Source organism: Furipterus horrens, unplaced genomic scaffold (assembly GCF_987537825.1).
Source record: "Furipterus horrens unplaced genomic scaffold, mFurHor1.1.pri manual_scaffold_7, whole genome shotgun sequence".
Classification (NCBI taxonomy): Eukaryota; Metazoa; Chordata; class Mammalia; order Chiroptera; family Furipteridae; genus Furipterus; species Furipterus horrens.
The window spans coordinates 138,475,228-138,614,161 of NW_028327177.1; the positions used below are offsets into that span (position 1 = coordinate 138,475,228).

Consider the following 138,934-nt stretch of genomic DNA (forward strand, 5'->3'; position numbering starts at 1 on the left):
ACCAGCGAGGCCAGAGCTGGCTGTGCCGGGCCGCCCAGAGCCAGGGTGCGTGCAGGGGCTGGACCAGGTCTTGAACGGGCTACAGGGAGGCAGGATACAGGTTTCCATACGTGAGACAGTGGCAATGGCAACCAGAAGGAGTACGGAGAACGTGGCTGAGGTACAGACGACCGTGTGATTGGCAGGAGCTGGTCCACAGGCGGGTGAGGGACCCTAACTCTTCCCGCAGTCCCTCTCCACCCCCGAAATCCACACAGTGACCCTTTATCACCTCAAGGGCTGGCCCAAGCCAAGCCCTCCCACACCCTGCCCTCTATGGGGGCCTCTAGCTTCCAACCCCAGGAGGAGTGTTGGGAAAGAAGTGTGAAATCTGGACAGAACCGGCTCCAGATGGAACAAAAGAGAAGAGGCGTTCCCAGGATATCCACTCACGCGGGCTCCAGCCTGGCTGACAGGAGAGCCCGGGCCTTGTTTTCTGCCCCTGCCAGCGGCGGCAGGTGGCCGGCTGGGGAGAGAGCCACCTGTTCAACCTTTAAGATTTTGTGGTGGGTTGTTCAGTCATTGGTAGCTCTGAATCCATCACGGTGGGAGTATTTACACCGCTGTGCTTGTTGTGGTTTGGAAGCGTGCAGTGTCTATATTAGTGAGGGAAGGGGGGCAGCATCCCAGGAGAGAAACAAGGTGATAATCCATGACGCTTGGATGGCACCTGTAACTCCAAAGAGAGCTGTCAGTGCTCTCGTCTCATGTGACTCTAACAGCTCTCTGTGTGAAGAAAGTCACTGTTGCCCTGGCTGCTGTGGCTCAGTGGTTTGAACATCAGCCTGCGAGCCAAGTGTTGCTGGTTCGATTCCCAGTCAGGGCACATGACCAGGTTGCATGGTCAGGTTCCCATTTGGGGGCGTGAGTGAGCGGCAACCACACAGTGATGTTTCTCTCCCTCTCTCTCCTTTCCCCTCTCTCTAAAAATAGATAAATAAACAAACAAAATTTTTATTTTAAAGAAAGTCACTGTTTCTGCTCTAAAAACGGGTAAACTGAGGGTTTCCTGTGGTCGCACAGTGCATGGATTGAGAGACAACCTGAGTCTCCCGTGAGCCCCAACCTGGGCTCTCTTCCTCAGGGCCCAGGACCCTCCGAGTGCTCAGAGCACACAGAGGCCCAGGAGCAGCTTTGCTCTTGATCTCAGCAAGTACTGGACCCCTTGGAGGGACCAGGCACTGCCCAGCCCCTTCCCCACATCAGCCTCGGCTTTAGTTCCCATGGCCACACCACAGAGTGCCTTGTTAGACCTGCTTTCCAGGTGAGGGGACCAAGACCAAGCAACCTGTCCATGGTCACACGGTGGGGTCAGTGGCAGACCTACAGATTTCTAGATGATCCACTGACCCCCGACGCCTCTCTGGTGACCCCCTGTTGTTCCTGATCATTCCTCTGCTGACTGCCCTGAAGAGAGAGCAGAGGGTGAAAAAGAACGAGGAAGCAGTGGACAGAGGGCCCCTGCTTCTTTGCCAGTGTGGTGACCGTGATTTCCAGCGCAAGGCCTTCACGTGGGCCCTGGATTGGCTCCCAAGCGTAGAGCCAAAGGTCCTGGAGAGTCTTCGGGTGTGGCTGCGAGTGGGTGCCGACAGGAACGAGCTCAGCTGGCAGGGACATGGTGGCTTTATTAACTAATACAGCTGGTTGCCAAACGTTGCCCAATTTACAAAGAACCCACAGAGACAAAGCACTTCTGTATCCTTGGACAGCTCTCTTCCTCCTCCTCCTCCTCGTCCACCTCAACTCCCCCTCCTAATCACAACCCAGGTCTCCCTGTTTGCAAGATTTCAATTCTCCTGCCAGGGCAGCACCCCACGCCCCTGGCAGAAATCTGATCTCCGTGGGCATCTTGTCCCACATCCACTAAGGTGAGAACGGGCAGCAGGCATGGCCCCGGGAGACTTCCAGGAAGGGCCAGCCAGGGGCAGCCTGCAGGGAGGCAGTCTCTGGCATGGGATCCGCCATGCAAACTCCTTCCCAGAAGGATCCAGGCCCCTGTCCAGGGAAACCCCCAGGCGGAGTCACTTGACCCTGGGCCCCTTTTCTGCCCCTCCCTGGGGGCTGCATTCTATCAGGGAAGGGGCCTGCTCTCCAGCCTTCAGCGCCTGCAGCTCGGCTGCCTGGTGGCCTCTGCATTCGCTCCCTGCTTCCTATGGGGGACGGTCAGGTGGTCTTCATGGAGGAGGTGCTTGAACTGGGCCCTCAAAAAGGCAAGAAGCCACCTTCTTCCTCCATGTCCCTGGATTTTGCCAGTGCTGCATCTCCCCAACCCCTCCAGGCCGGACGGGCCCAGCCCCTGACCTGTGCTCTGGGTGGACTTTCCTTCTGTGTCCCTCCATTCATTTCTCCTCTGGACAACCAGGCAGGCTGGAGGGCACAGGGGAGATATGTGGTTGGATTCCTGGGTTTGAACCTGCTCCACCCTGAACAGCCACCTGGACCTCTGCCAGTCTCTCTACCTGTTTAGGCCTCAGTTTCCCCATGTGTAAAAAGGGGCCACAAATAATACCCATCTCATGAAGAGGACGGAGCTAACACCTGACGTTTGAGATGCTGACTGGATGCTCAGTTCAGACACACTCATCAGCTCCCAAAGCCCAAGAGAAAACACACCAGACAAATCCCAGGGATGAGCGGCAAGAACTATAGAGGCAGCGGGTCAGACACCCCACAAACCCTAATGCACCCCCCAAACCCTAATGCACCCCCCTTTCAGGTCCAGAGACATCCTCATCTGAGTGGACTAGTTTTCAGTCAAAGGCTTGGAGGTGTCCCCAGAGGGGTCCTTAGCAGCGCAGGACCTCTGTGTCTAGCAACTTCCAGGCATGGGTCTTCTCCAGAGACATACCCCCTCCTCTTACACTTCTTCCCTTCCCTCTCCTTCTGGGCTCTGGATTCTTTCCTCCTCGTTCCTCCCCCTACTCTCACAAGCTCAGGTCCCTTTAGGAGGTGCCTGCCTGTGACCTGAGCCATTTACTCCTAAATTGTATGCTATTACTGAAATTGCACTCTCCCCCGGCTGCACAGCAGGTGATTAACAGAGAGCAAAGGCACGTGGTTCCCCCCCAGAGCATCCTATCCACCCATCCTCCACCTCCTGTGTGTTCATGTTGACAGGGAGGGGCAGAGAGGGGGAGCAGATGCCCCCTTTTCTTGATCCACTGAGCAGATCTCGATCCTGAGCAAAATCTTTCTCCGGAGAGTATTAATTTTCAGAAATATCCATTTGGGAAGAGACTAAAAGTTTGGCCACCAACTGACCCTCTTGAAGAGCCCTGAAGTCCCTGGAGCTTGTGGAGTTTGTGGGGGGTTAGGAGAAGCTGAGGGCATGGGGGCAATGGCTCTGGACCAATAGTGCTGTTGCCCAATGTTGCCCCATTTGCAAAGGAAACTCAGCAATCAAAGAGCTTCTCTCTGCTTGTCCCTCCTGCCGCTTCTTCATGTCTTCCTCATCCCTCTCTGAATCCCTGCCCCTCCTTAGGGTCCTCTCCTCAGCCCTGTCTCGCAGGGGTGGGCCCAGGCTCTCAGTTGCTCCATGTACAGGTCAATACCTGGGGGTCCTTTCCAATCGCCCCTTGTCCTTCTCTCACGACGTGCGATCTGGTGCCCAGATGTACTGCCTTCCTCCACCCTGCCTCACGTGCCCACTCATTCCTTCTCAACCCGTGGTCATGAGAAGGCCCTGGGCTCCGGACCACTCTCCTTGCCTCTTGTCTCCCCCACTACGGTCCATCCTTGGGGAATCGTTCAAGGCCACAGAGCTAACAGTGGTTCCAAGGCCCCTCTCCTTGCCCCTCCTCTCTTCTCCTTACACTCTGACTCTGTCGCATCTCATCCTCCTTCCTCCTCTGGGCTAAGGTTCTCCCAGTAAGCCAGGTCTACACATCAGCCACCGGACACTCTGTCTAGTCTGGTTTCTGTTTTATTTTATTACAGACTGTGTTTCATTGGGGGGATTACTATTCACTTAAAAGACTGTCTATTTTGGAAAACAAAAGAAAGGAAGAGAAAAAAGGGAGGAAAAGAAAAGAGCCCGAGTTTCTCCCATGACTCTGAAATCATGACTTTGAATAAGCATCCAAGTAGGCCAAGCCAACATATTTGAGAAACGCAGCTGTAAGTGTGTGTGCGCGCATGCATGCATGTGTGTGTGTGTATGTGTGAGAGAGAGAGAGAGAGAGAGAGAGAGACTCGTTATTGTTTGGGTTAACTCTTGTGAGCAGAGATGACTTTCTTCTCCCTTCCACACGTCTTTTGTCCTTTGCAAAGGGCCACCCTTGAACGATGTGGCTCTTCCGATCTGGCTACGGACAGCGGACCGTCAGGGATCACCTAAACCCAGCTGGCCCAGTAATCTTTTTTCAAAATGTCTTTAAGTGACTCTCATACAGAGAGAGGTGTAAAAACATAAATGTATAATTATTTAGCAAATTATCTCTAATTCTCATGTCACCACCCCCCAGGCCAAAAAAGAAAACATTGCTGATATCCAGCGGGTCCCCCCCACTTCCACTCAATCAGCACCCTCTGCCCACCCCCCAAATTAGCTGCTATCCTAATTTCTAACACTATCATTTATTTTGCCTATATTTGAGCTTTATATAAATGGAATTATACGATAGGTATTCTTTGTACCTGGTTTCTTGCATTCACCGTGTTTGTCAGATCATGCTTTTTTTTTTTTCATTATCTATTTCACTGTCTAATAATTTCTAGTATCAGAACTACAATTTGTTTTGTATATTACCCTTATACCTGGCAACCTCATTAAATTCACTTATTAATTCTAATTACTTGGGAATGTCCACAAACACAATAAGGAGAGCTTCGTTACTTTTCTTCTCATCATTTGGCACCAGAAGAGGCTTTGAGTATGAGGCTGAATAGGTACGGAGATGGGGGAGTCCAGGTCCGAAAGCCTTCAACATTTCCCCCATTAAATATTTGTAAATTAAGGCATTTCCCATTGACGCTAGTTTTTAACATAAATGAACATTGAGTTTCAGCATCTGTTGAGCTAATCATCTGATTTTTCTCTTTTGTGATGAAGTGCACTGATTTACTTTTGAATGCCAAACCAAGCTTACATTTCTTTTTTTAAAAAAACTGTGTATATCTTTGTCCTAGTCTGATAACGCTCAGTTTTTAAAAGTAAATTTTTGATTGAAATAAAACTTACACAATATAACACACATACAAATCGTAAGTGTACAGTTTGATGGATTTTAAAAATCTGGGCACCTCTCTAGAAAACAGCTCCCAATTCAATAAACAGACTATCACCAACCCCCAGAAGCCCTACACATGCCTCTTCCTGGTCACTACCCCAAAAGGTAACCACAATCCTAACATCTAACACAATTTTTTCATTTTGAGTGTTGAAGCTTTTTATAAGCAAAATGATATAAAATGTATCTGATTTCTTTGGTTCAAAATTTTGTTTAGGAGATTCTCCCATGTTGGTCAGTAAAGAGATAGTTCTCACATTTTCATTGCTATATGGTCGTTGTTCATGTGAATATAGCAAATATTATCTTTTTCTCTGAGTCGTAGACATGTGGGCAATTTCTAAGGCGGGGCTTTTACAATAGTGCTGCCATAAACACGCGTGCCCGTTTCTCCTGGGCATACGCACAGCTCGTATGTGCTGCTGTAGAAACTTCCACCAAGCTGTTTTCCAGAGTCAGTGAAAACGACTCAGATTCCCGCCAACACGCGTGAGAGTCCAGTTCGCTCACACCCTGGCCGGGGCTTGGCATTCTCTGCCTTGCTGTTCCGGCCATTCCATTGAGGGTGTGGTGATACAGCATTTTGGTTTTCATTTGAGTTTTCCCTGATGACTAATGAAGTTGAGCGCCCTTGCATTCTGGGGGGCTGCGGTGCAGCTGGGTATCCTCTGTGTTCATGCAGCTGCTTACATCATTCGCCCATTTTTTAATTGCTTGGTCAGTGTTTTTCTTCTTGGCTTAAAGGCTTTCCTTATATATTCTCCAGAGTCACTATTCCCCTCCAGTTCCCTCCACCTGCCCTCTGCTCCTCCTCCCTCAGCTCAGTGCTTCCCACCCCAAGGCCACACCCCCATTCCAGGTGAGCCCCTTGGCCCTTCCTTCAGTCATTAGATAAGCTGGGGCCCCAGAAGGCAGTGGCAGTGATGAGAGTAAATAAACTCGGAGACGTGGGAGTCTGCAGCCAGCTCTATGTCTTACCCACCTCCCAGGTCTGGGGCAATTGTTCTATCTGTCCGCCCCAGTTCCCCCGTGTGCCTCTCTCTGCCCATCCTCTGTCTACATCTCCTGTCTCTCTCCCCCCTCCTGCCCAGTCCCTCACAGCTGCCCTCCCGGCAGCCTCAGCGGCTCCTCTTGGCACTTCCTGACCCGCCTCCCAGTCTGCTGCCCCCCCCCCCCCGCCTCTCAGTGCTCCCCTGCTCCACAACATGTTCTCTCCCCCGCCTCTGAGGTTCTCCGGGCTGCAGGGGAACCCTTCCCAGAACCCATGCGGCCACGTGGTCACTTCCCCGAGAGCTGAAGGTCCCTATGTTGGTGACGAAGGACAGGCAATGGCAGGGGTGACAGAAAGTGCCAGGGACCGAGGGCTGAGTCCAGGCCCATCATCGGTGGTGACCGGGGAAGGCGCAGCTTGATGAGGAGGCAGCGGCAGGAGGAGACATGGCTGCCCGAGGACCGAGGCTGGGCATCAAGCAGAAGGGGACTCGGAGAATGAGGAACCTGTGGGCCAAGCCTGTGGGCAGGTGGAGGAAAGCAGAACCTGACGGCTGTGTGGAAATGAAGGAAAAAGTCAGGGAAGTGAGCGATTTCCAGGATATTTGGAAATATTCTGGCTTGAGGTTGCGCCTGTGAAATAATTTGACCCAAAAAATCAGACGGTCTCAGAGGTGAATGTTTCCTTTGATGCCATTTTACAAATGGCGTCTCCGAGCCCAAAGGGGGCATGTGGCCTACCCAGGCCTGCCCTGGTAGGGCTACGTAGTATCAGGTTTCTGACTCCTTGCCCTGTTGGGGGTTGGGAAGTGGGGGACTGTTGCTTCAGTTGAAAATATTCTCATGAAGCATTAACTCTGGGCCAGCCCCTTGCCCAGCGCTGGGGTCATCAACATGAATCAGACGTGATCCCTCCCCCAAGGACAACAGGCAAGGGAGCAGGCAGAGGAGAATGTCCTGGAAAAGGCATGGAAGACCTATACCCAAGACTTTGTAATAGGGACGGAGTCTGCCTCCCAACTGTGGCGGCTCTGGAGGGAAAAGCGAAAGCTCCTTCCCCCACTCCTTCACCCCAGCAGCTTCTAGCAACCTCGACATGGTGGGCTTCGCTGGAGCCAAATAACTGAGGGGGAAATTATAGGCACCAGGAAATGTGGGCCCTGTGGGTACCTGGAAGAACTTCCGCCCTTACTCTGGGGGAGTAGAAGCCATTGGAGGGAGCTGAGACTATATGGAGAAAAGGGAGAAAGGGAGGAGAAGAGATACCATTGTGGAGGTTCAGCAATAATCCAGGACAGACAGGAGACGGCAGAGGGGAAGTGGGCGAGGGGTTGCAGTCTAGACATGTCTTCAAGGTGGAGCCGGCGGGATTTGTTTACAGCACCAAGGGATGCAGGGGGTGGAGGTCAGGAGTGGGGGATGACACCAAGGTGCTTGGCCTGAGAAGCGAGAAGGATGGACTTGCACTGACTGCAATGGGGAAGACTGTGGATGAGACAGACAGGAAGAGGGTAGACCAGATGTCTCATTCTAGACACCATCAGGTTGACAGAGCCTTGGACCTCCAGGTGGGTAGAGAGAAACAAAGCCCCTGACTTCCTGCCACCAGAGAGCCCCTGGTACTACAGATATCAAAGGCGGAGGTCTGGAACTGTGTATAAAATTATTTTTTGAACCGTGGGCCCATTTTCTCCCCCAGGATAAGGCTGATGCCTAGTTACACACAACACGGTGTCCAACACCACAGGCTCATGAAATAGCCTGTATGGTGACCACGGACGCTCTCACGCCTGGGGAGGCTGCGACTCCACAGCTTTCCTAACCACTGCGTCAAGCCCCACTCGGACCCCTCTGCCCCCTCTCCCACCCGTGCCAGTGACGGCGGAGTGCAGACCACGCCCCGTGCAAGCCCTCGGCTCTGCTGCGCTGTCGTGGGCTCAGTGGCCCCTTCCTTGCACGTGACCTCAGAGGGGGCTGACGCTCTTCCCTGCACAGTCTGCATCTGCTGCAGAGCCGGCCTCTGTGGGTTCCGCAGCTCAGCCTCCCTTCTGTTTGGCTAGGACCACACCCTGGCCTCTCCGTGAGAGAAAGAGCAGGAAATGTTTGCCCTGCTTGCAGGGAGAACAATGAGCATGTTCACAAGCCTCGGAAGGGTGAATGTGGATTTTGAACAATACTTATTATTTTACAGAGCGCTCCGTTGCCCACAAATGTCAGTGCACCAAAGAATTTATTGAGATTCGATCTGAGCAGTGACGCATAAGATGTGAGGATTAAACCTACAAGAGAAGCCTCAAGAAGGAAGCTTCCTCAAACTGGGTGTCTGCTCCAGGGACAGCCTGGGCCAGGCTTCCTTCCAGGTGGGCCATGGGGCTGATGCTTAAAGGACAGGAGACCTGGACAGTAAGGAGACATCTGCCCACGGAAATGCCCCTAGCTATCCACCCCAGCCAATTCCCATGGTGTAGAAATCTCCCCTGTGGCCGTTTCCATGTTCCCAGCATGGATGGACACCATTAAATATGGACTTAGAAAGAGAGGCATGATATCACATTATATAGAATCCCCACCACACACATGCAATAGGCATAAGTCACCTCAAGAGCCACAGGAATGCAAGGGGAGTGGGGCAAAACCTTCCAAATTCAGGACCACCTAACAGCTGGCTCTCATGATCCAGGCTGAGCCAGGCAACACCTCTCTCAGAAGCGTGGACATGTGTGCACCAAAAACATAAACAGGAGTGTTCATAGGAGCATGACCCGTAAACAGCCAGGATGTCTCTTAGCGGTGGGCGGGTGCTAGGATGAGGAAGCAAATTGACCAATGGGAATGAGCCAAGGGCGACTACCCGCTGCGGGGACCTGGCCACACCATCTCACAGATATAACCCTCAGCAAAAGTGGACGGACACGAAGGAGCGCCTCCCACCTCACCGCACTTATAGAAAGCTCAAAAACAAGTCAAATCCGTGGATGCTGGTAGAGGAACAAAAACCGTGGTTCCCAGGTCGCAGTAGGATGGGTGTCTGAGCTGGAGCATTGGCTCGGGAGAAGGAGGGACAGGGGGTGGGTGGGAAGGAAGGAGGGAGGGAGAGAGAGGAAAAAGGATGCTTGGCAGACGCTGGCCAACACTTGAGCGCCAGGCCCTGTTCTGGACGCGGTGTGGACACGACTCATTCGGTCCGCGGCCGCCCCTACAACGTAGGTGGTGCCAGCATCCCAAGAGCCAGGCTCACAGATGAGGAGGCCTGGGAGGGAGACGAAGCCAGAGCGCCCTCCAGGCTGCCACAGGCCCTGGGCACTGTGCTCTCCTCCACGGCTGTCCCCTGGAAAAGGAGGGGAGTAGGGGTGTCCCTGCTGGGAAGTGCGTGTTCCTACTGAGGAGGCAGTGCCCAGAAGGGCCTGGAATGTACTGCCCCAGAATGTTCTGCCAATGTCCCTCCTCCCCACCCCCCTACTGGCTGCAAGCCCTTATGACCTGAGGGCCCCATCGCATGACGCATGGCTGCCAATCAAAACTAGCTGCAGTTAATGAAGCAAGGACACCGAAGGAGCCCGTAGGAGGAATAAGGAAACAGATGAGAAATCGAGTCCAATGTTCTCAGCCAGTGCTGACACCCAAAGCTGTGCTGCCCAAATCACAGCCCCACCCCGACCCTCCTCCGCTCGGAAGGGCAAGACCCTGCCACCTAGGGGCACAGAGGCCAACTCTCCCACCCCCCCCTCCCCCGGGGTCTGCAGAGTGAGCTCCGACTGGAAAGAGCGGCCAGCTTCCTCCCCGGCCCGCCTCCTGCCCTCCCAGCCCCCGCCAGCTCCCAGAGGAGCGAGCTTTCTTCCTTTTCTTTTGTTGATTAAATTCTGGATCAGGTCAGACCTCTGTCCAGGGTCCAGCTGGAGTTTCAGGGAGCGGGGGAGCTGGTGTTAGGAAGCTGGACCAGAGGCAGGTGGCCTGGAACGTGGTGACAGACCCTACTGTCTGGACTCCAGGCCTTGTTCTCTTGCTCTGGGCCCAGACTAGCCATGAGGGTGACGAGACACTGTCCCCTGGGAAGGGAGGCAGAGCTCCCTGCTGGGGAGCCAGAGTGAGCAGGAACGGAGGTCCTGGGACAAGGAAGCAAACTGTGGTGCAGGAGGTCCACCCACGGGTCCCGTGATAGCTGCTGGTGGCAAAGGAGGACCACCTGCTTGCTTAATGTCAGCCCTGGGGGATGCTGAGGTCACAGGCCGAGGCTGGTGGAGGTCGGGGCTCTGAGGACCCAACTTGACTCCTAGAGAGAGTACAAGGCCTCCTCAGAGGAAGAGTCTGCAGGAGGGGTCTGGGGCCTAGGAGGCCCTCAGCCCTTCAGAGAACCGTCTTGAGCTGACCAGCTCCTCTGCTTCCCACAGATATCGGATGTCACGCCAACTGTGGCTACCATTTGCTAGGCGTAGAAACCAAGGCCAAGTCGGCTCAGCTGCCCTCCCATCGCCACTGGGACCAAGGCCTCCCGAAGAGGACTAGGTGTGGGCTGTGGCACTTTCCCTTTGTGCCAATGTGTGAGGTGGGCTCTCGTCCACATTCCAGGCTCATGTCTCCCAGAGGAGGAGGGAGGGAGGCAGTGGACTGAATCGAGGCTGGAGGACTCTGGGTAAGAAAGACCAGGGCTACCACCTCCATGCAAAGGGCTCAGGAAGGAACTTAGAAGAAAAAATGTCCTGGAGAACGTTCCTCAGAATCTCTGAAGGCCTGTCGCAGCCCTGGAAGAGGACCAGGAAGACGAGGGGGGAAGGAAGGAGTGGGCACAGTTGTCGGGGTTCCGTGAACCAGAGAGGAAGTCTGTCTAGGCCAGGAAGCTGCTCTCCGCAGGTGCATTGACAGACCCCTGCCCCCAGCAGGGACAAGAAAGTAGCTCCCGGGTTTCCTGTCTTCTGACAGCCTGGAGGAGAAATGATGCCAAGGCTGGGGGAGGTGACCTCAGACAGGAGCAGTCACCTGGAGCTCAAGGATGACATAAACCAGCCACAGAGAAATGGCAGCCTCCAGCCTCCAACAGTGCCCCTGGGCTATAGGAGCAGCATTTCTAATTCTTCAGTTGGAACCTCAACTTTTTCATCTCTAAAATGGGGGTGATAATCTCTCAGGGTTGTAGTGAGGATTAGATCATTTATGTAAAAAAAAAAAACAAAATTTGGCACAGATAATCCACAGTGTCTGACCCAAAGAATTGTTGGTTCCAGTCTTCCTTTCTGCTCTGCCTGCCACCCACGGCTGGTGTGGTGCAGCCCCTTGATACATGATGACTGACCAAGTGAAGGAATAGTGGGAGAAAGGAGGCAGGAGGGGAGAGAGGCCAGCAGGGAGGGAGGGGGACAAGGAGGCTGGGAAGGCAGGGGGCAGAGAGGACAGGAGGCGGGGTGGGAGTGGGTAGGAAGGAGGAACGCTGGTCAGTAAGATTCCACTCCTGAATTCCTCAGGGACTCCCTGGGAGGTCCCAAGTGACCCAGGACTCCAAGTCCAGGGCTCTTCCTCAACCTCCCCGCCCCCTCCTCACCCCGCAGGCCTCTGTCAAAGGACCGCAGACTTGGCTGAATTTGCCAAGGGGTCCCGGAGGTTTCCAGGGAGAACCTGGGTTGCCTCACCCATGGGGCAGGAAAGTGCTTAAAGTTCCAGATGCCTCTAAGACTGCGGGGACACACGTGTCTTCTCCCCTGTAGTGGCCCAATGACACCCCCTAAGGGACTGCGGCTTGAGTGAATAGGTGTGTGGAAGTTTTGTGGAAATGTTCAATAACTATGTTGTATGCTCTCTCGCTCTCTCTCTCTCTCTGTTTCTCTCTCTCTCAAATAAATCAGACCCTTTCCTGAAAGGCAGAGACCTGCAGGTTGGGGAAACTGGAGACCCCTGGGAAAGGCAAGCAAGCAGATGTGCTATTTCCAATGTCCTCAATGGCGGCGGGGGTGGAGGCTGGAGGCTGAGGCAGCTGTTAGGGCCAGAGACCGCCATTTTGCCCGCCCATGACCTACCACCTGATATGCTGGGACTTGGAGGACCTGAGCCACCGTCGGTGCTAAAACAAAGAGGGTCTGTGTCACCAGCCATGCACCCGATCATGACATTCCCTATTATCGGAGGGAACTGAGGCATGGCCGCCGGCATCCTGCTGAGAACCGGTTTCGCCTCCATTGCCCCTTCCCCTCTCCCTTGATCATTTCCCAGAAACAAGGACCATAAATCTCCTGGCAGCTGCCCCTAATCAGAGGACATTGTTGCTTCGCAAGCATCTACACCCTGGACGTCTGGACTCGACCAGCAGGGTGACCCACACCCCCTGCGGGTCTGCTCCACATCCTTAAAAATCCCTCTACCCCTTCCCTGGCGCCGCAGTCTGTGACTCAGCCCACCCTATCGCAGTGTCTCCCTTCTAGCAAAAGCCCTCAATTGCACTTCTCTGGATCCAGATTTTTTTCTTAGCCACCTTGGCTACCTAGCAGCAGCCAGGTTTCAAGACTGGTGGATGTGTTCAGAAAGGCTTTAACTCCTGAAAATAAAAGTCTGGAGGACTTCTGGCCAAGATGGAGGCCTAGACAGACATGCTGCGTCTCCCTCCACAGCTAAGAAGGAACACAACTACCTCAAAACTAGAGACAACCAGAAGTTCCAGAAAATTGAGCTGCATGGAAGTCCAACAAACAAAGATATAAAGAAGAAGTACTCACCCAGACAGGTGGGAGGGGCAGAGCTGTGGCGGAGAGGATGCGGTGCGGTGGCAGCAGCAGCAGCGGTGGCAGTGGTGGCGGTGGCAGGCCGGCGGAAAGCGCAGTCACACATTATAAAAAGTCGGGAGGGACACCTGGGGAGTGCTCCCAGCACCAGACCAAACCACGCAGCTCACAGTCCCAGCGCCGGGAAAATAAAGCCTCATTGCTTCTGACTGTGCAAACCAGTGGGGGTTGGGGCAGAAGAAGAAACTGCTGGTCTCTCAGCAGAGTCTGCTTATTTAAAGGGCCCCTACAGTCCTAGAACATGTGCAGGCCCACCCACTCTGGGAACAACAGCCAAGGCAATAGCTAGAAAGGCACCAGTCCCATACAGAAGTGGGAGAAGTGCCTGGAACAGAGGTGAGTGCTAAGCAAGTGGCATTGTTCCCTCTCAGACCCCTCCCCCACATACAGTGCCACATGAGGTGAAACCAATCACCCTGTACTGAGGAATACCTAAGGCTCTGCCCCTTACAACATAACAGGAACAACAGCTCCACCTAAGACACAGGCAAACAAACACAGGAGCCTGTCAAATGAGGAGACAGAGAAGTATGGCCCAAAGGGGGAACAAATCAAGGTTCCAGTGGGAGAACTAAGAGACAAGGAGGCAGCCAACCTAACATACAAAGAGTTCAAAACACTGGTGATAAAGATGCTCACAGACTTGACAGATGTGCTTAAGTATGGCAAACACAAAAGGGAAGAAGTGAAGGCTATGCTAAATGAAATAAAGCAAAATCCACACAAAACTAATGGTGAAGGGAAGGAAACCGGGGTTCAAATCAATGATTTGGAACATAAGGAAGAAAAAAACAGTCAATCAGTACAGAATGAGGAAATGAGAATTGAAAAAAAATGAGGAAAAAAATTGAAAACTTATGTGAGAAAATAATGAAGGAAAACTCCCCAAATTTGGCAAAGGAAATAGACATACAAGTCCAGGAAGCACAGCAAATCCCAAATAAGTAGACCCAAAGAGGACCACACCAAGACACATCACTATTAAAATGCCAAAGTTTCAAGATAAAGAGGGAATCATAAAAGAAGCAAGAGAAAAGCAGAGGGTTACCTACAAAGGGATGCCTATAAGACTATCAGCTGATTTCTCAAAAGAAACTTTGCAGACAAGAAGTGACTGGCAAGTATTCAAGGTAATGAAAAGCAAGGGTTTACAACCAAGATGACTCTATCCAGCAAAGCTATCATTTAGAATGGAAAGGCAGATAAAGTGCTTCCCAGACAAGGTAAAGCTAAAGGAGCTCATCATCACAAAGCCATTATTATATGAAATGTCAAAGGGACTTACTTAAGAAAAAGAAGATCAAAATTATGAACATTAAAATGACAATAAACTCACAACTATCAACAACTGAATCTAAAAAATAAAAACAACATCCAATTAAGCAAACCAGAATAATAATATGGGGATCATTTGGAGGGTTATCAGCTGGGAAGAGGAAGGGGGAGAAATCGGGAAAAGGTGCAGGGATCAAGAAGCATAATTGGTTGGTACAAAATAGACAGGGGGAAGTTAAGAATAATATAGGAAAAGGTGAAGCCAAAGAACTTATATGCACGACCCATGGACATGAACTAAGGGGGGTGTGATTGCTGGAGGGAAGGGGGGTGCTGGGCAGAGGGGAGCAAAGGGGGAAAAAATTGGTACAACTGTAACAACATAATCAATAAAATATACTTTAAAAAAAAGTCTGAGGGGCCTCTCCAGCTCAGCCAGGCCCTGAAGGTAGGGAGAGGGGGTGCATAGCAGCAGGTCCCCACTCTCCTTCCCTGAGGCTCAGACACAGCCCAAGGGGCTCCTACCATCCGTTTGGTTCACCCAGCCAACATCTGAGGGCTGGTCTTGGCCAAGGATAAACCAGGGAACACAACGCAAGTCACTTCCGTCCTGGAACTGACTTCAGGGGGCAGTGAGGGGCAGACAGACAGATAATATAAATATCCTGGGCCACTCAGAAATATGATTGGAACTGTTCAAAGATAAGGTGAGGCATGTTACAATTTTTAAGAGTTTATTTGGCAAAAAATGATTGCAATTGAGCAACACCAAGCCGGAAGTGGTTAGGAGTGCTCCCACTACAGGAGCCAGGGAAAGACTGATACAGGATTCTTCTGTAAAGAAAATTTGACTTTCTCCTCTATTTATTTATTTACTCAATGATTTATTTATATCAATATGGATTCGTGTATATTTATTTTGTACCTTGGGTTATAATCTAATACCATATTATTTACTTTGTGGCTGAAATTGTTCCGGCTTTGGCCATTGGAAGCTATTTCAGGTCGGTTCCTACAACTCTTTGACTTGCCCCCATTTTTTAAAAAATCATTTCAAGATTTTCTTGCAATACAAGATGCTCCAGGCTCATCTTGTATTTTTCTGCCCTAGGTCTAGAATCAGCCATTTCACCAAAGAGCCTTCATTCCTTGTATTGGAGAATAATATTTAGAAACCAAGATTTGAGCACCGGGTGTGCATGCCCTCTGAGCAGACAGAGCTGGGTAATAGCTGATCTAGGTAAGCCATGGAGACAGACATATTTACTTGTTTCTATCTGTCTCCATCTGTGTATAGGAGTATATTGAGCCTCATACTGATGTCTGCGATTCCAATCCAGTCTTCAGGACTGGCTCTAGCCTTGCTTCCTTGTGTACCTGTAACTCCCCTCTCCTGCAGTGTGAGCAACTTGGCCCACCTTCTAGCTTCCGTTTTCTTGTTTGCTCAGCCCCAGCACACCTGTGGAGCAGTTTCAGAACCGGTAACCTGTACCCCTCTGGGAGACAAGCGTACAGGTTAGAGTATATTAAAGTTTCTTTCATCTTTAGCCTCACACTCTCCAGGAAAAACACTGTTTCCCAGAGTTATGTAGATCGGCCCCCTTTCGCGGCCCCTTCAGGTGTGGTTATGTCTTGTGTCTGTATGAAGTTTGCGTCCGTTCGCAGCGTGTCGCCTCCCAGCGCTGAGTGCACCCTTCCTTCCACACGTGCTCTGAGCTGGAAGGCAAGCATTTCTCCTTTAGAGGGAGCGCAATAGTAAACTTCCCCAGGAGAGGGCGCTGGAGGAACGTTGCAGGAGGAAGGGGCCCTGGGGCCATTTCCAGTGTGGGGTGGCGCTGGGGACCGCGCCGGGGGCTGTAACTTTGCAGCCCGGGTCTGGTGCTAGATAACCTTTTCTGCAGCGCTCTCCACACGGCGGCGGGAGCCCTGCAGAGCCTGTGAGCTCCACGCCCCTGCTGTGCGCTGGCACCCAGATTCCCCCTCTGGCCTTGAGCGTCGCATCCTCTCCAGCACCCCGTCGTCGGGACTCCACCAGGTTCAGGCACACAGAAGGCCTGTCACCACTGGCTCCCAGTGAAGGGCTCTGCTATCCAGTGGACTGACCACACCCTGTCCAAAGAGGCCTGGCCCCCCTACCAAGAGTGTCCTTCCTTAAGCACTGTCCCTGGGCCCTCAGTACAACAGTTTCCATATATCTTATAGTTATTCTTTTGTCATAGTTCACAGTTCTTTACTGGCTGCACCCCTACCGAGGAGCGCTTCCACTGGGAGGGAAGGCGGGCCTCCGCCCAGAGGAATGTGTCCTAATTTAATAAAGGAACCCCATTGTGGCACTTTGGGGCCAAGGCCAGCAGGTGAGATATGCAGACTCAGACTGGTGGTCTGTACCCCTGGGCTGGTGGCAGGGGTAGCAGGCTGGTTAGCCTTCCAAATCCCAGCCGGTGAGTGTTCACTTGGGCACTGACCAGGGGTCCCTCCTGGTGGCTCTCCTGTGTGTCAGTGAGCGTGTGCCTGACACCCCTGGACCAGGGGAGCTTCTCTACGGCAGGCTGGTCTCAGGGCAGGCTAGCCAGAGGATGGTGTTGGGGTTCTGTTCTTCACATACGTGGGATCACACTGTGTATATTCTTCAGAAACGTGAGTTCTTTGCTCAAAGCTATGATTGTGCGCTATGACCACATTGATATTCATAGCTCAGTTCAGAGGTCAGCAAACCTTGTTCAGCATGACTTCTTTTTATGACATGTAAAAAAAATTGTGTAAGATTGGAATTATCTTTCCCTTGACTGCTTTGTAGAACTCACCTAGAACAACGTAGATCACATAACCTAGAATATTCAATGAGTCAATTTTAATGTTCTATAATTTTAAGAAATTCATTTGCTCTGGGTTTTATTTTATTTATTTAAGTAAAAGGTATTTATTATTATAAAGATCTCCAAAGTAGAAAGCAAAGCACATATATTTGTCACCCCTGTAACTGAAAAAGAACCAATATGGAAAACAGGTTTTTTAAATTCCAAAGAAATCAATAAAGAAAAGATAACCTAGTTTTTAAAATGAGGGAAAGCCTTGACCCAGTACTTCACAAATGGGAATATCCAAATGTTCAGTCAACATTATGAAATGATGCATAACCTCAACCGTCATCAGGGAAAGATAAATTTAAATCATAGAGATACCTCTACATGCCCAAAGAAAGGCTAAATTTTAAAAGAATGACAATACCAAGTGTTGGTGAGGATTGGAGCAACTGAAACGCTCATATACTGTTCACGGTATGATCGCTTTCAAAATCTGATATATTAGCCCTGGCTGGTGTGACTCAGTGGATTAAGCACCAACCAGCCTGTGAACCAAAGGGTCACCAGTTCGATTCCCAGTCAGGGCACATGCTTGGGTTGCAGGCCAGGTCCCCAGTAGGGGGCACACAAGAGACAACCACATATTGATGCTTCCCTCTCTTTCTCCCTCCCTTCCCCTCTCTCTAAAAATAAATAGAATCTTTTCTTTTTAAATCTGATGTATCTGACATGTTCATACCCTATGACTGAGCACATCCACTTTCAGTTATGTCCCCAACAAACATGCTTGTGAAGGTGGACAAAAACACATGTCTAAGTACAAGCATAGCCCTATTATTTGTAATAAGCAAAAATTGGGACCAACCTACAGGGGCCACAACAGTACTATGACTAAATACACTGTAATTTCCATTCAACGGAATATTCACAACTAGAAATGAAGAAGTCACTGAAGCACGGAACGACATGAATGAATCTCACATACATGCTTTTGAGTAACAGAAGTGTTAAAAGGTAAAGTGAGGTGTGTTAAATTTTCTTTTCAAGAGTTGCTCTGACTAGTGTGGCTCAGTTAACTGGGCGATGTCCTGCAAATCGAAAGGTCACCGGTTTGATACCCGGTCAGGGCACGTGCCTGGGTTGCAGGTTCAGTCCCAGGCTGGGGTGTGTATGAGAGGCAACTGATCGACGTTCCTCTCTCACACTGATGTTTCTCTCCCTCTTGTTCTCCCTCCCTTGCCTACTCTCTAAAAATAAATAAGATCTGTAAAACAATTTTTCCCCAAGAGTTTATTTGAGCATACATTCATTCGAATCAGACAGCACCAAACCAAAAGTGGCTAGGTGTGCTCCAAGGCCAGGAGCTAGGGGCCAGGTTTTCATAGAGAAGACACAGAAGCTAAGCACGGAAGTCACTTCATTGGCTCTGGCTTCCACAGTTGCCTTATTTAGGAAAGCCCAGTTGGCTACTTGTGATTGGTTGTTCATAAGTTTCATTTTCTCGGATTCCAGTGCATGAACTCTGACTTAGCTTTGTTCGCCTGGCCAGGCTACCGAGGCATTAGAGCCACCTCCGTCTAATTGCCTCTCGGTTTAATTCATTTAACAGAAGCAAGACTCAAAATATATATACAGTTGGACTTTATTTATGTGACCTTTTTTTAAGACAAAATTAGAATATTGGTTAGAGTTGCGCACACAAGTGGTAATTATTACCCCAGAGTAAAGAGAGTTGGGCACTGTGCCCTCCCAGTAACACTGGCAGGTGGGGGGGCCCTGGCCAACTGAGAGCAAAGCAATGGAGCTTTCAGTGTTCACCCCTGACCCAGGGGGTCTATGACTCACTCTCTTAGTCTTTTGGAAACGCTGTGAAATTTTTAAAATAAATAAATAAATAAAATTTTAAAAACACAGATTGGGCAGCTTATAAACAACAGAAATTTATGGCTCAGAGTTCTGGAGGCTGGGAGTCCGAGGTCAGGGTGCTAGCTGGTCAGGCGAAGGCCCTCTTCTGGGTGGCAGACCTGTGTCCTCACAGGGCAGAAGGTTCTAGGGAGCTCTGTGGGGTCTCTTCTATAAGGGCACTTATGCTATTCACGGGGGCTCCACCCTCATGACCTCATCACCTCCCAAAGGCCCCATCTCCTACCACCATCACCTTGGGGGTTAGGGTTTCAACATGTGCATTTGAGGGGGACACAAGCAAGCAGCCTGGAGCACTTACCAGCACCCATTTGTGTCTGTTTGTGGATTTCAGTTCAGGGTTCCTGGGGACTGATTTAATAGCTCCTGCTGCACTTGTAGCCTTTGACCCACTTCAGTCGACCTTCGAAGAAGCCTTGTTTTAGAGTCAAGAAACTGCAGTTCTTGCCCCACTGTCTCTCTGGGTGTGATGAGTTCCAAGTATGTCCCCATGTCTAAAATGATCACGTTGAACTTAGAAGGTGCCCGAGATCCCTTTAAGCTCTGACAGTTTGTGATCTGCCATCTTTATGATAGACACGTGTGGGTCCCAGAGCATGTTGGTGGCACAGTGGAGATAGGGACAAAGGACTCGGTAATTTCTTCCCCCACTAACCCATGACCCCAGTCCAGCCACGCCTCTGTGATGTTGGTCCCCGCTTCTTTCCTCTGGCCCAGCCCACAGCGGGGCCTCATTGAGCCAAGCCAAGGGTCTTGTTCTCGTTTACTGTCTCCACAGGTTCAAGTGCTCCTGGTGCTTCCTCAGTTGGGCCTCTGCCCAAGTTCAGGTCCTTTTCCACATGTACTGGAGTAAGATAGAGTCCAAGGGCCAGATGAAGATGAGGATCTTTGCCCAGAGATGTAAGAAGTGCTCTCAGCCTCCATTTGATGTCCCCAAGTTCACAGAAGAGAACATGTCAAGTATCCTAAACAACCCGGCGCTCCGAATTCTAAAGGACTGCTATGAAGAAGTGTTTCAGTCAACGGAGGAGATTCCTACAATCAAGGACATCTCTCTTGAAAGGTCACATGACATGAACAACTGTGAGGCGTGTCTGCCGGACTTTTGTGCTCTGAGTGGGTTGGATCATGCCAAACCGTCACCCGCATCCCCATGACTTCCCACAACAAACTTACCTGACTTCGTGGGTACCTTCTCCCACGGGGAGGAGCACCACAGTGGCCGCAGTGACAGGGAACACCGGGGCTGAGGAAAGGAAACGTATCTCCCACCCTCCAGTTTTCTGAACCCCCATGAGCTAAGAGTCCCAGAGCAAACACCAACTACCAGGCGGAGAGTATAATCCATGTCTCCTCAACTGAGAGTTCGTATTCCCACCTAGTCCCGAACTGCATGCCCTGCAACTCAAATGTTTGTTGCTACAGTTCAAAGATGTGTTGCTGTTTGATCATTCTAATCATAATCATGCCCCTGCGCTTGTCCCTTCTGTAAAAACCACGAGATGAACCTCAGCATTATTGTGCTAAGTTTAAAAAGTCAGACACACACAGTCATATATTGCATGATCCCACTGATGTGACATATTCAGAAGAGGCTAATCCAGAGACAGGAACCACCACACTGTTTTCCACACCAGTTGCACCGTTTTCCACTCCCACCAACAGTGCCCGAGGGTCCCAGTTCTCCACGTCCTCGCAGACACTGGTTTTCTGTTTGTTTAATATATACAAAAGCCATTCCAAAGGGTGAGAGGTGGTATCTCAATGCCTTCGATTTGCATTTCTAGAAAATGTAATTTGTATAGTGCAGGTTTATACTTTCAGGAAAATATCAAAAATAATATTTGTACATCTCAGCACAGAGATAATTACTGGGAACACAACAGAAATCTGTGGATACATTCCTCAGACTTGCTATTCACTTTCAAACAGCGGAACGCAGGCCACGTATCCGAACGAGGCAAACTCCGGGAACGTAAAATGCAATAGTGGGGCTGAAGAGATACAAGCACATGCCTGAGCGACAGCACGTAAGGAAGCAAGCGCGTCCCAGAAGCCCGTAAACGGCCGGACACAGAGTGACCGGTGAGGTGGGGAAGGCGTGCTGGGTCACTAACACATGCAACATACAAACTTCTCAAATCTCTAAGATATTGTCATTCGGATGTATATTCCACTTGAGAATCTTTCTGTATTTTTACTGATAGGAATAAATTAAATAGTAGCTACAAGCATTGTATTCAATAATATATTTGGGGTATTAGGTACCATGAAATAATTATATATCAATGTAGTACTTTTTATTTCTTTATATGAACACCAAGACAAGATTTCTGCACAAAAGACTGTTTTTATTGAAATAAAACTTATGTAACTTCCGGACGGTCAGTTGGTAGGAAAGCTCCCATTTCTACCCTTTTCAGATATATTTTCCATTTGACTATGTATAGCATAAGCTTGCCGTGAAATAAAGTACCAAAATCATTCAAGCAGTAGAACTGATAAGTTTGAATTACAAAGTTAAAGAGTTAAAAAGAAAAACACAATTGTCTGAGGCTCAATTACATGATTGCTCCTTTTCCTACTCTTATCTCTTAACCTACTCCTCAGAGTTTGTCTTTACGTTGAAGCAAACGTGGGATGTGGCTTTCGAATGCTCTGCCTGTTTTGCATATGTTGGGGAAAAAAGTATTTGGAATTTTGGTTAGGCCCCTCAAGACAAGCTATAGGGGTGTCAGGAGAAACCTTTTTCAAAGGCACGCCTCTGGGGACAGACTGATTCTACAGATAAAATAAAGTTCACCATTCGTTTTGAGCCCAGATGAACTTCTCTAGAACCCGAGGGCTAGACCCACGCCGTACAACATGGTGACCACCTCTGACTATTTAAATTTAAATTAAATTAAAAATGGAGCTCTCCAGTCACTCCAGCCATCGTTCAAGTGTTCAGGGAGCACATGGGTCTGGTGGTTCCGATATAGGACACAGATACAGGAATTGCCGTCCCTGCAGGAAGCTCACTGAACAGCACTGGGCTAGACCACACAGGAGTCGATTCATATATAAACATATGTGATTATACGCATTTTTTCTTCTGAGACACAAAAGCTACTCGCTTAAGCTTATCTTCAACACACAGGCCTGTTTATCTGAGCCCAAGACAGTGGTATAGAGGTGGGTATTTAAGCAATCTCTCCACACCACATGATGTGATGTGAGAGCGTGGGGTCCCACAAAGAACCCCATCTTTGCCGATGGAAAGCACAGTCCCGTGAGCGCACTCTGGGTCGGGCACCTTGGCCGTGGGCAGAGTTCTCCTGTGGAACCCTCGAGGAAGCCTTGCGAGGGACTCCTCAACAATGTCAATTAGTCATTCCTGCTGCATTACATGGCCACCTTAGGAGGGGGTCCCTCCTCTCTGCACTCTGGGCAAGGTGACCACCCATGCAGGCCGTGCGAGGCCTCCCATGACCAGCCAGACCCACCCTTCCTCCACGAGGGCTGCCAGCACACCACCTCGGTGTCCCCTGCCCAGTGCAGACACCCCAGCCCTTCTTTCTACCTCCAAGGCCCAGATTATAACCAAAGTCTCTCCCGAGAGCCCACACTTGCAAAGTTTAATTTAAAACATATAGAAATAGCAGTTTGTATAAACCTAAGGACAATTATTCTCAGTAAAAGAAATAATGCATTAACACATTAAGCGCTATGTCAGTCACCGGGGACTGACACTATGCTTTCCGTTCAGACCGCGTCAGTCCCTGGTGACTGACAGTATAAATAATTTAATACTATATTTGTGGCATTTTTGTTTTAAATATTGCCTAAATATTATGCGGCCATGAAATGGTATCAAAAATTCATCGATACATATAGCTTCAGATGGATCATAATATTTTTTGAAATTTATTTCCACAATCTCTATTAGCTGTTGTATTTTGCATAAATGATTGGAAACATCTGTCTCCCTATGTCTGGAAAATACCACATTCATAATAATATTTCAAATCTATTTCTTAACATTATTTTTTGGGGGAAAGTTTGCATATATGCAGGATCATGGGACCAATATAAATGTAACAATGGTAGTCTAACTAGTCCCATTCATAGAATCAACCCCAAAAATCTTCTCATTTCATTTTTGTTTGTCACAGTCCACCTGCACAACGCTGCAAGTTTTCAACCCCTGTCTTTTGCGACGCATGTAAGTCCGTTTGTTTGGAGATATCCTGAAACAATTCACCAGGCACAAACAGTCCATAAGAATCCTGTACTGTTGCACGTGACTTTCCATTCAAGTCTTCAATCCTAAAGCCAGACGGATAGGTGAGAGGCATAATCCTTGGCTGATTACTTCTTGCATCATGCCATTCTTCAAAACCCTCATCCTCATCCTCTGGTGACAAAAAAAGAACAAGTCTACGATGTTTTCTAGGAAAACTAATTTCACTTGAATCGCTCTCACACGCTGCTTCTACTGACATTGTCACTGTTACAGGCAAAGAAAAATTGTTTAAACTGCACTGGAACACGAACCACAGACAACTGACTGAAGAGAAAGCATTTCTAAAAGACTACAGAGTACAGGTTGCGCTAAATACATACAAGAAATATATCTGAAGACATACACGCAGTCTTATCGCAGCCTTACACGGACCTCCAGCCACCAGCTATCTATCGGTGAAATCGGATATCGGGGCTAAACGGAAAGGAAGATAAAACAAGCTTGGCACTTAATTAAAACTCCTTTAGAAAAGACAAACTAAAAACTCTCATCTGACTAGTCCAACATAAACGCTCTTTTCACACACCCCTTATCCCTTGATTCCTGAAAACAATGCAATCAACATCAGAATTTGGTCTAAGTTATCATTTTTTTAAAAAATAATTTTCTAAAATATCAAATGCGCATTGTTTGGAAAAAAGTGTACGCGAATGAACTTTAAATATCGATACATAAACCCATTTATCAATTCCCCAGTCCACAGAGAGGTATTCATATATTTGAAATTTTTCCAAACAGTTATGACCATGGTTTCTAGACTCCGTGCTTAAGCACAAGCCATCACATCTCTGTGATGTGACCCACCACACAAAGATGTACAGCGCCAAGGACAGGGGGACTCCGCAGTCTTCTGCCGGTGGCATCAAAGCTGAAGGCTGAAAGATACTTTGGTGGTATAGCTGGGGACGGATTCTGTAACAAAAGGGAAGCAGATACTCCACTGTCCTCTATGTCATTATTAAGTGTAACTACATGAGAAGAACAGACAAGTTTAGGCCTTTTTCCTGTTGACACATTCGTGTGACAGGAAGGGAGGGCTGTAAGCCTTCCGGAGCACTTTGGAAATAACCACTGGGAAAAACACTCCCCCCTCTTTCCTGTGACCTCCTTGCCCCTCTGCATGATCACCTCCCTGTTCAAAACCAAAACGAAACGGGCTGATTGCTAACCTGCCATTTTGTGTTTTTCCTTTTGTGATTTTGATATAGGTGTACCTTGATTTACATGAGATGACTTTTCCTAATGTTGAATTTAAATGGTTTTTTGAAATAGAATCTTATTGTCCCTTAGGTAGGATACTCTTTTGTCAATGTCATTTAGTTAAAAACTTATGTGTAATTAGCAATGCAACCCTCATGTCTTAAGTGTATGTTTCTCGGTCGAATAGCTGATGGTGTATCAAGCATTCAAGTGCACTAAGCAAAGTAAATATTTTAAGGAAATGTATCTCTTTTCTTTTGGTAAATGGAAAAATAATTTACAAAGTAAATTGCTCACCAGTTAACTTTTTCTCAGTTTGACTTATATCAATAAATGTGTTGCATGAGTTAATGGAATTCTGTATATTCATTTTAAATATGGGTAACCTACCTCTTTCTTTAAGATCTTCAATATAGGCTTTCATAAATTCTTTATCAAAATGTTGACGATCTTGTTCACTTTCCACTATTTCATCACCATCTTCACGCTGGGTATTATCAATAGGATTGTCCATAAGGTTTACAAATCTATTCAAGAAAATATAGACAATATCACATTTTCTCCTGTACATTTTTAACTGCAAAATTCCTCCCATCGGAAGTCAAATTTTGTGGTCCTGAATCCCAAGTTCTTACTTATTCCTGAAAGTCACAGTTGACCACACAAAGTTAGCATCACCAGTGCAGTCCCACTGTGGAAGAGTCCATCAGGACTATGGAATCAGTCTTAAGGCAGAGACTGTTCAGAGGCCTGATAGGGAAAGGAGAGCTACTCTGCCACACACAGAGGGTGACAGGCAGGGAGCCAAGAGGTGGACAATAATGCTTTCTCTCAGTCAGAGCCTTAAGACTGTATGATGTCGTACTACACTTGATACTACTCCCAATTGGTGACATCAACGCTCAAACAAGGTGGCTTCATTAAAAAGAACTCAGGTAAAATCCCCATAAAAGAGCAGGAGGAAGAGGAGAAGGGGAGGGGACAGGGAGGAAGGAGGGGAGGAGGAGGAAGGGGAAGGGGAACAAGAAAAGGAAGAAGTTAAAGGAAAGAAACTAAAATGGCATTTGGTTTTCTATCTTTACAACTTTAAAAGATGTTTTGATGTGAAGATGATATAATTAATTCAACTCCAAATAGGAGATTCCTCAAACAGTCTTTGGTTGCAGTTGTAGTCCCTATTTTCTTGGGTATTAGCACCGTTCTAACTGGTTTTAGAAGAGTGATATATATGTATATATGACATATCCACACATATCTGTCATGTTTTAGCATATTTATTTCCCACTTATTTTCTTTTAATTTTATTAATGTCTAAATATGGAGAAAGCAAAAAGGTTTAATTCTTATGTAGATAGATCCGTTCGACTTTTCCTTTGCAATTTCTTTCATTGAATTGTTATTGTCCTTTCCTATGCCGCAAAAAAGAAATCTGCCTATATTTGATCATTCTTTAATTTTCTTATCAAAGGAATCACTGTACATATTTCTTAATTTGAATAGTGCAATGGTACTTCATATTTAAAGCAGCGGTCTCTCGCCCTGCCCTTCGCTATTCTCAGACCCAGAAGCGATCTCCTTCATTGGTCAATACTATCTTAACTTAATTGATATGAAATACTTTTTACTGCAGGACATATACTTCAGTATCGTTCAATCAAGTAGAGGCATTCCTTCCCTTCTCTTCAGCTCCCCAGCTCTTCCCCCTCCCAGTTTTTGAGATCTATGCCTTTACTTGTTCAAAATGTTATTATGAAAAATTTTGAATATCCAGAAAAGTTAAAAATTCTGTCATATTACTCTTGTTTTTCAAAATTATCATTGCTGTTTTTAGCTTTTTACCTTTCACGTATACTTTCAAATTCGGTTTTCACATTCCGAAAAACCAATCCCACTGAAGTGACGATTAGAATCATATTATACTTAAATATAATTTTGGGGAGAAATCACATCTTCAGAGTCTTTGGATCCGGAAAGACAGTATATCTTTCCAAATATTCAAGACTCTTTGATATTCTTTTGGAACATTTCTTAGTTCCCTTCCTACAAGAGAACTTTTTGTCCCTAGGGTTTTTCCTAGATATTTTCTATTTTGGGATCATTACTATTAATGCCATCATTCTTCCACTCTTTTTCTACAAGTTGTTTCTAAGATATCAGTAAGCTAATGACTTTTTAAAAAGACTTATACCTAGTCTTTTTATTGAACTGCTGATTAATTCCAAGAGCTTTTTTTCTAGATCTCCAAACCCTACAGTTATATTGTTTGAATTGACTTCAGTGGCCTGCACACAGGTTACAGTTTTAGCCCAACCAGAGGTTCCCCTCCTGCCCTTGATGTAAGCTCTGCCTGTTGCCGGTTGAGTTCTAGGGGTGGCCCCTGCCCCCCTCCCACCAGGGGGCCTCTCTTACCCAGACAGCATTCCTGAGCTGACCAAAGATGGGGGTGGGGTAGGGGAAGCCCGATTCCACGGTGGGGGGTCCCATTCCAGCGGAAGAAATTGGTGGGACCGGGGAGAAGATGTCTTACATCCCTGTTACACTAGTGCCTATGCAGAGACAAATTTAGTCTTTCTCTTGCAATAGTTAATCTATTTCTGTTTGCGCTGCATCTCACTGCAGGACCGAAGTAAGAAAGATTTATGCGGATGTGAGCGTTCGTCACTAAGAGAACTGGGAGTCCCAGGGAAACACCTCCTTGAACGGTGGTTGGAACACGCAGATGGGTCTCTGGACACAGTGGGGAAGTGGCTCTCACTGGAGTGGCCTCGTGTGAAGGCTCCTGGGGCGGCTTCCGGCTACTGGTGATGGGCCAAAATGGTCTCAGGGTAGAGGTGAGGGGCGATCCCCAAAGCTCCAAATTCTGGCGGGATGCACTAGCAGGGAGCCAAGGGACGTGCAATGGAGTCAGCTTAGGGGAGTGGCAGACCCAGGGGCCCCGGGCATCCGCCCGCTGTGCCTTAGCACTAGTACTGTCTGGAAATCCTCTAAGCCCTAGCTCCCTGGTCACTGTGCAAAAACTTCAAAATCCTGTGAAAAGGCATCAGAACTCCCATGAACTGGGATCTGAGTCTCAGAGTACAAGGACCATCTGATTCGCTTCCTGAGACCAGTGCCCAGGTTCTGACACTCCTTGCTTCTTTCCCTGTGTCTGAATGTGTCCCGACTAGGATCCCTGGTCCACTCACTTTAAAGGCGTGGAGGAGTCGCAGAGAGCAGTGGGGAGCTCCACCAAGTGGTCCCCACTGACCACTAACAAGGTGAGCTTCTTCAGGTTCAGCAGGGCGTAGGGAAGATAGGTCAGCTTGTTCTTATACAGGAGAAACGTCCGCAATTCTTCTAGCCTAAGAAGACGGGAAAGGGATCAGAACCCGAGGACTTGGCTTCACAGCGAAGAAAACCAGAGTGAACTACATATAAATCCTAGCGGGAGATTCCAACTTAGCTTGTTTTTTATATGTGACTCTTATGAGGAAGGACTAACTTCAAAAATTAAATAAATAAAGTTATGTCGGGTGACACAGTTTGTTTTTTGATTTTTTACTGACTTAATTGCCAGTTGAAGACACAGACAGAGCGGCAGCATAAGCGACTTGCACATAAGCAGTACGCCGTGACGGGGCCTGTAAATCAATACAGCCTTGCGCTGTGAATGCCCATCCACTGCTGTACACCTGAAACTAATACCAAATAGTGTTGAATGAAAACTGTGATCGAAAAACTTTTTTAAAAAAATCAATATATCCCCTCCCAGCCAGTATTGTCCCGCGAACCAAAAGGTGGCCAGTTCGATTCTCAGTCAGGGCACGTGCCTGGGTGGCCGGTTCAGTCCCTGCGTGTGCGGGAGGCAGCCAATTGATGTTTCTCTCTCACATTGATGTTTCCCTCCCTCCCTTTCTTTCTCCCTTCCCCCCTCACTAAAATAAAAAATATAAAAGTAGATGGAAATCAAAATATCCAAGTGTCTGCCTCGTTCCAAGGGTGAACAGGGCATAGGAAAGAAGTCAGATTAGAGTTGGAGTGAAAATAAACAAATTTCAGCCCCTGTTTCCTTTCGTGTATCTTGAAAGCACAATTATTCCTCTCTCATCCTATTTTCTAACTTCAAAATAGGAAGAAACCTGCCGAGAGAAAAGGAAAGGAGCCAACTATGCTCCAAATGGGTTTTACTCTGTTCAACTCAGTGACCCGCCCCCTCTCTGGTTTTTCCTTTCATTTGCAAAATCTTGACTGATCCCATAAATATTTCACAAAGATCCCCTTGTGTTTCAAACTAAAACAACTCCCTTTGAGTCTCACAAACAGGGAAAGAGTGGATGTACCAGCCGTAGGAAACGGAAACAGGAGATGGCCTTTAGGACAAGGCCACGTGCCTGCTGCGTCTGCGTCCTGACAGTCTACTTCTGCTACTTGATAAAGAAGGTGGTGGGTTCCAGGAGGCTGGAGGTTTTGTTTCGTTCACCACTTTAAACCCCGCCCCCTCTCTGGGCCTGCCACACAGAAATTTAAGGATACTGGCAGAATGAATGAATGAATTCAGTGTAACAATCATTTTTAAACATGGAATAGCTACAAGGGTAAAATTTTAAAACCCTACTAAGCATACCAATTTTGTTTGCAAGATTATGTATAGTAAATCCACAGATGGAACTAATAAAAATTATCCTCACTGATATAGTAAACAGAGACTGATATTTTTCTCTTCCATATGTAATAATTTACCTTTTCTACTTCTGTGAAGTAAGGAAAAGTTAATGATGCCATTCTGTTGGGAACCAAAGGAAACTAAAAGTTCACTGAGGCAATGAAGATTTGTTCAAATGCACATATACAGGCGGGCAAAACTAGGTCTACAGTTGTTCATATGGAATATAATACAATAATTAACAATGATACAAGAATACACTGTTTTGTGTACTCACAATTGTAAACCTACTTTTGCTCATGCCTATATATATGAGCTCAGTCTAGAAAGTATCCAGCCATGTAATATGAAAAACAGACATTTATTGAAGAAGATACAAGAAACATTGTACATAGGACACTGATGTCTCAGTTCCCTTCAAAGTAGGCACCTTGGGGCCTCACACAGCTCTCCCAATCACCATCAGCTGCCCTTTCGTATTTTCCTGAATCTCATCAACTGTCTGAAATTTCTTTCCTTTCAAAGGTGATTTTAATTTTGGGGAAAAGCCAGAAGCCACAGGGCGCCAAATCTGGGCTGCAGGGCAGCTGAGTCACCGGGGTGATTGGATGTTTCACAAAACACTCTGCATGAGACGTGATGCATGAGTGGGTGCGTTGTTGTGATGAAGCTGCCAATCACCAGGTGCCCAGAGCTGTGGCCTTCTCAGTCATCCAAATAGTTTGCCTAGAGGAATGTTCAAGCTTAACACAAAATTGGATGCAGATTCGTTGCTCTACTCACTCAGCCATTTTGGATGCGACGGCCACACAGTACACATGCTCACTCAACAGCATCTACTGCCCCCACTGATGAGTACAGTGAAGTCCTCATTGTTCATGTATGTACATTCCAGTCCACTCTCCTTGGCTGCCAGGTTACATCAACATTGCGCCAACTGTTCTCATTATAATAACAATGGCTGGACTTTTTCCTGTCAGACCTCATCATATACATGTATGATGTAGACCAGAAATTGTCTCATTATGTAAAGAACTAAATTCATTTCCTGAAAACAGTGAACTCTGGAAAATTCATGATTTCAAAGAACATTCATGTGTTATACAAGTTTAAAATGTTAGCGGTGTTTACAATGTTAGTAACTAATCCATATACCTCACCTTCAAAATGCAAGTAGCTACCTGTCTATGTCTTGTGGCAGGTCATTCAGGTTATTGTTGCTGATATCCAACCACTGCAAATTAGACATCCTCAGGACACAGATCGGGACACTGGAGAACTTGTTTGCTGAGATATCTACAAATGTAACTTGCTTCAAATTACTTAACTAGAAAGGAACAACAAAATATTCCAATTACCTGTGTAAGAGGAAGAATTAAGTTCAACTGATAATTTTCTGATTGCCGTCTCTTCCCAAAGGCATTTCCATGAATATATGCAAAGGAGATCAAAACAGTATGTACTGTGGGCCACGGCGCACCATGCCAGGCGCGCTGACCTAGCACATGGTGGCTGCCCTGGAGGAGCTGTTGGTTTCATAAATAAGCAACGCAATTTTATAAAGCGAATGGGCAAGACAGAATTCTTAGGGGGTGATGGACGTATCCTAAAACCGAACTGGTGAAACATGCATTTATAATGGGAGAATTTTATGGTATGTAAGTTATATCTCAATAAAGGAAAGGGGAGTGCAAGCAGGAACAGAGAGACCAGCCTAGGGGGCTGTTGTCCCAGTCTATACGACAAACACCACGGACTAGGGTGTTGCTGGCAAGGTGCTGGGCAGCGGTCAGACACTGACCACGTCCTGCGGGACCTGCCCAATAGGTCTGACTTCCGAGCGATATGAGGCACAGGAGCAAGAAGGACCAGAGACAGCTTGGCTTGCTTCCAGCCTGAACACCTGAGACAAGATCAAGTCATTTTCTAAACTGAGGAGGACTGGGGGCTGACAGTGTGCAGGGAACCATGGCCCTTGGCGGTGCCCCCTCTCCGGGAACACTCTGTTTTCCCGGGGCGAGATGGGGCTGAGAGTAGAAGCAGCCACTTCCTCCCACACAGGAGCTTCCAGGAAAGGAGATTAACACCCCTCCTAGCACTGTCACCATTGGTCAGGCCTTGGCAGATGCTCCCCAGCAATAACACTTGAGGCGTGTTTATTACCAGCAGGATTGTGAGATCTTATCTCTCTTCAGCACAGGAAGCTGTTGAGCCTGACGTGGCACTAAAACCTGTTCGCTTTCATCTGCTCCATTTTATCAGAAAAATGATTTAAAAACATTTCTCCAATGAATACAACCAAAAGAAACTAAGAAATGTTTTTAAGTTAATGGAATTCTTAAATCCTAGCTGTAGGACTGCTTTAGTTACCTACAAGTTTTATTGAGTATATAAATTTATTTTTAATTTTACCCTTTTTTTTTTTAATTTCCAACTGTTTCCAATTTTATTTCACCATAGGGAATAAATAAACCAGAGTCTGCATTACAGCTAACAGGCATTGTATAATACATAGGCATTAAATAAAAATATCTTGCATGGAAACAGGACTTTTTGCCTAGTTTCCCGTTGATGGCATTTCTGAAGGTAAACTCAGGTCCTGGCCTAGCGTAAAAACATTTTAAGGACCTTTTAGTAGTTGGTAGAGGGTGATCAAAATGTCAGGAAGATGTGACATAATGAAGATGGATTTCATCTTTTAAAGCTTCTTCCCTATATTATAGACCAGTCCATGTCCTAAACCAAATACAAGTAAGTCATGGTGCAAAAATGTTTACTCTCTTACTTCAAAGGGGAGCTCAGTTAACTCTAGATTTCCAGAACAATCCAGTTTCTCTAGATTTTCACAATCTCCCAGTTCAGGAGGAATGCTCTTCAGATGGTTGAAACTCACATTGAGTTCTTTCAGGTTCTTCAAACAGCCTGTCACCAGAAAAAAAAAAAAGAACATCATAGTGGAGGTCCTTCAAGGTCTTTTAAGAAAAGGAAAACAAAACAAAAATGTGAAACCTTTCTAGAAATGATGGGCAAGACATCAAACATAATTTTGATTTTGCTTTTTAAGCGCTTTTCTTAAATGTCTGCCCATCTTTTATTCTTTTATCCTGAGCATTTTGGTCTTGGACCAGAGCTTATTTTTATTTTGTTTTTGTTTTGTTTTGTTTTGTTTTGTTGTTTGTTTTTGCTCAGTTTTTCCCTGCCTCACTCACCCTTCACAAAAGCGTAGGCGAGGTGAGTGTGGGGCATTCGTCCTCCGTGAAGCTCAGGCCGGGCCCCAGCACCACAGCGTGCGAAGCCCTTTGCAGACATGATGGATGAAGCCACAGGCAACGGTGTCACAGGGTGGTGCAGCCCCACCCCCACCCCCACCCACGGGAAGCACAGTGCCCGGCCACCGCCTGCAGGGGCGCTCCGCTGGGAGAGGAGCAAGGGACCGAAACACGCACGGAGCTTTACGTGTGCGGTCAGCGAGTCAAAGGAGTGGATCGTTTCCAGACTGCACGGAGTTCATTTCTCTTTGGCTTCCTATTTACATTGACTGAATTATAATACAACGTGCTTCATAAAGAACATGCTTTTAAAAAGAAAATCCCTTTCACGGACAGAAAGTGAACACACTAAGAATAACAAACAACAATTGGGCTGATGGGGAAACACTGCCTCCCAAGTCTGTCCTGACTGAATACACGCATAATCAGTCCCAAACCAGAACCTGGCACAAGAGCCAATACAGTTAATAGTCCAGAAACCATGGCAGGCATGTTCTAAGACACTGAACACTTTAACATTCTTAACCTAATTTTTTAAATTGGGAAATCAAAATTATTATTTACCTCTGCAGAGCAGGCAGCCAAAATACAAATTTCTTGGCATTTTGTACATGAGAAGGGGAAATGCACAAAGACAGCATATTGGAGGAAGGGCCGTTTCTGAGTCAACTGTGCTGGTCTCACTGTTTGCTAGAAGACTGTGGTAGCACTGGGGGCATCAGTGGCCCTTCTAACGGTCCCACCCGAAACACACTGCGAGCCTTATAATTAGGTATTGCAGTCAAAGCAGCAGGATGCATAAGGGGCTAATATAAAACAAAAGCTTTCCCTTCTGGGGAGGACTGGGAGCACATGGCCACACTAATGATTTCCAAAACCACACGAGGATACAAGGAAACTTCTGCAACCCAGGAAACGGCCCTCACCAACCATGCCGGGACCCTGACCTCCGACTTCCAGCCTGCAGAGCTGTTCAGTAAGCAAGTCTACTCCCCATTGGGAGGCAGCACCCCATCCCAGCCTGGGTACAAAGATGGCCACCAGAGCTCTGTCATCTTGGCACAAGTGCCAGGGGCCCAAGAAGCCATCCTCTGACTCACACTGTCCCTCGTGAGTTTTCCCATGAGCATGGCACATCACTGGTTCTAGAACATATGTTGTGGAATGGAGCCCAGCACAGCCCCCGGGCTTCGCTCCCACAGCCTGAGAGAAGAAGCAGTAATGCTCACTGTGGTCTTCAACAACAGAATGACTGACGAGTATAAAGTTTTGATCGACATGGCGTAATAAGCGAACCTAAACTTATCGAGAACTAATTAATTGGAACAATATGTTGTATCTCACGTTTACAATAAATGTCTCATTGCAGGTTAGTATTTCTACAACGAAAAGGAAATAAAAAGTTCCTAAACACAGTGTTGCTCACTCCTGAGACTTCTAGTTTCTGAGCATTTGGCAAATGTCGGGCTGTGCTGTTACGCAGGAGAGAGCATGGCATCGCCACCCAAAAGGGGACCCTGGGGACAAGCAGCTCTGGGAACACAGGAATCAGTCCTGCCCATAACTTCCTGGGGCAGGAGGAGGGGGCAGCAGTTCCCCCAGCAGCAGCCCCTGTCCACCAGCTGCCTGCCCACCAGAGGCTTGCGGCTCTGCTAAGACACATACCGATTTCAGCCGGAAGCTGGGAGATGTGGTTTTTGGGCAGATCCAGAACTCGCATTGCTTGGAACAGCTTGAGATAGGTAGGAATGATCTGAATCAGGGTGTTGTGTACGTGCCATTCTTTCAGGTGCGTCTGCTCCTTCAACGACTCTGGGAGCTCCTAGAACAGAGGAATGACAGCAATTGGCAACAGGGCCTTCACGAGGCCAAGTTCAGTGGCGGTGTGCACAAAGCCAAGGAAAACCTGTTCTTGTTTTAAGCCAGAGAGAGAGAAGGCGCGTGAGAGCATTAAACATAACTGCCAGCGCTCCGGCCATTTCAAAAAGAAAGCAGAGACACGACAGTTGTCATTAGTCTCACAATAAGAGATGAGCCCAATTTCAAAACTGCCATGAATTTATGATATTATTCAAATCAAATGCCTGGTCAACCCAGATAATGAAGCTCACACCCACAGCCTGCCACAGCGTGTCTTACTTATTTACAATATGCCAACTCAACACCTTCTAAAAATATAGTCTGTCCTTGCGTTAAGACTGTAAAATTCAGGCTGCATGTCCCTTCCTCTGTAGTTGGTTTTCAAAATACTTGATAAACATCTAATACTTGTTGGGCCAAAGTTCTAAACGTTTTTATGAGGCTACAGGAGGGGAAAAGTGCCAGAAAGACAGGATTCCAGGCCAGGCTCCACAGCTGTCCAGGCAAGCCACCTCCGGGGCCTTCGCCTCTGAAGTGACAGAGAGGAGCACGCAGGGGTGTCCAAGGCCTCCCCTCATTCAAGCACCCTGGGGTGAAACCGGAATGGTGTTGCTAAGTGCTTAAAGACTTGAGGGAGGCTGTTTGTCCAGGGGAAGAAATTCACTTCTGCAAACAAGGTAACTCAGCACTGAAGGGACGGAACAAAGGTGAGGACAGCACACGTGTCACCAGACCACCGGGCACCATCAGCAAACTGTGGCAGGTGCTTAGGGGAGAAGAAGGGGGGAGGTCAGTGGGATGGAGGTGGCAGGAAGTCCAAGTGACCCCTTTGCTTGGCACTTGGTACTTGTAATGTGCTTTGTGATCATTACTATTGGATCCATGGACTATGCTTATAACTTACAACATTATTTTCGCCCTAAATATGATTTCACATTAGTCTCGTAGATAAGCAGCATGAGCATTACTCAGGCTCCCTGGAAGAAGAAAACCGAAACACACACACATTTAAATGAGCCACCAAGGGTAAGGATGAGCTCTGTAGTTTCAGGAACTAGTGCAAAATGAAAATGCAAACACCTTGCTAAAAATTAAGACTTTTCAAGCCCCAACCGGTGTGACTCAGTTGTTTGGGTGTCACCCCACAAAACGAGAGGTTGCTAATTCGATTCCGGTCAGGGCACACGCCTGGGTGGCTGGTTTGGTCCCCGGTCGGGGTGCATCCAAGTGGCAACCAATTGGTTTGTCTCCACATGCATGTCTCTCTCCCTCTCTTTCCCCTTCCCTTCCCCTCTCTCTAAGAATAAATAAATAAATTCTTGGGAAAAAAAACAAACAAAAACAAATTTTCAAGACGGTGACAGCAGAACATTCCACGAAGCACGGGGCTGCTCTAAGCACAGCTCCCAGCCGAGCAAAACCCTTTGGGCCCCTCCTGATCTGAACCCAGCCTCCTGCGGCTGAGCCAAGGGGAAGAGCTGGCTCATCAGGGAGCTGGCCCCAGGGTCATAAGGGATTAAGGCCATGTCCCAGAAAACCCTGTCCCCCTGAAAGGGACAGCAGCCCCAGTTCACACACAGGTGCCGCTCCAACTAGGAGAGCGCAGGTCATAGGCATGTGCCTCTCCAAGCAAAGTAGCAGGTGGCAGGGAGTGAGAGCCGGAAGCACCTGGAAACACCCGAGGAAAGAAAGAGGGGGCATCTTTGTCCTGGCCCCAGAATGTCCGAGGAAAGCCGCCTTTCCTGTCGGCTTTCACCGCCTGCTGGTGGGGGGAGGGGGGAGGGGGGGAGGTGTTAGGTGGTGAGAACTCCGTTTTTTAAAAAATTTAAAAATGCAAAGTCTAGAGGAAAGACAGCAGCTTAACGCATTTCAAAGGCTATGCCATATTGCGGACGGCCGCTGGGGTCCCCGTGGCTCCCAGCCTGGAAGGGATCCAAGAGGCCCCGCTGCTCTATCCAGGACGACACCGTTTTTGTGGAAGAGGAGACGCGAGCACTCGGTTCAAAGCAGCTCCTCTCCGGGCTAGAGCGCTCGCCCGGCCGGGGCCAAGGCCTAGAGCTCAGGGCCGCATGGGCGCAGCACTGCACTGCGCCTCCGCTGGCTGCAGACGCAGGAACACGGCGACTCACCTTCCAGTGCTCCCCCGAGAGCTCAAACACAAACGGGCTGCTCCCTTTGTCTCCCTCCTTGGAAGGTGATCTCTGCCTTGCCAGACAGTTCCTTTCGATCTTTTCCAGAAGCCTCACGCTGGTGTCTACGAAGCCGTTCTTGCAGTACACCGCCTGGGGGACGCCTTTCCTCCGGCATTCGGCCACGATGTTCCACTCCTCCTTTATCCTAAAACGCCGGGCGGAGGACGCGGTCACCCTCCGCGGCAAGGCCCGCCCCTGCCCGGAGAAGCCACCTGGGCGCGGGCGCAGGAGCAGTGCGCCCCGCGCCCACCCGCCTGCCCGCACCCCACCCCCCACAACCTGCTTTCCTCCGACCCCTCTTTTCTTGTTCCGCCGTGGGGAATACAGAGGAAACTTAAAACCTCAGAGTTGTGAATTACTAACAACTTTGACTTTTAAAAGTTAGAGGTGTTGAGTCAGATGGAATTCCTGGCTAACGTTTCTCCCCAAAACACCTGCAACGCGTTCGATTAATGACAATTCAGCATGTGGTGACACCCAAGTTTTTTAAAAGTGCAAGGCTGCAGGAATTTGCTCATCTTTCAAGAGCATTTGGATAGAAACATATCGGCAGTCCCAGTTTACAAAATATCTGAACTTTATAGCACGTCACCCATCAGCCACCTCGGGAACCCTCACTCCTGTGGGTGAACCCGTTCTTCATAAACTCCACGTCCAGGCAGACAATGGAGCCGGCTCAGCACGTGCAGCTCCCCAGCCCCCGCCCCGCCCCCCACTGCTCCTCGGTACCCCCTTTATAATTTTCTGCCTGTCATTTTATAACTTTCCACATTTATGCCTTATTCCCCCCCCGCCCCCGACATGATCATAAAAACTCGCTGATGACTGAACCGCATCTTGCTGCCCTCTGGATGCCACACCGTCGTTAGAAGAGTGTTTTGCAGGCCGTGAGCCTTTCCCCATTTAGGGGTTTCAAAGCTGCTCAGAGGCTTTACCAGGTTAATAGTCTATGAGGTGCAAAAACAAAACATGTTGCCATTTTCCTTCAAAGCCAAGTAGCCCGCTTCGATGGAACACGGAGCATCCCACTCTCAGGAAAGCATCCAGACCCTGCTCAGGGACTTGGGGACAGGCAGGGTCAAGGACTTCTAGATGGGAGCAATTTTAGGAACAGGCTGCAGATACAGGCCCCGAGTCTACATGGCCAGGGGCAGGACAGATGCTAAGCGGCACGTGAAGAAGGAGTCCCAGCTATCTGTGCCTGCGGCGTGATGCCGGGGAAAGGGCTTGGGCAGGTTCCTCAGGACTCGGGATAATGATACCGCCTGCAACAGCCGAGGTGCTTACTTACAGCAGCAGCTTAATTACCAGGCATGATCGGATGAGGTTTCTGTTCCATCCAAGTAGTTCATACAAGTGGAGGACCAGGAATAAAGAGACAGTCACACCTTATGCCTTTTGTTTTTAACTTAAAGCATAGAAATATATCCCACTTTGCCAACTTGATACGGGGTCATGGGCTTCCCGCGAGAACAGGTCTGCCCATCAGAATCCCATTCTGCCTCTCCTAGGTTAACCACGCCCATAATGCATCACCCTAGAGCCCCAGTTTGGGACTCTTGACAGTGGGTAAAAATCACAGACAGGCAAAGCCACCTGGATGTGTGACCTTCCTAGCTTGCCGTATTTTCATCAGTCTTGTACAGTGTTAATTCACTTGTGTGGTTCATATTGATCACAAATGTAGTTTTTTCCAAAACGCTCAATTTCGTTGGGATCGACTCACTTTTACTCACATTTCAGGAGTTTACGTAACAGTAGGCAGCTTACAAATTACATCGTTACAGTCAAGTAAAATAGCATCGACACGATGACTCTCATCTAGCATGTGGCTCAGGGGCGGGGGCTGAAGTGTGTGACAGGGAGCAGCCACCAATCCCATGGCTGGCACAGGCACGTGGACAGCGTCAGACAGCCCTGGGAGCCAGACTTGGCTGCAGAGGACTTGACTGTGTCACCGCTGTCTTCCCCGTGCCTGGCACGGTGCCTGGGCTGTATGTGGGTCCTCACAACTATGGGTGGGACTTGATAGGAATCGAGTGTTCATTCTGGGCAACAGCGTGAAGGCTCTGAAGTTCAATAAGCAGGTGTCCATGACAGTGAGAACCCCAGAAGAAAGACACCCCCTCCACCACATAGCTGTGGCCTGCCCGGGCCCAATGCACTAAAGAAGCTACAAGCAAGTACAGAAAACATACTTTTCCAATGCGCTTTTCTCGAGTCTTTCTGCCTCCTTCTTCTGCCAAGCTTTGTGCTTCTTGACACGTGTTTCCCACAAGGTTCTGACGACAGAAATGTCGAATACGACCACTTTGTGTCCCATTTTGAGAGCATGAAATTACCTATTTAAAGATACACATAAAGGTCAGCTATACCCCCACACAGAAGAAAATAGTTTTACCATGAACTTTAAAATGAGACAGGAATGAGTCAGTTGTCTTAAGCAATGATGAAATGCCGTGTTAGTTTCAGGGTGGCAGTTTGCTAATGTTCTTCTGCTCTGACAGTACTCTGTGTAAAAGTCAGAGTGCGACACTCAGCCTGGGGTCATCTCCTCTAGAATGCCACGCTTGTCTCCACTGAATTGCGGGTTCCCCCTGGCATTCCTCGAGCTTCTTTTTTTTAAATAATTTGTTTGTTTGTGTATTTTTTTATTTTTAGAGAGAGGGGAAAGGAGAAAGAGAGGGAGAGAAACATCACTGTGTGGTTGCCTCTCACTCACGCCCGCAACTGGGGACCTGACATGCAACCTAGTCATGTGCCCTGACTGGGAATCGAACCAGCGACACTTGGCTCGCAGGCCGACGCTCAATCCACTGAGCCACAGCAGCCACGGCCTTCCTCAAGCTTTACGGTCCCATTTTCTACTGAATTTAGTAGCATCTAATCTTCCCAGCAGTTTCTAACATACTCAAGGATAAGTTTGATGAGTTCATCAGAAAACACACACACACGCACACACACACACCTGGCTATCTCAGGCTACACACCGGCCACCAGTAACACCAGCAAACATCACACAGAGCCCCGCGGAGCACTTTCCCACCTAGGATTGACCACACAGCCTGGGGGCAGGTTCTGTGAGGCTTCCCTGCAACATGGACCCTCACAAGCTGCTGATGTCTGTTTATGCAGCTTTCTGAGTGCAAGGAAAGTCAGACTCGGGCATTTTTTAGCTATCACATCTTAGTGAGGCATAGTGTAACAGAACCCTTGGGCTGCTCCGATTGAAACAGAACCCACGGGCTCTTTAGTTAGGGGCCCGATTGCCCGCCGCCAGAATCATAACTCTGAATACCAGAGTTTAGTGAAAAGAAAAAGAATTGTTTATTTACACAAAGTCCTGCCTCCCCCTCCCAGACCTGGCCAGTCTTAGGAAAGTCAGAAACACCGTTTCCTTACTTCCTAGGCACAGTTCAGCTTTACTAGTAGCTGCCAATCACTCAGTTCTGATTGGGGAGGTCCTTTCTGAGCTGTGGTGCCCTCCAGCTCTCAATGCAGGAACCCCGGGATTCTCAGCCTCCTTGCAAACTGCCTTCTTCCTGCAAACCGCATGGATCTCCTCTCCTTCTCAAAGCAGCCTGGCAGGAGCCTCTTCTTAAAGCAGCCTGGAGATCCCTTCTCCAAGCCAGATGGAGGGAGCCCACAAGAGCCAGAGAGTGAGGGCGTGAGGGCCAGAGAGAGCCTGAGAGAGAGCCTCCTAGAGCCAGAGCCAGCACAAAATATCCGCAGCTGCTTCTCTCTTCCCCCCTGCCTCCTCTCTCTCCCTGCGTCCTCTCACGCAGTGGGTGTTGCAAACAGTTCTGACCATTCACAGAACCCTACTAGGCTCTGTCTGCTTCTTCCGTACCAGCCCACAGTCCAAGATCCCTCCCATCTTCCTGAGCCTTGGAAGTAAAGCGGATCTTTGCAACAATGTTTCCAGCCACTAGCTCCAGGCCTGCAAGGGCATCCTGAAAGCTGCTTCCTGCTCCCTATCTCCCAGCCGCAAACTCTGGGGTTTGTTTTTGGACTCCCCTGTTTCTGTAACAATAGCACAGTGCCTGGCACATAGTAGGCCCTCCATAAGTATTTATTGAATGAATATGTGAGTGAGTGAGTGAATGAATGAATGAATGAACAATTAGCGAATAAAAGATTTGCATCCAGAATGCTTCATTCTCAGGCCACTCAATGAGCTTTTTCTTGTGTTTCTATTTTCACAGCTCCTCTTTGCTGCTTGCTTTAAGTGATTATGTGTACATTGCAAAAAAAGTATTTTTTTCAGGACATAGAAGTGCATTTCAATTTATTCCAAGTTATAGTTATCTCCCTTACCTACGTGAAACTACTTTCTAGAGATTGTTTTAAATTTCCCCTACCTACAGCATCGAAATCCGGCCAAACCCCTTTCCTGATTCACACAAACACAGAGCGTGGGCTGACAAATGTTAGGGCTGTTGGATATTCTCTGCTCCAACTCCAGACCCTTCTACATAGCAGTCAGTGGGGACACAAAAGCAAATATTTAATCTGACTCAAGTGCGTACTCTCCATTGATGGCTTGCCAATGTGGTGGGAACACCGACTTATGTTTGCGCAGCTGAACATGTGCAGTCATAATTTCAGTGTCAAGAGCTGAAACGCTGACCCTACTATTTCCCTCTGTCCTTTAATTTCTGACATCTGGGACTGTCTTTCTGTCTCCCTTAAAACTCTTTTACCTAAAGCAGATCTCAAACAAAGGAGCAAATCGTACAAGTTTCTGTGCGGACATCATGTTTTCAATTCTCTTGTGTAAATACCGTACATAGGCATGAAATTGGAGGGTCACGTGATAATTCTAAGTCTAACCTTTTCAGAAACTGCCAGACTGTTTTCCAAAGCAGGGGCGTCATTTTACAGTTCCACCAGCCGTGTGTGAAGTTTCTAGTTCCCCCATATCTTCTCAACACTTGTTATTTTTTTATTATTATTATACCCGTCCCTGGAGGTGTGATGTGGTACCTCATGGTGGTTGGGTGTGCATTTATTTGCCTGATGACGAATGATGTCGAGCACCTTTTCATGTGCTTGCCGGCCATGTGTATACCTTCTTGGGAGAAATGTCTATTCAGATTATTTGCTATTTTTTAATTGGGCCATGTGTTCTGCATATATTCTAACTACAGGTCCTTTACCAGATATACGATTTGCAAAAGTTTCCTCCCATTTTGTGAATTAGTTGTCTTTTTATTTACTTGATTCCATCCTTTTACTTTTAACCTAAATATATGGTTATAGTTGATGTGAGGCTTTGTGGACAGCTTCCTGTTGCGTCATTCATTTAACCCACTCTGGCCTTTTAATCGGTGTGTTTCGGCAATTTACATTTAATCACTGACTTAATAATTACTGATAGGTTTGCAAATAGGTCTACCATTTAGATTTAAATTAATTTATCATTCATTTTCTGTTTAGTCTCTGTTTTGTTTTCCTTTTACTTTCCTGCCTTGTTTTTATTATCTGAACACTTCTTAGTATTCCTTTTTTTTTTCTATTGTGCTTTTTCCTGTGTTTTTTGGTACAGCCATTCTTTTTCGTGGTTGCCCTAGGGAATATAGATACATGCCTAACCTCCCCTAGGCTACTCAGAGACAATATTTTACCACTTCGAGTGAGAGGTAGAAACCTTCCTGCTACACACAGGTCCCGTTATGCCACCACCTCCCATGGCACTTGTGCTGTGTGTCCCAGCTCTCAGTGGTATACGATTGGCTTCCAACCACCACACTGAGTCTAAACGACTCATGGGGAGAAAGCCAGGCCCCGCATGCCCGAGTGCTATGGCCCAGATCCACTGCGCATCCTTTGTTCCCATTATTCCAAGTTTCCCTCAGCTTGCATTTCCCTCCTAAGACAACTTCCTTACCAATTCTTGTAGAAGTCTGCTGGAAAATTCTCTGTTTTCCTTCATCTGAGGATATCTTTTTTTTTTTTTTTTCACCTTCATGCCTAAAGAATATTTTTGCTGAATATCAAATCCTACGTTAACAATTCTTTTCTTTCAGGACTTTAAAAATACTGTGCCCGTTTCTTTTAGTCTCTGTGGTTTCTGGTGAGAAATCTGCTTTCATTTAAATCATAATTCTCCCATGGGTGGCACATCATTTTTCTCTCAATACTTCCAAGATATTTTTCCTCTGTCTTTGGTGTCCCTTGGTTGAATTATGATGAATCTGGGCATGGATGCCTTTGGGGGTATCCTGTCTGAGATGTGCCTTGTTCCTCTAATCAGGAGAGTGGACCTTTTGCCAAAATTGGGGATGTTCAGCCATTATTTCTTCAACAACTTTGTTCTGCACTGCACGCTTTCACCCCTCCTTCTGGGCCTCTGTGAACACAAACATCAGGCCTTTTGGTACTTTTCCAAACAGTCTTGAGGCCCTGTTTATTTTTGGTAAATCTCTTTTCCTCATTTTTTTTAAAATCAGTAATAGCCAGGAATCTGTCTTCAACTTTCCTATTATCCCCTATGTCATCTCCATTATGTTTATAAGCCTATCCAGGGAATATTTTATTTCAATTATTGTCTATTTCATGTGGTTCTTTATATCTCCTATTTCTTTGCTGATACTTTCTATCTTTTCATTCATTCCCCAGAGCAGAGGGAGAACATCCAAAAAAAAAAGGGTTAAGACCTCATGTTAGAAGTTGTGGTTCTCCCCACCAGCTAGCAGAGAAGTCTCTGGTTTGGTCAGGCTGCTCTGGCTTACTGGATAACTAACAGGCCACACACACACACACACACACACACACACACACACACACACAGTGCAAATGTGACCAGCAACCATGGCATGGGCAGGGGAGTGGGACCCAGGTACAGGCACAAGCAGGAGGCTTTCAGAGTGTGGACCACATAGGGACCGGCAGGTGGAGCAGTGGCTTGGTCTGTGGCCCATCAGACCACAGGAAGCTGTGTGCAGGCCACGGGGATGCAGGGAAAGTCCAGGTACAAGTGTGGGCGGGAGGACTTCCAAGCCCGTGGTCTATACGAGGGCTCTGTGTCCTGGGTCGAAGGCGCTGCAGAAAGATTACTGCCAGCCAAAGCTGCCAGGTTGCAAGGGGACTGTACTCTGGGCCCGTGGCTGGGGCAGACTCCATAGGCGTCCCACACTGCGGAGGCCCAGCTCACACTCAAAGAGGCAAGCAGCCTCTTCCTACCACACAGTCCCTCATCTGAGAACTTTTAGTATTTTAAAGGGCAAATACTTGAAGGAATTCCATTACATCTCACCAAGTACATGCACTGAAGGTGCGCTCAGAGCTGGGAGGCAGTACATTGATAACTCACAGCAGGTAACCCCTTCGGTCGGGTGCAGACCTCCCATTCCAGCCTGCCTTCTGTGGGGTGCGATCCCCACTAGTCAGAGCAGTCTTGACTTTGCAGCGCTCTTCCGGTGGTCCACGTGCTCCTCCACAACGGTGTGATGGTCTCTCCGGACGCTTGGTCCTAACAGACTTCGGCTGGTTAGGATCAGATCCGTCCGTGTAGCTCGGGAATGAGCCCGGAAGTTAATCATCAACCTTGCAGGGTTGCTCTCCCAAGCCTCTCCCGATCCATGATCTCCCTGGTCCTTCCAGATACCTGGGGCTCCCACTTCTACTCCTCCAGCCTGAAACTTGGGGCTTTGGCTACCCTGCTTTGCTGTGCACTTTCCACAAATGTGCCCTCCTCCAGGCCAAGCGGCAGGAGGGCTGGGAGAGAAGAAAGCAAAGAGTTTTCTCCACCCTTTGATGACACACAGCTCCCCTGGTCAAAAAGGAAGGACCCCCTCCCTCAAAGCTTTGGGTGACTGAGATTCTCCACTCCCACTTTCTCCCACCCCCCACATTGCTGCTAGAATCCTAGGGGAGCTGAGGCAGGAGAGGAGGGGGAAAAGAAAAAGAAAAAAAGCAACGGGAATTTACCCCCTCTTAGCATTAGTCACCCCTTTCCTTCCCCGCTCCTGGATCAAAACTCGGTGCCCTCGTGCCCGGTTCTGGGTTCCAGGCTGCATTGCGTTCTGTGATGCTTTGAATTCTGGAGTCTTTCCCTCATTCTCTCGCAGCCATTCCTTTTCAGAGTCTTCCTCTTGCTGCCCCTCGTATTCTGGCCAGGTTTTACACCTGCATCAAGTCGGGGAGAGAGGGCAGTGTGCCATCTCCTCTTCCCCAGAACCAGACACCTCTGCATTTCATTCCTTCACTCCATCGTCTTCAGCTCAGGGGCACCTGCGCTGCAAAGGTCTTAACCTTTGACATAAAAGCCTCCATAAAGGAAAGCCAACCAAGCATCAGCCTGAGAACAAGGGATTGAAGTTCATAGCCAGTAATGGAGAAAAATGTTTGAAGGAGGAAGAATCGGGCAGCCAAGTTTCTTAGAGGAAATCTCTGCACATATTCCAAGTCCACACATAAAAGCCAACTAAAAAGGCCAGCCAGCCAAGAGTGATTAAAGCTGGCGGAACCGCGCGCTGTCCGGCTGTGTGGGCTCTCACTCAGTCAGCCAAGGCTCACGTCCTGCTGTTGCGTTTCTTTTGTTTCCTTAGGCCAGCAGATCCCTGAGAAGTAACCGGATCAGTACATTGACTGCCCCTGCATTTAAGAAATTATTGCTCATTAATTTGGAGAAATGTAATTCAAGTTCTCCTCTTGGAGGAATAATCTATGCTTGATGTCTTTCTGTTCTATTTTTAGATAGCTGCAAATCAATAAATATGTTCCAGTATTTTGGTGGGAAAGGGCATGTCCTGTCTGTCTTCTAACCGTGTTCATCGCTTTCCCTGCAGTTCACAAAGCAGAGAATGGGGTTCTATTCTTCAATTAAGGGGGGTTTGAACGTGCCTGGATTTAAATCAAGGTCTTGCCTGTAAGGTATTCTGTTTGTAAATGTATGTAATGAAAACTGGAGACTCTAAGAACAGTAAGTGATGACCATGTTTGCTAGGGACCTACGTGTAATGTCCAGAGATCCTGGGAGGCTAGGAAATACCAGCTCCTAAATATCAGGTCCAGCCCAGCCTCTGGTGTCTCATATAGGACAGGACTGAGCCCAGGCCTCCCTAGACAATTAAACCTTAACCCAGGAGACAGCAACCCCATAAGACTGGAAAAGTGGCTTTACAGCAAAAGCCCATGAGTTACTCCAGGACAGGTAGAAGACCCCTGATCCAGAAACAAAGTCACATTGGAGACAGGAGAAGAGGTAGATGTCGGGGACAGACACAGGAGCCAGTCCCTTAGCAGCTTAGCGGGGAGAGAAACTCTGACACATTTACAAAGCATTTAATCTCTTCTTTGTAGCATAAGCTCCAGTCAACACAATCTTTCAAGCAAACACATAACTGTAATTTTCTAAGCATGAACTCTCTCCAGCACTACAAAAATATCACCCGGATATACTCCACCAAAGCAGAACAGAGAGAAATTAACCTGCAGGATCCATTCTGGAGACCCTCAATACAAACAAAGCTATCGCTCCCTAGGGGAAACTTGACCACCAAATGGACGCCCCCAACCACCATCAGGATGTGCAGCTTTTGCCCAAACCCTCCCTGAATTTGACACCAAGACCCACGGCTCCAAGAAGACATCTGAGTCCAGTTTCCTGCTGGAGACCTGGCTTTGCCTGGTAATTAGCAGGATCACGAGAATAAGACTTCCTAGATCTGGCTGCACTGTCCACAGCCACTGAGCATCTTCCGAGAAAACACCGGACCGTGAGAGGAGAGAAGAGCAATGAAGTAGCTGACAGAGGGGACCCTGGGGCACAGAGCGTCATCAGGATCGTGCCTCTCCAGTGCTTAGTGGCCCAGGTCCCGAGTGAGCATGTCAGCAGAGACTCCCAAAGGTTAGATTCACGGTGGGAAAGTACATGCCTCCTGGAAAAACCTTCTGCTTTACTACAGGGGTCAGCAAACTTTTTCAGTAAAGGGCAAGATAATACACATTTTAGGCCCTGCAGGCCAACAGGCAGAATGGGAGACATTACGTAGGCGCTTACTTAATAGACGAGATCACTCAGGGGCTGTCCCTCCCTGCTGGCCTGGGACGGGCCTGCCTGAGCAGTGGGTGTGCTTCCATGCTTCTGCCCAGTTGTCACCTGCTGGGGACATTCTCAGGACAAGGGAGGCTGGCCCACTGGGAAAGGCCCAGCACGGGTGAGCAGAGGGGCAGGGGAGAGGGGACCTGCAGCAGACCATTTCACTCTGCCCCAGTGACACCCAGATGCCTGTGTGTCCTCTCCTCCCAGTCATCTCAAGTTGGGCAGCTGGCTGGAGGCTAGGTGACTTGCTGAGTAATCAACTGCCTGGTGGCCTGGCAGCTGCCAACAGCAGAGTCTCCAACATGCAGATGGCAGCCAGTGCGGGCCTTGGGCAGCAGCAAGATACTATTGGCCACGTAGACAGGCACTGAGAGTCGCGGGGGATTAGGACAACGGAGGACACTGCCACTTGGTCTCCACGGCTCACAGTGCTGGCCTGTTCCAGCAGCACCCAGTGCCACACAAAGGCACTGCCAGGCCTGTGGGTGACAGTTTACCGGTCCCAGCTTCAGTGAGCAACAAAATATAAAATATTTTGCTTTGGTGGATGTGATGGCTTTAAATTATACCCACTAATTCCTTGACATTCTTCCCTTCATAAAGGTAGAGCTTAATTCCTCTCCCCTTGAGCAGGGGCGTGGCTTAGTGACTCACTTTTTTTTTTTAATTGATTTGAGAGAGAAAAAGAAACATTGATTTGTTGTTCCAATTATTCATGCATTAATTGGTTGATTCTTGTATTTGCCCTGACTGGGAATGGAACCGACAACCTTGGTGTAGCAGGACGACTGTCTAATCAACTGAGCTGCCGGGCCAGGGCAGTGATTTAGTTCTAATGAATAGAATATGGTAAAAGTGATGGCATGTGACTTCTGAAGTCTCTCTCTCTCTCTCTCCCTCTCTCTCTCTCTCTCTCTCTCTCACTCTTTCTCTCTCTCTCTCTCTCTCTCTCTCTCCCCTCTCATTGTGGAGAGAAGTCAGCCATGTCATAAGGATGCCCAACCACCAGCCCTACAGAGAAGCAACTGAGGCCTCCCGCCAACAGCCATGTCAGCGGAAGCTGTCCCAAAAGCAGATCCTCCGGCCCCAGTGAAAGTGACTTCAGATGACAGTAGCCCTGGCCAACATCGTGACTGCAACTTCATGAGAGACACTGAGCCAGAACCAATCAGCTAAGCCACACCACATATCTGACCCTCAGCAACTGTGAGATAACACATGTTGTTTTAAGCTGTTAAGTGCTGGGGTGACTCTGTTTTATAGCAATAAATAACCAATATGGTGGACAATAAGATAAGAGGCACTTATAAAAATCAGCCTTATGTCATAGTGACATCTGGTAACTGTATCTCCAGCTGCCTCCTTTGACATATCCAGTTGGAAAGCCTCACACATATCTCAGAGAAACATGATTCCTTCTAAGCTTACCCAGTTAGAATTAACCCATCCCTGGTTGCCTTAATTCCCATCTCAGAAATGACTCCATGTTTCTCTGGAGGTCGCTCCTTTATGCCTTCTGTTTTCTCGCTCTGCCCACCGTGTATGCAGACACACACACACACACTGATGCATACACACCAATGCACACACAGCGATGCGCACACACCAGTGCACACACAGCGATGCACACACAGCGATGCGCGCACACACTGATGCACACACACCGATGCACACTAATGCACACACTCTGATACATACTCATGCACACATGCTGATGCTCAAACACACTGATACACACACTCTGATGCACGCACACACTAATGCACAAACACCCTCTGATACACACTCTGATGCACACACGCTGATGCACATACTCTGACACACACACATAATCTCTCATGCACACATCCAGTTTATCACCAAGTCTTAGAGGGCATGCGATTCTCACCACCAATTAGTGTCACATCTGGCCTCAGTTATGCAAAAGTCACAGCTGGTCTCCTGACTTCCCACTCACCCATGTCAATCCATTTGCCACACAATAGTGACAGTCATTTTCTAAGAACTAGACCACGCTGCCTGCCACCTGGCTCAAGTCCTCCAAAGACTTCCCTTCAGAATGAGAGGGAGACCCAGGCCCCTCCCAGGCCCCACTAAGCCCCTGGCACCTGCGCCCTGGGCCAGCCCCTCCCACTCACCCCGACCACCCTGCTCAGTGCTTATCCCCCCAGCTTCTTCCCCCTCAGGCTGCTCACGTGCTCCCTCTGCCTGGACACCGTTCCCCATTCATGTGGTTTCTCCCACACACTCACCCTGAACTGAGCTCCGGGGTCCTCTCCTCAGCCTGGCCTTCCCGCCCCTTCACCTGAGGAAGACCCCCCTGCTGTCTCCTCTCGGCTGCCTGCTTATTTCACAGCATGTAATACGAGTCAAATTATTTGGTCCTTTGATTACACTCCGTCTACCCATGATCTGAGCTGAGAAGAGCCATGCTTTAGGACAGCAGCAGCCACCTGGGAGGCCCCAGACTTGGGCTCAGAGCCCGGGCCCCCCAAGTTAGCCCCCCACCCCCCAACACTGAGCAGTCACCCAGGAACAACAGCGCAAGGCTACAGCTGCTGGGCTCCTGCTTCTGAACCTCCACACGGGAACCCTGTGCTCTGAGCCAGTTGACTAGGTGTATCTTTCTTTTTCTTTCTTTCTTTTTATTGATGCTTTTATTTTTAGAGGGGAAGGGAGGGAGAGAGAAAGGGAGAGAAACATCAATAAACCTGGCCCGCAACCCAGGCACGTGCCCTGACTGAGACTCAGAATCGAACTGGGAACCCTCAGTTAACAGTGCTCAACCCACTGAGCCTCACCAGCCAGGGCATAGGTGTGTACTTCTGCCCTTTGCTTGCTGGGAACCCTAAATCCCTGACATTTATGGGCACTCGCTAAACCAAGGAAGACAAATGTCCTTGCCTCCGAGCTCTCGATCTAGAGGGGGAGAGTTGCTGAAAGGGGTACACTTCAGCGCAGCAGCGTGAGGACTCAGCACCAGGGGCTGTGGGAGCCAGAGAAGGGTGCATGCCCTCCAGGGCGTGTGTATGCAGGGTGGGTCAGGGACGGTCCTGCAGGGACCGGGTGGGAAGGAAATCATTTTCCATACTCCCTCCCAACCCCAGGGATGCCAGCGTCACCTTACAGACCCGTCCTCCCTCCTGAGCCAGAGGGCACGCCTGGAAAAAATGTGTCACCTGGCACCAGAACACACGTCTTCACTCAGAAGTCATATGCCAGCGTACCAGGCAGGAGGGGCGACTTTCTGGTCACCTTGTCCTCTCCTTTCTTAAAAAGTGATAAACGGGACTGGGACGGCGGGGTGGGGACAAGGCTAACCTCTGAGAGAACCTGTGGCGGGAAGGACCTAGGGAGTCTGGGCGAAGGCCCAACAAAGGCCCCAGTCCAGGTGCCACACCCTTGGTGCTCCTCTTTGAGGTCTAGGGAGGGTCAGCAGCAACGGGGTGGGGAGGAGAGGGGAACGAAGCTGGAGTCAGAGACTCATCTGAACTAGCCATTGGGAGAGAGAGGCCTGGCTCCCCCCGGTCCCCCCTGCCCTCAGAGTCCCCAGGGCCCCTTTCTCCCTTGGGCAGACCAGCCCCAGGCCTTCCGCAGCCCTCTTCCTGCCCTTGAGGAAGACACCTAATCATCAGCCTTGCTGAACCCAAGGGAATTTCTGGTCACAGCAAGGTGCAGTGGGGACCACATGTCAGACAGGGGCTGTAGTACCATTCTGTCCTCACATAGGCAGTATGCTGTCTGGACCCCAGTGGGAGTTTTCTGACAGAAAGAGTGAAATAAATAAAGGCTACCTAGGCAAGTAAGGTCAGTATCGCCACAATATTTCAACCAAATTCTGAATTAAATGACATGTATCCCTGGGGACACTCATTCGTCGTCGTCGTCGTCGGCAGCCGTCCGTCTCAAGAGACGATGGTGTAGCTTCTTAAGAGTCTATCTGCACCGCCGAGAATGGCTGTGCAGTCCGACTCGGGAGTGACACGGTATCTGTCTCCTCCCGTGTTGAATCGACATCTTGCGATGACGCTGGAGTGTCCTCTCCAGTGAAGCTGAAGCTACAGAGCCTGGGCAGGGTGATATGGAGGGTCTGCTGTTGCCCATGCAGCAGACCCCCCCTCTCTTCGCAGCTGAAGGGTCCAAGGGAAAGACGGAGTCAATACAGCTTGGCTTCAGGTGCGCCGCAGGAGTTGCCGGTGTTGACTACAACATCAAACCGCCTTAGGGACTCCGGCTCCGGATTTTCTGTCGGGGTTTACTCCCTTAGCCTTTCCCCTGAAGAGGTATGCCGCAAGGCAGCGGAGGTTTTTTGGAGTCAGAGTTTTCCTTCTCTGATATATATATCATTATTTTTATGGTAATTTGTTAAACTAGAAACTGAGTGTGGGGGGGGCACAGAAGCTACAGATGGGATTCAGAGAATAGCCAGGGTGGGTCTGCCTAGGCTGGAGTCCTTCATCCCCCCAACCCCACTGCTGCATGTCCCCAAGATGGTGACCTAACCTCTCTGCACCTCTGCGTTCTCACCCAGCCACGGGTGTAAGAGCAGCACTGAGCTCATAGGATTGGTAAGAGGGTCACATGTGATCATCGTGTCAAGTGCTTAAGACAGTACCCGGCCCTTAGTAAAGCTCAAAAATGTCAGTTATTTAAAAACAAAAAACAAGAGAACTTAAGACGGACATTGTCACCCTGGCTGGCGTTGGCTCAGGGGATTGAGTGCTGGCCTGCAAACCAAAGGGTCACTAGTTCAATTCCCAGTCAGGGCACATGCCTGAGATGTGGGCCAGGTCCCCGGTTGGGGACGTGCCAAAGGCAACCACACATTGATGTTTTTCTCCCTCTTTCTCCTCCCTTCCCCTCTCTTTAAAAAATGAATAAATGAAATCTTAAAAAAAAAAAAAGGCGGACATTGTCACCAGTTATGTATGACAAAAACGAGAGGTACATGAGCATGGGGTACGGGATGGGTTTTTCTCCCCGGGGCCTGGTTAGCAGAGGTCGCTTGGGAGAACGCCCCAGCCCTGAGCTATGGGAGACGCTTGGGTCCAGCAGGAGAGCTGCTTGCAAAGGCGAGCAGGTCTCCTCTGGGTGCCTGATCACTTTTTCACCCTCAGCCCGCAGCCAGTGCGGCAGATGGCCTCCGGAGGAAAGGCTTCCCCGGCAGAGGTCAGTCATCCCTTTCAGAGCACTGAAGAAGCCACAAACAAAATTGATTTATCTTCCCTGGACAGCACTTTGTAAAGTTTTAAGCCTGGCCCTGGGCGCCAGGGCAGTGTGCTGGGAGTACCCACTCCCCAAGGAGCAGGAGTCCTGGCGACCCTGCCACGGCAGCAGCCGGGTCTCCCCCCCGCCGCCCCTATTCAATTCTAGTCCTTCCCTAAAACACAGATTACTGCGTAATCCTCCACCACGTGTGTCCCGTTGGGGATGTTCACCCCTGTCCTGCCATGGCACCGTGGAAAAAACATAAACAAGGAGCGCACTGCGCCATTCTGCCGGCAGGTGCCACACATCGCCACTCTCCCGGTCCCCGCAATCCCCGTGGGTTTCGCGAGCTCGTTCAAGGCCCCGCGCCCCCGCCACGATGGCCACGTACCCGTGAACGCGCTGCAGCCCGAGCCCCTGCCCGCCGCGCCACACTGGAGCCGGAAGCGCTCCAACCGCCCGAGCCTCCGCCAGTGCGCTAACAGGCTATATTTGTAAGCTGAAAACCTGATCTGCGGGACATGTGCTGATAAACTATCTATTCTATGTGACTCAGCCCAGCGTGAGACAAAACAGACTAAGGAGGGGAGGGCTTGGCACAGCGCAAACGAAGGGCTGGCCAGAGCAGCCCGTAGCCCGGGATTATCTGCACCTCCCCGGCAGGTGGCGGGGCCGTTTGACATTGGAAATCCTGAAGTGTGCTGCACACAGCAGGCCGGGAAAGGGAAAGGGAAAGGGTCCGGGCCTCACACTCTACGCTAGGAGCCACACAACAACAGGGCAAGGAGGCCGAGGGACCCACGGAGTGTGAAACGGTTTTTCAATATTTGGAGCAACAGAGGTAAAGGTCTTGATTTTATTCTTACGGTTGTGTTTTTTTCCTTTTTAATTTCCTAAAACATATGTGAGTTGAGGTTCTCTTCAGAGATTTTACTAACTGGGAAAGTAAGATTTGTTGATCTCGATCGAACATAGTGACTATTTGACAGTTAATCATTAGGAACTGAGCACCCGCCCCCTCCCGCCCCCGCCCACACAAGCCCCCACCCTCATGGGGACACTCCTTCCTCCTACACCTTTGCCCTAAGCAGAAAACCAGCTTTGTCTAATACATGCACGATAGCTCTAATTACAGAACGGTTCGATTTTGAAAGGACTAATTTCTATGTAGAATATTTTCTATTTGTTGACATTTACAATAGGTGACATTTATAATTGTTGACACAATTAAATTATTATTTTACATTGTATACTAAATTGATGGGGCACCAAAAACGATCTTTGTGACTATAGTAATCAGACCTCTGAAGTGTTGGATGTGCTTCTTACTACTTAGGATAGAATTTTTATAATTTTTCTCTTTTCATAAATAATGTGAGTTACCTGTTTAGTAATTAATGTTTGGTTTGGGTTCCGTTTTGCTTTGTTTTTTGTGGTATCATGAACCAAAAAATATAAGTGGAAAAAGCAGTTTCAGTTCAGATACTATTTAAATACTCTTTCAATTTATGAGAGCTAAATATTCAAAAGCTTAATCATATTTAAGCAGAAAAAGATATTTTCCCCACAAATGCATTCAAAATGCAATGGGATGCTTTGATGATGTAAGTATGGGAGAATTGGGCCATTGTATAGCCTAGGCTCCTCTGATTATGTGTACCCAAATAGGACTGAGAAATTTAGCAAGTAAAAATGCTTTCAGCCCTGGCTGGTGTGGCTCAGTGGATTGAGCACCAGCCTGAGAATCAAAGGGTTGCTGGTTCGATTCCCAGTCGGCACACATGCCTGGGTTGTGGGCCAGGTCCCCAGTTGGGGGGTTTGGGGGGTGCACGAGAGGCAGCCACACACTGATGTTTCTCTCTCCCCTTCTCCTTCCCTTCCCCTCTCTCTAAAATTAAACAAATAAAATCTTTTAAAAAATGCTTTCAGGTACATTTGAATTTCAGATAAACAAAAAGTAATTTTTACATAAATATGTCTCAAATATTGTGCCATACTTATACATACAAAAAAATTTGTTTACCTAAAATTTAAATATAATTAGAGATCCTGTATTTTATCTGGAAGCCCTCCACCCAAATCACCAGGGAGCAACTACCTAATGTGTATGGGGTTTTATTTGGGGGTGATTTAAATGTTTTGGGATTGGATAGAGGCAGTAGTTGCCCAACACTGTGAATGCAGTAAATGCCACTGAATTGGTCACTTTACAATGGTTGATTTATGCTGTGTGAATTTCATTTCACTTAATAAGCAAATAAATAGAATATACAATATAGAATATTATATATAACAAATATAATTATTCACTGGTAATAGGTTTTGTTATGTTGATGACCCAAAAGAATCTACAGATAAACTATGAGATTTGGTAAATTTTATGGGCTGAATTGGATCATCTCAAAATTTATATGTTGCAGTCTTAACCTCCAGTATCTCAGAAGTAACTGTTTGAGACAGGGCCTTTAAAGAGGTAATTAAGATAAAATGAGGTCATACGGCTGGACCCTCATCCAATATGACTGGTATGCTTATAAGAAGAAGAGCTTAGAACAGAGATGTGCACCCAGTGGGTGGACCGTGCGAGGAGAGCAAGAAGACAGCTGTCTGCCAGCCAGGGAAGGAGAGAGGTTCAGAAGAAACCAAACCAGACAACTTCAGCTTGGACTTCCGGCCTTCAGAACCGTGAGAAAAGAAATTTCTGTTGTTTAAGCCACTCGGTCTGTGGTATTTGTTATGGCCGCCTGAGCAGACTAATAGAATAAGTACATTTCATAGGGTCAATTGGATACAAGGCTAATATAAATATCTGCAACCCCAAAAATGGAAGTAAAAGATACCATTTAACATTAAAAATAAATAAATATTTAGGTATCACCTAACAAAACTATATAAACCTCTGTATAGAAAACTATAAAAATTACTGGAAGAAATTAAACAATACCTGAAGAAATCTGCATGGACTGGAAGGCTCAGTACGAGACAAATGTTAATTCCAACTCCTCTGAAGAGTCAGTGCACTCTTACCAAAATCCCAAGAGATATTTTTGGATGGAAATGTAAAAGACCAAGTCGTCGGCAGCCGTCCGTCTCGAGAGACGATGGTGTAGCTTCTCAAGAGTCTATCTGCACCGCCGAGAATGGCTGTGCAGTCCGACTCGGGAGTGACATGGTATCTGTCTCCTCCCGTGTTGAATCGACATCTTGTGATGACGCTGAAGCTACAGAGCCTGGGCAGGGTGATATGGAGGGTCTGCTGTTGCCCATGCAGCAGACCCCCCCTCTCTTCGCAGCTGAAGGGTCCAAGGGAAAGACGGAGTCAATACAGCTTGGCTTCAGGTGCGCCGCAGGAGTTGCCGGTGTTGACTACAACGTCAAACCGCCTTAGGGACTCCGGCTCCGGATTTTCTGTCGGGGTTTACTCCCTTAGCCTTTCCCCTGAAGAGGTATGCCGCAAGGCAGCGGAGGTTTTTTGGAGTCAGAGTTTTCCTTCTCTGATGTACCCTGACTGGAAGATCGAACCAGCGACACTTAGCTGGCAGGCCGACGCTCAATCCACTGAGCTAAAAGACCAAGTACAGTCAGGATAATCTTGAATATGAAGAACAAAGGAGGGGTACTTGCTATGCCAAATATCCAGGACTTATTATAAAGTTACGGTAATGAAGACAGAATGGTGTTTGCACAAGTACACCAACAAAAGAGAATAAGGCATAAGAAAATAAGCTCACAAACATACGATCAGTTGATTCCTGATGAAAATAGTATTGTAGAGCAGTAATATAAGAATGATTTTTTTCAATAAACAGTGCCAAACGAATAGAGCATGGAGCCAATAATATCATAATAACTGTGTAAGGTGACAGATGATTACTAGACTTATTGTGATAACCTTGTCAAGTATATAAATGTTGAGTCACTATGTCGTACATCTGAAACTAATATTGTGTATCAACTCTAGTTAAAAATAAATTAAAATAAATAAGTGGTGCTGAATCTTTGTATAGACTCAATGCGATGGAATACTATACAGCAATGAATAAGAGCAAACTTCTGCAAACATCATGAATGACTCTCACCAACATAAAGCTGAGCAAAAAGAAGTAGACATACATACACAGTTATACACAGTTATCCTATGGGATCAAAAATCAGAAAAGTAGCTAGCTTTGGGGAAGAGATAGGGGTGGTGATTGTGAAGACGTAGGAGGTGGATTTCTGGAGTTCTAGTAATAATCTTCTGGACCTGAGTAGTGGTTACACAGTACTCACTTGGCAATAATTTATTAACTCGTAAACCTTATTATCTGTACACTTTTTATGAAAGCATAATATGCTTTCATAAAAAAGTTTTTCAAGTATTTGTATTCATTTTATATTGCTGTGTAACAAATTCCCACAAACTTAGTGGCTCAATACATCACTTATTATCTCACAATTCCCATAAGTCAGAAGTCCAGCCTGACTCAACTGAGGTTCCAGAGTGGGGCACACTTCAAAGTGCCTGGGATCATTTGTATACAGGAAATCGTCAAACTAAAGCACTTTAATTCATTTCTGATACAAGTTGGGTTTTGCACGTCCCCCTCCCTCCACTTGCATTTAATCCATTTCGAAACCTTTAACAGCGGTGAAGAATGCCTGGATGTAAACAAACACAAAATCCACTTAGGAAGCACTTTAAATGAGATTCTGCAGGTAGGGTGAAACCTAGTGGGACCCCAGCATGCCTTCCCAAGTCTTACTCCTGGGAGTTTGTCTGCCCATCCGTCTGTCTGCTGGGACATTGGCCTTGGGATTAGGAAGTGACGGCCTCATTCCACGTTTTTTGGTAACACTAAAATGACACTTGGCATAGATTGCTGGGTTTGTCTTATCTGGGGGGGGGACAGGGGGAGGGAGCAAGAGCTGTCCTTAAGAACCCTGCCTCGCCGCTGTGCTCAGCACAGCATAGCTGTGAGTAAACATTTATTGAATTTCGTTGTGTAAGAAACAAGGACATAGTGATTCCCAAACCAGTAGAAAGCCATTAGTAACATATTTACAAAATGCAAAAGGGGCATCCTGAAGGGGGAAAGATAGTCATCACCTGACAAAGGGAAATTGGGAGAAGGGAGTTGACAGTAGTAACATATTTACAAATCACAAAAGGGGCATTTAGATAATCCCATTGCATTGCGTTAGGTTGTAACTCCAGAGTAACCAAGTAATGGAGAAACTGGGGAGAAGGAGAGGGGAGGGGGAGCTAATCGCATTACTATAAAACCAGTTTTCTTCGTCTACTCGGCGCACACATGCTCCTGGCTGAGGGTGCGCCCAACTCTGCAGACTCGTGAATAAACGCCTCGCTTTGCTGCTCAGGTCCTGTGTCCGGTTTTTATTGTGAGCGTTTCTCACAGTTGGAAGGAGAAAAATTTTGGTGAGAAAGAATTCTACACCATGGCCACGTCTAAAAGTCTAAATCAGACTTTCCCTCCCCTTACATGATTTCCAGTGAGTGCATCAAGATCATCTTGTCTTAGACATATGGTAAACTCTTGAATAAGCCGCCCCCAAATTCAGCACTGCTTGGAATTCTTAGGATTTGCTTCTCTTCTTTGCTGTATTCCCTGGGTCAGGATAGGAAAGCGAGTTGTTTTCCTGTGGTGCTTCTCAAAGTCCTCGCCCTTGCCTCACCCCCACCCCCTTTTAGAAACTAGGGCTGAGACGTGACATTTCCGCCAGATGGAGTGAGATTTAGCAAGAGGAACCCAGCACAAGCAGACCCTGAACTCGAGGGTGGGGAAGCAGAGCTTTCCTGGAGACCAGGTCTCTGGGCCACTGAGTCTGCGGGACAAAGGACAGGGTGGGGTTGGTGAAAGACAAGAAAACAAGCAGTTTACAATCCCATGTTTGTAGTGAGGTCAATTCTGGCCAAGGTGCCAGGACGGCGGCCCGGGGCCTCTCAACCGAAAACCAGAGATGGGAGGTTGGTGTGGGAATGGCCTCTGGGCTAAGTCTCCAAAAAGAAGCCAGTTCAAGTTCTCTCTAAGAACTACCTACCAAGTCATAGAAAAAGAAATACAGTTGACCCTTGAACAATACAGGGGTTAGGGATACTGACCCCCAAGGCACAGTTGAAAATCCACATATAACATGTGACTCCCCAAAAACTTAACTATTAATAGCCAACTATTGACTGGAAGTCTTACCAGTAGCAAAAACAGTCCACTAACACGTATTTTGTATGTGATATCTATTATATACTCTATTCTTCCAATAAAATAAGCTAGAGAAAAGAAAATGTTATTATAAAAATCATAAGAGAAAACACATTAGTCTTTATTGAGAAAAACCCCTAAGTGGACCCACGCAGTTCCAGTCCATGTTGTTCAAGGGTCAACAGCACAAGCATTCCATGAACAGAGAAAACAATGCAAATCCAAACAATGAAATACTATTTTTCACATTCGGAATTAGCAAAAACTACAGCCAGCTGGTGAGGATATGGGAAGTGTGTGGGGGAGGGGAAAAGAGGAAACCAGACTGGTGCAGCCTTCTTGGAAAATTAACTTGGAAAGATTCACCTTTTAACCAAGCAATTTCAGTGCTAGAAATTTACCTGCTGGATACACTCTCAAGCATTCACCAGGATGCGTGTCCGCAGAATTCACTGCAAAATGCAGAAACACGCCAAGTGTCCATTCATTGATTTAAAAATTTATGATGCATCTATAGAGGAATTCATATGAGATACCCCCCAACACACACACACACACACACAAAGGCAGTCCTCTCCTAAGCCCTTCTCTTCCTATCCAGTTCATATAGCTGGATTGAGCTTATCTTCCCCACTGAGATTGCAAATTTGTGTGAGCAAGAATCCATTCTTCCAACCCCACACAGAGATTGTGGCAAATGCAGACAGACTAGGTTTCCAGTTGCTGCTTAAATTCATTGGTGAGAACAGAAAGCCATTAACTTGTTAATGAACGGGGCGAGGTTTTATCACAAGCTGTCGGGCTCCGAGCTAGGTGGGACTAGACGCCCTGCCATCTTCAGCTGGAGGGATTCCCTAGCCCAGCCCGCCTGAAAGTTCCAGGAACAATGACAGGTAAGGCACAACTCGTCCCTAGGACTTCCATGATAAAAGTAGCCTTTTACCTTAAAACCTTGTCATTGTGCTGCAGAAATGGCTGTCCTTTTGCTTAACTCTTTAGTTGGGGGTTAACTCTATATGTGCTTGCCCAAGCTAATCTCATCTCCAAATGCGTTGTCTTCCTTGAATTTTAGACATTGGAAGTCTGTCTTTTCATTATGATGTTTTGGGGTTTGATTGTTCTGTGTTGGTTGGATGGTTTTAAGTCAAATGTTTGTTAGTGTGAGAAACGCTCACAATAAAATCCGGGACACAGGACCTGAGCAGCAAAGCGAGGCGTTTATTCACAAGTCTGCAGAGTCGGGCACACCCTCAGCCAGGAGAATGTGCGTGCCAAGTAGACAAAGAAATCTGGTTTTATAGTAATGCGATTAGCTACCCTTCCCCTCTCCTTCTCCCCTGTTTCTCCATTACTGGTTACTCCGGAGTTACAATCTAACGCGATTATCTAAATGCCCCTTCTGTGATTTGTAAATATGCTGATGATGTCAACTTCCTTCTCAGAGACCCTCTAATTACATTTGCCCTTTGTTACTAATGACTTTCTACTGGTTTGGGAGTCACTATGTCCTTGTTTCTTAGTGTCCCTCTTACTTCAGTTTTTAATACACAGCACCTCAGAGGGCGATACGAGAATGTCCCAAGAGCACAGTTTTTCCTTTTTTCTTTTCTTTTTTTAAGCTGTTTTTCTATTACAGTTATCCCATTATTTCCCCCATTCATTTTTCATTTTCAGTGTTCTGTGTACTCCATAAGGAAGGAGGTAGGCTGTCCGGGACTGGGGAAGCCCCTTTTCTCAGTCTCCTAACCCCAAGCCTGTTGCTTTTTGGGACCCCGACACACAGCACTTGCCTGGGTAGCCTCTTGTCAGTCCCAGCAGTGGCCGAGCAGAGGTGTCCAGTGGCCGTCCTAGAATCGCTGGTCAATTTCCCCACTCGAGAGGCAGAGACAAGTTTCTGCGGTGACCACAATTACAGTCACTGATTATCGCCCTTTCTCCCTCACGACCTGGTGGGGTCACTTCTCACAACTGTGTCCCAGAGCCCAGCCCTTAACCAGCAACGCATTAAATACCTGTTCAGTGAACAGCTTATGGGTTCCCAGCCCCATAGCAAATACCTGGCCACTCAAATACCACAGCCCTCCTATCCTGAAACCCTGACCAGGTTCTGTCTATCCTGCATACACTTGACCTTCTCCGCCCTCTGCAGCTGGGACGAATGCACTTCTTTTCAGTGAGTTCCCCTCCTCTGATAAGAAGGGACTTGGTGTGTCAGGAAGGCTGACAGCCTTAGGGTGTGGGCTGAACTCACCCATCTCCTGACTCAGGGTCCCGCTCCTTCCTTTGAAAATGGGGAGGCTTTTGCCAGGGGTCCTAGTTCAAGCTCTAAATATTCCACCACAGCCCCTTTGGATAAGGAGGCACCAATGCCGGCCAGTCTGGCCACAGACCTGCGCACACTCTGTGGAGAGACCTTAAAACCCACAAAGGGCGCTGAGCGGTCCGTGGCATCAGCTGAGACGAGCGATGCCGAGGCTTCTAACGCTTAGGGCTGCAGTGCTCCGCCGAGTCCGCCCTTCGTTTTCTGTAAGCCTCCCGGCAGCTCCTGGGGTCGGGTGGGTCTCCTGCGCACTGCCCTCCCCCACGTCCAGCTTCCAGAGCTGGGGGCCAAGTTGCCACTGGGAGCTGAAAGGCCACACGGGGAGTTCAAGGGCAGCAGAATCGTGGGCTTGGGAACGCTGCTCTAGCAACGAGTGAACGGCTGCAGCCGCTGTTGCTCTGATGGGGCCCTCCCCCCAGTAGAAATAATTTGACATTTAACTCCCAAGATGCCGCTGTCGCAGCAAACAGCAGTCCTTCCCCGGCACCCGTGGACCCCGCGCAGTGACACAGGGAGACACTGACGCGACGTGGCCTCGGTGCGATGGCTCCCTTCTGCCACGCGTGAATCCGATGAACAGCGATGGGTGAAAGGAGAACCCCACAAAAGCTCCCCACTTGCGGGACTGGCCGTGTTAGATGAACGCCCGGGCTTTGACTTTAGAAACTAGAATTAAATTATATGTAGGAACTACCCATGACTTTGGACGTATTTACTAACGGATTAAAGACCCTGGGGTACTACCGCCGGTGAGGGGCGCGCCTCGCCAGCCGGGATGTGACCACCAAGTAAACTCGTTGAGGGTAACTGGGGACACCTCTGAGTTTGGGGTTAATGCTGGTGTCGTGGGCGCGGGCAGCGAGGGGCTGGAAGGGGCCGCCCCGGGGGCGCTGGGAGACAGATAAAATCTCCGTGAAACTCAGTGCCAAGTTGAAATGGCCTCCCGTACGGGACTGCCGTGTTTCTAGAACTTTTTCCTGGGGCAGGCCTCACACCCTGACTGCAGACCCCCAGGGGCTGCGCCCCCCGCCGGGAGTCTGCCAGTGAGGCGCAGCCCCGGGCCGGCTTCTCGCACCATCCCGCGCTTCCTTCCACTTGCAATTCAGGGCCTGGAATTTACACTCAGTCACGTGAGGTCAGGAACCCCTCTGGGCCCCTTCCTGACTCTGAACTTCCATCTGCATTGCAAGCTGCCTGGCCTTTCACCCCGCCCCCCCCGACACGCAACTCCGCACCCGCCCAGGCCAGAGCAGGGGGCTCAACATACCTTTCTTGGAGCCACAAAGATGAAAGCAAATTCCAAGAATTAAAACTTGGCAATAAAATATCAAATACCTCGCAAGTCCCACAGTCGGTGTTTAGCATTTCCTGATTAAAGCAATTACTTGCCACCACTCCTCCAACCTGGAATCACCCAACTGATTACTTACTGCAATTGATTTGCCTCTTTTTTTTCCAAAAAAGTAGAGCTGGTATTTTTAACCTGCAACTAATGATAGACATGAGGCCTGGTTAACCACAGTTTGACGTGACTCCGCCTTTTCCCCTTTGATTCCGGCTTTATCGCCTCTCACCTCCACCCCTGGAGAGTTGAAGCGCCGTGACAGGTGTGGGTCACCCCCACCCCCCCCCCGCCCACCTGAGCGGAGGAAGGAGAATCCCGGGAAGGCTCGAGTCCCTGGCTAAGGATTGGGATACCCTCCAGTTGCCCCAGAGGTCCTGGCTCCTGCTTCTCCTAAGACCTGAGAAATGCTTCTTTACCTGGGATATTTTTCTTTTTAAATTCCCATTTCCATGTCAGGAAATCAGTGTTTTCCTCTGGGAGCTTGGGCAGGGACTGAATTAAAGCCCTGCTAACATTTTCCCTTCTGAATTGTTAGGAGCTATGGGCCGCGCGAAGATGGAGTGCTTCTCTTCCAGGTAGGAACCCATCTTTAATGCGGACTTCTGATAACTAGAGCCAGCCAGTATAGGAACTAGAAATAATGCCCTCCCCTTCTCTGTTGTTCGATTGCATCTGCCCAAACCTTCAAAGAGCTGCCCACAGGGCTGTGTTTTTCCTGAAAGAGCCGGCACTTCCCTTACACCCAGCTTTGCCATTGGCTTTTGAGATTTTCCATCAGGTTCGTGGCTCTGCCTGTCACTAGTGTTTTTCGACTCTTGTGTAAGAGAAGGTCAAATATTACAACCAAATTAAAGCTCTGTTTCTGAGAAAATAAAAGGCATAGACAGATTCAACATTTGCAAAACCATTGAGAATGATGGGAAATTTTTTAACCTAAAAATCTTTCAAATGACTGGTTTAAATGAAGTAGTAAAACGTGATTTGTAAGTTACACAGAACGTTATGCCACATTTTAAAGTTCGTATATGAAAATTATATAAAGGAGGAAAGTATGTAAAGATGATAAAATATTTATACATACTTAAATTTAGGTGCTAATGAATAGAGTCTAAGAAGTAATAACATATATTGGAAAGAGTGGGATATTAGGTGGATTTTATTCACATCATTTCTCTTTTTGTTACATGAATTAAAAGAAAGGGAACAAGAAAAGAAAGATGATACTTTAGAGTTTCTCCTTAGTGATGTGTGATCTTGACCTTGTGATGGGGAAGACCCAGGTGTTAATTCAAAAGGTTTTATTTGCTTTGTTTTGCTAACAACGACTGATTTCCTCTTCCTAGGGTGATTTTGATTCTGGCCATTTCTAAAGCATTTGAATTGGAATTAGTTGCTGGTAAGAGACTTTTGGTTCTTTTGATCACTAGCCATTTTCATGTGGCCCCAAACACAGACTCCATGAGTTGATTTTGTCATTAAGGGTTAGGCCACCGTGAACTTGCACATCCGTCCCAGGGAGACCTGGCCTTCAGACGTGACCACCTTTGGTCCCAGGAGGAGCCAACAATTCGTCATCGGCCTTTCCAGTTTGTGCCACCCATGAGAATCCAGGACAGTAAGACCCATCTGCCTTAGACCTACATTCTGGGTGCTTTCACTAACCTGGCGCTTCATGTGTTTTCTATCTTTTGATCCTTTGTCACCTGAGAGAGTGGGAGGGACCTGCTTCTGGGTTTGGGCAGGTGGATGGACAGGTTACTTCATTCACATCACTGGAGTTTCCTTCACCTGACTCCACGCCATGTTGGGGTCTCCGGGGACCACCGCTGGCATTTGCACGAAAAAGATTTCTCTGCTCAAAGGCACAGGTAGCCAAAGGAACACTAAAAACCAGAGTCCTTATTCTGGGAGGTTTATAACGGTTACAGATCTACCACCACTTTCAGGAGATTCCATCCTGGGTGCTGTAGGAGCCTTTGCTGACAGGAACTCAGCTTTTCAATCCCTGCCCCCTCTCAGCCACCCCTTATGTTTCAGGTAAGGAGCTCAACAAAACCTGCTGCCTGAACGGGGGAACCTGCATGCTGGGGTCCTTTTGCGCCTGCCCCCCCTCCTTCTATGGACGGAACTGTGAGCATGACAGGCGCAAAGAGTAAGCCACTAGGAGCGGGGGCGGGGCGGGGGAGAGGCGAGGGAAGGAGAAGTGGGACTTGCAATACTTAGGGATCGCCTCTTCCACTGCTTCTCAGGAGCTGCGGGTCTGTGCCCCATGACACCTGGCTGCCCCAGAAGTGTTCCATGTGTAAGTGCTGGCACGGCGAGCTGCGCTGCTTCCCTCAGGCCTTTCTACCGGGTTGTGGTAAGTGGCAACTGCCCTTTCAAGTGGTTAGTGAGTGGCCTGTGGCACTTAGCCAATGGAGTGTCTCGTCTTACCTCGGGGTGTGCTAGACACTGGCAGCCGAACTTCTACTTATAAAAGCATCAGGGGCTCCAGATGGCGTAGTTACCTTGGCGTCCTTGACATTTGCACCCTCAAAGCATCGTTAGCCCTGCCGCCTTTTGGATGGAGGGTTATTCCAAGTCTCTTTGACATTTTATAGTATGTGAACGCCTCTTGAGTCAAACAAACAAGAAAAAGACTTGGCCTCTTAAAACACCAAGAGATGCTTTCTGGTGTTCCTTTCCTTCAGGCGGGGAGACCCAGAAAATCTCCAGGGGGCACAACTCAGTTAGTACCCACCCCAGCAGAAGGATGGGGGCACCCAACCCCAATTAATGACCTGAAGTTATACCAGAGACTTGGCCCCACTCATTCCTTAGGAACTTCCTGGTTCTAAAAGGTCCCTGCTCGGCCCTCCCCCCTCTCCATCCCCCTCCCTCCTGGTGATTGGTCTCAGAACCCTTTCACCTTGTTGATTTCTTCTGATTTAAGGAAAAGAGTGACAAGAAGGGCAGGGACCTGGTGGTGGTGGTGGGGGGGGGGGAGGTTTGCAAACAGTTTCACAGTGCTGACCCTGTCAATGTTAGAAAGGGAAATTGTTCCAGGCCAGAAAGGCAGTGAAAGCAGTTGCTTCACTTCAGTACAAGATGGGACCCCCGACTCGGTGGGGAACCGCATCTGTCCCCTTTGCCTCCTGAGCCAGGCCAGGATAGGAGGCATTTGCTAAGTGTGAGTTGAATGATTGGATGGGTAGGGACTGTATTCTCCTCCTGCAACTTGGGGCTCGAAACATGCTGTGTCCTTATTCTCAGAGGCTAACCAAGTTCTGCTGCACCCCTGCAGTGGATTGAGGGTGTCACTGGCTGGGGTAGGTGACCAGGTGTTAGAGCACGTGTCCAGGAAAGAGCAAGTTCACAGACGGCCGGTGGCAACTTTTGCTGAAAGGTTTTTTCAGGAGCGTGAGTTTATGTAGTCAGTACTGTTGATCCCATAAACACCCTGTACACATCAGATGTTGGGCCCCCACTGAGTTTTGGCTCATGTAGGTATGCCACGTGTGTGGGCAGCAGGATCTACTGCCGGAGGGATTTCCTTTAATGACCGAGTTGTCCCTACCTTCCAGATGGCCATGTGATGGATGAGCACCTCACGGCTTCCAGCACTTCAGAATTCATGCCATCTGCAGGCACCCCTCTCGTGCTGGCTGGCATCTGCCTTGCTGTATGGAGTTAATACCCATCGACATTGGCATGCGACACTTGTCATGCAGATTTCATGACCTGTGAAGGCTGTCTCCAAGGTCCTGAGATGTGATCGTTTGTTAGTTTCCTGGAAGTAGTGAATAGATTTCCCTGATGGTCCCGGACATTCCTTACCCTACAGGCATACCTCAGAGATATTTACAAGGTTTGGTTCGAGGCCCCTGCAATAAAGCGAATAAAGTGAGTCACACACATTTTTTGGTTTCCCAGTGCAGGTAAAAGTTATGTTTACACTATACTGTAGTCTATTACATGTGTAATAGCATTATGTCTGCAAAAATGTATATACCTTAATTAAAGATATTTTGTTTCTAAACAATGCTAACCATCATGAGAGCCTTCAGGGAGTAGTAGTCTTTCTGTGGGTGAAGGGTCTTACCTTCAGTTTGTAAAAAAACAACCAAAAAAAACCCAAAAAACGCAATATTTGTGAGGCACAATAAAGCAATGAGCAATAAATGAGGTTTGCCTGAACCAACTTAACCTCTGCCCTGCCCTCCGAAAACTCCTTTAAAAAAACAAACCTTCAGCCATATCTACACTGCCTGAGTCCTATTGATATTTTCCTTTGAATAGTTTATCTTCAGATTAGTAAAAGCTAATCTAATGTGGAACTGAGAATAAAGCTTTGAGTAGGTAGAGCTGATCACAATTAGGACAGTATCTAGAAACGGAATGGAAGCATCTGTAAGGACAGCAAGTGAGTAGGGGCGGAGCACATACAAGAGGTGAAGGACCCAACGCGGTACTGAAGGGTGCTGGAGGAAGGAAGGGTTCCTGTGGCCAGGAAGACCAAGGAGAAGGGGAAAGCAATAAAATGGATTATTCAACTGATGATTCCATGGGCAAGTTTCTATAGGAAGCTATAGAAGACAAGGACACCCCTTTTTTCTCAAGTCCTTGTGAAGAGAAAGTCCTTGGAGAAAAATATCTAAATTTCCCCAACAGGCCTGCTTAATCAGTTATGTTTTTTCCATACCAGGCAGTTATTTTAACTTGTGAAAGGGAAAATATGCCCAATGTGTAGTTGTGAACCAGGGGATGACACTGTATTGTAACGCCCATTTAAAATAGGTTGTGTACATGTGTACCCAATAAAGCCAGGAGGTATACTGACCCAAATGTGAACTGCGGTTCTTCCTCGGCGGTGCCGTGACCAGTGCTTTGTGGGTGAGTTTTCTTCCTTCTGTGCATGTTAGTGTTTTGCGTGGTGAGGGCGTGTTCCATCTGTTTTCACTTCTGAGACAGGAACTGGAAGAGGCAGGAGTTCCAGGCAGCGCCCAGTGTTGTTCCTGGCTTTGGTGTGCTGCTCTGAGGGATGAGATTTATTCCCATCATTTAGGTACTGATTGATCCACCACTCGTGGTTTTCTAAGCAAATGCCCTGCAGATGCAAAATTCCAGACGAGTGGGATTCTTCTGCAGTGACCAGTGGACAGAAGGTGAAGTGGGTGAAGCAGGAAGCAGTGAGGGGACACCCCACCCAAAGAGCTTGTAACGGAAGGTGGGCGGCCCAGTGTGGAGGGCCTGGCCACTCGCTGGCACGGGGGCCAGTTTTGCAGCCCGTGTGGCAGGGTTCAACCCTACACAGTGTTGTCAGAATTAAGTGAAAGGAAATGGAACACTAGCACATAAAAGGTTTCCATAAATGTCACATCTCTTTCTACCTGCCTATTTACCACATTTAAAAATTAAAACGTTTTTGTATTTTTGGGTTTTTTTTGCCCAGAAATGGCAAAGGAAAGAGAGAGAAAGAAGGAAGGAAAAGAAAGGAAACTTTAGAGCATTGAAAGGCTTCTCGTTACTCCATAACCTCCCTGGGTGAGGCTGGGATAGTTTTCCATTCACATACTTCCTTGCTTTGGGCCACATCATCTGTATTTAATGTTTTTCTTCACATCAACTCATTTGTTTTAATTGTAAAATAACTCATAAAACTTACTATTCTAATCATTTTGAAAGGTCATTGGTGTTAAGTACACATTATTGGGTAACCAGCACCCCGATCCCTCTCCAGAACTTTTCCATCTTCCTAAACTGAGACTCTACCCTTTAAATAGTAACTCCCGTCCCTCCGCTCCCAGATCCTGGCAACCACTCTACTTTCTGTGTCCGTGAACTTGACTCTCCCAGGTACCTCACGTAGGTGAAGTCATACAATACACATTTTTCTGTGATTGGCATGACCCCTCCCACGTCTCCTGACTCCCGCCCGCACCCTGACCGCCATGGGGATGGGGCCACTCCCTGAGCTGAACCCCACCTCGGGTCTCATAGACGCCACCACACTCCATTGCAGGCTTGTCTCCACGTCTGTCTCCCGCCACTGGCATGTACGGAACCTCAGGCCCTGTGTGCCAAGCGCAGGGGGCCCTAGGGCTGCTCCTTCGATGCTGGGTAGACGCAGGAGGGGAGAAGGGGTGAGGAAGGCAGGCAGGGAGCTTTCCTTATCTTCCTCATTAGCAGATCCACATTATAAAACAATTAGCACTTCTTGAGACCACACTCACTTCCCCTCCCCGAGAAGAAGATGGAAGGAAGTATTGTCAGAGGCCATTTAACCGAAGGCGCCCCCAGTGGAGTCTGGCGCCTCCAGAAGTCTCCAGTTCCCTGCAGACTTGCCAGCTGCATCTGCTGATCTGAGGGAGGGGAATAAAAGGAGAAATCCCTCTGCTTTCTTCTCCTAAGCAATACGGCACTTCTAAGCGACACAATTATTCCTTATATTGAACGAATGGCGTGAATTAACCCTGCACAGCTTAGCCCCAGCTCCGAGGCACCAGGAATCCAAAGACAAGTGAGAAAGTATCTAATTCCAAATCACTCAGGTTTCCTTGTGATTTGGGAGGGGTGGGGGGAGAGGCAGGCAGGGACCGTGGACTAGATAAATCAGCATGTCGTGTCAGCCAGAAAGAATTGACATTGATTATGATGGGATTTTAGCCTCAAAAAAGTCAAAACTGACTTTAGGTTTACCAGTCGTCAAAACAAAACCCACGTGCTATATGAAAAGACTTTTCTGTAGTACTTCGAGATATTTGATAGAAGGTGCTTCCCCCTCAAAGCAGCCCTAGGACCACTAGGTGTAAAAATGCATCAGTTAGAAATATTGAGAGCCTGCCCCCTGGACAAAAGATGACCTTGGTCAGATCCTTTGCATAAGACCCTTCCCTCCAAGTTTAGGGTTTGCTCCATTCACAGCTGCTGACGGTGACCACCACCGACCACTAAACTGAGCCCCGTCACAGCCTAGCCAAGGACCTCCATCACCCCAAGTCCAAGACCTCCTCCCTGTCTGGGCAGGGCAAGGAGAAGGGGAGTCCACCAAGGGAGGTCAGTTCAATTGCTTTGCAAGTCTATGAGCCCCTAAAAGCCCCAAGTGAGAAGCACCAGGAGACAGTAACTGGGGATGTGCCCTCCTCCTTCCTGAGCCTTCCTGTCCCACCCCCACCTTTCCGTCCAGCCTGGGAAACACATGGAAGCTCTGGGCCAGAGTCAGTCCGAGCAGCTTTTTGGAGCTGGCTCTGAATTCAGCTGGCCTCCTCTCTCACTTCTTAGAAGAGGCAACGGCAGGCCCCCGGTGCGCGCTGGTCTCCAAAGCCACCAACCACACCAAAAGCGCAGATTTGGGGAGACTGGATCCTGTCCCCAGATAGCCGTGTCACCTTGAAACTGCTGGGTGAGCAGAGCTGATTGATGCTCTTGGAAATGAATGTGGCTCTTGCCCTGGCTTCTGTCCCTACCTGGGGCAGGCGCTCCCACAGAGTCGTCCTAGCTGCCTATTTGAAAATGGCCAAAAGGAGCCTCAGAGCTATAAATAGATACGGTCAGTGTATGCACACATGCATACACACCTATACACACCCGTTCATACATGCTCCTGGAGACCAGACATTGGCTCTGACCATTTCTGCCTCCTCTGAAGGGCCAGCTTCCCCTTGGACCCGGAGGAACCCAAGCCGGCCCTTTCCTGCCACTCAGGGAGAAAACCCTCCTGGAGTAGGACCTCTGCTGGGAAGAGGAGGGCTGGTGAGAGAGCGGGACCTTAAATGAGGAGGGAGGAGCGCAGGAAACCTCAGATGCACCTTCTCAGGCTGCCAAGAGCTGGTCTGTCTAAAACCGGGTCCTTTTCCCACCACGGTGAGTTGAGCCCCGGAGAGGCTAAAAGCAAACGTCAGCCCTGCCTGTTACTAGCAAGTCACTTAGCAGCTTGCTCTTTGGCCGGAGGAGGGCATGGCAGGCTGTTCATCAGGGTCTCTCAGCCGTGCAGGGCAGGTCAATGGTGTACAATGAAGGTTTTGAAAAGCAATGCCGGGAAGGGCTGGCTGCTGCACCCCCCAGCAGTCCTTGGCTCTCCCTGTGGGCCTCTTGAACCCCGGTTTCCCCACTGCAGGGTCTGTGTACTCAACACCCGTTGCCAAATCCCAGCTGGTGTCGGGCATGTGCCCTGGCCTGCTGACTTTGAGAAACAGGCAGATGAGGGCCTCATTTCTTTTTGTTGTTGTTATAGGTACATGCTTGGGTAACAACAGACCATAGGCTAACATATTGTTTCCACAGAAAAAACTGATAAGCCCGTGCAAGACCTGGGAGTCCTTTTGACCGTCTTTGGGAGGAATAACAACAGCTTAGTTTACATAGGGCATCATGGGAGAATCACAGGGGTCCCCTCAAATAGCAGTTAGCTAAGATCTGTCACCTACTATGAAATGCAAACTGTGTGAAATTCATGCATCCATCCTGTTTTTTAAAAGATTTTATTTATTTATTTTTAGAGAGGGGGAAGGAAGGAAGAAAGAGAGGGAGAGAAACATCAGTGTGTGGTTGCCTCTCGCACGCCCCCAACTGGGGACCTGGCCCACAACCCAGGCCTGTGCCCTGACTGGGAATCGAACTGGTGACCCTTTGGTTCACAGGCTGGCAGTCAATCTACCTAGCCACTCTGGCCTGGGCCATTCATCCTATTATTTATGCACTCATTTCCCCATAGCTATTAGTAAAGCTTTGCTATTCATGATTTAAATCATTATTGTTGATTTATTACAATTTACTTATAATTATTATTGACTTAAGTTGGCACTAATGACTTAATCATTGATGATTAAAATCAACACTGATGATTTAAATCAAAAGAAATTCAGCCTTAAAATACATTATTAGCCCTTATAACATCACCTCAGCTGCAGAGAGAGAAATTTTTTTTCAGATACACTTAGAAAGTCATTCCTTACCCACATGCAATATGGTGGTCAAATGCTTGGGCTCTAGAGCCCAAATGGCCACCGTGTGACCTTGAGCGAGGTACTGATGCTTTCTGCTCCTGATGGCTGATGTGAGGCCTAGACGTGAATTATTCACATAAAGAATAAGAATAGCGCTCGGCCTACAATGCATGCTCTACAAATGTCATTGTCACTGAGCCCTTTGAGGATTTAAGGGAGCTACGGACTCTCTGTAGAAAGAAATGCACATGTGAAGGTACATACGAGGACTTCACGGGCCCCTTGAAGCCTGTTGATAATCCACGGACCCCAGGGTAAGAGCCCTCCCTGAAACCATTGTGTATTCAAGCGAGAGATGACCTTGAACCCTCTCATTTCATAGATGAATAAAAGGAGGACTTAGAATGATGAGTCTCCAAGACTGGACAGAGGCAGAGCCAGGTGCTAACTCAGCCTCTGGATTCTTCCAGCCCCCTAACCCCACTCCAGCCTGTCCCTGGTGCCCTCTGGACCGTCAGGCAGAGCCTGGAGGGAACAAAGTCCTGACAGTGGAGGCCCTCAAGGTCAGCTGCCGGCACCCCTGGCTGTCCAGCTGCAGCTCTGGGTGGGTGCTGTGTTACTCAGAGACCACCAGCTACAGTCCAGGCACAGGGAGTCACGTGCCTCGACCTGTACACATGTTCTCGCTCACACGTGTTCTCAGTCACCTGGGTCCTGGTGAAGAGCAGAGGAGGAGCCCCATCACACTGTCACTTCAGCCTGGCCCTTGCTCCATGAAGCCAGCCTCGGGACTGGCCAAAGGGCTGCTGCATGGGTCCCCCCCCCACCCCACCCCCACCCTTCCTGAGCTGCGTGCTTGGCCAGACGTGCCTGGACTCAGCAGACTCAATCTTAGTGTCTGGAAAGACCCCAAAAACTTGCTTGCCCAAAATAACCTCCTCCATGGCCTCTGCTGGAGAGTCTCCCCCCATTCTCGTTTTTCTTTAGAGATGACAGGAAAGATTCCAGTACAAATGTTGGCGTAATCCAGGGCAGCTCATGGACCACTGTCCCCTCCCCACCAAGTGGGACCGGCTTACCCGAAGGTAATGGAATGTAGATCAGGTTCACGAAGGAGGGGGAAAGGTCAGGGGAGAGACGCAAACCCTGGCAACTGTTAATTTCGCAACTCATCTTTCACCAAGCACGATCTTAAATGAGTCCTTGAAGATAAATCCCCAGGGAAACAGACTTCTAATGCCCTATAGGGTTAGTGCCTCGCACAGTGGTCCGCAACCGCACGAAGGCACTGGAAGCCTCCCGTGGAAGCTTCTGGCAGAACTGGCCAAGGAGGTCTCAGAGAAGCCCCCGTTCCCAGCCTCTGCCCAGGCTGCCCGGCTCTCAGGGGTCCATCCACCTGACTGCCCCTCAACAGCAGCAGCCTTATCGTCGAGGGGACTTCCCACGCTTGTCTTCTGTCTTCTGTCATATTTGTCACAGTTCTCATCCCTTTTCGTTATCCTTGCTGATTACTCTTTAAATTAGATAATGTAATCAAAAGCACTTTGCCAACTAAAAAGTGTCCAGCAAAAGCTGTTAAATTTTTAGCTTTGCAGAATGACAATCATGACAGTTGGCCTCTACATGAGGTCAAGAGGAATCTGGAAATAAGAAGCCAAGTCTGGGAAAGGAATCACTGAGTGAAGACAGAAGGAGAAGCAGGATGCTCAACTGCTTCCTATTTAGCCCTCATAGTGTCCTGGGGGAGGATCAGGTGCGCCTAAAGTTAAAGCCACCCGGAGACAGCAGAACAAGGAACACGGCCACAGCAAACTGCTACTGCAACTTTCGAAGTTCCCTTCGGTTTGGCCCATCCCTCCAGAGGCCTCTTTGCTTATGGTGACCATATGTTACAAACAAACAAACAAACAAACAAAAACAAAAACCACACACCAACAACTTCCAGCCAAGATGGAGGCCTACGCAGACACTCTGCGTGTCTCCCTCCACAACTAAGAAGGAATACAACTACCTCAAAACTAGAAACAACCAGGAGTTCCAGAAAATCAAACTGCATGGAAGTCCAGCAAACAAAGATATAAAGAAGACATACTCACCTAGACAGGTAGGAGAGGACACGGTGTGGTGGCAGCAGCGGCGGCAGCGGCAGGTCGGCAGAAAGCACAGTCACAGGTTTCGAAAAGTCAGGACCGACACCTGGGGAGCATTCCCAGCTCTTCACTGGACCTCGCAGCTCATGGTCCCAGCACCGGGGAATATCAAGCCTCATTGCTTCTGACTGTGCAGACCAGTGGGGGTTGGGGTGGAGGCAGAAACTGCCGGTCTCTCAGCAGAGTCCACTTGTTTAAAGGATTGCCACGGTCCTGGAACGTCTTCAGACCTGCCCACTCTGGGAACGGCAGCCAAGGCAATGGCTAGAGGGGTGCCAGTCCGGTGCAGAAGTGGGAGAGGTGCCTGGAAAAGGGGCAAGTGCTGGGCAGGTGGCATTGTTTCCTCTCAGACCCCTCCCCCACATACAGTGCCACAACGTGGTGAAACAGGTCGCCCTGTACTGACAAAGCCCTAAGGCTCCGCCCCTTACAATGTAACAGGTGTGACAGCTCTACCTAAGACACAGAGACAAACAAACATAGGAGCCTGTCAGAATGAGGAGACAGAGAAGTATGGCCAAAAAGGGGGAACAGATCAAGGTTCCAGTGAGAAAACTAAGTCACGAGGAGATAGCCAACCTCACAGATGAGGAGACAGACAACCTAACAGATATAGAGTTCAAAACACTGGTGATAAAGATGCTCACAGGCTTGACAGATATGCTTAAGTATGGCAGATGCATATGAGAAGAAGTGGAGGCTATGCTAAGTGAAACGAAGGAAAATCCACACAAAACCAATGGTGAAGGGCAGGAAACTGGGGTTCAAATTAATGATTTGGAATATAAGAAAGAAAAAAACAGTCAACCAGTGCAGAATGAGGAAACAAGAATTGAAAAAAATGAGGAAAGCTTCCCAAATTTTGCAAAGGAGATTAACATACAAGTCCGGGAAGCACAGAGGGTCCTGGGTGAGCTTGACCCAGAGGGACCACACCAGGACACATCATGATTGAGATGCCAAACGTGAAAAATAAAGACAGAGTCCTGGAGGCAGCAAGAGAGGAGGAGAGCTGCCTACAGGAGGTGCCTATAGGACTATCAGCTGATTTCTCAGAGGACACTTTGCAGGCAGGAAGGGACTGGTAAGCAGTACTCAATGTGATGAAAAGCAACCTACAACCAGGATTACTCTATCCAGTAAAGCTATCATTTGAAATGGAAAGGCAGATGAAATGCTTCCCAGACAAGGTGAAGCTAAAGGAGTTCATCATCACCAAGCCATTATTGTATGAAATGTCAAAGGGACTTACTTAAGAAAAACAAGATCAAAACTATGAACACTAAAATGACAACACACTCACAACTATCAACAACTGAATCTAAAAAATAAAAACAAAATTCAACTAAGCAAACCAGAATAGGAACAGAATCGTAGGTACGGGGATCATTCGGAGGGTTATCAGCTGGGAGGGGGGAGGGGGAGAAATGGGGAAATGGTGCAGGGACTAAGAAGCATAACTGTTTGGTACAAAATAGACAAGGGGAAGTTAAGAATAATATCGGAAAAGGTGAAGCCAAAGAATTTATATGCACGACCCATGGACATGAACTGGGTGGCGTGGGACTGTTGAAGGGAAGGGGGGTACTGGGCGGAGGGGAGCAAAGGGAAAACAATTGAAACTACTGTAACAACATCATAAAATATACTTAAAAAAAGAAAAGAACAAGGCGCGGTCTTGGAAATGGCTTGAATGTTGCTGGGGTACGGTCACCGCGGCCAGTTCCTGCTCCTGCTGTGGGGAGAGCTGAGCAGACTGTGAAATGTCTTCACCGCCCTCCATGCGTGGATTAACGGCTCCAAAGGACAACAGGCTTCTCTAAGTCATCCTGTAAAATGACTCCAAAGTGTGACTTGTCACATCATCCAAGGCTCCTTTACCCCCAGGGGTGGAGGGCGGCTTTGCCTGAGGCACAGTGGGTTCGTGCTCCAGGGTAATCCAGGGCATGTTCGGAACAATAACTGGTCCCAGCCAAGTCATGGTCCCTTGCAGGTCTGCCAGAGCAGAGCTCTCTGGCCGCGGGGTGGGCAAGGGAGCAGAGCGTGGGGGGCTATTTTTCACCAGGAAGGAGGCCACCATGTCCCTGGAATGAGACCTCTGTGATTCCAATCCTAATTCGGTGCATGGAACCTCGAAAGGCTGGGGCATTTCTGTAACTCCTCCACTCGGCATATAAAGGGCTGAGACCCTGGGGTTTCAGGACTAGCCCAGAGCTGTGGTTCCCACCCTCCTTTCCACCACCAAGAGAGCAGCAGATTTATCTCTAAGGTAAAGGGTGTGAACTTGAGTGTGCCGGGAGTGGAGGTTCACCTTGCGCTTCTGGGGGGGGTGGGGAAGTGAAGTGGATGGAGTCCTTGCTAACCTGTCTTCCTCAGCCTCTGAAATTCACCTTCCCCTCTGAACGCCTTACCTTGCGTCTGCTTGGAAGTGGCTTAGACACCTCAATGGGGCTTCTCATATCTAACTTATATATTTAGAGGATGCCTTCAAAACGAGCTAAACTCGGTGCGGAAGCCAGAGTCAGTGCCAGTGTTCATTTGACAAGGCTCTGAGGAGGCGAGATTCTGCAAACAAAGGCAGTACATTTTGAGAGAAAGTTGCTAACTCCCCCAAACCAAGGCTGCAAGGAACTTTAAATAGGGAAGCTCCCCCACAGTGGGCTGCAGAGGACTAAGGCTTAACAGGGCGTCCGGAGTTTGGGTCTTTGTCATTCCCAAGCAGACCATCTTCACCTTTAACATGCACCTGGATCATCTGGGGAACTGGTTAAAATGCAGATTTTGACTCGGGGTTTGGTTCCGATGATCAATCTGCATTTGTAACAACTCCAGGGCTTCTGGTTTGCAGGGTCAATCGGGTGATATTTCAGGGACTGTAAATAACCTTTAGGTTTTTCAACAGTTGGATCTTACCAAATCAGCAGAATTCAAAAGGGCCCCGATGGGTGTGGCTCAGTGGGTTGGGCATCATCTAACAAACCAAAAGGTTGCTGGTTCGATTCCCTGTTGGGGCACGTGCCTGGCGTCCAGACCAGGTCTTCAGTTGGGAGCGTGTGAGAGGCAATGTTTCTCTTCTTCTCTTTCTTCCTCTCCTCTCCTCTCTCTAAAAATAAATAAATAAATAAAATCGTTTCTTTTTTTAAAGTCAAAATACTGCTAAAAACATTTCCATTCTATTTTTTATTTATTTATTTTTTGTATGAACATATGGTACAAAACGACTCGTGTGTGTGTGTGTGTGTGTGTGCTCAGTTCTATGAATTTATCACACCTACAGCTCCGTGTGACCACCGTCACAATCAGGAAAGAGGACAGACAATCCCGTGGCCTCCCCCAAATTCCCTCATGCTCTGCCTTTGTAGTTAAACCCTTCCCCTACCTCTCACCCCAGGCAATTGTCATAGTTTGTCTTTCTGAGGCTGTCATATAAATGGAATCACTGAGGATATATAATATATCGAGACTGGCTTCTTCCTCTCAGCTTGATGCCTTTGGGAACCACCCAAGTTACTGAATGGGTCAGAAGTTTGTTCTTTTTTATTGCTGCCTAGTATTCCACTGGATGTTTGACAGTTTTACCCATTCCCTCATTGAAGGACTATTAGGTTGTTTCCACTTATTGGCGATTATAGGTAGAAATGTGTACAGGTGTACGGGTTTTTGCGTTTCTCTAGGCTACACATCTAGGAGTGGGACGGCTGAGTCCCGTGGTGGGTATATGTTTAGTTTATGAGAAACTGCCCTGTTTTCTGGACACATCCCTGTACCATTTTGCATTCCCAGCAGCAACATGAGAGTTCCAACTGCTCCACACCATCCCCTCTAGCCCTTGACCTGGTCCGTGGTTTTTTGTTTATTTGTTTGTTCCCCTTCTTATAGGAGTGAAGTGGTATTTCCACATGGTTTTATTAATTTGTATTTCCCTAGCGGCTAATGACGGCCGACATCTTTTAATGTGCTGTTTGATATCTGTGTCGCCTCTGTGGTGAAGTGTCTGTCTGAAGTGCTTTGCCTGTCTTTTCATTGGGTGGTTTGCATTCATATTGTTGAGTTTTGAGAGTTCTTCATATATTCTGGCGACAAATCCTTTGTCGTATATGTAATTGGCAAATATTTTTTCTTAGTGCGTATCTGGTGTTTTACTCCCTTAACACTGTCTTTTGCAGGGCAAACTGTCTCATTTTGATGAAGCCCAATGTATTATTTTTATTCCTTTGTGAATTGTGCTTTTTCTAAGAACTCTGACTAACCCCCAAGCCACAAAAATTTCTCCTATGTGTTCTCTGGGAGGTTTTACAGTTTTACATTTCGAATTAGATCTATGATCCATTTTGAGTTAATTTTTGTATAAGGTGTGGGGTTTAAGTCAGGTTCTTTTTTTTTTTTTTTTTTTTGCATCTTGGTATCCTATTGTTGCAACATCATTTGTTGAGAATCAGCCTGCCTTTATCTATAAAAAATATCCACCTTGAATTTTAATTAGAGTTGCAGTAAGTCTACAGATAATTTTGGGAGAACTGATTTCTCTGCTGCATTGAGTCTTCCAGCCATTAACGTGATAATGTCTCTCCATTTGTTGATGGTGTCTTTCATTTCACTCATCAGCATTTTACAGTTTTCAGCACATTTTGCACAAAAGATGTGTAGTTAAGCATTTCATTTGAGGAGTAATTGTAGATGGTAGTGTGTGTGTGTGTGTCTTTTAAATTCTCACCCAAGGACATGTTTATTGATTTTAGAGACAGAGGAAGGGAGAGAGAGACAAACATCAATCAGTTGCCTCCCCTGTGCTCCCCAACTGGAGATTGAACCCACAACCTAGGCATGTGCCCTGACTGGGGATTGAACCTGCACCTTTTGGTGCACGGGACGACACTCCAACCAACTGAGCCCTCTGGCCAGGGTAGTAGTATGTTTTTAATTTCGGTTTCCAATTGCTCATTGCTGGCATATACTAATTTTGTGTGTTAATCTTATATCCTGCATCTTTGCTAAATTTACTTATCAGTTCTAGGAATTTCTTTGTGGTTTGCTTCATGGGCACTTGAAAGGAATTTGTATTCCGCCGTAGTGGGATGGAGAGATCCATCAGTTACTCTTCAATCTAGCTGGCTGGGGACGTTGCTCAGGGTTTCTGTATCTGTGAGGCTTTTCTCTCTACCAGTTTCATTGTTTGGGATCAGAACCACGCCCATATAGCCCAGGAGCCAGCCTCCATGCTCGGAAGCAATTTTTAAGGATTCTTTTTCCAGAGGCCCCTCCACCTCTGGTCTCCCCGGTGGTTTCCAATTCCCTGAACTCCCGTTTTTCAACCCTTTGGCCAGAAACCTGGGGCTTTGGTTACCTGCTCTGCCATGCCCTTCAGGTGGCTGCACTCACACCTGGGCTCAAATACCCTGAGGAATGAGTGAGCGAGGGAAAAAGGCTGCCAGGGTCCCCTCCACAGGACAGGACCACAGCTCCCCCTGCTGGAGCAAGCTTTGCCGTCCTCAGGAATCTGTGTCTGCAGGCCCTGCCGATCCTGTCCCTTTCACTGCTGCTGCCTGGCCTCCCTCACCTTGATGTTTCCTGGAGACCGGAGAGGCTGGAGAAGAACAGAACAAGGGATGCCCCTCCTCTCTGAGCACTAGGAGTCTCCTTTCTCCCTAGAACCAGAGGGCTTCCTGGAGCGCTCTCTGACCGTGTTCCCACTTGTGGGTTGCCTTGAGTCTCCGCTGGGGATATCAGAATAAAAATAGAAAACTTTGCCCCATTCAATAATAACTGGAATTCTGGTCTTCAATGGACCTGCTTCTGCCTGCTTCCTGATCCAGGGCTGGCTGCAGCGCAGTCTGTCTGGGCTTTGGAGTTGCAGTATCTGGAGACGAACTCTCTGGCCTATTTCAGGCTGCAATGTTTATGAAGCCTTTTAAATTATTGTGAGAAATAATCACAAAAGAGTTACCCTTGAAAGGTGTTGGACACATAAAAAATATCATGGTGGCGCACAGCCAGCTGCTGTCGAAGGAGCCACTCTACAATAAGAGGCTCCTAAGAAAGAGCAGTGTAAACCAAAAGTCTTTTAAAAAAAAAAAAAACAACTTTTCCCATTCCTCATTTTGGCTTTAATACTCCCAGTAACCTGAGAATTGGAAAATTAAGTGGTTGGCACAGCATGAGGACGCAAAACGGACAACTGTGCCTTTGTTTTCTAGTCGGTTCACCGAGCATTGTTGGCCCGTCAGGCTGCATTGCTGCCTCACAGATGGTACAAATCCCACACTTTAGTTTAACCGAATCGATGGGAAGGTGTTACATGCTGTTGTTCTCGTGAAGCAAAACTTAATTTTGTAAGGTCTTAATGGTCACTGAATCACGGCTCTCCCGGGGAGGTACTGACTGGCTGGAAGTAGCCATATCTCTTTGCTCTGTGGCCATGTAATCTGGTGGCCTGATTCTTGGCCAAGGACAAACAGAGGAACAGAGACATTTATTTATCAAGGACAGTCCCCTGTGTTTCCAAAGAGCTTTCCAGCTATTGATATTTTCCTCCTCACATTTCTGCAAGGCGAAGTAGTGCCCTCGTTTTAGAAGCCCGGAAACCAAGACACAAATGCTCGCAGAAACACGCGTTAACCTGCAAAGGCACGGGCTGAAAAGACCCCCAACAATGAGATGCCCACAGGGTCTCCCAGCAGCTTAGAGCTGGGAACTTGGATGAATCCCCAGTCCAAACACAGAAGACATTTCTTCTCTACTCCTATGGAGGCGTAACTTACATGTAATAGAATTCGCCCTTTTGATAAGTTTGGCAATTGTTTAAGGCTGTATAACCATCACTAGAAACAAGATACAGGTTATTTTCCATAATCTAATGTCCCCTATGCAGCTCTGCAGTCAGTCCCCTCCCTCACCCCGACCCCAGGCCACCCCCATCTGCCTCGGTCTCTCCACTTCTCACGACAGTCACCACAAGCCTCGGTGCAGTCTGCTCCCACACCCTGGGTGCTGCTCCCTGCATCATCCCGAATGTCCCTTCTCCTGGGGAGCAGCCTGGACCTCTCAGACCATGTGAGCGACTCTCCTTGTGCCCCGACCCCATCTGAGCTCCTGTCACAGGAAATCCTGGGCCCTGTGACCAGTGTGTGTCCAGCTCACTCCCTCTTACATCTGAAATCATGTTCATCATCAAATCTGATCTTCAAAGAAATGTAAAAGCTGAGGACACCGAGGCCTGGAGGACTGACTGACAAGCAGAGGTGCATCAAGTTAGTGCACCAATGTGGCTGGAGCCACTGTCTGGCTTTGAACCCCTGTCTCCTTCCACCAGCCCCATCAGGCTCTGATACGGAGCTGTGGCCCAGACCTTCGTGCTGAGCTCCAGACCCACGGGTCTCGACGCCCCTTCTAAGTCCTTCCCTTGGTGGTCAGTCCCAGGCAACTCAAACTGCCCTGCACCGCTGGAGGCTGCCCCCATGAGCCCGGCTCCGGTGTTTCCCATCTCTGCACAGGCACGGCTGCTGGAGGTTCCACCGGTACCCCCTCACCCTCACTCACCACCCTGGTGGACACCCCCGGAATACATTGTAACCCGTCTACTTTTCATTGCCCTTGCCACTCCCACCCTGAGCCCTGCTTCTCCCTGGTCACTTCCGGTAGCCCTCTACCTCCTTGCTCTCGCCCTCCAGTCCCTGCTTCTGACCTGTTTGCAGGATGCACTGGGGTCCAGGAGTTGGGCAGAATTTCTTCATGCAAAAAAACTGAGCATTCTTGAGGATCTGACATGCATTATTTCATGTCCACATGTGCTTCTTGCTCTGGTGCGTCAGACACCGGGACCGTTTTCTGGGACACCCCCCCCTTAGTACAAGTCTGCAGTCTGCCTTCTGCCAGTTATGGCTATGGGAGCATGGGTAAGATCTGTAACCCGTCAGGTGCCCCAGCCATACTCGGGGACGGTAATGGCCACTCGTGGGGACGTTGTGATGCGTAGATGCATACAATGCCTGCATACGCTCCTGTTGATGAAAACTTGAGAAGCCATTCTTCCATGAGGAGGGAGGAAGGACAGAGGTGTCTGCCAGGAGCCTGGGACCTGCCACGCCCATGGGGAGCTTCTGCGTCCTCATCCCTGGGTCCTGTGACTGTTGTTACTCGCGTGGCTGAGGGGCTGTACCTGGCCAGGGTCTCCCTCGGGTGAACAGCGTCGGCACCCTCGGGAGTCCGAGGGTGGGTGTTCTCCAAAAGTTCGGCTGACATTTTCCCTTTCAGGGGATGAACAATCAGTACGTCCGCCGGGAGGTCTTCTGCCGGAACACCTGTCACGAGCTCAAACGCTTCTGGGAAAGGGAAATTGGCAAACAGACTTACTACCGAGAATCGGAGGAACATCGCCTGGGAAGAAGTGCGCTGAGAAAGTATGTGGCATGTCTGCTTTTTATTAATTAACTTTCAGAAAGCAGCTTATTTTTTAGAGCAGGTTCACAGCAAAACTGAGCAGAAAGTAGAGCTCCCACATACCCCTCCTGCCACTCACAGCCTCCCCACCATCAACAGCCCCCACTGGGAACATCATTGACACGCCATTAGCATCCCTCGTGTCTATTTCTTTATACATAATTGATTTCCCCAGAAGAATGCCAGATGGGCCTCTCAGAGGACAAAATTACTTTAATTTTTCATGTATATGTTGCTGCCACTACCTATAGTTTTAAAATTCTTGTAAGTTAACACATGTATGTTTGTTTATCTTTGTAAATTGGGGGGGGGGGGGGAATCTCTCCTCTCTGTCCCTGGTTCTAGTTCATGAGGGTGACACTATTTTGGGGGAGCGTATATTTGGATACCGCTTTTTTATTCCATTTGACAATCTTTGCATTTTAATTGGATTGTTTACATCATCACAATTAATTGGTTTGATTGGGTTTAAATCTACCATCTCGCCATTGTTTTCCATTTCTCTCATCCGTTCTTTATTTCCTTTCTTTTTCTGCCTTTCTTCAGAGAAAATATTTTTGTAATTCTATTTTTTCTCCACTGTGGGCTTTGTAACTATATCTTTTCGTGTTATTTTAGCGGTTGCTTTAGGATTTATATATGCATCCTGAGCCTATCACAGTCTATCTTTAAGGATACATCACTTCCTGTAGCGTGTGAGAGCCTTACAATGGTATAGTCCACGGCTCCGTTCCCTGGCCTTCATGCTATTGTACCAAGTATGCTTGACTGCCACATGTGTTATAAACCCCACGTTCATAGTTAATAGTTTTGCTTTCAACCATTGATTATATTCAAAAGAGGCTTAAATAATGAGGAAAAGTTATTAATATACACTCACACAGCCGCCTTTCCAGATGCTTTTCTTCCATTGGGATTGCCATTTCCACGTGGTGCCATTGCCTTCTGCTTGAGGGGACTGCCTTGAATATGTGTGGCGACAGTCTGCCAGTGACAAATTCTCTCAGGGTTTGCACGTCTGAAAACCTCAGTGTTTGAATGGTGGTCTTTTGCTGGGTAAACAGGTCTAGACGGACAGGGTTTCCCCATCCCAGCCCCGTTAGTTAAAGATATTATACTTCCAAAGAAAAGCTAAGAGGATAAGACTAGAATACTTTGAACCGAAGTGAGAATTGACATGTGCGTGTGGTTAAATTTCCAAGTCCTCTGCGTCCCTTTTACAACCTGAGAACACACACCTCTTCAAGGAGAGGAAGGGAGCTGTCTCTGAGCCAGCAGTCCAGATGAATCCTCCCCTCCTGTGGGTTTGGTTTCTGGTTTCAGGCTCAGGGAGGAATGGAAGCAGAGACTGGAAACCAAGCTGAGGCTGCGGAACAATCAAGACGAGACTGAGAAGCAGGCACACGTTGGCCGAGAGCTTCTTGCTTCGTTGACACAAGAGGACACAAAGCCCTGAGGCTGCTCTGCCAGGAGAAGCCCCGGCACGGGGCTGAGTTCCTTTGCTATGGCAAGTAGATCTCCTGTGACCGGGTCTCCCCCACCTGGCAGGGGGGGGGGAGTTTCCCTGCAAATCCTCTCCCGGTGCTCGATGGAATAATCAGCCAAATTAGTCCTCCCTGCACGTCTCTAAAGACGAGATTGCTTAATACCAAAGCTCCCTGTCTCGGTCTGAAATCCAAATATTTTCAATTCTAAGCACACGAGGGGGATGCGCTTCGTGGCCATACTTGAAACTTTGCACAGTAGTTTTGCTTCACATTTTTCTCCTAGGAAACAGTTTCACGTAGTCCTTTCTCTAGTTTTATTTTTATGAGAAAAAAATGCATCTATCTGCAGAAATAAAAATATTGTAAATAGTCATTAAAATAAGGTTTGCAAATCAATTGATCCAATGCTATTTTTTCTTCCTATGAAATTAATTTTGGCTTATTCAAAAACATGATTATCGAGACCTGTTCAATAAGATCAGGGTAATTTTAATAAAACTTGGTTGCCTTGCCATTCCTGGTGTGCGTGCTCTTCGTTTTATTGCTTTATTTAAAATCGCCACTTGCTGGCACTGGTTAGCTCCCTGTCAGCTCAGCTAAAGCGTATCTGGCCACCCCAACAAAGCGTTTGCCATGCAGATTATGAACTTTGAAATGTTACCGCCATTCCCCAGACATCCCTCAGGTACCCAGTACGGGGCTGCTGATTCTAAAAGTGTAAACTGGAATGGAGCCTGGAGCAAGAGTTTCCAGCCAAGGCAAGGGGGCAAAGAGGTGCATGTGGTACAGTACAGTACAGCTGTAGGTCACACCTTCCACACACAGGGGCGATGTGCCCGGGAGACACAGGCCAGGGGCGACGCTGGACAGCAGAGAGTGTGGTGCTCCAGTCCTTTGATACCCTGATGTGCCATGAAGTGCTTCTGTCCACATTCCCAGGGAGCCAGGAAGCCTTCCTCAAGGCAACGGGAGCCACCAGGAGGCCAGAAGCGCTGGGGGAGCATTCGCCCAGGCCTCCCCCCCACCCCACCCCCACTTCTACAATCCAGGGCACAGGGCTCGGGGCCCTCCTACCTGCTATGCTCCCTGATGTAACCGGGATTCAGGTCAACTAATAAACCATGAATTCCAGCCGGGTTCCTTTGAGGCCATTTTGATGAAAGAGGAACTTCTGTTGGGTATAGGAGGAAAATAGGAATTAGATAGGGGGACAAGAGAAGGCAGGGCTTGCAGGTTGGGAGGCTCTCCGAAGCGAAGGGCAGCCAGAGTGAACGGCAAGGCGCTGCAGCTGGGACCTAATGCAGAAGAGTGAGGCAGGAAATGCGGGTGAAGACCTTTGTTTACAGGTTCGCTGTGTGCCGGGCGCTGTGGTTTACAACCAGAACACAGCAGAGGAAAACAGAGGCACTGGCTCTGGATGCTACAGTTTAGGGAAGACAGCAGAAAAGTCAAGGTATTTGGAGTAAGGGACGTTAGCACTGGAAGCCATTGCAGGTAGTGGGCTCCCTGGCCTAGGGAGGGCTTCTTAAGCACAGGCTGGTTAAACCCAAGTAATCATCACCCAGGTGAAGGTGAGATTCAGGGCTCCCGGGTCCTGGGAGCTTTGAGGGAATACACTCAGCAAAGCTAGAATGGGAGTGAGGAGGAGGAGGAGCAAGGGCGGAATCTGCAGAAACCAGCACGCGCAGCTTGTTGGCCCGAGAAGGCACTGAAGGGTGTTGGCCAGGGGAGTGCCATGATGGCCATGGTTCTGGGAGGCTGCCCGGCACCTGCAGGTGGGAGGACGGAGGTGGGCAGGACAGCTGGGAGCTTCTGCAGATGCCTCCCCAGAGAGGCAAGAAGGCCCGCACGCAGGAACTCAGGTGGTCGGGACAGGGAAGGAAAGGGAGAGAAGCAGGAGTGCCCCTCTCTCGCAGTACTGGAGGCTAGGGGTCCGAGACCCAATGCCAGCGTGCCCAGTTTCCTGTCTTGTAGATGGCCACCTTCTCACCACGTCCTGACATGGCCTGGGGGTGTGAATGCTGATGTCTCTTCCTACGCACGAGGCCCCACCCTCATGCCCTCATTAAACCTGATTACCTCCCAAAGGCTTCAGTGTCCAAATACTATCACAGGGAGGGTCAGCGCTTCCACATGCGAATTTGGGTGGGGAGGGGGTACACAATCCAGTCCGAAGCAGAAGGGGATGCTTTGAGTCTGTGTATCAAGCCCTGGTCACATTGCACTTATAACACTGACCAGGAGCAAGACAGCAAACCCTGCAAGCTGTGGAATGCGACCCGGGTTTCACACTGGCCTCTGGGTAGCCCATAGGAGCACTGCCAAGGCTTTGACAAGTAATTGGCATGTGAAACATGGCACACAGACACGGGCCAGGACATGCATCCTTAACACAAATAGATTGACTACCTGCTAAAATAGATATGTAAGGAGAGAGAGTCTTGTTACCTTGCACTCAGAATATCCAGGGAACAACCCAAAATTACTTATACTAAGAGCCAAGACAATCTCAACTCAAATGACAAAGGATGAGGAACAGAGATGTTGGAGTTATAGATAAGGATACTCAAGTAGTTACAGCCATGCTCCAACAAGCAATTATAAGCACTTCTTAATATTTTATTTATTTATTTTTAGAGAGGGGGGGAGGGAGGGAAAAAGAGAGGGAGGGAAACATCAATGTGTGGTTGCCTCTTGTGTGTCCCCAACTGGGGACCTGGCCCACAACCCAGGCATGTGCCCTGACTGGGAGTCGAACCAGCAACCTTTTGGTTCACAGGCCAGCATTTAATCCACTGAGCCACACCAGTCAGGGCTGAGCAAATTTGAAAAGTAAAAAAAAAAAAAAAAAAAAAAATCTCAGCAAAGAAATAAAAGTCATAAAGAAGAACCAAGTGGGAAGATACAATAACCAAAGTAAACAAGCAACAAAAATAACTCTGGCTGAGCTCAGCAGCAGAATGGGGAATACAGAGAAGAGAGGGAATAAAATTATCTAATTGGAACAACAAAGAGAAAATCCTTTCCCTTTTAAAGAAGGAACAGAGTCTCTAATCTACGGAAGGGTCACCAAGATAAAGCAGCTGGTGGGTCGGAGGCCAGCTTGCAGCGGGAGAAAGCCATGAGGAGAAGGTTTCAGCCCTGTGACTGGCTGTGGGCCAGGGTAAGATAAGATAGGGCAGGGCCAGCAAGACCCAGGACCCACGTCCCGGGGCCCAGATGCTGAATGTAAAGGCAGAAACCTTGGCTGCCTTGGCATCCGGTCCAGCCCTAGGGTCTGGACCAACATTTATAACGTGTTATGAGACACAAAACTTATCTGTTGGATGAATGAATGGAGGGTCTGCCTATAGCCCAAGCACATCGCTTTATGAGGAACTCCTAAATAATACCCCATTGAAAGCAGGGCCGAGGAGACTCACTAAATGTCTCTCGGGGCTTATTTCCTTCTGCTTTTAGCAGAGAGCCTGCCCGGCCTAAGTTAGTCATGAAACAGACTGATGTCACTTGCTAAGTCTCAGAGGCTTCTCCTTTTTCCAAGGCTACTTCCTGACCAGGAGACTTTCAGTATTTCGTAATTGTCCCAATGTTTCCATTTGGCCTAAAAATGGAGAGCTCAACAGGGGGCTTCTGGAACCTTCCCACGGTGTGCCCAGTGCAGCTGTGCTGGGCCTGAGTCCACCTCCAGGTGTGTAATTGTCCATTGACCCCCTGTGCGGCTTTAGTGATGTGTGGTCCATGCCCCGTGGTCATGACCCTCCCAGCCCCAGTAGCTGTCTTGGAGGACAACTCCTAAGTCAACAAAGGACTTGAGCCAGGAAGAGGCATGGATGCAAAACTGAGGAAAGTAAAACCCACGGAGGAGAGGGAGAGCGTCGCTTTCTGGAAAAACTATTGCACGGGGTGTAGAAGAATTCATCCTTGATCTGATGCGTCTGACAGAGGCTAGCCAAAGTCATTTAGTTGGCTCACACAGCACTTAATTAAGCCGACCGCAGATGAAGCCAACTTGCAGGATAGACCTCAACCATATCCCCCAGGGTCCTGGATCCAACCAGCCAAACAGGTCCTATCAACCATCCATCAGGGATTTCGTTCTTAGAAAGCCAGGTGGCTTTCTCTTGGCCCGAGGGATTAATCCAGGTGCGCAGCATGTCCTAGCAATTGCAGACCCCTGCCTTGGTGGGCAAGGAGGAAGTCTGGGAAGTCTATCATCCTTGGCAGCCCTGGCCAGCAAGCTGAGGCTGCCTCGAACACTGTCCAGAGCCCAGGCAGTGTCATCGATCACTTCAGCTAAAATCAAGGACAAATGTCATGCCCCCTTTTCTGGTTGATTGACTCCTATTGTAGGAAAATGCCCTCAGGGCCACACCCCGAGTCTGGGTGAACAAAGGCAGCCTCATTTTGAGATCTTCCAAGTTGTCTGAGGGCCACAGGATCCACGGGTGGTCCCTATGACAACAACAACCCTAAGGTAGGAGTCCCCTACAAACTTGAGAGGATGGAGACAGGTGTGCCGCGGGGCTGGGAACAGTCTTGTGGGTCTGAGCCCCTACCCTGTGGGATCTGATACTGTCCCCAGGCAGCCAGTGTCAGAACTGGGTGTAACTGTGGGACACCAGCTGCTGTCTGAGAATTGCTTGGTGGTGTGGAGGGGGAAAAAGCATGTATCAGAATTGATGACCAGAGCCTTAGGGAGAACCCGTTTCTTTGTCTTTCCCAGCTTCTAGAGGCCTCGCATTCCTGTGCTCCTGCCCCGCCCCCCACTTTCAAGGTCAAGGACATTGCATCTCTGGCCTTTCCTCTGCAGGGGCCCCTCCCTCTGATTCTGCAGTCTCCCTCTTCCACCCTCTTCCACTCTGCAGGACTCACGTGACTAGACTGGGCCCACCCAGATCCCACTCAGATAATCCAGGATAATGTGCCAATCTCAAGGTCTTTAACTTCATCATATCTGTAAAGTCTTTTTTGCCACGCAACGTGACACATTCATAGGTCCTGGGGATTATTAGGTCATGGACATCTTCGGGGGACAATATTATTCTGCCTACTACCCACAGCAACTTAAGAACTGAAAAGGCAAAACAAGACTTAATTATAGGAAGCAGCTTCCTCTCCCTGGGGTTGAGGGAAGAAATGGAAGAGGCCAAAAATATTAAAACCCCCAAACTTGGAGGACGGGCCCCATGGGGCAGGAGCCCAGAACCCTGAGAGAGGGGTGCATCTCGGCTGGCTGTGGGTCTTGTAGTGGGGCTCATGATAAACGGGGTCTGCAAATGGTGGCTCAGGCCAGGCAATCCTGAGAGCCTTTGAGATGACAGGTGTCAGGTGTCAGTGACTATCACACAGACTGGAGTTGGTGGTAGAAAGACTCTGACACTCGGCAAAGGTGACCCCTGGTGTTTTGATCACAGCAATGGCCTGACAGCTCAGCACAGCCCATCGGAGTGGCACTTACCGGCTTGCAGCTGGGCACTGGTGGACAACGGGAGACCAGCTTCCCAGGTCTTGTCCCTCCCTGGAGTCTCCATGATAAAGTGGGCCCTGCCCAGCAAGTATGTTATTAAATGAAAATGGTACCTCCAAGAAAGGAGTAAACCAGCCATCGAGGAACCTCCCACCTGCATGGAAGGCGGCCGGTCACCCCCAGACACAGCTATCCCAGAGGTGCGGGCTGGGCCAGCCCCTCAAGTTCCTTGTGAGCTTCAGTACCCCACGGTCCCACTCCAGTTGGCCAAGCATGGGAAAAACTGTTTAAAGATGTGTATGGAGAAAAAACCCTGCCCCACAGACTGTCCTTGAAGACCCCCCCATAATGCACCTTGTTACATTTTCACCCACTTGTAGCTGGTGGCCAGTGGGCCGTTGGTGTGCTCCGGCACCTGACAATGGAACAACTGGATGATCAAGTCCCAACCCGTGTAGGGACACTGTGGCAGCAGACTGTCTGGGATCCACGCCCTCTGTCCATGACACATACGGATGCACATGGGAAAGAACACTTCGGCCACGAACGTCAGTGGGACCAACAAGCTGATCAATTCTGCATCGCCCAGGTAAAGACCACACCTGGTTACACTGTCACACGGGGCATGGCATTGAGCTATAAATGAAAGCCTGGTGACGTCAGCACCCGATGCCAGGGAAGCCTGCCAGCTCTACCCCCGAGTGACAAAGGGGACCCCAGGGGGCAGAGTCCAGTACACTGACCCTGCCAGTCTTGGCAAACAGACCCTACAAACCCCCTCCCAGGGGTGCCACTGGGTGTTGACTACAGTGGGTACCTTTTCTGGGGAAGACACAACTCCCATTTGCAGAGTAAATGCAGGCCATTTTATTCAAGACCTCCTACATGTCCAGCCACATATTTGAATTCCTTGAACCCATTAGTCAGACAATGATGTCACTCTCATGGCCACTCGTAAGACACATCATGCCCCATAGCACCCAAAGACAACAGGTGCCCTGACTGGTGTGGCTCAGTGGGTTGGGTGTCATTCCTGGTTCAACTCCCAGTCGGGGCACAGGCCTGGGTTGCAGGCCAGGTCCTCGGTTGGGGGCGTGCAAGAGGCAACTGATTGATGTTTCTCTCCAACATCCATGTTTCCCTCCCTCTCTTTCTCCGTGCCATCCCCTCTCTCTAAAAAGAAATAAATAAAATCTTAGCAAATAAATGATCAAATGAAAAAAAATAAATAAGTGGACCCAAATTGTGGTAATTCCCCAGAAATGTACCATCCATTTGAATACACTGTTTAACTACAAGGGGGGTGGGGGGGTGAGAAAAGGCCCACACTGGCTGCAAGGGACAAGCCAGGTAATGAACCCTTCAAGAAACCAGGCTACTGGGGCCTGTGGGTGGCACAGAACAGCCGGGCGTGGGAGTTCCCCCCGTGGCTCCCCTTACCTCCTGCCCACACTTGTTGGGTGGGGGCAGTTACAGACTGGTGATCATGATCATGAGCGTGAGGTGGGCGATGTCCTAAAACGCACACTAACCACTGCGGGATGAACCAGCCAGAGGGTGTGGCTTAGAAACGGTGAGATTTTTCGGAGGGTAGAGACCCCGTGCAGCAGGGGCAGGTCACGGTGACCGTGGCCATGAAAGCACAGTGATCCCGCTGGGGGAAGGGAGCACCCGGAACCGCAGGGGTCAGAGACGGTGGGCAGCGCCATTAGCGTCTTTTGGCTCCCAGGCCGGACGCCTGGCCCAGCCTGTCCTCTTAGAATGCTGTGGTCCCTTGTCCCAGTCTGACCCCTGGGCCCCGCCCTCTCAGACTTCCCGCTGAGGACCAGCACGTGGGAGGAAGGATGGCCCTGTGAGGTGAATTTCCTACATCTGATTGCTCCCCTTCGGCCTCCTGTTACCACTGCCCCGGGGTCTCTCTCCACTGCACACAAACCAAACCCAAACCCAACCCCGTGCGCGGGCTTTTCCCAGACCATAGCTACTGCCCTCAACTTGACTGATGGCGGGGCCTGTTGTTCCCCCACATAACCAGCCCACTGCCCCTCCCCCCTCTCTGCCAGCCACCCTGGGATTAATCCTAATCCCCAACTCTAGCCCTAACTGACCCTAACCCTAAACATATCCCTTTTCAAGGGGGCAGTCCCAGCCCCTCAGTGATCCCACAGCGGGGCAGCCATCCCTCTGGCAGAGCCGACAGCTGAGGCCACGTGGCCCTCACTTAGGTCCCTGCTCAGGAACTGTTTGCTTCATTTACACGACATTGCTGGAAGCCTTTCCCCATGTCACCCCTCTGACTGCCCCTCATGCACCCACACCTGCTGGCCCACCCAGGGCTGCCGTTGGCAAGGGGCTGTGCTGCCGAGCATGGGTCCCCAGCACCCGGGGGGGTGACCTGAATAAGGAGGTCTGGTTGGAACCATGGTCTCCCCAGACACCACCAGCCCCGGCCTGTGTAAGCCAGCTATGGACCCCACCTCTCCGGCTCCCTCTCTCTGCTGGGCATGCGCAGGTCAGCTGCTGGCGCCTTTTGGGAAGAGGACACTAGCCCTTCTCACCAGGAGAGAGCTGGGACCTTGTCTGCTGTGGTCCAGGCTGTTCTCCATGCATGGCACAGGGATGGCACCCAGGAGGCCCCTGGTGAGGCCTGGTGACTGAGGGATGAAGGTAATCCCTGCAGCGGACTTCATGGGGCCGCCCTGCAACCCCGCCCCTTTCGGGACACTGTCTCTACCAACCACGACTGGGTCAAAGGCTGTCACCTGGTCACCACGGGGCATTTCCTACAGCAGGAGCTCAGTGCCCTGTGGCAGATCAGTGCATGGAGATGTCACACCAGGCTGGCATCCCTGGCAGCTGTGGGCAGAGGGGGCGGCTGTCTTCTTTTCTTTCTCCTGAGACTTTGACATCAACTTCCTGTCTATTTACAGCCCGAGTCTGGCCCAGCCTCCATCCCCCTGAGGGTCCCTACCTGTCCTGGTCATGCATGAGGGGCTTCTGTTGGCACAGACGCATCCTGGCCGGTCTTAAACGCAGGCCACCAGGGCGCCAGGGCCCTTCACCGTCCCACCGTTCCCGTCTTCTCCCCCTGCTGTGGGCACCGGCCCAGGGAGAGGCGGCCAGCAGCGTCCCTGGAGGCAGCTGGGGAGCAGGCACCCACCTGCCACTAACCAGTAACATGATGGGGATGTCACAGGGGTTTCTGGCAAAACCAGAGCCCAAGACCCTTTGTTCAAGCTGCCACATACGGTGAAACCGGTTAGAGAAAGCTCTGCTCCTCCTTTCCTCTGACATGGCAGCGCAGGGAGGCACCCTGCTCTCGCCCACTGCCCCACATCGCCTCTGAGGGTCCGTGGGTGCCCCCCAGGGCTCCCGGTGGGGATCCAGCCTTTGGCTCAGGTGTGTCAGGCTTTCTCAGAGGCTCCCTCAGCCCCTCCCTCACAGGTTTACGGGAGGCACCCCTGGAGCCAAAAGCGGTGACCAACTTGCTTCGGTACAAGGCAGAGCGGCGGGGGTGCCTGGCAGCCGCATACACCATCCTTTCCCCACGCTTCACCCCGGAGCAGTCGGGAAGGAGGCAGGTCCCCAGGAGATGGTTCGTGGGAAAAAGGCCAGCAGACAGAGGTGTGACTAGCGGCTTGGAGCCTCTGACCAGGAGCGGGGAAGCAGGCGCCGGCACAGACTGACATGAGAATTTCAGTGACAGCCCAGAAGGACTTCCAGAAGGACTCCAGCATGATGGATGAAAGGTCCTTTACAGACTAGCAAGTCCATTTTACAGACTGTAATACTGAGGCTCAATGATTTGGGAGCCAGGCTCAGGCAAGGAGAAGCTAGCGGGTTCTTGACCCGAGCCTGTGAGCTACTGCAGGTCAAGGTCATCTGAGACGGCTCTAGTGGCAGGGGAAGGCAGACCACCAGCTCTGGGGCCACACCTGTCACCCCTCGCCCTCATCCCAGTTGGGGCTGCTGTGGCATCTCCCTGTGAGAAACTTGTCTCCTCCGAGAGCTACCTCCGAGGGCCCATCCGGTCTCTGCTTTTGGGCCACGAGGGTCAGGCTGGGCCACGCTGGCTGCACGGAAGTCCACGGCGGCCCCTCTCAGCTCCAAGGTGTGTCCAGGAGAGGCCAAGCTACCAGGGCTACCAGGGCTCCCTGGAGTCCCAGCGGCCGGGCAGTCGATGCATGTCCTCCCGCTGGATGTGCTCGTAACAGGACTGCAGGGAGAGGGGCGAGGCTGACGTCCGGTCCGCTGCCCGCTCCCTGCCACCTGCCAGGCTCCCGGGCCTGACACCAGGGTATGCCCACCTCCCGGGCCTGGACCACAGTCTGCAAGGAAATAAAGCCTGCCCCCCGCACTGTGCCTGGGGTGCGGTCTGGAACATATATGGGGCCCTGCGGTCCCTAGGGCCGGCAGGCACTGTGGCTGCGGCCCCTTTTAACATGGGCAGGACTGGGGGCTCCGTGAGGACCCCTCCCATGGAGGCACACAAGCTGTGAATGTGAGTGAGCTCATCCTCATGACGGTGGCTGGGGGCGGGAGGGGCGTCAGCCCCCCAGGCCAGGGCCAGGGCGTGTCTGTCCCTCACCTCGAGGGCCGTGAGCAGGAAGTCATACAGGCCCCCCACGTGGATGGGGTCCATCATGTCACGGATCAGGTGGATCTCGGCTCCCAGGTGCTGGATTCTGGAGAACAGTCACCCGTGAGAGCAGAAGGGGGCCCTCAGGGCCGGGCACCGAGCAGCTGGGGAAGGAGCCCTGGCCCGGGAGGCTGGACATCTGGGGCTAGGTCCGCACTCTGCTTCTGACACCCACGGGACCTGGGGTGGGAGCCTGGGACCCCTGCTCTCGGGGCTTCAGCGTCCCCACCTGCACTAAGGGAAGCAGTGTCCGCAGGGGCGGGGCCGGCGGGCAGGGCTGCAGCTCACCGGGCTCGTGACACCACATAGATGAGCAGCGGCAGCAGATCGTCCATGGGCAGCTTGTGGTCCTGGCCCAGCACCCGACACACAGTGGCTTCAACCTCCCCAAACGTCCCCTCCAGCACCTCCAGCTTCTCCCGGGGGTCCACCGTGGTGCTGCAGCGGGGTGGCGGGCTCAGGTCAATGCCCCCGGGTTCAGCCCCAATGACAGGGGGCAGGGGGAGGGAACCAACATCCCTGCCTCTCACTCCCACCCCACCCAGGGCACAGACTCACATGACCTTCTGCAGACACTCAATCGCTGACAGGAAGCACTTGTCCCTGACCAGGGAGTGTCTCTGTGTGGCAGGAGGAGCAGGCTGGTGAGGCCACAGTCCCCCCAGCTCTGTCACATCCTCCTCCTTGGCCACCCACCCCATCCCCATCAGTGGCTTCGGCTCAGCCCTGCCTGGAGGGTCGAGTGACCCCGGGCGAGTCCCAGCTGCACTGTGAGCCTCAACTTACTCAACTGCAGGAGGTTGGGAGAATCAAAATGAATAAAGAAGACAATGATCATAACAGCCACAGGCCCCCGGGTGCCACCCAGCTCTGACTGCCTATGTCAATGGCTCCCGAGCCCAAGAATGGGGCGGAACACCAATTCCCGGTCCTCCCCGAGTTTCTGACTCAGTAGGTCTGGCTGGGTCTGAGAAGCAGCTTTCCCGATAGCCTCCCAGAGGCTGCTGGAGCAGCAACGCCTGGGGAGGGCCAGGCCACTCCCCACAAGCCTCCTGGGGGGTGTGCTGGTCCTGCCGCAGGGGTTCTGTCACAGGTGAGGAAACTGAGGCACAGAGGTTAAATGCTGCCTGTGGTGGCAGACCCAGTGAAAGGGTGGAGCCTGTGGTTGAGCCTGGTCACTGTGGGCCACCAGCTACGCCCTTGGGAAGCCTGGTGTCTCCTCCCTCGGCCACCTCTGTGCCTCCCTGGTCCCCTGCAGCCTCTGACCAGCAACAGGAGGCAGAAGGCCACATGGAAGCCCGAGCGCATCGGGGAGTTCCAGCTTAGGGTTCAGGCTTCCCCCTCCCTGGGGCAGGGGAAGAGCCCCTTCTCTCACCTGATTGGTCGTCAGCGTGAGATCCTTGAGGGGCCACAGGTGCCTGATATTTAAAAAATGAGATAGGAGGCTTTGCAAAGAGGAGGAGGCAGGGTCTGAGGTCAGAGGGCAAATCCCTTGTGCCACCACATCCCCTTGAGTGCAGGAAATGGGTGCACAATGGCACCCCAGGGCGCATGCACGGAGCCCAAGGCACAGGGAGGCTGAGAGGGATTCCTGGAGAAGATAGGCCTCCATCTGGCCCCAAAACAAGAAGGCGACTTGGCAGCTGGAGGAGACACACTTGAGAAGCCATCGGCCACCAGGTCTCTGGGCTGGTGACTGGTCAGATGCAGGAAATATTCACCATGATGGGAGGGGAAACAGAGTTTTAGGGGGTGGGAGGGAAGCACCATCACTGAGTGACAAAGACCAGGTGTGGGAGCAGAGAGAGGGTCCCTGTGGCTCGTAGTATTAATGGATCAGAGGGACATGGAGGAGAAAAGCTACTGTGGCCCCTGAGGGCAGAAGGGAGGCCCTGATCTGCCCCTGGAACGGGTCTCATTGAGGATCTCCCCTCCCCCACTCCCAGTCCAAAAGCCAGGAGCAGGTGACCTTGCCCCAGCCTCAGCAGTAGATCCTGAGGCCAGCCTGGGCCACAACCAGCATTCAGGGTGCACTGAAGACCCAAGCCAGGGGGGCACTTCAGGGGCTCTGCTGGAGCCGTTGGGAAGGAGACACCAGCTCCCTATGGAGATGGTTGGGGGACTGAGCTGGGAAAATATAAACCTGGAGTAGCTGGTACCATGCTTTTCATCATAAGGGGGAGCCAGAGATGGACCAACAGAGAGAGAGAGATGGCTTCCCTTTATCATGCAGTTGAGCACCTAGATCCAGCCACACCTGAATCGAGCCACCAGCATAACCCTGGAGCTTCCTGAATGCATAGCCAATTAAGGCCCGCCCCCCGTTTTGCTAAACATAACTTGAGTTGAGCTTGTATCCTGTGCTATACAAGGGCGTGGGGGGCAGGCTTACTTCTGCACATCCAAGAACTCAAGAAGCTTGATGTCAGGGAACAGGCTCAGGTTGGTGATGCCCTGGCTGTAGAGACTGTCCTCTCTCTCATGGAGAAGCAGGTAGAGAGTGAAGAGCTCTGAGTAGAAGCTGGGCAGTATGAGAGGCAGCACCAGTCCATGTACCTGTAGGTCCCTGGACGACAGCGACCAAGACCGGTTGAGGTCAGCAGGGTGGGGGCCTGGGAGTGGAGATCACTACGTGAGCTGCCCTCCAATGAGCCCATACTGCTCCCTGTCCCACAACAGTGTCCCTGCCTCCAGCCTCCTCTGCTCCCAAGAAAACCCTTCCCAAGCCTGGTCTCAGTCACAGCACGGTTGATGGCTCTCTGTGGCCACCTCGTTCTCTCCTATGACTTGGAGACCCACATGGCAGGTGGAGCAGGACTACGATCCCCATGTGACTGAAATTAAAACCAGGGCCCCGAGTGGACAAGCGAAGCCTTTGGCAACCCTTCCAGAACAGTCCAATCCTGTCTCCTAGTTTTCTGTGCTTCCTGGGGCTCTGGGGGAAGTTCTGTGTACTGTCTAATCCCTGTCCCAGGACTCCTGCAATGCAATGACAGAACGACAGAAAGACCTCTCTGATCTTCAGAATCCGGGCCACGGACACCCTGCCAGCATCTCTAGGCCTGGAACCTGAAGGCAGCTATGAAGGTTTGATCTCGGGGTACTAGGGGGGACAGATTCAACGACCCGTGGAACTCCTGCGGTGTGACCTCAGACAGCCTCTGCTAGGCCTTAGTTTCCCCATATGTGCTCAGGGAGGAGGAGGGCGCCTGGGGCAGCTGCTCACCTCTGCAGTGCAGAGGAGGCCAGGGTCACACATTCAGAACAAAGACACATTTGAGGAACTCACCCCTCCCTGGAACAGAGGTCGCGGATAGTTCTGACCCTTGCATGCTCAATGAACAATGCTTGGTCCATAGCCTTAACTCCCAATACTCCCCCAGAAGCGTCCCTTTCCCCAAGGGAGGCCCGAGGAGCAAAGGTGCGAGGCATCCCTGGGCCCGGGGCCTGCCTGCCCTGGATGTGGGGAGAGGACCCTCCAGACCCATGGGGGCCTGGGGCAGCCACCTTGTCTCTGTGTCCTCTTCCTCTGGGGCCTTGCCCTTGCGCTGTAAAGCAACCTGCAGCAGACCCCTGCAAGCCAACAAGAAAGGGACAGTGTGGCTGCCACCTCCCACAGAACCAGAGTCCTGCCTGCCGGTCACCAAGGGTGGGAGCCCCCCCTCACCCCCGCAGAACTGTGGAGCAAGGGCAGCAGAGTGCGGCCTCCCGAACCTCAGCAGCTGGGAAGCCGGGACCCTGCAACAGAGGGCACTGAGGGTCCTGGCCCTGTCTGTAACGACTAATGGGGCCACCGCTCAGCGGGACTGGAGATGGAGCCTGAGTCCAGGGTCAGGCCCAGCCTGCAGTCGGGTTAAAGTTCCCCTGGGGTCAGGGGTCATCCCAGGGCCAGGTCGGGCCTTGCCATCAGCTGCCCAGCCTCTGCTCACCAGGTGCACGCTGACCGACCAACCAACCCACCCTCTGGCTCTTTCTCCGCCCAGACCCGAGGGAGAGGCACTGTCCCTGCCCCGGGCTCCAGGCAGAACCGGTGCTTGAAAACGGCAGGGCCCACTCCCCTGGGCTCTCCGGGCGGTGGCGGTTCACGCGTGCACCGAGCTCACCTGTAGGTGGCCCAGAGTTCCCGGGCATGCTGCTTCACCTCCTCCTGGGCCAGCCCCTGCAGGTGCTTGTTGGCCCCGATGCCTGCGTACGTGGCCTGGAAGGTCTGCATTAGTGTTTGCAGCAGCTTCCCCAGGGGGTGCAGCGAGCTGTTCAGAGCCTGGCCGGTACGTAGGGAATGAAGAGATGGACTCAGGGCTGGGGGCTGGAGCGCAGCAGGCCCAGACAAAACTCCCAAGGTTGCTCCCATTTCACACATGGGAGCACCAAGGCCCTCTGAGGCGAAGGGGCCCCTGGTCTGTCCCCTTGGTCAGCACCAGGGCCAGTGAGGAGGTCCCCCCACCGGGCCCCACCCCAGGGCCCTCACCTTCCTGAGGTACTGCTGTAGGGCCTTGGGCTCACGGTGCTGCAGCACCTCCTCCAGGATGTCTTCCATCCTGCCTGCACTGTCATCTGGTGGGATCCTGAGGCAGCATGCATACATGTCACCCAGCCACACCTGAGCCCAGGTCCACCCCCTCCAGGAAGCCTTCTGGGTGTCCTCGTGGGTGCACAAGCACACGCACACCCGGGCCTCACCTCTCACAGCACAGGTACTCCTGGGACTTGCGCAGCTCCTTCGAGCTCTGCACGTGGAAGCCTAGCAGAGCCTCCTGTAGGTCCCCAGGGCAGCCGGCACGCACGAAATCCCGGAAGGGGCCGTAGACACCCTGCCAGCGGCTCTCCACAGGGAAGGCGCCCAGGCCCAGCTGCCTGCAATGGAGGCAGTGGGGGTTAGAAACAGAGGTGTGATGCGCAGGCCCCTGTCTAGGCCCCTGGAGAGGTGGGTGTAGTTAGCATGGTCCAGAGCCGGGGCCCAGGAAGGGTGGATGGATTGGAGGTACAGATGGGACTACCTCCACCACTCCAGGAAAAAGGACTGGCCGGGAAGTGACAGAGAGAATCTACTCTTTGGTACAGAATAAAGGAAGGGCCACACAGAGCCCCGGAAAGGTGACAGAAACATCTGGAGAGTGGGAGGCCCAGTCCAGAAAGTGTGGTTTTGGCCTAAGAGAGACCAGTGCCCGGAAGTCCAGAATTTCCTGGCCATGGGATCCTGCTCTACCTCCCACCACACCTAGTGCCTTGCGGAGCTTGATCCCGTCTTAGCCAACAGGCCTGGGGGTCTGGCTCTATGTGTGTCCGATGGAGCTCTGCCCTCCCATGTCACACTCACAGATTTTCCCACACCTGCACCCCACCAGGCTGGGTCATGCCCCTGAGGTGCGTCATCCGTGTTCGGCTCCTACTGTCAGGGAGAAGCAGGCAGGGACGATGGGTCAAGAGGTCAACTGCACCCCTCCCCACATCTGAAGCGCTAGCTGGGACTGCACCCCGTTAGAACCCCCACCGACACAGAGGCCCTCATCAGTGCAAAACCGAGTCTTCCTCTTCCACTTAGCAAGTTTCCTTCTTCACCTTGCCTGCCAGGGAACTCAGTGCTAGACTCATGTGCAGTCATAACCATTATAAGGCCTATCTGCACCTCCCTTTCTTCTAAGTCCAACTCACATTTTAATTTCTATTTTATTCTTCCTTGTTTTGTTTTGTAAGCTGTCTCGTACTCTTCCTAGTAAAAATGCAGAGTCTAAGCAAAGCCTACTTGTCATATTTTTCTCCAGTGTGTGGCATGTGGCGTTACTGTCACATGGCCCTTGATTCCAAGAGTCTCTGACTAAGTGTTGTGGGCCCTGGGCTCTCTGAACTCTCCGAAGAGCTAAGAGAAGGTACAGAAAGGCCCCTCGGATGAGACCTGAGTCCTTGGGGTGGAAACAGACACAAAGACAGCCCCAGACAGGTTCCGGAAATGCCAGGCCAGACAGTGAGCCTCTCACCTCTTACAGGTGCTGCTTGGGTCGAGTGGGAGGGCAGCCGTGTCCAGCACGCCCTGGGTATGCAGTCCTCTCCCGGCCCCACTGCCAAAGGAGCCCTCCAGGGTGAAGCCATTGGGGAAGGTGACCTTGCCCTGGAAGCGGGGAGAGGGAAGCAGGGATGTCTGTTCACTGTCTGTCCATCCAGGTGCCCTTCCATCCAATCATGACAGGCCTCATGCCTGTCCATCCCAGGAGATAAGAGCCTAGGGATTGGTGGGCGGCCTTCCCGCCACCCATTTACTCTGCCCCGCTGTGGCAGGAGCTCCACCCCTGCAGGAACTCCCTGAGCAAGAGCTGTGCCCACCTCCCGGGGGATCCTGAGAGTGGAGACAGAAAGAAAAATGGAGACGAAGGGACTCACAGCTCAGAGTGGGGAGAACCACCGCTGTGGGGTGGGGTGGGTGTGTCCAGGGGTAGGCAGGTTCCGGGGAGGGCATGGGGCACTAATAGCCCTGGGGAGGGGCAATTCTTGGCTGCATGGGGCTGCCCCATTCCTAGCACTCCTGGTCTCCACCCATCAAATGCCAGTCATAACAGAACCAAAACAACCCCCACATTTCCTAAGGCCCCACCAGGGACATAACTGCCTTCTGCAGGAAAGACGGTCACTCCAGGCCATCTGCCCAAGGCACTGATGATGGTGGTGGAGGGGGTGGGGGTCCCAACTAGGGGGCCTGTAGGCAGACACAGCCAGGGGACCAACAGCACCCACTCTGCCCAAAGCAAGCCGCCGCCCCCGACTGACTCCACCCAGGTTCAAATCACAGCTCTGCAATAAGAGAGTCCCTGGGGTACATGGAGATGGGAGAGGCCCTCCCCTACCTTCTCCTCCCAGTGCCCGCACCCTCGGCCCGGGGTCCCCGGGGGAGGTTAGACTTCAGTCCTGTCCTTGGCAGGGAGTGCAGTTGGCCCTCACCTTCCCCAGGAGGGTCAGGTCCCTGGTGAAGGTGCCCTCATATAAGGAGTCGTCTTCAGAGAGGAGAGTCCCTGGGCCCTGGGGAAGGAAGCCAGAAGAGAAGTAGTGTGTTCTGAAGGGCCAGGAGACATGGGGGGTGGGGGGCACGCTGGGAAAGGGGGAGGTGGGCACTGATTCCTGGGAAACAGGAGTCCTGTTGCACCTCCCAGGACCGTGCGAGGTGGGATGCCAGCCCTTGGCCTGCTGTGCACTGAGCATGGTCCCCGAGGACCTCATCCCTGGTTACCCCGGGCAGCACCCTGGGGACCTACCTCCTCCTTCCCAGGGGTCTTTCTTGGAAGCCTCCCAGGGAGCTCTCCTTCCGCTCCTATGGTTCAGGAAGTGCTGTGCTTCCCCTGAACCACCCCCATGGCCCTGTCACACTCTGGGAGGGGACACTGAGGCCGATCAGACACTCTTGCTGCACTGGCTGCCAGAAAGCTCAGAGCCAAACAGGATACCATTCCTGTTTTAATTAGTTCTGAATCTATTTTACATGCCCGTTCTTGTCTTTTCTTCCTCCTTCAACCCCTTCCAGAACAAAGCGTAATATAAACAAACAAACAAACAAACAAATGGTAACAGCCATCAGGCCAGAGCTCTGCTAGGTTCTAAGGCCCCGGCAGGGGGTCGGGGGGGCAGGAGCTGAGTGCTGGGTGGCCGGGCCCAGCGGACCTGGGCTGGAGTCTCAGCTCTGCCTCTCAGTAGAATGTGACAATGGGCAAGGTCTCTGGCCTCTCTGAGCCTCACATTTGCCCTTCATACACAAGGGACAATGACGTGACCTGCAGGCCTACGGGGAGGATCCCACAGGACCATGCGGGGAGGCTGAACCCAGAGCTGGCATCCAGTTAGGGGTCCATCCGCGTTGCTTGTGCAGGACGCTGGCATCCCCGCCACCACACACTCATTCTGACTGTTTCCCTGAGTCTTTACAATAAGCTGACGAGGAAACTGAGGCTGGGAGTAGCAGGGACTTGGCCAAGGCCAGGGTAGGTGGGTGGCAGGACTGGAATGCTGCCCAGGTTCTGGCTCTGTCCAGCGCCTAGGAGCCCAGCTTCCCGCCTCAGCCTGACCAGCCTCTGCTCGGCTTCAGAGTCCCTGGAGCGGGGGGCTCCAGGATTCAGCCCGAGGGAGAGGGTAGCTTAGGACACATGCAGTCACCCCACTCACCACCATCTTGTCTGCCTGGAAGTTCCCCTGGTAACAGACTCCTGCTTGGGTGACCATGACCCCCGGGCCATGGCGCTGGTCAGCCTGCCACATGCCAATGTAGCGCTCACCCCTGGGGGAGTAGCCAGAGTTGAGTCAGAATTGTTCCCATGCCCCTTCTGTGTGCTGGTGTGTGTGTGTGTGTGTGTGTGTGTGTGTGTGTGTGTGTGTGTGTGTGTGTCTGCAGGGGGGTGTAGATAAGGATTAGTGACATCGCCTAAACCCATTCAACTCAGACAAGGGGCAGGTGAAGTCAAGACCCCCAGGAGGGTAGAGGAGGGAGAGAGCCTGCCTGGGGGAGGACATCTTGGCAGGCTTCCTGGGGGAGGCAGCAGGAAGGACAGATGGAGTGGAGGGTGCCATTCACACACATGCAAAGCCACGGAGGTAGGAGTGTGCAATAGATAGATGGGGTTGTTTGGTAGCCTAGATGGCTGGAGGGGTGCACAGGTCTCCGGGCGGGAATGAAGTCAAAGGGCCAGGCCAGGACCCTGAGCTTTGTCTCACAGCCCAGAGAGCCCAGAAGGGCTGGGACCCTGAGATGGGACCAGATCAAGGGGCAGAAACTCCTTTCAGATAGCACAAGGAGGGGCCAGAGGCGCTTCCGTGGCCCCGGGACAACCAAGGGCGACAAACAGAGGCTCAGGGGTACAAAGAGAAAGGATTCACTGACTGCAGGAAGCCTGTGCTTTGAGGCTTTTTGGTCTGTGAGGGTCTTCTCTGCCCTCCCCCAACACACACCAAACCTGGGGAAGGTCACGGAGTACTCACCTGTCACTGTCCTCCTGGATGCCATAGCCGCTCCTCTGGCCCCTCTCCCAGTGGCCCGTGTACTTGCAGGGCTGAGGGACCTGCGGGGCACTCTTGAGGACCCCAAAACCATGCCGCAGGCCTGCCTGGAAGTAGCCCTTGTACACCTCGTCAGTGCCATACCTGGAGAGGGTCACCAATGGCTGGTCCTGCCTCCCCGAGGCTGGCCCAGGGCACATGCCTGCACCATGACCCCACCCACCATCAGGCCAAGGGTCACTTACTCACAGATGCCATAGCCACACATGCTGCCTTCCCGCCAGTGGCACTTATAACAGTCAAACTTATCCTCAGAGGCCTGGGGCACCAGGCAGATGCCAAAGCTGTCAGTGTGGGTGGGCAGGGAGGGGAGTCAGCCCTGGGGCCACTGCCCTGGCCCATGCCACCCTCCATGCCACCCAGGAATGTCCCTGCCTCCAGGTGCTTTCTCGGATGATGGGGAGAGTCTCACAGGTGCTCAGCCCGTCTCTTCTTTCTGAGCACCCCTCTCAGGACACCCCTCTCCATCCTGCCCCCATGAACCCTGGGAGCCCCTGCCGGCCCTGGACCACTCCCTCCATGGCCTGCCCTCTGAAGGGCCTCCCCTCTTGTACAAAGGCCAGCTGGATCAGATGGCCTCTAAGTTCCTGCTGGGTTCGGGAAGTTAGGATGGGCCCAGGCCGGTGACGTTGGCTGGGGGGGAAACCACACTCTGGCCCACACACCCCACATGGGCCCAGCCTTACCCATGCTCCAGGCCCTGACAGAAACTTCCCACGTGATTCCGCCCATCTGGCCACTTCAGCATTCCCCTGGAACACAGGCGAGGTCCCCGGGCATCAGGCCCACCAGACCCATCCTTCCACACGCATAGAACCCCCGCCAGCATCTGCCACAGACTCCCTCAGAGGGTTGGGTTCCCCTCGGACTGGACTCTGCCCCACCCAGCCCTCTTCTCTGAGCTCTAGGACCCTGCACGGGCTCTTGGCCCTCCTCTGCCCGCGCACACGGACCCCAGCAGCCTCGAGGGGCACGCTCGCCACACCCTGTAGGGAGAGCTCTGGGAACATCCAGGTTCCCTTTTTCCCTTGACCAACGGGAGGCTCAGAATTAAACTTCAAGCTCAAGCCAAATGCTAATCCCTGGGGTCCCGCCCTCCCTCCCCTCCCCTTCTGACACGGCACTCTTTGATCTATCTTTTTGTTCCTAAGCTTCCTCAAGCCCTTTCCGAAAGTATCGGGGCCTCGGAACCAGCACAGGTGCTCGCGGCATAAGCGTGGAGAGCCCCTTCTGCTTTGTGGCCCTTAGTTTTCCCCGCTGTGGCACAGCGTGGGGCCACGTGTTTTCCAAAAGCCCACCTGCCTGTGGGGTCAGGTGGTCCTGAAACTGTGACCGGGTTCACCCTATACCCTGCCCTGAAGGCCTTGGGCAAGTCATGCCAGTCTCGGGCCGCAGCTTCTGCACCTACAGAATGGGTGACCCCGCTCCCGCAGAGCATTCTCGTAAAAACCAATATAGACAGGATGCTGCAAACCACCTCCACCGCCACACAATGCTATGTAGATAGGAGGACTGTCCTCCCACCTCCTGGGAACAGAGGGGCAACTACAGGCCCTGTGGGCCAGCCACCTGGTGTCTGCCCATGCTCTCACGTCACCAACATCAAGACTTTATTTGGCACACACCCACTACGGGCCAGGTCCTGTCCAAGAGGACTTATAGGAAACTCTGGGGACAAACAGAACTGACCAAGTGGCCACAGGAATAAGAGCCGTTGGTTCATACCCCAGGGCCATTAGGTCCACATGGGTCCTGCCTGTCCCCTGACTCCCCAGAGGAGCCCCACCCGCTCACTTGCCGTGGGGCCTGCCTGTCCCCTGACTCCCCAGAGGAGCCCCACCCACTCACTTGCCATGGGGCCTGCCTGTCCCCTGACTCCCCAGAGGAGCCCCACCCACTCACTTGCCGTGGGGCCTGCCGCGGCACCACTCGCCCTCATAGGTGGCCTGGCAGAGGCGACCCTCTGAGAGGAAGGTGTACGCCATGGAGCGGCAGACGGGGGTCTCGGAGGGCTCCTGGACTGCCCCCAGTACCGGGAAGTCTTTCTTCCCGCGTAGGGCCTGGCACACAGCCTGGGTAATCTTCCACCGCCAGAGCACCTGATGGGGACCGGGGAGACACAGCGCAGGTCACTGCTGCTGGAGGCAGCCCTCCTAGGAAGCCTTCTGGGGTGCCTCCAGTATGACCCTCTCCGACCCCCACATCCGACCCCGCTCGGCCACTTGGAGGAATCTCCACGTGCTCCACACTGCTCCCTAGGATGCTCCATCCAGACCTAGCTCCTTGTCTGCAGTTTCAGGGCCTGCCCAGGGGGCCAGAGAAAAGCACAACCCCCACGTGGGCTTCCCAGAGACAAATACCTGCCTCTGATGCTCGGTCCCAGGCTCCCTGACCCACTCTGACCATGATCCCCTCCCCACCCCACACAGCCTCCAGGGTGTATACTTGTGCTCCACCCCCCCCCCCCCCGCTCTTGTCTCCTTCCCGCACCCCCTTGGTCCCAGCCCCCAATTCATCGTCCACCCACACTCACCTGGTCCTTGGATTTCTTGGAGCAAAAAGAGAACTCTTCCTCAGGCGTGAGGAGGTGAGTGCACCTAGACAGACGGAAGTGACGAGTAGGGCCCAGTTCTGTCCAGAAGGGTGCTGAGCAGGGCCCAAGTTGAAGCCTTGGGGTGTGGGCAGGTGTCATGGGATTGAGGGAGGAAAGGCCTGGGGTGTCAGTGGAGGAAGTTGCTCACCCGTCCTGCTCAGGATCCACCCACACCAGCTTCAGATCAAAGGTGTGAACATTGTGGCCCTAGAAGAAGACAGGGCACAAATGTCGTCCGGAGCCCAGACCATCCAGATGCTCACCTGGCCTGACCTGGCCCCAAGCACCAGCCTGCGGGCACAACCCCGGTGCTCCCAGACTGCTCGGCCCAGCACGCCCAGAACGGAGTCCCTCACCACCCTACTTGTTCCCCTGTGCAGCTCCCTTCCCAACCAAGGGCCTGGCCGGGAGCCTGGGATCAGCCTCCCCATCTCCCAGTCCTGCTCCATCACAGCCACCAGAACGCTCTTCTGGAAACAGAGCTCCAGCCCCATCTGGAAGCCTCTCTAAGGATCCTGCTGCCCAGGGGATGGAGCCCTTGCTGCTGCGCCCACCCCCTGAGGCCACACAGCGCTCTCCCAGCTCGTGTGTCCCACCCCGCCCTCCCCATGCCATGGCGTCACGGCCACTCCGCACGCGCACCGTGAGCTTGCCCCAAACCCTCCTTGATCTGATGTTCCTTCTACCTGACATACCACCCCTGCTCTGACACTCAGACTGGACGCCCCTGCCTCTGGAAGGTTTCATGAAGCGACCCCCCGCCCAGCCCAGGCCAGCCAATGACAGCCCCACCGCCACAAGAGGAGGAGAAGGTGCCAGGCGCAGGGCTGAAGGGAGGGGGGTGCACCAGACACAAGCCAGGGACAAGAGGGTGTCCAGAGGAGACAAAGGGACGTGCAAAGGTCCAGAGCGGGAAAGGGCTCAGCGCACTTAAGTGACAGTATCTCTGCAGTGTACCTGGAGCACAGAGTGTGGGGTGGGGAGTGGAGGGGAACTCAAACCGAATCAAAACCCCCAAACCAGGTTTCCGGGGACACGGGTTTGAGCGGGCCAAGTGGCATCTCCTGTCTGCACGAGAGTTCCCAACTGACATTCCAGGGGGCAGAGAAGACAGTGCTGGGGCCGTCACAAGGGCAATATGAGTTCAAGGGGACAAAGCATAGTCAGGGTTACTGGCCACGTCACAATCTCAAACTGAGGCCCAACTCCCTCCTGGCTTCTGTACGCCGCAGACCCAGGTCCTGCTGCTGCATGGTGGCCTTCTCTATAGAGGCCTGTCCACGCCCCGAGGGGTTCCTCCAGCCCTCCTCAGCCCCCACGGGCCACCCACGGCCTCCCACCTGGGGTTCCTCTCCTATCTGAGTAGGAGAGCTGAGTTGGCCGGCACCTGCTGAAGGGCAGACTCACGCACAATTATCCCATTCTCCAGATGAGGAACCCGAGGTGAAGACATTAGCAGGGGCTCTGGCAGCCTCTCCGCACAGCTCACGCTCCTTCAGGACCACTGCCACCTGCTGCCCCCACACAGCCCCCTGCCTTTCAGCCCCAGTCCCTCCCCCACAAGCCCACGTTCTCACTCCCACCTGTTTGCCTCTCTCCCACCTTTCGCAGCCAGACCCCAGGCCCCCACTGTGGTCCCCAGACCTCTGGTCTGCCCCACCCAACCTGCAGAAGGACAAGGACATCATCGAAGAGCAGCATGCGCTCCGCCTGCAGCGGGGTCACCGTCACGGGTATGTCCTGGCTATCTTGCAAGAGCCGGCGAGTAGGGGTGCAGAGAGCATCCTGCTGAAGGAAGGGGGAGGCACAGGGCTCAGGCACCGGTCCTGGATGCAGCCCGCCACTCCACTGTCTGCCTCCGCCCCCGACACCCCCTCCCACACCCACCACCTCCGGGAGGCCCCCAGGTCCATGATAGACACTGATGGACGGTGTTGGGGCCCCAAGGTCTGGAGGGTCATTCCCAGCCACTCCCAACAGGGTGGCACAATTTCTCTCGAAGCATCTCTGTGCTCTCCCCAACCCACCTCGGGCCATGGCCACTTCCAGGCCCCGGTCACCTCTCACCTGGGCTTCTGCAGTGCCCGCCCGCCTCCCTCTGGCAATTCTTGCCACCCCCCCCCGGCCCTGCCCTGTTCTCCTGCTCTACCCTGGGCCCCAAACCTGTCACACCCTCTCAGAGCACAGGGAACTGGGGAACTGTCCCCCTTGCAGGGACAGTAGGTGCCATGGTGGGCAGGGACATGAGGGTGCAATCATGTGGTGACATCCCAAGAGAGAGGGTCAGTTCTGCTGACTGCTCCAAATGGGTGAAGACGGCTAGACAGAGGCACTGCACAGCCTTCAGGCTCGGCCATCCCTCCCCCAACTTCCAAACGGGGAAGCTGAGGCCCGGGGAGCGTAGCAAGCAGCTGGAGCAGCCCAGCAGGCCCCTGCCCGAGGGAACTCACCCTCAGCTGGCTGCTCAGAGTGTGCCAGAGCGCCTGCGTGGCCACAGCCTGGTCCAGCGCCTGCCTCAGGAAGGACTGCAGGTCCCCAAACAGGGCGGCTGCGTGTACCACCAGCTCCCGGGTGGGGTGACACTGTGGGGGGACAGAGCAGCCAGGGCAGGGGGCTTATCAGAACCTTCTCCCACCAGGTGAGGGCTGCCCCGGCTCTGCATCTAAGCCCAAGTTCCCCTTTCCTCCCCACCAGCTCCTCCTCCGGGGAGCGGCCAGCGTGCAGGTGCTTGCTGGGGAGTTGGGACCATTCCGTGGCTCCCCGGCTGGGCCCGCGCCCTGTGCCCGCACACCCAGCATATGGTTCTGTGTCTACTCCACGGGTCTCTGCCAGCTCCGCCAGGGCAGAGCCAAGAACCTCAGCCCACCCCAGGGCAAAAACATGTCCCTTAAACCCCCTCCAGAACAGGGCCATGTCCCCAAAGCCTGGCCAGGTCCTTCTCAAACCAGGGTTCCTGACACAACAGGTGTCCTGAGCCACAGCCCCGTGCCTCCTCACCCCCAGCTTCCCCACAGGCGACAGCCCTGGTGAGCAGCGCCTGGCCACTTACATCCCCGATGGTGTCCCCGAGGCTCAGCAGGAGGAGCACATACTGCTGCACATGATGGGTGAGTGGCTGGCGGAGGGTCTGGACCAGCGAGGTGCCCACCGAGCCCTCGGAGTTCATGCCCCACAGCAGCTGCCGCAACGCCTTCCGCTGGCCCCGCCAGTACTCACTGAGGGGCGGGAGGGCCACACACCAACGTCACCCTCCCCTCCTCCATCCCTGCGCCCACCACCATCGCCCCCCTGCCCTGGCTGATCCCCCCAGATCCCCGCAACAGTGCCGAACCCCGAACCTCTCCTAGCAGGTCAATGCAGAGCCTGAGGGGCCCTCTTGGAGACTCAGTAGCAATATCTCAGGGTTTCAATGGATTAGTGATTACAACTATCCACCCCAAGACGGAGTGCCCCTGCCCTGCCCAAGGCCATCCCGGCTAGTGGACTCCCGGAGTCCGCTGTCCCTAGGAGTGCCTCCCTCCTCCAGTGTAGATCAGTAGCCATCGTCAGAGCCAGGAGTGCTCAGGATGAGTCACAGGCGGTGACCCTCACTGCTCCAGGATGGGGCCTCCCCAGCCCTTCCCTCCCAGACACGCCCCCCACCTGAGGCCTGCTGCAGCACCCCGTGCCTACCTCCTCCGCTTTGCTGCCTTCTGAAAGGCTTGCACCACCACACAGTTCGTGTAGGACTCGATGTACCTGCAGGCAGCGCAGAGGGCACCCTGCAGGCCCAGCCCCCACTCCAGACTCCGCCCCTGCCCTTCTGGGACCCCCAGATCCCACTCACTGAGTGGCTGCAGCCCTGAGGCCTAGACAGGGGCCTGGCTCTAGGCACAGGTGAACCTGGAGTCCTGACTGACCCAACGAGACAATTCTAACTGACAAAATCTTCCCTCCCTGCGAGGCACCGAGGCTCAGGTCTGGGGTATCTGAGCCTACAGCGGGCTAATGTCCGAGCCCACTGAGGCCAACCGTAGGTGAGCCCCACCCCAGGTGAGGCCGACCCCAGGTGAGTCCCACCCCAGGTGAGACCGACCCCAGGTTGAGTCCCACCCCAGGTGATTCCCCTCCCAGGCTCAGCCCAACTTCTGCCCACACACAGACCCATGTGAGCACAGTGCCACGTGGCACTCTGACCCCTTCCCGCTGTCTTACTCCATGTGGACCTGCAGGACATGATCAGCACCATGCAGCAGCAGCAGCGATTCTAGGCCGACCGCGTCCGGGTGGCGAAGCCTCTCCCGCAGTGAGTGCAGGCTTTCCTCCGTCACCTCCCAGAGCCGCTGGGAGCTCTTGTACAGCTGCTGCAGCAGCTGCTGGCACTCCCGGCCCTGGGGGTCCGAGGGCTCTGGGGCAGGGCCACAGCACACTGAGCGGGCACAGAGCGGCCCCACCTTCCAGGGGGCGCACACAGGCCCTAGCACCCCACCGCCTGGGGTCCTTGGGACGGGACTGGGAGCCCATGTGCCCCCTTGAGCTCAGCAGGGGACGGGCCAGCTGCAGTGGTGAGCAGCACCCTGAGGTGTAAATACGGGCACCACCCACCTCCTCACCAAACGGGGATAGCCCCAGTGGCCCGGGGGTACCCGGTACACTAATTCCCTGAGTCTCAGCTTCCTTGGACCCAGAATGTGGAGTCTGTAGGGTCCTGAAGTCCACGCCACTCACAGGTGCAGGGACAAAGTCCCCTGAGAGGAAGGCACCTGCTCCAAGTCACTTCACAAGTGAGACCCACCCTGGAGGTAACATGTGCCTTCCTGTCACGCCCTGGGGGCCAGCAAGATAAGGGCTTAGCCAGAGAATCCAGGCCTGCGCCCCAGAAGAGGTGGAATTTCATCTCCAGGCACAGCTGGGTCTGGACCCTCAGGGTCCCCCTGAGAAAGGCGCAACCAGCACCTGGGGCTGCAGCTCAGAGGGCCCCACAAGGTAAAAATCCTGTCCCCGGGACAGCTCCTGGGTCCCCTGTTCTCCCCATCAGAGAACCAAGACTCACCGAGCGTGAGCAGGGGCTGGAGGACAAGGCTGTTGATTCGGGCAAGCGTGGCCGAGAAGACCTCCTCCACCCGCAGCAGGGCCGCCTCCTCGGGGCTGCACATGGCGGGGTGCCGGCCTCAGGACCTGTGGACGGGCCGATTACAGCGAGACAGCACCGGGGGCAGCAGGGGCCGCGCCCGGCCTCTCGGGCATGTGCTGCAAGCAGGGCCCGTGGCCACCCCACATCAGAATTGAGCAGTGAACCCAGGTCACCTCAGAGAGACATTCCCGGACTGGCCACTGAGCCCTGCGCCACTCTCCCCCTGGGCCCAGCTGAAGGGAGCCTGGAGGAGTGGCCGCCCCGAGGGACGCAGAACTCAAGGGAAGCATGCCTGGCATGCTCGCTCCTGGGCTCACTCCCCGCTATGGCTCCCAGGGCTCAGTGACATACAGAGGGTCTCTGGTAACAAGGGCATGCTGTCAGAGGAGCCTGGCCTTTCTCAAGGCCGTGGCTCAGGGCTCCCTGTTGCCCAACAGGGCTGGGGAAGGAAGCAGAAGTCTGGGGGATGGGGCGGGGGGGGGGGGCGTTGCAGGGGTTTCAAAGGCAGAGAGGAGGACAAGACATGCAGGTGGGGACCATGGGAGCACAGGCTCTTGGGGCACCCTAAGGGGCCGACAGAGGAGCCATGGAGGACCTCAGAGCAAGGGAGGAGCGTTCAGTCCGATTTGGGGACAGTGCTAGGGGATGGTGCGAGGTGGTGGGAGGATGAGGCCAAGGTGGGTGGGAGCCAGCCTCTCCACGCCCCCTGCTGGAGGGTTTCTCTCAAGACACAGGCTCGAGCCTTTGGACTTCCTGCCCTGGAATAAGGGACCCTCCAAGCAGGCAGGGATCACCTGGGAATGGGGCCTCCTGACTGGAGGGGCGCAGCATGCGGCCTGGGGCCTGGGGCCTGGGCTCAAACCTAGCCACACAGCCAGGCCACAGCCTCCAAGTGGACACTGCCGCCTCTCACCAGACCTCGGTGCCCTCACCTGGCAAAGGAAGTCATCTGCCCAACTCCGCCTTCCTCCCCGAGCTGCCGCTGAGGCCCTGGAGTTAGCGGACCTGGGTGGAGTAAGATTCACAATGAAGGCAGCCAGTGATGGGCAGGCGACACAGGCAGACTCAAAAGGGCAAGAGGAAAGGGGGTCTCATCCCTCTCCATCTGGCCCCAAGGAGCCTACAACTCTCAGGACACTGGTTCTTGGGCAGAGCGGGGTGGGTGCCTCAGAGCTGCAGCCAAAGGCCAGGCCCAGGCATTCCTGCCCCACCTTTCCTGAGGCTGCTGCTCCAGGAGGGCGAGGCCTTGGGAGGGAGTGGCAGGAAGGGGAAGTGGCTGGACACCCAGCTGGAGCCTTATCTCTCTGCCGGCCCCTGCGGCAGCCCTAAGCCTCCCTACCTCCACCAGGAAGGAGGCAGGTTGCCCCAGGTCAGCTCAGGCAGACCAGCAGGGTCCAGCCAAGAGGTCAGGGGGTACAGCAAGGATGGCCCAGGCCTATGGGACCCTCACCCATCTCTCCAGAAAGGGATGGGATGGAAAGGCCCTTTGCGGGGTGACCTTTCCGCCCTCAGCTGGCAGGCAGCTGGGGTCTGGGCTGAGAGGTGAGGACAGTGGCTAAAGATGGAGGAAGGAGGGTGCAACCAGGATGGGAGGTGCGGACTGGGAACCAGATCAGGGTGAGCTGGAGACTTGCAGTAAATAAGTCATTGCCGGGAGGCCTTGAACACCAGTACCCCCCCCCACTCACCTGGGGGCCTGGCAGCACCCCCCAACCACACACAAATGCCACACTCAGGACGCAGAGCTCCCTGCCCCTCTCTGTAGCTGGCAGCTGCTCCCACAGGACCGCCGGGGCCCCTACCCAGCAGTTCAGCCCTAGCCATGCCCCATCTCCTCCAGAGCCCTGCTCCTCTCTGTCCCTCAGTCACCTCCTCTATAAAACGGGGGTCCAACTCAATCTGAGCTTTTCAATATTTAGTCCTCCCTAAGAAGGATGAACTGGTGGAGGGGAGTGGCTCTGGGTTTGGGGACCCAGTCCTCAGCCTCCCTCACTTGTCAGAGCTGCCTGAGGCCCCTTGAGACGAGTCTTACGGACCTGGTTTGCAGACACTATTCTGGGGCCCCAAAGGAATCTCTAACCCTAGGAAACTGAGTCACACTGTCCAGAGGAAAGGCCAGAGGTTAAGCATGGCTGGTGAGGCAGCGGGTGGGGGAAGGCTGAAGTTGAGGTTGAGGGTCTGAAGCTTTGGGCTTCATCCTGGACGTGATGAGGTGAGTGTGAGGGACAGGGTGAGGCCAGGCGTGAGTATGCATGAGTGTATGTCTTTGCAGGGAAGGAGAAGGAGGAGGTGCAGGTGCTGAACTTGAACTTGAGAGGGACCCAGCAGGAGTTCTCCCCTCTCTAGCCCAGTCCCACTCCAATCCCCCTCTCTCTGGTCAAGGATATGGTCTTCTTCCCCTCTCTATCCATTAAGGTCTAAGGTTCCTTAGTGGGAGACTGCACATGACATATATATGGGGAAACTGAGGTGCAGAAATGAACAGGAGAGCCCAGAGACACTATCTATAGGCCTCTGGCTCCCAGTCCCACCAAGCTCACCTAAGCTAGGTGGTTCCGAGAAGCTGGGCAACTCGCCTGAGGGCACACAGCAAGTTCCCGGCAGGGTCCAGACTCCTACCTCCCCAGGTAGCCTTAGTGCTCACCAAGGGGTGGAGTGAGCACAGAACTGGCCAGTCTAGGCATGCCCAGGTGAGTCAGCTGCCTGTCCCTGTGTCAATCTAACCAGCAGCCAGACCTGCTCTCTTCCCTGCATTCCTGGCTTCTGTCCATAATGGGTCCCTCTCAGGCAAGGTCACTGAGGCCTCCCGGGCCCTCTCTCCAAAGTCTGGCCCCTCTGGCCCCTCAGCCACACCCTGTCAAGGCACCTATCCTGGTATTTCCTGGTATGGACAGGCAAAGACATTCTGCTCACTGTGGAGAATTTGTCCTGGGCTGCCCTGGAGCCCCCTTGATTGATCAACCAGCAAGCTCAGTGGTAGACAGCTAGACAGGGGCTGACCAAGGGAGGGGGCACAGAACCATCACAGCCCGCCCCCTCCCCCGTCTCCACCTCCCCTCTCCCTCAGCACCCCTGCTCTGCCCCCCCCGCGATTCTAAGCTTCTTGTCCTGGAAGTTCCTCCACTCCCAGCATACTTCACAACTTCCCTTCCTCTCCCTGCTGGAGTTTCCCAAACATGGGCTCCTGTTCCAGCCACCAGGCATTAGCCCACGCGGCTCTTCACCGCAGGCAACACCAGCCGACGTCACCTCCTCCAGGCAGTCTCTCAGGCTAGTCGAGGCCCGAGACCTGCACCACGGCCCAGGCCAAGCCCCAGGGCGACGCGATCTCACGCGGGCCCTGGTGGGGGAAGGGGGGGCTGTCCCTGCGATGCCCCTAAATCCGAACCAACCGGTGACCACGGGGCCGGGAAGACGAAGCTTGAACCCCACTGGGTCAGAGGGAACCTTCGGAAAAACTCGTGCCGCCGAGACCGCGGAGCCGTAGAGAAACTGCGACACGTCGGCCCCAGGGGGCGCGGAGGCTCAGACCCACCCGGAGCGAGGAGAGCGCGGAGCGCAGGAGCCCGCCCACAGGTGCGCACCTCCGCCCCGCCCCTACCTGTGCGGTGCGGTGCCGAGCAAGGGGTGCGCGGGAGCCGGGCCGCTGTACGCTCGCCGCCGCCCGCACGCCGCCACCGCCCGCCGCCCGCCACGCCCCTCCCCGCTCGCCACGCCCCTCCCGCCACGCCCCCTCCGTAGCTCGCCACGCCCCCAGTGTGAGGCTCCACGGGAGGGAGCGGCAGCGCGAGGGGGCAGAGCCGCCCAGTAGGAGGTGGGGCGCGGCGTCTGTCCGCCCCGCGCCCGTGGTCTCTGCTGAGGTCTCCCTCTGGTGTCCTTCGGGTCCCGGTCCGAAGGCTCCTGGGACCCAACGAGGGGACGGGGAAGAGGAGGGGGTGAACTTGACCCTTCCGCCCCCCCACCAACCCACGATCGCTCAAGCTGGGCAAGGGCTCCGACGAGTGTCGGTTTTCTCCTCCTGGCAGGACCTTCCCAGCCCTCCTCGGCCCCCACATTCTGCTGCTCTGCTGAGCTGGGGTGCAGCCTGTGACCTCCTCGACCCTCACCGAGTCACAGAGGCAGCAGGCCCAGGTGGAGCGCTGGGTGGGTTTGTGACACCTGTGGCCGTGAGTGGGGTAAACTGAGGCTGCCCTGCCACCCTTTGGTGTCGGGCGGCCACGGCCAGCCACCTCTCCTGTCTGTGACCTTGAGGAAGTCCTCCTCCCCCCACTGGGTCTCAGCATGGCCCGGTAGAGTGTGAAGCCAGTGGTTGTCTGCACCAGGGCCTGCGACCTTGGAAAGGATGGCGTAAGCCTAGTGCCGAGGACCTCGGGAGGGGGAGGGACCATGGCTGGTGCCGGTAACAAAGGAGCCTGCTGTCTGACCTGGTCCCCCTCTGGCTGCTAGGCCAGTTCCCCCTCACTTCTTGTGCCACGCAGTTTCCAGGGCTGACCGGCCACACTGAACCACCTCTGTCTCTTTCACCGCTGAGAACACGGAGGCAGAAAGGGCCATCCAGAGGCAGGCAGGGCCAGGGCAAACATGGTGGTCCGGCGACCCCCTACTCAAGTCTGAGGCAGCGACAGCCATGTCCCATCCTGCCGGGCTGAAGAGAGACCCTGGCGGAGGGGGCGCATGGCCAGTTCCAGGGGCTTCTTAGCAGATGGGCAGGGTCTAGGGAGGTCTGTGGGTCCCCTGGCACATGAGAGTGGGCAGGCCAGGGGTCTTTGGGGCTTGGGAGGAAGGGCCAAGGACTGGAGACGTCCATGCCACATGAGAGAGCAAGGTCATCAGGAGCCTGTGGTCTCACCACTTGGGACAAATGGGGTAGGCACGGCCCTAAGCAGGAGGGATCTATCTGGTCTTGTGCTGGGTGTGTCTGTGACAGCCCTTCCCAACTCTGGGCCTCAGTTTCCTCATCTGTACCTGTAGTGAAGGAAAGGCAGGACTGCCTGGGCTCAAACAGGAAGGGAAGGGCCTTGTCAGCTTCCTCCCCAGAGTTCAGACTTCCTGTTCAGCGACATGTAAGGGAATTGGAAGACTGGGGGCCAGTCTTCATTTCCCTACTCCCCACTCACTGGGTGACCTCATGGGCATTGTCAAGTTCAGTTTTATTATCTGACAAATGGGGCAAGCCAGCTCATCCTTGGCTCGGGGCCAGCTAATTTGTAGTGCCCCGGGTAGTGCCCAAAGGACAAGCTCCACTGGATCCACCTACCCTTGGCCACCTGCAACATAGCCAAGGGCCATTGCCCAATCCCCCCCCCACGCACACACACACATACCCTGCATACATATACAACACCACAGTAATGTGGTGGCATGTCCACTCACTTGTGCCAGACAGACTCATCTACTATTGAATTCACTGGCAGGGCCTCATCAGGTGGCAGCCCTGCACATGGGCACATGTGTGCAGACCATGTGCACGTCCACATGGACACAGACTTACACACTGCTCAATTAAATGCACACTGAGACTTACACCCAGACACACACAGAGGCAAGTGTCAAATGCATGTACACTCTTGTGTACACAAATGCCTTGGGACACAAGCACATACTTATGCACACACAGCTACCGCCCAGGCCCAGCCCAGCCCCAGAGCTATTCTGAGCCGGGCCTGAGGCCAACAAGGCCAGAGACTGCCAGCTCCCAGCAGGCCCTAGCCACTTGTCACAGGCCCAGGATGCCCAACCCCCACCCCTAAGTTCAAGATCCCCCAGGGCACAGCCTGAGTCTGACTGAGGGGATCCCTGCTTCCTACCCCCTGTTCCTGCAGAGCTAAATCTTAAGCCCTGGGGTTTCAGGCTCCAGGCGAGAACTCTACACAGTGTCCCCTGGCCACTGCTAACTTATTCTGCTCATGGCTTCCAACCCAGAGGCCCTGGAAGCTGGACTGGGTTCCTACAGGAAACCCACAAGAGCTAAAAATAGTACACAAGGGACAAATAGGGTTCTGCAGGCCAGCTTTTGTGCTACCATGCATGGAGTGGACACTGTCTTCCAGGGAAGCCAGGCTGGGGGTCCAGAGCTCTATCGCCCTAAACCTGACGGGCCCAACTTGGGGCAGGTGCAAGGGGATAGAGGAATTTCATGAGATGTAAAAACAGCACTGGACAGTAGGCAGAGCCCTGGGTTAGGGGCTGAAGACTGAGTTTGACACTCCAATTCCTGAGTGTCCTTAGGCAGGACATGACCCCTCTCGGGGCCTCAATTTTTCATGAGTAAATAGAGGAATAAAAAGATGAATAAGGCTTTAACTTTCAGGATGTTCCTCTCACCGTAGTGTGTACTTTTGGAGAATTGAAAATAATGCAAATGTTTAACAACAGGGCCTTTATTGAACAAGCTATTGTTGGGTTTGTTGACAGTGTAATATCATGCTACATTTAGCCACAGTGACAGCAATAATTATGATGACCAGCATTTACTGAAGGCCTGTCATGTGCAGGTGCCATGATACTGTAGTCATACCCATTTTACAGATGACAATTGAATCTCAGAGAGGTTAAGTAGCCCCTGAGGACTCATAGCTGTCAATATGATTGTGCTCCAGAAGCCTTAGTTCTAAGCATTACAGCATCAAAAACTTTAGAAGTTATAAAGCATGAAGCTACAAATTTACAAGAAACATAATCTCAAAGTTTAATTACTTAAATTTTCTCTATGCTAATCTAGTGAATTTTGGATCATAACTTTTTTTTAAGCCAACTTTTGCCATCTTCAGAAGGCACAAAAGGACAGTTAAATAATTAAATTTTCAAATGGTGTTTCTTGTAAATTTGTAGCTTTATACTTCTGTGGTTATTAAAGCTTAAAATTTCACTGAGACTTTCAGGACACCCTGTTATTTTAAGTCAGTGTGACTTCAAGGCCTGTGTGATAGTATTTGATAATGCGTTTGGGGTGCAGGTAGGGGGATCTAGGATACTTGTGTTGGGTAAAAAGCTCTGGGAAAAGGTATATGGTAAATGGCACACAGCTCTCAGCTGTGTTTAAGAGCCTGTGGAGAAGCAGAGCCCACTAGGAGCAGTGGCCTTCTCAGAGGACAACGGGGACAAACATGATTATATTCCCTTTCAGGTCTCTTCGTTGGGCTTGCCTTGATTTTTGGATGGGAAGACGATGAACTTTACAGAAAACAGGGACACCCCTCTGCTCCTGGGCTGAGCTGTCCTGTCACAGAGAGTCAGCACCCCCACAACTGTTTGCTCATATAACCCCTGTGATGATCGTCCTGCCCTCACAATCCCACAGATGAAGAAATCAAAGCACAGGGGAGTAATGATTTGCCCAAGGCCACTGTTAGATTCACTCACCCTAACCCAGTCCAGGCAAGTCCTCTCTGACACCATGCCCCAGGGGTGACCCCATGTTCCTGGCTGGTCAGTGTGGCTTTCCCTAACCTGGCCCATGACAGATGGCATGAGGAAGTGGGGCGCAGAGAGCTGTGGCGAGTGATTTGGGCTGTAGGAATTCCTGTTTGCCTGAGGAACCCCAGACTTTGCCAACCACTGTTGAGGGTCTCCTGGAGAGGTCCCGTAGGCCAGCCGTGCTCTGCCAGTGGCTCTCCCATTTTCCTGCCTGCCCTGTCATCTCACAGTCCCGACACCTGTGGGTGTCTGACACTGGCCTTCTGCCCTCCACTGAGCCTGCCGTGGTCCTTGCTCATCTATGGCACCTCCCAGCAAGAGCCCCACAAGGCTCTGGATCTGCAGGGCCCCCAGTTCTGAGGATGGGCCCAAGGCCCAAAGCACCCCGGCCTGCAGGGGTTCAACACCTGAGCTGCTCCTCCAGCAACCAGCAGGTGGGAAATTAATAATAATGGGAGGAAGGAAGGAAGGAAGGAAGGAAGGAAGGAAGGAAGGAAGGAAGGAGAGAGGAAGGAAGATAAACCAGAAGAGTCTTCCCACCCAGGCTGCCCACGCCTCTTCCAAAGCCCTCCCCAGGTCTCCACAGCCCCTCAGAGCCTCCCACTCCTTCCCGCCATCCCTGGGCTGTCAGGGCTCACCCTGGGGTCAGGACCAGAGTGAGATGTGGGCCACGTTCAGTGTGAGGTCAGGGTCAGGGCTCAGGCTTTGGCCGAGGCTGAGGGTCAGTCAGAGTCAGCCTTTCCAGGGGGAGCCTACCCTGTCCTGCTAGCTGCAGATGTTGGCTCCTTCAGGAACCTTCCACGGCACCCGCAGCTGGCAGTTCTGGCCATACTATCCTCTGCTCCCCATCCCCCGCCCCCAGCTCTGGTGTCCAGGGTGACCAGAGCCGCCTCTGGGCAGGAAGCCAGCCCAGAAAGCACAGGACATCCCTGGGCGCCTGTCACCATGGCAACCCGCCTGCCATGCCCCCCTCCACCTAGGTCCAACACAGCTTTTCAAATTCAGGACGTCAAAATGGGAAGGGCCACCTAGATCAACAGATTCCAGCCCCTCCCTTTTTCCCAGATGTAGAAACTGAGGCCCAGTGGGGAAGGGAGGGTGAGCCTGTTGTTCAGGGCCTGACCCCCCAGCCTGTCCTCCCTCCCACCCATGCCCACCCCACGTTGGTCCAGGTGTGTGGGGGGATGGGGGGCTCTGAATCCTCCCGGAAGGGGGGCGGGCCCTTCACCCGCTCTAATGTGGGGGCGGGCAGCACAGCAACCAGACACCGACGATGAATAAATGATGCCCACCCGCCGCCTGTGACCAGATCGCCACCGTCGAGCGCCAGCTGGCCAGGGAACAGTCGCCGGGCCTGCAGGCATCGCCGGGCTCTCGGACCTGTGGGCCCGAGGGGCGGGCAGCGCAAAGATGGCGGGGCGGTGGCCGGGCGCGGGGCCCCTCTGGGCCCTGGGCGGCGCTGCGCTGGGGATCTGCCTCGCGGAGGTCGCCGGGCAGCTGGTGGAGGTGAGACAGGCGGCGCGAGGCGCTCAGGGGGGCCGTCACCGTCCAGGCGGAGGGTGGGGTTGGGGGCGCCTTTTGAACCGGGAGCTGCCTTTCCTTTCCTCTTGCCCTGCAAGACCTGGCTTAATGGGGTGACCTGCTCCAAACGCTTGCAGGCTGTGGGGAGACAGCCCCAAATCTGAGGGCCCTGGTCTGATGGGAGGGCACAGCTCCTGATTTCAAGGACGTGTGTCTGATGGAGGACATTCACCCTGACCTGATCTTCAGGGTTCCCTGTATGATTGGGGGATATGGCGGTGTCCCGTCTGATGGGGTCACTCAGCACCTCTCCTCTAGTCTCCAGGTCTGACGGGGGGCCCTGGGGAGAGGGGGTGCATAGTCCTCCAGTCTGATAGGGGGGATCTAGCTCCTCATTGTAGGGTGTGCTGGAGGAAACAGCTTCTGCCTCCAAAGGCTCTTCAGGGTCTCCTGTCCAATGGGGCAGACACAGCCTTGGGAACGTGTTGAGTCTGCCTGCCTGCTAAGCATTCAGCCCTGGAGGGACGGGCAGGCAGGGCAGGACTTGTGGCCTTAGGGTCTGTCTTGGTCCTGGTGAAAATGGGGAGCTAGCAGAAGTTTCTAGAAGGGGAGAATCATAATGAGACCTGACTGGACAGAAGAGAATAAATCAGAAAAGGGCACGTCGTTGGGGGAGCTGGGGGGAGCTGCTGAGAGTGCCCAGGAAGAGGGCAGGAAGATGGCTGGGTGGCTGGCCAGGAGCCTGTCTGGGGCCAGGAAGGGCTGGCTGTCTGCAGCCTCCCTGACCCCTCTGTACCCCGTTGCTGCTGAGCCAGGAAGGGGTGCCAAAGAGGCGGACCAGGCCCAGAATTCTGGAGCATGAAGCCAAGAGGCAAGGCCAGGGAGGAGCGAAGGATGGAGCCTAGGCAAGCAGAGTGTAGAGAGAACACGGTGGCACCCAGGAGAACCCTGAAGTGGCAGGTGCTAGGGGACAGGATGAGAGAGGGAGGACAGAGCCTTATCCTGGGGATCTGAGTGGACACAGCCCTCAACTGAAGGGTCTGAGGGGTCTGGGAGGGGGCAGAGCCCTGCAGCCTGGTGCTGGCCTGTCCCTGCTGCTGACCAGGGGTGTGACCGGAGGGCTGGGCTGGAGTCGGATGTCAGCTCCAGTGTCCCTGTAAGGGGAGCCAGGCTGGCTTAAACTGGCTGCCCTGAGGCCACAGGTGCAGAAACTGAGCTGGTCTGGGTATAGAAGAGGCTGAGGATGGGTGGGAGGCTGAGTCAGTTCTGACAAGGACTCCTCCGCAGCCCCCAGGAGCACGTCTTCTCCCAACTCATTAAGGGAAATCGCCTTTGGGGCCCTTCTACCTGCCATCATCCTACAGCCTATGCAAGGGCCTGGCTGAGGCCGGGGACCCAGGAAGCACCAGAAATATGGGCAGGGCTGGGGTCCAGAGCACTACCCACCCCAGCACTATAGGCTTCACCCCTCCAAGCAGTGAGGCTCTGATGGAGGCCAGGACCTCCAAGTTTCAGAGCTCAGAGCTCCAGCAGTGTCCGCCACAAGGAAATGCCAGACTGCTACCTATTACCCTCTACCCAAGACCCTGCCACTGCCCAGCCCCTGGCCCTGACGCTACCAATGTGTGCCAACCACATCCACGAGTACTCCAACCATGTGTGCCCTGTACCCACAAATGTGTGCCCGACCCCATGTGTGCCCCGTCCCCCATATGCCTGAACGCACACATGTGTTTGGCCCTGTACATGTGGCACCCACCCCAGTTCACCCTGATTAAGAGAAAAGAGCTGGGAGTCACGTACCAATTCTGGCGCAGAGATCCTCTCCGATCATCTCCAAGTGTCCCCAACACGTGCCAATGGGTGTTTCTTAGACGAGGAAGTGCCTGGCTTGGGGAGGTACCCATTCCATGCTGACTGTCCAGGGGGAAGCCTGAGAGGATGGTAACCTGTGGGCCTCCTTTCCTTCCCAGAGAGCCAGAGAGACTCCCCAGATGTGTCCGTGTTTGGTTAATCAGATGTGTTGCACAGATGTGCCAGGGTCCTCTCTCCTAAGCGCTAACTCTCATCCACCCTTCAGCCAAACAGAGATCATAACCCTGTCAGTCCCACAGATCAGGGACAGGTCTTGATCAGACCCCCATCCCCCACTTCAGTGCAGGGCCATGTCCTCTCAGTCCTCCATAGCAGGGTCATGTCCCACGGGGAGGCAGGAGGTGGCTGGCCCTGCTCTGCTCTGCTGACTTGCTCCAGCTGTGCTTACCTCTTTGGGCCTCCAGGTGCCGCTGCCGTATTGTGAACAAGTTATTTATGTGGTCCTGTCCTATAAAGACCGTCCTAGCCTTCTGGTCAGAGGAAGTGACTCTGGTAGGGTAGGCAACTATTGAGGTCACCTGGTGGGGGGCCTGGCCAGGTGGCAGAGTCTCAGGCCCTGACTGCGGCTCCACACCCCACTGCGCACTGAGGGTACATGAGAGCAAAGTCCAGAGGGCAGCACAGACCTTGCCTTGTCTCTGGCCTTGGTCCTGAGTCCCCATCTGCCTGTGGGGGCCCAGGACTGGAGCAGGAGGAGAGATCCACAGGCTGCCTGAAGGGACCTTGAACCTGATGGGGACAGGCTGTCCCCTTCTGTCCCTTGGGGCCTTGGTTTCCCCAAGCACCAGCCCCCCTTGCAGTCCAAGTCCCGGCTCCACGTTTCTGGGGCTCTGCTCCCTTCTCTTACGATAAATCGGGAACTTCCCAAGGTCTAGGGCATTGGTCGTGATTCTAGGAGATTGTGAAATGCTCAGGTTGAGCCCTTGCTGAGACCTGGGCCTCTCTCAGCCCAGTCCCACCCCTAGCCTCTGCCTGTCTCACTCTGCTCTCTCCTCATCTGCAGCCCAGCACGGCCCCGCCCAAGCCCAAGCCACCCCCGTTGACCAAGGAGACCGTGGTGTTCTGGGACATGCGCCTGTGGCACGTGGTGGGCATCTTCTCGCTCTTCGTGTTGTCCATCAGTGAGTAGCTGCTCCCTGCCCTCCCCAACACATGCGGAAAAAGCACAGCTCCCCCGCCCCCCCGGGGGGGGCGGCTCAGAGCAGCAATTCCGGGCAGCGCAAGCAGGCCAGGCGCCCGCAGGAGGCCTGCTGTGGTTTCTGGCACCTCCTGATCCACACAAAGTCCCTGTGGAGGGCTGACAGGCCGGTGGTGACCTGAAGTATTCTCCCCAGCTAGGGATGCAGCCACATGGCAATTACGGTAATTACAGGGGACTCCAGGAACCAGGACAGGGACGTGTCATTTTTCCCTATAGCAGGCCTCCTGATGCTTTTCCTGTCGTTTGGCCAGCTTAAAGGGCCCACACCCAGGGGCCCCAGCAAGGCCACCCTGGCCGTAGCTCAGCCCAGAGGCTCCCCAGATGCCCAGCAGATGCGTCTCCCAGGCTGCAAACTCTGCCTAGTCAAATACCATTGCCCCAAATGACTCACACCCATCTCAGTTAGAAGCAGGAGACCCCTTCCTCTCCTGAGACTGGACATGGTCCTTTTAGTCGTCCTTCTCAGGTGGGGGGTCTGGAGTTGGGGGAACGGGGCAGAGAGATACCAGCTGGGTTGGGGAGGCCCCATGGCACTGAGTCTGAGGGAGTTCCCTACAGGCCAAAGGGATTGGGGAGCATCCCCCTGCAAAGGCTTCAGAGAGGAGTCCTGCGAGCTGCGTATGTGGGGGAGTGGGTGGGGTTTCTGGGGGCTCTGCTGGAAAGGCGCTCTGGGTGGGCGGGATGGCGTGAGCTGAGCCGGGAGCAGAGGGTCCCCACGCAGGTCTCAGCGAAGGCCTGCAGGACAGCTACAGAGCGCACCCTGGGTCCGGGCTAAAGCGGCATGCGACTGCTAGCGGGAGTGGTCTCGGGTGAGGGCCCCTGGGGACAGGGCCAACAGCCCACTGTGGCTCCAAGGGAGAGGGGACATGTGATTTGCATGTGCTTCTCCTGGCACCAGAAGCGCTCTCCTTGTGAGAGAAGGTCCACCCTATGCCCCACCATTGCTTCGCAGCCAGGGTGGGACCGGGGTCTGAGCAAGAGGCTGCACTGTGCTCCAAGCCAAGGCTGCAACCCAGTCAGGCTTCTGGGCGGAGGCGCCACAGACAGACAGGTGCGGCTTCGGCCTCGGCCCAGGTGTCCATGGAGGGGGCTCCCTGCACCAGCAGGCGGGTGGGGGAGGCGGCTGCCCTACAGGGGCACAGGAGCAGTCTAGGGTGCAGGTGCAGGGCGCAGCTCTGGGACACCCTGGGGAGCAGGGCTGAGGGCACTGGGGGGCACGCAATGGCCTCTCCGCGGCTCTGCTAGGCCCCACATGGTGGAGGTGCCTGGGGCCCAAAGAGGCACTTGGACTTCAACCACACAGACCAACTCCTACTCCTCACCCCATTTCCTAGAAAAGGGTAAGGGACGGTCCCAGAGACCCCTGAGCAGCAGGGCAGCGCTGGTGGCCTCCATGCGGCGCTCCAGGGAGCAGGACGGCTCCGCCTGTCTCCTGAGAAGGAAACAGCTTTCCTGCTCCCTGGTCTGCGTGGGCCTCGGCAGTGCAGCTGTTATGGGACTGTCACCCCCAGACCCGTGGTGTGCCTCTGGGGGTCTCCTCAGCCTAGGGCCTTGCATCCTAAGCCCCTTGCTTAGCCCTGGAACTCAACCCAAGGCACTTGGTTTCTCTCATTCTGTGATGAGAAGCAACCCGGCCGGGCCTGGTGAGAGGGGCCGTGTTTGAGCCCTGCCCTGGCCTCCAGCAGCTGCCCCTGGAAGCCCCTTGGAGCCCAGGCCCGCCAGGTCTGGAAGCAGCTCCTGTGGGGAGCCTCCAAGTGTGCACGGTCCCGAGGCGGTGCCCCGTGGGTGGCTTGAAGAGGGGGCCCAAGCCAGTGGGGTTGGGGTGGGAGACCAGCCTTTCACACCAGGGTCTGGAGAAGACCAGGACCCAGCTCTTTGGATCAGAAAGGCCTTCTGTCCACTCAGGTCTATCCCCAGACAGCAGGGCCCACTCAGACCTACTGCTGGGCCCTCCCCAGAGCGTCCCTGGATGCTACTGCCTATTCCCTCTGGTCATTCAGGAGCCCAATCTTGTCCTCAGCATCAGAGGCTTTGAGACCTTCTCACTCATTCATTCATTCTTTTCCTTTCACTTTGTGAGTCTGGGGAGACTCAGTGGGGCCGTAATATTTGGCTAAAGCTGCACAAGATGACTCCAGAGGGTGCTCCAGCCCAGGCCACGTAGGTCTGATCCATCTTCCCCAAAATATGCCTGGCTTATCCTGCCTGGCCTTCCTGTCCCCAGGAGTCTGCCAAGAAGTCATGTCTGGTCATCTGATTTATAATAGGAAGCAGCTCCATCCCCTCTCCTGAGGCTGGGGCCAAGGTGGTCAGACTCGGGGTCGGGGGGGCATGCCTCAGAAAAATAAACTTGGTCCAATCAGGTCCTGGCAGTCCTGCCCTGCCAGGCCCATCCCCGGGCTGGCCAGCTCCATGCCCCGGCCCGGCTTGCGTGGGCACAGCCGCCCTCTGCAGGAAAACCGCTCCTGGAATAACTGTCTGAGGTGAACGCCCCAGGGCAGGGTCTGAGCCCTCTAGGCTGGGGGGCGGGGTGCTGCCCAGACTGGGCCTCAGGGAGATTGAGGAGGCTGCAGCTCTGCCCCCTGGGGACTGAGGCCATGCTGGCCCTGCTCTTTGCTGCCTGGTGAGGACAAACTAGGACGCACACGGAGCCCAGAGGCCTGGGTCGGAGGCACAGGGCGCCTCCGGGAAGCTGTGGCTTGAGCCATGGCACGGCTGCCTGCCCCACCGTCCAGGAACTCTCAATGTCGTCAGAGGGACCCTCAGGACGACGACCAGTGGCAGGGCTGGTGCCAGATGAAAGCAGGAGACGCCTGTCCACAAACGATCAGGAGTTTCAGAGCAGAGCATTAACCCCAGCACCAGGCCCTCCTGAGGGTGGGGCGCTGTGTGAGTGCTTGGAGCCAGCTCCGCTTAGGAGACAGCTACCCGGTTCTGTCACGATGCGACACCTCCTGGCCGAGCCTCTTAGGTGAGACCCGCCTAGGTAGATGAGGACGACGCATGCCTGAAGTCTGGGTACCTTCCTGGGTGCCTGAGCTCCAGGCCGGGCCAAGCCTACTCTGTCCTCCCTCCAGTTATCACTCTGTGCTGTGTTTTCAACTGCCGCGTGCCGCGCACCCGGAAGGAGATCGAGGAACGGTACCTGCAGCGAAAGGCCGCCAAGATGTACACCGACAAACTGGAGACAGTGCCACCCCTTGATGAGCTCACAGAAGTCCCCGGAGGTGAGCAGGCCCAGGCCCCCAGGTGCCCGGCCCCGCCACCACCAGACCCCGGCAAGCCAGCCAGTTCCTAGGACCTGCCACCCAGTAGATTCGGGGAGGGAACCCAGCTCTGTCCCTGGACACCAGAGCCCAGAAATCAGTCAAGAGGGAGGCAGGTAAAACGAGGAGGTATTGTGCAGGTGGGAGAGGCATGGAAGGAAGAAGGGAGTGAAGGCTGGAGTGGGAGGTCACGGTGCGAACCTTAGGATGCCAGCTCACTGCCATCACACTCCTCTCTACCCCACAGGTAAGAAGAAGAAGAAAAAGGACACTGTGGACACTGTGGCTATCAAGGTAGAGGAGGATGAGGAGAACGAAGCCAAAAAAGGATAGAAATGAGGACAGCTTCCTGGAGGTGGCCGCTGGGGCTGGCAGGCCCCGGAGTTCAAGTCCTGGCCGGGGGCCAGACCCCTCGGACTCCGAGCTCATCCATGGACCACAGAGGTTGTAGAACATCCTCTCTCCGCTCCAAGGGCATTGCTGAGGCCCATGGCCATGTCCTTACAGCCACGTCCTTATGGCCAATCAGGGGCAGCGACAAGGCTATCAGTGTCCTGCCTCCCAGCCCGGACTCCGCTCCTTTTACCTGATCCTCGTGGCCATGCAGCAAAGTTGGCCCAGAGCCACTGTCCCACTGTCCCTCTGCAGATCCAGAGCAGCCTCCCCATCACCCCACCCCCAGACGTGCCTCTGTCCCACCCTTTGGCCAGAAACAGCAGTGGCTCTACAGGGGCAATGGGGTGTGGGTTCACGTTGGAGAGAGGCGGGTGAACTGGACGGATGAGGGGAAGCTCTGGCAGCAGGAGGTTCTCAGACTTGGCTAGATCGCAGCCCTGGGGGCGAGGGTCTGCCCCAAGCCTGGTGGGGTTCTGGTCTGGTGGGGTGAGCAGAGGTGGCCAGAAGCAGGAGCACCCCAGCCCAGCAGACCAAGCCCCTGCCAACGGCATGCACTTAGTTTACACATTATGATGGAACTGGGGCTGCTGAGACGCCACCCTCAGGCCCCAGGGGCTGGGGCTGGGGCTGCCACTGTGGGTCACGGGTGCAGAAGGCTGAGGCCAGTGGGCCAGGGGGAGAAGGGAAGCAAGCTGGCACCTGGACCCTATCTTAGGAATCCAGGGAATATTTGAGCAGTTGGGGGGCTCTTGGACTGCTTGGTGGCCCTTTCTCTGCTCAGCTGTGGTGGAAGGCGTCAGCGCCCAGCAGGGTCACCAGAGAGGCCTGTTATGGGTGGAGACAGCTGCTTCTAGTGCACCGTTCGCAACAACAGCACCTGAAAGAAGCACTGCTCACAAGAAGGCGCCAAGGTCACCAGGATACTGACTCTGTTGGGATGAGGTGCACAGAGGGACTTCCAGGTGGCAGCGAACATTAGCCGAGGCATTCGGACCTGGCCCTGGAGGCTAAGGAGAAACCAAGGGTTTCGGAGACGGGAGCTGCTGGAAAAGCTCCTGCTGTCCTGCACCCCGCAGGGATTTGTAAATAAAGCTTAGTGCCTTCTCATACCCGAATGACCTGGAGTGACCCCTCAGGACACCCCATCCTGGAGCATTATGTGAAAGGTGATGCAGCCGCCTGGTGACAGGTGCCAGAGGCCAGGCTCAAGTTCCCTTCCCTGACTTCTCTCTAGGCCGTTGTTAGGATGAGCTGGAGGGCGACATGGTGACCGAGAAGCAAAGTGGCAGCTTCAGCCAGCTGGGCACAGCCGAGGCAGGGCACCAGGGTCAGGGAGGAAGCTGCCAGCTCTCCCCTCCCCTTCTCCCCTTGGCCTTCAATAGGCCTTCGATGGTCTGAGCCCAGGGCTGGGCGCACACAAGAGTCATGCCTGGATTCTGACCAGGAGCAGTGAGGGGCCAGAGGGCTGTGGCCGGGGTCATTCTACCCATACAGGCCAGAACCCTCCTGTGTGGCTGGGCAGCAGAAGCCCAGAGGGGCAGAGGGCACTTGAAGTCAAACAGAGAAGCTGGTCAAGCCTGAGGGAGTCCAGGCCAAGGTTCCCTGACCTCTGACCTGGGCCTTCAGCAGACCTTTATGGACAGACATGGCTGCTGATGGTAGGGATAATTTCTGACCCCAGTGGGCAGCTGCCACCATCTCCAGGCAGGGGATGGTGCTGGAAGGTCAGAGTTCACTGCGGTGCTTCAAGGCAATGACGGTGTGTTCTAGCTACTGGCCAGGAGATAGACTCAAGTTAAGCAGAGCCTGCCTCTCACTACCATGTTGTAGAAAGAATACACGCAACTAACTCCCCGGCCCATACAGAGCTACACCCTCACCCAGCCTCATGCTGTGTCCTGGCAGCACCTTCAGCCTGGGCAGTGTCATCTGTCCCCGATGTCATCCTACACAAGCACCCCCGCCGCCTTCTGCAGGAGCCACCCCCAACCTCTGGCTGGAGGCGACCCTGGGCCTCTGCACTTTTCAGTGCCCGGAGTCCCCACCCCACCCCCATCTGGTTCAGGTGGCAGAGAACGAGGGGCCTCCAAAGCCCAAGAAGGAGGAGGCAATTAAACAGAGAAATGTTTAATTGAGCACCTAGTCCCTGTCCTGCCTTAGGGGGACAGGAGAGAGGCACCTGTAGCGTTCTGGAAACGGTGGGTGTCGGGAGGCCCAGGGAGGATGGGCACCCCCAGGGACAGCCGAGACACTCAGCAGGCAGCAAGGAGGCTGAGGAGCAGTGGCAGTGCCAGGAGCAAGAGCCCGGACGGGGCTGGCAGAGCCTGCCCATTCATGCGTTCCCAGATCCAGTGTTTGTAGGCGGCGACGCGCAGGTAGATGGGCGGGGCCTCCTTGTTACTGCAGCCTGGGCCCCAGCTCACCATTCCCACCACGTACCACGTGTTCTCCACGGGACAGGTTAGGGGCTCCCCGCTCAGCTCCTGTGGGAGGGGTGAGAGGACAAAAGGGCCAGGGAGGCTACTGTGGCCTGAGGGAGAAGTGACCCAGCTCAGGGACAAGCAGGGTGTCCCTACACCAGATGTTCCCCACAGTCCCCAAGTGTCCCATGGCTGAGAGGGACCCGGGAGACCTTCCAAGAGCATTTCATCTTCCCTCTCTCTGGTGCCAGTCCTCCACCACCCCCTTCTTTAACCCACCCTCCATCTTCCCACCATCCGCCTCCCCCTCTCCCACCAGACCTCCATCTCTTTCCTCCATCCCCCCTCCTCTTCCCCATCTTCCTGCTTGACCACCCCTGCTCAGCGCCTCCCCACGCTCTGCCCCTGCCCCCCCCTCCCCTGCGCCCCTCCCGCCGGTCCTGGCCAGGTGCCTGGGAAGTCAGTGAGCAGGGGGACAAGTGCTCACGTAGCAGAACTGTTCCCTGTCGGCGGTGTCTTCCACGCACAGCATCTGGGAATTGATGATCCGAACCACGGAGGGGATGCGGGAGAACTTGTGATAGAAGTCTTCACACTGCTTTCTGTCCAGGATGGTGACGGCCTTCTCCTGAGTGATCCGGTACTGAGGCCATTGGCCTGTGGGGCAGGGGCCCCATTCAGGCTTGGTGGCCCGCTGCTGCCCAGTGCCACCGGGCTTGTCACCAACCTCCCTTGGCTCCTTGCCACCCCTCCAGCCTCTTCTACCTGCCATGCAGCAGCCACGGAGGTCGCTCCAGGTCCAGCCAACCTTTCCCAAGCGCTCCTTGAGCTAGACACCTCGGGCAGGCTGCCCACCCTCCGGCCTTGCTGCACCTGGTCTCACCCCGCAGAGCCCAGGCCTGCCTCAGCTTCTTGGCTTTGCCCTTCCGTCTGCCCTGAATGCCTGCCAAGCCTTCTCAGGTCCAAATCTCTCTCTTCAAGCCTTCCATGAAGACCTCTCCTGAGCTTGCCAGATGCCCCTCCCTGGCTCCCAAGCACTGCTTACTCTCCTCTCCCCTCCAGTCTCTGCCCCTAGCCCGAGCTTCTGGGGGACAGGAGACTTCTGACCATTCCCAGCCGTTCCCCAGACAGGCTACGGCAGGGAAGACAGAAAAGCCACCCCCTGCCCTGGGCCGGAGCCACTGTACAGTGGTTTTAGGTAAGTTGGCTCTGTGAGGCTACAGGGAAGGGCACCTCTCTAGTGGGAAAGGCTAGGGGTCCCTGAAGAGAGTGGACATTCCCAGGGGTCCTAAGGAAGTGGACTTTCCAATGACCTGGGACAACATTCCTGCTCTTTGGGTCTTGCTCCTAAATTGGGATGACATGGAACTGAGGACCATTCGGGAGACCTAGAGGGACTTCCAACCTCTGGGTGCAGACTGCCCTTGGCCGGCCACGGGGCCTCCTCTGGGAGCTTTTTACATACACAGAAGCCTGGTCCTCTCACTTGCGAGGACCTGTTTCAGCCCGTGGGGACCCTGGGACTGTGCAGACAGCAAGCGTTTACTCTGTGCCCCTTCCGCCTCAAGGAACTCCTGTTTATCTGCCTTGGCCTGGGCCCAAGTGTTCATGGCGATCACTCTGTTCCCTAAGGCCTGAATGACCATGATGTGCTCACTGCTGAAACCCTCAAGGGAAAGGAGACCTTGGACATGAGAGCCCAAAAGGAGGGTCAGGGTGGGGGGCTTGTGGGAACGAGGTCTCAGAAACAACTGTCTTTGCAGACCCCTGCCTGTGCCCAGGTCCTAACACACAATCTGCCTGGTCTGGGGAGACTCTGACTCACCATCATCCATAGGGAGTCCCCAGCCTGTCACAACGCAGAGAGAGGGGTCCTTCACCACGAGGTCCATGTCGGGCAGGCAGATGGGCCAGATATACTTGCTGTACGTGACTGCCCACTCCAGCTGGAGGAGGGCAATGTTGTTGGCCCGGCCCACCCAGGACCACAAGCGATGGTGCCGGAACCGGCTGTTCACGATGACCTGGAGCACCGGGACGTCGGCGGTGGTCTTAACCTTCTCGTCAATCTGAGGGCTCCCCATCCGTACTGAATAGGTAACACCACGCCTAGGGGGACCACCAAGGGAGTCTGCCGTCAGCTCCAGGCAGCCCACGCAGCCTCCAACCTGCGGCTGCACTCGGAGAGAATCCAGGCAGGCCCCGCCCCCGCTTCAAGCCCAGACCTCACGCCTCGTAACAGATGGATCAGGGCTCTGCACAACTGCGTGGTCCTGTCCTCACAACAGCCCTTCGTTTTTAATGGAGGCGGAAACTGAGGCTCAGAGAAGCCCAGTGACCAGCTCAAAACTGCACAGCTGCTTTCTCTGGTTCCAAACTCTGGGTTCTGCCCAGGGCCCCATGTCGGGCGCTGGAAGTGACAAGGGTCCCGTGCAACCAGCCCAGGTCTCACCCTCTACCCTCCTTTCCCAGCATGTCCTGGGGCCTCTGTGTCCACTGTGAGGCTTGGATCACACTTCTGCCCTGATCCGCCCTCATGGCCAGCAGAGGGGTCATCCTCAGGCTGCTCCCCTGGCACCAGAACGTGGGCATGCCTCCTCTCTTTTCCCCACACCAAGCATCTACTTTCTTGTCCATCTTCTCAGTCACCTGAGAGAAGTGACCTGTCCCCTCTCTGCCCTCAGTGCCCAGACTAGCGCCTGGCTTCCAAGGAGGGTCAAAGGCTGATGGTTGAATGAAGAAAGGGATGAGTAAGTGAAGCAAGGGTGTGGAATGAAAGAATTAGGCCCTTCTTTCCTTGGATAGAAGGAAGGAGGTCTGGACAATGGCTTCCAAGCCCCCATTTTTTATTTGTGGAAGACTGCATAGGACCGAGGGGCCAGAGGAGAGGGGTATGCTCCCTGCTCCCAGGGAAGAATCTGTAGAACTCAGCCCCCATCTGCTTGGAGCTGGGGTGAGGCTGGGCTAGGACTGTGGGGTTCTGCCAAGGGTGCAGCTGCCACTGATGGGCCAGCTGGAAGGAGGACTGGGCCCCACGTGGCTCCAAATGCCTTTCTGCCCAACCACCGAGGCCCCGACTCACTGGATCACACAGTGGGCCACGGTCAGCACCCACTGGGAGGCAATGAGGGTCCCTGCGCAGACATGCGTGTCATCAGCCCACACACTGACCATCCACGGCCACCGCCGAGCCACGGCCTCTGGGTCCCTAAGGGTGGGATCCGGCTCCTGGGACATGCCGCAGGCTGAGGAGGAAGGTGAGAGCTTGATGAGGGAGGGGACCTTCCACCCACATCCCATGGCACCTGCCCTTCCCCTCCCCCCAGCCTGATCTCCCACCTCTCCAGCCCCTGGCCCAAAACCACCCAATGACTCTCCTTTTCCACTGGTCGCCACGTAATGATGCCGTTCCCATGTGGAGGGGGTACCCAACCTCAGAATGGCCTCTGCGCCCCTCAGGTGTCCCTCTCCCTGTCCCCACTGCCCAGAATGTTCCCACTGGTTCCTTGTTCCGGCCAGACTCTCCACAAACTCATTCGTATTTCCACCTGGTTCCCCTACTTCAGCCAGGGCAGACCCCTCTCCTTCCCCTGGGGACCCCCCTCCTGTGATTGAGAGAGAAAGGCAGAGGGCCTAACAGAAAAACCAGCCCTGGGCATGAACAGACACAGCCCCAGCAGCAGACCGCCACGGGGCCCATCAGGCCTCGGGCAGGGTGGACTTGGACCACAGGGAGGTTCCTTCCACTTCACACACCTGCCCGGCAAACGAAGCGTCCCTGCCCGCCCCACGGGCCGGGGAGGATCGTCGCCCCAGGCCGCCCACTCTGTTGGAGGGGCGGCAGTGGGCGCAGACACCTGGGAAGGACTTTGAACTGCAGATGCACCCGCCCAGCGTCGCAGAAGCTCCGCCCCTGGGAGTTTTCCGAATGGGAAGCCAGGGCCCGGGGGCCAGGGCCCGCATTTGTAAAGGCTAACGCGGGAGAAATGCCGGCAGAGCGGGCTGGGTCCTGCGTGTGAGGCCGCGGGCGGCAGTTAAGTTGTGTGAACTGAGCTCCAGGATAAGTATTTCCCAGGTGGGTCGCAGTGGCACATGCCTGAAAGCCACAGCTCAAGACGACACTGGCATGTGTGCCCCAAGACAGCCCCCGGACGGCTCCCTGAAAGCTCCGCTGGGCCGCGCCCCCCCCGGCCCCCCCGCCCCCGCCCTCGGTGTCTGGGAGCCAGGGGCGCTTCCTGTGCCTTCTGCCTCCCCCGCATGGGAGGCCTGGCCCGTAAGAGGTGCTCATGAAACACGTGTCCCCACGTGGACTCACTGTTGACTTGAGAAACAGGGCTCGTCGAAGGCGGCTGGGTCCCCGTCGGCAACGGCGTGGCAGGGGCCTGCCGCGGGAGGCGAGGCCCGCCCGAGGAGCAGGAGGCATTGGGGGCACAGGGGGCGCCAGAGTCGCGGGGAACGGCCGGGGACAGGGCCCCCGGGGCTTCGCCCGTGCCCACGCGGCCTGCGGAAGGGTGCAGAGAGGGTCAGAAGCGGACAGCAAGGCCCTGGCATGGGGGCGGGGGGCGGGGGGCGGGCTCACCCTCCGGCCTCAGCAGCAGCAGCAGCAGCAGCAGCCCAGCCTGGACCAGGGCGGGCGCAGGGGGCCTGCCCCAGGGCTCCATGCCGGGGTCGCAGCGACTGCGCCCCGGAATTCCTCTTGCGACGGTGCCCCCGGCGGGTCTCCCACGACGGCTCCCGGGGTGAGGTGGGAGCGAGCGTCGCTGGTCCCGGCGTACGCGGCGCCCCCCAGCGGCCAGCCTCGATGGTGCGCCCGGTGCCCCGCCCGCGAAGGCGCCCCCTAGCGACTGGCCCCCCTCATGCCTGCCGGACGCACGTGCGGCCTGAGCACGCCCGCCAATGGCCCTGTTTCCGGCCATGCCCGGGGCGCCCTGGTTTCCGCCGTCTGCCCAGGGCTGGTTTCATGCCTTCATCCCTCCCCCGATGAGATGGCCCAGATTGAAAAGTTTTCAACAAGGATTTTTTAAAATGGCGTAATTTTGCCCTGACTGGTGTGGCTCAGCGGATTGGGCACCGTCCTGTAAAGCAAAAGGTTGCCAGTTTGATTCCTGGTCTGGGCACCCGCCTGGGTGACAGTCTGTACCTGGTGGGGGCGTGTGCGAGAGACAACCAACTGATGTTTCTTTCACACGTCAGTCAATGTTTCTCTCCCTCTTTCTCCTTCCCTTCCACTTCCTCTAAAAATAAACCAATAGATAAATAAATAAATAAATAAGTTTTAAAAGACTGCATAATTTAAGCAGCGCTCCACCTTCCCCAATCTAACCTCCATTCAGCAAAGGCCGTCCCCTTACTGATCCATCTGCTTAGGGACAACGGCGCAGGTGAGGGTCCCACTCAGAGAGAAAGAGTGGTGCCGACCACCAGGCCCACCTGGGAGCAGAAGGCCACTCTGTGTGTTGGAATTTGGGGAACATTTTGATGGCTTAGTGCCAAAGATGGATAATATATTTAAAAAGCAGAGTGAGGGAAAGCCTATGAAAAGTTTTGGTTCAAAGCTGTTGGAAAGTTTTAGCCTAATAAAAGATAAGGTCAAAGTTCAGTCAAACCAGGGCATTCTAACTTTTGCCAGGGTCTGCTGCCTTGGGAGAGACACCCAGGCTAGCCTTTCAGTGTCCCTGTCTCTGGGAAGACAGCAAAGCATACTCACTACCTTTCTGGGGCCCACAGGGCAAGGGTAGCTGCCCGCTCTGAACCTGAGGCCCACTGGGTCTGAGGGACCCCCACGCGCCCTCCACACAAAGCAGGACTCTTCCCTCTCAGTCTGGCAGGCTCGTGCCAGCCTGTCCTGGCTCTCCAGCACCTGATGGCAGTCACTGAGGCACCTCAGGGCTTGGGGTGCAGATACCGCACAGGTTCACCCCATCTGGCGCTCTGCCTTGCCTGTCCCACCTGCATCATCACCCACCCCTGCTGGGGAGAGAGGAGAAACTGGTTAGATCCTGTAGACCCTTAGGGGATATGAGGAGTAGGGAGAGGCCCGCAGTTTCTGGAACAAGAGCCACAAGGGCAGGTGTGGTCTTGGGTGTCTTGGGAAGAGGCCAACCCTTGCAGGAAGTTTCTCAGGGAAACTGTTGGTCAGAGACCCCAGTGACGGTCCTGGGGACCTGGGAGTGGGGCCATCTCTGAAGGTCTCCAGCCAGAGTCAAGAAGAAAAACGATGACTTCAGTGGCGAAAAGTGCAAAAGCATCTTCATTGAACAACTGAAAAAGCAGTGGCTCTGGGACCCTCCCCCAAGGGCACTCTGTCCTGATGTCGTGCCCGCCGCAAGCTGCCAGCCAGACTAGCCTCCACTTCTGCTGGCGGGCAGAGGGGAGAGAGAAGCGGCCTCCAGGAACGGCTGCCCTAGAAGCAGAGCTCACAGCAGCCACTGGGAGCCCAGGGAGCCCAGCAGAATGTAGCCAGCGAGGAATACCGGGCCCAGCAAGGCGGGGTCGGCCCTGCTGATGAACCTCACATCCGTGATCTGCCTCTGGATCCACTGGGCGAAGTGGGCGGTGCTGGTGTAGATGTCTGGGAAGCTCTGCTGTTTGCAGCTGTAGCTCCAGCTCTCCACCCCTATCTGAATCCAGGTCTTGTTCATCTGGCAGACCATGGAGCTGCCGGAGTTACTCTGTGGAGGGGAGGAAGGGAGCCATAAGAGAGGTGGCAGGAGGGCCTCACCACAGACCCTGGATGAACTTGCCGCTTCCAGGGCCATAGCCTCACAGCATGAGCTTCGTTAGGCCTCGACTGTTCCTCTGTCCCACTATCCTGCTGTCCTTGATAATGCAACCTGGCTATCAACCTGCTCTGGGACATGGGAACTCTGCACTGGGGCCCAAGCTCAGGACCATGCTGGCCTCTCCCTTCATTCTCCTGCTAACTCTCTGACCTTAACTCCCTGGTGTGAGAAACGCTCACAATAAAAACTGGGACACAGGACTTGAGCAGTAAAACGAGGCCTTTATTCACGAGTCTGCAGAGCCGGGCGCACCCTCACAGCCAGGAGAATGTGCGCGCCAACTAGACAAAGGAACCTGGTTTTATAGTCTTAGCTTCCCCACCCTGAAATTGCCACCCTAAAGTGATTATTTTCTCCACCCTGAAATTGCCACCCTAAAGTGAGAGCGATTAGCTTCCCCACCCTAACGCAACTAGTTTCCCCTCCCCTCTCCTCCTTCCCCGTTTCTCCATGACTGGATACTCCGGAGGTACAATCTAACGCGTTCATCTAAATGCCCCTATTGTGATTTGTGAATATGCTAATGTTATCCACTCCCTTCTCAGAGATCCTTTAATTACATTTGCCCTTAAGACCCTTCAATTACATTTGCCTTTTGTTACCAATGACTTTGCTACTGGTTTGGGAGTCACTATGACCTTGTTTCTAACACTGGTCACGCCCCCCCCCCCCCATTCCCTCCCCTTAAACCCCAGTGGGCCTCCAAGGTGGTGCCCTGGACCTTTTTCTTTCCTGCAATCCTGCTTGCAGAATGAGCTATTCAAAATGCAAACCAGCCCCTACTCTTGGTGCAAAGTAGGTGCAAGTATAAGAAGAATGTTTATAACAGCATAGATGAATAAAAGGTAATGGCTCTTATTTCTGCTGACGGTGGGTTTATGATTTTTTAAAAGATTTTATTTATTTACTTTTTTAGAGAGAGGGGAAATGGGGGAGAAAGAGAGGTAAAGAAATATCAATGTGTGGTTGCCTCTGGCACGCCCCCCAACTGGAGTCCTGGCTTGCAACCCAGGCATATGCTCTGACTGGGAATTGAACCGTTGACCCTTTGGTTCGCAGGCTGGCGCTCAATCCACTGAGCCACACCAGTCAGGGTGGGTTTCTGATCTTTTAAAAACTCTCTTTATACTCTTCTGTATCATTGGAAAGTTATAAATTAGAAAAACCAGAAAAACAGTTCTTTCTCTATAGATATACACAGATGATATCGATTTTTTAAAGATAATTCAAACCAAGATTTACAGGACAATACTTAGCATATCTAAGGAAACCCTGCATATTAAGCAGAGAAAGAGTTGAGGGAGAGCCAAGGCTTTCCTTGTCTAGATCACCCAGTTGCCAGCTCCCTGATAGTTTAGGGGTGCAGGTCCCCAACCCCCAGGAGCCCCAGAGGAAGGAGATGGGTAGGGCTTAGGTTTAAATCAAACCGATTTTCAAACTGAGACTTATAATAGGACAGGCTGTTTAATAACGGGACGTGACTGAAAATTATAGACTCTGCCCAAGATGATGTTTGGGGGAGAGAAGATTTGACATAGGGCACACGGGGGCAATGACTTGAAAGAAGAAAACCTCTTAGCACGGGTTCTCTAACACATTGAGACATCTCAGCAAATGATCACAGGAAGGGAACGCAGCATAGTATCATTTATGCAAATTAAAATACGCAGGTAGCAACACTACGTATTTTTCAAAGATATAGACATCTTTAAAGACATGTATTAAACAGATTTGAATAGGAGCCTTTTGCAGGGAGGAAAAATGGAGGATGAGGGGGGAAATCAAGCCAGTGATAACCAAGCGAGAGATGACAGTGTTAGGGGCCTTGACCTGAGGGGTACAGTTCGCTGGACTCCGGGAGCCCAGAGAACTCAAAGGGAGAATGGGGCTTTGGGGGAAGAGAGAGAGACTCTTCTTTGTGGACCTTCTCTCATCAAAGTGAACTAAAACCAGAACCCAATAACGAAATGTGAACCACCCCATCATAGGGGAAAAAAATTAACTTTCAAAAATGTAAAAGTAAAAACAAAATTAAAATCCACAATCAGCGTGTAGAAAGATAAAAACACAACATATCACAAAGCCCATGGGATGTGGGCCTGAATTACACACAGAAGAGTCCTGGTCTAAATACTTTCACTATCAAACGAGAGACTAAAAATAAATTATTTATTATCATCGATTCTTTATCACTTGCACAGTCAGTTCAAGTCACTTGAAAAGGAACTCATAAAGATAGGAGGATAATTCATGCATCGGAAAGTAGAAAAGCCATAAGTCTGCTAAGTGAAATCAATAGCTTGTTCTTAAAAAACAACAAAATAGATAAGCACCTTGTCAGTCTCTCCAAGAAAAACAGAAAGAGAAGGGAAATGCAAATATTACATGGTGTGAGGAGAAAAGAGACGAGAACCACATTCTGGGATGACATATTTTCTCAAAATCTGAAGAATGTTAATAACTTCCTCTATATGGATTTAAATTCTGGATGAAATGAATAATTTCTAAGAAAATGCAAATCCTGTAAGTCTAATAACCATGGGCAACCTGAAACATTGCCCAAGAACTACCCACTCAAAGGGAAATAGGCCGATGTGATTTCATCGGCAACTTCTATCCAGAGTGCAAGAAGTAGATGATTTATTTCAAATGTTCCAGAACATGGTACATTTGTAAATCACACGAAGCAATCTTAATTCTATAACTTCACAAAGAGCGTGCCTTCCTCAACACGCCTTAAAATGAAGCCCAGCCTCGCTGGAGGAAGAAAACAAGACAAACCACAAAGGCTGTGTGGCCGTGCTGTGTGGGTCATGGTGAGTGGGCCGTGCTGAGTGGGCCGTGCTGAGTGGGCCGTGCTGCAAAGAACTGCTCATTCCCAGGCCAGTGCCTTCCCTGGGCTGTCCTCCAACATTGTACTGTGCAGGACCCAGCATAGAGTGCCTGTTGGGTGAATAAATAAATTAAACATATTCTAAAGAAGATATTATAAATCTGAACCCAGCAGATGAGTGAAACAGAAGCACGCCATGACCAGGGAGGGGTAACCCTGGCACGCAGGGTAGACAGACATGAGGAATGTGTTTTCGCAACAACTCGCCACACTGCGTTAGAGCAGACAGTCATCCGATGGCTGCAGAAAGCTCATTTCATGAAGCAGGGCTCTCCCTTCTGGAACGAACTGTGTAGGAGAACGGAAAGGAATGGCTGTCTCCCGACTGACGAGGTGCCAGAATCGCACCACGCCTGCGATGGACTGTGAGAAGCACTCCTGGGTGGTCGGCAGCAAGGAAAAGCAGGGCGACGATGTCAGGTCGCTGGGGGGAGAGGTACCCAAACTAATGAAAAAAGGAAGAATCATGGGGAACAGAAGAGACTGAATCATTACTAATGGCAGCTCATAGGCACGTAGGCCTGGGGAGCCCGAGAGAGTCATCTCGGAACCCTTCAATCTAACAAAAGAGTTCGGGTAGCTGAGCTCGCAGCTGTGGTCTACAGGACGACGAGGCTGGGGGCAGACGTGGAGAACGTGACAATGAAGGAAAGTCTGTTCCGCTCCAGAGGAAGTTGGAGACGTTAACTCTAGCTGTTCATTCAAGTTTAAATATGTGTGCGGAAAGTATAAGATGACCAGTAGCAGAATGAAATTGAGCTAAAGTGGAGGGGGGAAAAAATCAAAGCAAATCGTAAGGTGGGAGGACAAAAAGAATCTTCTTCTTGGTAAAGGACAGACTCCCTGATGTGTTGGAAAATGGCATCCAATTTTATACTGTTTATAAGAGATGCACCTAAAACAAAATGGCACAGCGTCTCCTGGTAGACGAGAAATTGTTCTAGAATATAGTTCTTGACATTGCGATAGATGAAAAGAAGAAAGAAATAAGAGACATACATACACCTAGGCAAGAAGGAGGCGAATATATCACCATTTGCAAATGATATGTCTCTGGGCTACAAAATTAAAGAGAATCAACTAGACCCAGGAAGGTTGCTTATTACAAAGTAAAAAAAAAAAAAAAAAAATCAATCTATAACACATACAGAAGATGCAATGAAAGAAGAAACATACTACTCACCATAGAGATAGAAAACCGCGAGGAACAAACTTAAGGGGCAGCATGCAGTAACTACACGGAGAAAGCTATAAACTCCTGCTCTAGGGACACAAAGAAAGAGAGCAAAATAAAAAGCAAATTTTCCTTAAATTTATTGATGTCCACCAAAATTGCCACATGATTTTCTTTTTGACGTGACAGAACAAGTGTTCGATTAAAATGAACACGGGAGAACAGCCAGGTAAATTTTCTAAAGGAAGAATAATGAAGGAGGATTTGCCTCACCACAGACAGGATGGGGAAAAGTAGGCTTACCCTTGTCCATATGGAAAATAAGACAATAATTAATAAATCATAATACAAGAATAAAGTCTGTGTTTTGCATACTCATATACATTACACAAAAAGATCTGTAGAATGGATCAACTCTGACGTATTCACCAAGGAGAATACTGTAGACAGAGCTGACGAATGAATTAGAGCTGCGCGTATCACTGTGGCTAAGTCTCAGAAATTATGTTGAACAGAAGATGCAATAAGACAGTTGTATGTTAAGGCCACTTATGCACCC

General features: G+C 52.2%; 8 protein-coding genes across 8 annotated transcripts in view; 4 read left to right on the forward strand and 4 right to left on the reverse strand.

Moving 5' to 3' along the window:
* The first annotated feature begins 6,704 nt into the window (after positions 1 to 6,704).
* RTP3 (receptor transporter protein 3) lies at positions 6,705 to 22,795 on the forward strand. The gene is given in 5 exon segments (XM_090284959.1): positions 6,705 to 6,787; positions 19,802 to 20,209; positions 20,211 to 20,283; positions 20,285 to 20,434; positions 22,772 to 22,795. Coding segments are annotated over 5 exon segments (738 nt in total).
* Positions 22,796 to 23,161: 366 nt separating this feature from the next.
* Positions 23,162 to 52,242, reverse strand: LRRC2 (leucine rich repeat containing 2). The gene is made up of 9 exons (XM_090284633.1): positions 52,118 to 52,242; positions 38,670 to 38,813; positions 36,409 to 36,616; positions 34,085 to 34,241; positions 31,936 to 32,072; positions 30,332 to 30,477; positions 27,694 to 27,849; positions 24,899 to 25,035; positions 23,162 to 24,220 (listed from the first exon to the last, which is right to left on the reverse strand). The coding sequence occupies exons 2-9, from the start codon at positions 38,792 to 38,794 to the stop codon at positions 24,171 to 24,173; spliced, it is 1,116 nt and encodes a 371-aa protein (XP_090140759.1). The 5' UTR covers positions 38,795 to 38,813; positions 52,118 to 52,242; the 3' UTR covers positions 23,162 to 24,170.
* A 9,886-nt stretch (positions 52,243 to 62,128) lies between these two features.
* CRIPTO (cripto, EGF-CFC family member) lies at positions 62,129 to 65,696 on the forward strand. The gene is made up of 6 exons (XM_090283068.1): positions 62,129 to 62,167; positions 62,936 to 62,988; positions 63,073 to 63,207; positions 63,630 to 63,744; positions 63,842 to 63,951; positions 65,156 to 65,696. The coding sequence occupies exons 1-6, from the start codon at positions 62,133 to 62,135 to the stop codon at positions 65,263 to 65,265; spliced, it is 558 nt and encodes a 185-aa protein (XP_090139194.1). The 5' UTR covers positions 62,129 to 62,132; the 3' UTR covers positions 65,266 to 65,696.
* Positions 65,697 to 74,881: 9,185 nt separating this feature from the next.
* FAM240A (family with sequence similarity 240 member A) lies at positions 74,882 to 82,905 on the forward strand. The gene is made up of 3 exons (XM_090283069.1): positions 74,882 to 74,935; positions 80,917 to 81,062; positions 82,426 to 82,905. The coding sequence occupies exons 2-3, from the start codon at positions 80,920 to 80,922 to the stop codon at positions 82,556 to 82,558; spliced, it is 276 nt and encodes a 91-aa protein (XP_090139195.1). The 5' UTR covers positions 74,882 to 74,935; positions 80,917 to 80,919; the 3' UTR covers positions 82,559 to 82,905.
* An 8,887-nt stretch (positions 82,906 to 91,792) lies between these two features.
* ALS2CL (ALS2 C-terminal like) lies at positions 91,793 to 113,109 on the reverse strand. The gene is made up of 27 exons (XM_090284635.1): positions 113,033 to 113,109; positions 110,364 to 110,436; positions 109,351 to 109,475; positions 108,513 to 108,705; positions 107,991 to 108,056; positions 107,368 to 107,533; positions 106,769 to 106,900; positions 105,984 to 106,103; positions 104,467 to 104,525; positions 104,259 to 104,322; positions 103,628 to 103,824; positions 102,412 to 102,477; positions 101,911 to 102,009; positions 101,648 to 101,809; positions 100,838 to 100,949; positions 99,626 to 99,703; positions 98,671 to 98,801; positions 97,376 to 97,549; positions 97,164 to 97,260; positions 96,799 to 96,956; positions 96,203 to 96,268; positions 95,088 to 95,261; positions 94,071 to 94,113; positions 93,254 to 93,315; positions 92,984 to 93,133; positions 92,645 to 92,741; positions 91,793 to 92,272 (listed from the first exon to the last, which is right to left on the reverse strand). Exons 3-27 carry the CDS (start codon positions 109,451 to 109,453, stop codon positions 92,198 to 92,200), a joined length of 2,844 nt encoding a protein of 947 aa, XP_090140761.1. The 5' UTR covers positions 109,454 to 109,475; positions 110,364 to 110,436; positions 113,033 to 113,109; the 3' UTR covers positions 91,793 to 92,197.
* Positions 113,110 to 117,354: 4,245 nt separating this feature from the next.
* Positions 117,355 to 127,241, forward strand: TMIE (transmembrane inner ear). The gene is made up of 4 exons (XM_090284634.1): positions 117,355 to 118,353; positions 121,247 to 121,364; positions 124,522 to 124,671; positions 124,958 to 127,241. The coding sequence occupies exons 1-4, from the start codon at positions 118,258 to 118,260 to the stop codon at positions 125,041 to 125,043; spliced, it is 450 nt and encodes a 149-aa protein (XP_090140760.1). The 5' UTR covers positions 117,355 to 118,257; the 3' UTR covers positions 125,044 to 127,241.
* A 117-nt stretch (positions 127,242 to 127,358) lies between these two features.
* On the reverse strand, positions 127,359 to 132,442 carry PRSS50 (serine protease 50). The gene is made up of 6 exons (XM_090284960.1): positions 132,106 to 132,442; positions 131,858 to 132,027; positions 130,609 to 130,808; positions 129,352 to 129,635; positions 128,014 to 128,183; positions 127,359 to 127,589 (listed from the first exon to the last, which is right to left on the reverse strand). The coding sequence occupies exons 1-6, from the start codon at positions 132,440 to 132,442 to the stop codon at positions 127,359 to 127,361; spliced, it is 1,392 nt and encodes a 463-aa protein (XP_090141086.1).
* Positions 132,443 to 133,900: 1,458 nt separating this feature from the next.
* LOC150005380 (serine protease 46-like) overlaps positions 133,901 to 138,934 on the reverse strand; it is a 6,633-nt gene continuing 1,599 nt past the window's right edge. Inside the window, exon 4 of the mRNA XM_090283070.1 lies at positions 133,901 to 134,197. Within this exon, the coding sequence (XP_090139196.1) occupies positions 133,943 to 134,197 (255 nt within the window). The 3' untranslated portion in view covers positions 133,901 to 133,942. The remainder of the gene's footprint in view (positions 134,198 to 138,934) is intronic.

What these genes read in the sequence shown, in the direction of transcription:
- PRSS50 (XM_090284960.1), bottom strand. Translation starts at nt 132,442, where the DNA reads ATGGCCGGAAACAGGGCCATTGGCGGGCGTGCTCAGGCCGCACGTGCG. An exon ending in GCTGCTGCTGAGGCCGGAGG is followed by an intron (nt 132,028 to 132,105) that starts GTGAGCCCGCCC and finishes ACCCTTCCGCAG; the next exon opens with GCCGCGTGGGCACGGGCGAA. An exon ending in GTGGCCCACTGTGTGATCCA is followed by an intron (nt 129,636 to 130,608) that starts GTGAGTCGGGGC and finishes TGGTCCCCCTAG; the next exon opens with GCGTGGTGTTACCTATTCAG.
- TMIE (XM_090284634.1), top strand. Translation starts at nt 118,258, where the DNA reads ATGGCGGGGCGGTGGCCGGGCGCGGGGCCCCTCTGGGCCCTGGGCGGC. An exon ending in TCGCCGGGCAGCTGGTGGAG is followed by an intron (nt 118,354 to 121,246) that starts GTGAGACAGGCG and finishes CCTCATCTGCAG; the next exon opens with CCCAGCACGGCCCCGCCCAA. An exon ending in GCTCACAGAAGTCCCCGGAG is followed by an intron (nt 124,672 to 124,957) that starts GTGAGCAGGCCC and finishes TCTACCCCACAG; the next exon opens with GTAAGAAGAAGAAGAAAAAG.
- FAM240A (XM_090283069.1), top strand. Translation starts at nt 80,920, where the DNA reads ATGAACAATCAGTACGTCCGCCGGGAGGTCTTCTGCCGGAACACCTGT. An exon ending in GGAAGAAGTGCGCTGAGAAA is followed by an intron (nt 81,063 to 82,425) that starts GTATGTGGCATG and finishes TTCTGGTTTCAG; the next exon opens with GCTCAGGGAGGAATGGAAGC.
- LRRC2 (XM_090284633.1), bottom strand. Translation starts at nt 38,794, where the DNA reads ATGGGACACAAAGTGGTCGTATTCGACATTTCTGTCGTCAGAACCTTG. An exon ending in CCAGCTTCCGGCTGAAATCG is followed by an intron (nt 32,073 to 34,084) that starts GTATGTGTCTTA and finishes TTCTGGTGACAG; the next exon opens with GCTGTTTGAAGAACCTGAAA. An exon ending in TGAAGATCTTAAAGAAAGAG is followed by an intron (nt 24,221 to 24,898) that starts GTAGGTTACCCA and finishes CTTTTGTTACAG; the next exon opens with AATCCGTCCCCAGCTATACC.
- ALS2CL (XM_090284635.1), bottom strand. Translation starts at nt 109,453, where the DNA reads ATGTGCAGCCCCGAGGAGGCGGCCCTGCTGCGGGTGGAGGAGGTCTTC. An exon ending in GTGGATCCTGAGCAGGACGG is followed by an intron (nt 104,323 to 104,466) that starts GTGAGCAACTTC and finishes CCGTCTGTCTAG; the next exon opens with GTGCACTCACCTCCTCACGC. An exon ending in TCCAGGCAGACAAGATGGTG is followed by an intron (nt 99,704 to 100,837) that starts GTGAGTGGGGTG and finishes TTCCTTCCCCAG; the next exon opens with GGCCCAGGGACTCTCCTCTC.
- CRIPTO (XM_090283068.1), top strand. Translation starts at nt 62,133, where the DNA reads ATGGGCCGCGCGAAGATGGAGTGCTTCTCTTCCAG. An exon ending in TGAATTGGAATTAGTTGCTG is followed by an intron (nt 62,989 to 63,072) that starts GTAAGAGACTTT and finishes TTTGTCATTAAG; the next exon opens with GGTTAGGCCACCGTGAACTT. An exon ending in ACCCATGAGAATCCAGGACA is followed by an intron (nt 63,208 to 63,629) that starts GTAAGACCCATC and finishes CTTATGTTTCAG; the next exon opens with GTAAGGAGCTCAACAAAACC.